We start from the raw sequence: 102,507 nt of genomic DNA, 5'->3' as shown, positions 1-102,507 counted from the left end.
TGTCTTCTCCCTCTTAATAGCTCCCTGGATCCAATCCGTGCTGCCCACGCGCCCAGAGATGTGGTCTCAAACACTGAGCCATCTGTGTCCCACTCGACGTGACCCTGGCTCAGTTTCTCTGGCGCAAGGCACGCCTGTGTTCATTCCCTTTCACTGCCACCTGCTGGAGGCTAGCTGGAGAGGGGCTCTGAGAGTCACAGCGTGAAGTCATGTGACCTGTCACACTTGGGCCCAGACAACTTTTCATCTCCATTGCCTTGCGGGTTCTCACCGCCAAACCCTTTTCTTTAGGATTTTATCTTTCTCATAGTATATGTGCCTCTCCCCAAGCCTTGAGAGCACAAAATATTGCTGTTTTCTTTGAATTTTTAAGATAATTTCAGACATACAGAAAGGTGACAGGCGAAGTGCAAAGAATGCTTGTAGATTTCCAAGTGCTGCTACCTCATACTTGCTGTCTGTTTTACTTAATTGTTTCCTCACGAATGCACAGTGTCGTAAAGGGGTGTCCCCTTTCAATTCAGTGTGTTGCTTGTTTATTTTTATTTTTGTTGTTGTTTGTTATAAGATACAATTTCACTCTGTAAATCAGGTTGGTGTGAAACTGACAACATAGCCCACACTGGCCTCGAACTCGTGGCAATCCTCTTGCTTTAGTCTCCTCAGTGTTGGGTTATAGGTGTGAAACGCTAATATAGGCTTTCTTTCTTTCTTTCTTTGTGTTTTTAAAAATTATAATTGTTATCAGGCAGCGACGGAGAATGTCTTTAATCCCAACACTTGGGAGTCAGAGGCAGACAGATCTCTGTGAATTCAAGGCAAGCCTGGTCTACAGAGTGAGTTTCAGGACAGCCAGGGCTACACAGTGAAACTCTGTCTTGAAAAAAAATGCAAATTTATAATAGTTTTAAAATTATGTGTGCACACACGTGTGTGTGTGTCTGTGTGTCTCTGTGTGTGTCTGTGTGTTTGTGTCCAGGATTCATTTCAGAGTCACAGGTTGTATTTTGTGATCATGACCTTTAATCTGGAACATCTCATTCTATCATGATCTTGGCACTTTTGAAGACTATAGTTGGCATACCTCATACAGGGACCTGTCTGATATTTCCTTGTAAATAGATTAAGATCATCTATTTTATTCCAAAGGTTCAGGAACATGTTTTTTTTTTTAAATTTTGCTGGACAGTGTTTACTTCCAAGCTCATAATCTTTCTTCTCTACATAGAAATGAGAAATATCTAGCAGTTCTTAGGTGGTTTATTGGTTTATTTTCTCTTTACTGCGACCCACTACCTGATAAGAAGGAATCTTAGGGAAGAAACATTCACAGTAGCATGGGCTTTGGGGATAAACAGCCCCTTCTTGTGGGGAAGGCAGAGCAGCTCCCAGCTGTGGTGGTGGGAGCCTGAGGCTGGGAAACAGCTGGGGAACATAGGCAGGCTTTCTCCTTTCCCCATTTTATTGCTCTCCACTCCCCAGTCCATGGGATGGGTGGACCTTTCCTCCTCAGTTAAACCTTTCACAGACACACCCAGACGTGTGTCTCCTGGGTCACTCTAAATTCATGGACGATTAACCATCCGTGGAGACTTACTGGTTTGGGACCATCTCTAAATTAAATTTTCAGATTTGTTTAAGTGATGTGTTTTTGTCGACGACTCATATAAGGGTCATAAAATGTTTGTTTGTCTCATGAATGGCAATGCTAATTTTGTTCATTTTTAAAAAAAAAAAAAAGAGTATGGGGCTGGAGAGATCGTTCAGCAATGAAGAGCACCTGCTGCTCCTCAGAGAACCAGAGTCCCATTTCCAGCATCTGCACCAGGACTTACAAAAGTCCGGCACGTTGGTTCCAGGGGATCCAACGCCCCCTTCCGGCCTCCATCGCCCCAGGCATTCTTCTAGCACAGACACCCATGCAGGTAAACACAGGCACACATATAAAACACTAGGATAATTTTTTAAAAAAGATTCCTTTGTATTCTTTACTACCCAAAACCTTTTCTCCCCCATTTTTACACTTTCTGTGTTTTGTCTACATGGATGTGTAAGTAGCCATTGAGGTGCAGGGGATGGAACTCTGGAACAGTCAGTACTTTCAGTCTCTGAGCCATCTTTTCAGCCCCTGGCAATCTTTTTTTTTTTTTTAAGATTTACTTATCCAGCCGGGCGGTGGTGGCGCACGCCTTTAATCCCAGCACTCGGGAGGCAGAGGCAGGCGGATCTCTGTGAGTTCGAGACCAGCCTGGTCTACAGAGCTAGTTCCAGGACAGGCTCCAAAGCCACAGCGAAACCCTGTCTCGAAAAACCAAAAAAAAAAAAAAAAGATTTACTTATCCATATATTTATGTATATGAGAACTCTTTCTTCATGCACACCAGAAGAAGGAATTTGATCCCACTATAGATGGTTGTGAGCCATCATAAGGTTGTTGGGAATTGAACTCAGTACCAGAGCAGTCAAGTGCTCTTAACCGCTGAGCCGTCTCTTCAAATTTCCTGGCAAACTTCTTAAAAAATTACTTTTATGTCTGTTACTTGTGTGCATGGGAAGCCCTCGGAGGTCAGAAAGTGTCTGATCCTCTGTGTGTGTGTGTGTGTGTGTGTGATATGTGTATGTGTGAGGGTGCCCTTGGAGGCCAGAAATGTCTGATCCTCTGGAGCTGGAGAAGGTTTTGAACTGGAGTTACAAGAGGTTTTAAGCCACTAGGAGACTTAGAATCGAACTTGGATCCTTTGCAAGGGCTACAAGCACTCTTAACTTCTGAGCCATCTCTCCAGCCCCTATGTGACAGGGTACATGTTAGTATCTTGCTCTTTATTCGGTATTCACCCAGTTGTTTTGACATTCCGGATCAATTTTCAGTATGATTTTGCCAAATGGTGATTTTTTTTTTATTTTTTTAAAAAAAATATTACTTTAGCCGGGCGGTGGTGGCGCACGCCTTTAATCCCAGCACTCGGGAGGCAGAGGCAGGCGGATCTCTGTGAGTTCGAGACCAGCCTGGTCTACATGAGCTAGTTCCAGGACAGGCTCCAAAACCACAGAGAAACCCTGTTTCGAAAAACCAAAAAAAAAAAAAAATATTACTTTAGTGCCTTTCAGATCCTCAGCACACAGTAGGTGGTTCACACTTCTGTTCGAGAGTGGATGAATGAATGAATGAACCCCAGATTCCATTGGCCTGACTGGGGGGCGGGGGAGAGGACCACTGCCGCCTCTGTTAGGGGCTTGACTCCTTCAGCCAATCAGAATGTGCTACCGGGCCGGCTTACGTAGAATGGAGACCTTCTATTGGCTCCGCCTCCGGCTCAGGCACCAATGGACGCGCTGGTAGGTGGGGCTTCCGCGGGCCGGAGGTATAGCTTCGTGGCCCGCGCGCGCGCTTCTCTCCGGCGCGGACACCGGCGTGGGTCATGGCTTCATCCTCTCTGTTATCCTCGTGGGCTGTGCGGTTGCTGCGCCTTGCGCACGGCTGCCACCTCCGCCTGCAACCCTTCCACCTGGCGGCAGTGCGGTGAGTGTGTCAGGGAGCGGGTCCACGGGAGTGCGGTGTGGACAGATGTCCTCCCTACCGGAGCATCTTTCCGGCGCGCAACCGGCCTCCGACGGGAGGGGTGTGGTGGGGCGACGTGGCACCCGGGCACACGTGGAGATGCGGACGCTGCCCAGGGGACACCGATCTGCCCCCTCAGGGAAGGATGCGAAGAGGTCCGCCTTTCCCGGACCCTAGCGGCAGCCGAGGTTGCTGCAGTCTGATGAAATCCGCCAGCCGGCTTGCTGCAGGGGTACCGACTTCCCTCCTCCCGAGTGGGTGTGGTTCGCAAGATGTCCGAACCCCGCGGTGGTCCCCGCAGTCCACTTTGTAGCCTGCCAGGTCTAGCCTAGGCGACCTGAGGTGATACACGCCCCAGAAGTTGCTGGGGCTGCTGGAAGTGGAGGTGTATTGTTTTAGGGGAAGCTACGGTGTTAGAGCTTCCGTTCAGCACGTGGACCGCCGTAGTGGTCACACCATTCTGAGAGTGTTTATTACCACGTAAACCGTGTGCTTGGAAATTGCCAGAGACGGGCGTGTTGAGATTGCTTCTGAGGTAGGAGAATTACTGCGAGTTCAAAGCCAGCTTGGACAAGGTAGTGAGTTGGAGACCAGCCTGGGCTGCGTCGTGAGACACCTCCCTCCCCAATCTCAAAATAACAATTAAAAAAAAGTCGCAGTGGTAAATTTCGTATGTGTATTTTATCGTAATTTTTAAAAATTGGAAAAAAAAATGAACCCCCCCCCCATCCCCGGAAAAGTAAGTAGTCGATTGAAGAAAAAAAAATCTGATGGGTATTCCTTCAGGGGATAATTGACTTGTCGATCATTCTGGACCTCAAACTCCCATTTCTGAGTCTAGGTAGGAGAGTCCATGGGGATTGCGAATTCTTTCCCATCTGTGCTTTGCAGTGCTTCTTGGGAGCATTTATACTGCCTGAATCCCGTGTCTTGTAACAGCTGGTTGTTTTTTCCCCAACATATCATAGAGTTTGATACTAGAAATTTAGAGTCAATAAAAACTTCGCCTTCCACAATGAGACTTTTGTTTCTGTTGAAGGGAAAACAGGTGAGATTTCCACCCCGGGGTAGATATTTCCGGGGCCCTGCATATTGGAGCATGCCATGCTGGGTTTTCGGAGACCTTGGAAGGGTTTTCCAAGATCTGATCCTGACCTGCCTCTTTGAACTCCATCTTTCATTTCTCTGTTCTTTCTTTCCTCTTCCAGAGTTCAGGTCGCGAGTGGCTGTGGGCCACATATTTAGAGAGCTGGCTAACGGAAAAGATTCTATAATTCATAACTAGACCAGTTTGCTCCCGCTCCAGGCTTACTCTTGCCTGCTCTTCTGAGAAGTGTGGGCTCCTTATCTCTGAAGGCAATCTGCTAACTGCCCTGCACATTAGATAATTGCCATCCTTGCTGTCCCAGGGTTTCAGGAACATAAACTCCATGGTTGAAGGGAGAGTACTGTAGCCTAGGAGACAGTGGGCGGAGGAGTAAATGAATGTTTACACTTGAATCTCGTTTCTCTCTATCATCCATTTTCTCTTCTGTATAAAACAGGCTTTTCGTAACAGCCACGGTAACGAACTAACTTACGTAAAGGTGTTGACAAAATACCTAGCGTTCAATCAGTATTAACCCCCCCCCCCCATTCTCATTACCAGCCCAACTAGTTAAGTAGCAGAACTTTTTCCAAAATAAGTTGATTGGGAGTTATAAGCTTCCCTAATACTAATTGACTGGAAAATTACTAACTCTTGGCTTAAGAGGAAAGTAAGCATTACTGACTGGGGTATTTGTTTTGACCTTTATTAGACCTCCTCTTTCTGGTCTGTTTTGTCATTTTAATAGGAAAATTTCTAAACATATCTGTGGAAGCATTTAATATCTAAATTAAGTGTACAGATTTAGAATTTAATCTTTTTTTTTTTTTTTTTTTATCTTGGGTCCAAGCTCAGTGTCAACTCCCTTTCAACAGTGACTTGATTTGGCCCATGGCAGAGATGGAGGGCCTTGTCAAATGGCTCATGTTTTACAGGGCTGCAGGAAGTAGTGGAGGCTTAGAATGAATGCAGTTGGATTATAAAACGTTGTTACATTGTGGCCTGGCTTAGAATGCAGTTAGATTATAAAACTTCGCTACATTGTGACCTGGCTTTGTGTTTTTTGTGTTGCTTTGTCTTTTTTTTTTTTTAATTAATTGGCATAACATCCAGAGCCTCTCTCTGCAGCAGAGATGAGGACCTGAAACACCAGCCTCTGCGTCAGCCGGTCATTTTTGGTTCGTTCAAGTGAGCCTCTACTGTTTCCTCTCTGTTTACTGCTTTCCAAAGAAACTTCTTATGAAGTTCAAGCTAAATCCTTCTCACAGTGTACGTGTGTGTGTGTGTGTAATTCCTTTTTAGCGTGTATGCATCCTCCTTCTCCTACCCCTTGCAGGGTCTCACGTACTCAGCTGGCCTTGGACTAGCTAAGTCAGCTGTGAATGGACAATGGGGTGGAGTAGAGCGCCAGCTGGGAGGACTCTACCCCAGTCTTGTTACATCCTGTTGCTGTGATATTACCTGACAAAAGCAACAGTTCAAGGTTATGGTCCAACGTGGTGGGAGGTCCAGGCAGCAGGAGCTTTAGGCAAGGATGACATCACACCCACAGTTAGGAAACAGAGGGATGATACTTGCTACTCAGCTCCTTTTCGACTTTTTCTTTTTTTTTTTCTTTGCTTTTGTTTTGTTGTTGTTGTTTATTTATTTATTTATTTGGAGATACAGTTTCTCTGGGTAGCTCTGGCTGTCCTTTGTAGATCAGGGTGGCCTCCAACTCAGATCCACCTGCCTCTGCCTCCCAAGGGCTGGGATTAAAGGCGTGTGCCATCACTGCCTGGCTTCTCTTTTTTTCTATCCTAGTCAGGGAATAGTGCCACCCAAAGTGGATGGGTTTTTCCATCTCAAGTAAAGCAGTCAAGATGACGGTGCCTTACTGTCGTATCCAAAGGCCTGTCTGCCAGGAAATTCTAGATTCTTCCAGGTTGACAACACTAGCCATCATGCCATCTTAGCAGAACAGTCCCCAAAAGGGACTGAGCAGTGGCAGGTATTCTGAGGTTTGACCTGCCCAGAGTTGTGTTTATTGATCTACTAACCAGATGATATAGCTTGTATACAACCAGGGCCTCTGAATCATGCTAAACATACATGGACCTTTATTTCCTGTTATTTCATCAGCAATATATAACAACTGTTCATTGCATTGTGTTAGGTTTATAAACAATCAATAGGTAATTTAAGGGGTGGGGTGTGTGTACAGAGATTATGCAAATAGCCCACTATTTTATATAAGGGACTTGGCCATCTGTAGGCGGAGAAGGCATCTTGGGACCAGTGCTTGAAGAGGGACAGTGTGCTGTCAAAACTAAAACCCAGTTGAGTGGAGCTGGAGAGTTGCTCAGGGGTTAAGAGCGCTTGTTCTTGTTCTTGCAGAGGACCCAGGTTCTATTCCCAAGGCCCACATGGCAGCTCACAACTGTCTGTTGTCCTCCAGTTCCCGAGGATCGGACCCCTCATCTGACCTCCTCAGGCACCGCACACACGTGGTACATATGCATACATGCAGGCAAATACCAATACATATAAGATAAAAACAAATGTTTTTGAAAAAGAAAATCAGTCCACTACCTGGGAAACATGAGCAGATAGTAATACCACCCACCGGCATCATGCAAATTTCAAATAGAATATTGATATTTAAGAAAACTGGCTTGCCTCAGAGCAGTAGAGGGTGGGGCAAGGAAATCCCACTGAAGTGATAAAACTTTGGGTAGTGATGAAGAGGTGGCTGAGAGACCCTGGTCTGGAAGCTTGCCCGGGCCAGGGCCACTTGTCAGCAATTTAGACTTTTAAGCTTCCAAGAATTGTTTCAGTTGCTGACCATCCTAAACTGGCCTCAGGTGGCCACCCGTAAATCCATCCTTCTGCTCCCACTTAAACCTAAGCCTTTCGGTTTGGAACGACAACTTTTTCCACTTAGAGCATTCTTCCACTTTTTTTTTTTTTGTTTTGCTTTTTGTTTTTGCAAAGACCCAAGCTACAATTTTGTTAACTTTGTCACCTTCTGCAGAAATGAAGCGGTCGTCATTTCTGGAAGGAAACTGGCTCAGCAGATCAAGCAAGAAGTGAGGCAGGAGGTGGAAGAGTGGGTGGCCTCGGGCAACAAGCGGCCACACCTCAGTGTCATTCTGGTTGGTGACAATCCCGCCAGTCACTCCTATGTCCTCAACAAGACCAGGGCGGCAGCTGAAGTGGGTAAGTGTCGTGTCAGAGGCCTAGTGCTGCTGCCTTGGAGTCTGTCTGAGGTTAGCCCACTTTCGTACATACTTCCTCTTTCCGAGCAGAGCCCTCAGTGATGACGGCCCACTCCATAATCCCAGCACTTTGGAAGTATGAGTCCGGAGGACCAGGAATTCAAGGCCAGCCCTTGGCCACGTAGCAAGTCTGAGGTCATCCTGGACTACATGAGACCTTGTCTAAAAGACAAGACAAAAAACTCAGACAACAACAATTTAAAAACTCAAACACATGAGACCAGGGTGATAAAGCTGAATCAAAAACTTCACTATGGAAAGACTCGGTACTTGCTGGCTTTCAGTGAAGGATGGGTTGCCCTGCTGTGGCTTCTGGGCTGTAATCTCCACTCTGACCTTAGCCTTAACGGTTTGCTGGTGGCCTTGAGCACTTTTTACATTTTCTTCCCCTGAGCAGTAACAGTCTCTCTTGGGTCAGTGAGGTGTCTCACGGGTTGGTCCTTCAGCCCCGCCACATCAGAAGGGAAGGCTCCAGGAGCTCAGACCACCGATTGTAACATGAGCAGACAGGAACATCTGAGCCGGCTGCCTCTAGCCTGCTGTCATCTGGTGATCTGCAGTGCCTGAAGGACAGAGCCGCAAATCTCCCATCCCCCAAGGCCTGAGCCGCTTTAACCCCATGCTTATGAAGAAAATCAGTGAAGAACTCAAAAACCACTTCCTTAGACGTCAGCCATTTCCTTCAGACCTCTAACTGTTTATACCTCAGAGGCCTCTTCATCTTACTGCTCAATCTCTCTGGTAATCCTAAACACCCAAGACAGAGATACTCCTAAAAATTGGTAACATGGGCTGGAGAGATGGCTCAGAGGTTAAGAGCACTGCCTGCTCTTCCAAAGGTCCTGAGTTCAATTCCCAGTAACCACATGGTGGCTCACAACCATCTGTAATGAGGTCTGGTGCCCTCTTCTGGCCTGCAGGCATACACGCAGAAAGAATATTGTATACATAATAAATAAATAAGTAAATAAATAAATAAATATTTTAAAAAAATAAAAAAAAATAAATGAAAATAAAAATTGGTAACATTTGTTACACTTGTTTACCTAGTGCCTGCATTTTTACTCTTCCCCTTACATTTTGAATCAGAAGACTCACTGAACCCAGAGACTGTCCTCTGGCCAACAGGCTCAGAGCATCCTCTGGTCTCATTGTCTAAGCACCGGGTTTAGAGATGTGTGCAGGCGTACCCGTCTTTTCCATGGGTACATGGGCTCAAACTCGGGTCCTCAGCAAGCGTGCTAAGCCATTTCTCCCGCTCTCTAGGCTGGCATTTTATCTGTGCCTCGGGCTCCTTCCTTGTCTCAGAATGAGGTTCTGGAATAAACACAGAACAATGGGGCAGTGAGCCCTGAGCTGGTGTTCAGGAGTGTGTGATTGGAAGCTGGGCGAGTCCTGGTGGGCACTTCCCACTCTAGCTCCCATGGTGGGCACACATGCGTGCTAAGTACTCTGGTGTTCTTTTTTTCTCCCCCAGAGAAGAACTTAGTCTTTATCCATCCCCTAGGGTTTGGAGCTGTGTACTTTGATGTTCTTTTAAGCCTTGACCTTTCTTACAATAGGAATCAACAGTGAGACAATTGTGAAGCCAGCCTCCATTTCAGAGGAAGAGCTGTTGAATTCAATCAGGAAATTGAACAATGACGAAAACGTAGACGGCCTTCTTGTCCAGCTGCCACTCCCAGGTGAGTTCTGGTCTTCGAAAGAGAAGAAGAGTCTGGGCTTGAGAGACAGCTTAGTGGTTAAGAGCGCTGGCTGTTCTTCTAGAGAACCTAGCTTCAATTCCCAGCACTCACTTGGTGGCTCACAACTGCCTATAGCTCCAGTTACAGGGGATCTGATGCTGTCTTCTGGCCTCCATGGGCACCAGGCACAGAACTGGTGTATATACACATGAGCAGGCAAAACACCCACATACATAAGAAATAAAATATTTAAAAAAAGGGTTAGTGAATTCTGGGCAGTAGAGGGCCTCTGCTGCTGTTTGAAGTGTTAAGAAAATGTTCATCATTGCACTGTGTAGCCCAGGCTAGCCTCAGCCTTGCAACAGTCCTGCCTCAGCTCTCCAAGTGCTGGGTATCTAGTGTGAGTCATTCCCCGCCTGATAGGGATCTTGATATAGAGGACGGTGGAAGGAAGCAGTGGGGAAAAGTCTATTGGCTGTGGTATTTGACTCATGGCTTAGCTTATTGTACACTTGTTCTGTGTGTCATGATGTCAGATCAGAAGGGAGTGGGTTCACATAAGGAGCCTGGTACACTGGAGCAGATCAGCCTTCACCCCACACCAGGGACTTGAGGCTACAGCCCTGACTTACCCCACACCAGGGACTTGAGGCTACAGCCCTGACTTACCCCACACCAGGGACTTGAGGCTACAGCCCTGACTTACCCCATACCAGGGACTTGAGGCTACAGCCCTGACTTACCCCACACCAGGGACTTGAAGCTACAGCCCTGATTTCTTTTTCAGAGCATATTGATGAGAGAAAGATCTGCAACGCCGTCTCTCCTGACAAGGATGTTGATGGCTTTCATGTCATTAACGTGGGGCGAATGTGTCTGGACCAGTATTCCATGCTACCAGCGACCCCGTGGGGCGTGTGGGAGATAATTAAGCGAACTGGTAGGTGTGTGTTTAAATTGCATTTCTGCTTCAATATTAGGGAAATGGCACTGTTCGTTTCAGATTGTTACTCGAGTACGAGCTATGCAGATATTCTCACATCTGCATAACTCCAACATTGAAACACTCCCAGCCCCACATACTTCAGGTAGAGCTGGCAGAAAGCCTCAGCAACACAGAGTGGGACCCCAACCCCCAGCCCAGGTTCCCATCTGCAGGGTTCGCCTCCTAGCTGTTGCCTATGATGGCTCTCTCCGTTCTACAGCCTTGTGGGAGGAAATGTAAGGTTTAGCAGTGGTTACAGCAAGAATCCCAAGACATCTTGCGGTTTACAGTGTGCCTTCGCGGGGGTTTCTCTGTACCTTCTCTACGAGGCAGCCGCAGCCCAACCTGGCTTACAGACAGATCTGTATGTGTGCATGAGGCACTTGTTATGGGACTGGCTCCAAAGACATTCAAGTTCTGGGTAAAGCTTAGATGTAGGCAATGAGACATTTTCATGTGTGGCTTTGGTTGTATTTATTCAAAGTTGATATCTGTGCTGTGTCATTTAATGTATATATACGCCCATACACACACACACACACACACACATGCATGCATATGTTGCATGTGTGTTTATATATTTATTTTTGCAGGCATTCCAACCTTAGGGAAGAACGTGGTTGTAGCTGGCAGGTCAAAAAACGTTGGAATGCCGATTGCAATGTTGCTGCACACTGATGGAGCCCATGAACGGCCTGGAGGTAAGGAGGTTACCTTTCCTGCTGTGTGAGAACCCTTCAAACCTAGCCTGTGACCACTGTCAACACTCAGAAAATAACCGTGGTGTGGAAGGCTGCAGTCAGTGCCACCAGGGGTTCTGGAAGTAGCCTCAGACTGATTCGAGTTCTGGATGAAGCATGGTTATAGGCAGTTAGGAGTTGTCAGCTCTGGCATAGACAGCACTAGAAGCTTCCTTACTCAGGCAGTTAGGAGTTGTCAGCTCTGATGTAGACAGCACTAGAAGCTTCCTTACTCAGGCAGTTAGGAGTTGTCAGCTCTGGCGTAGACGCACTAGAAGCTTCCTTACTCAGGTAGTTAGGAGTTGTCAGCTCTGGTGTAGACAGCACTAGAAGCTTCCTTACTCAGAACTAATGCCATGCTCTGTGTCCTCTGGGAGGAAAAAACTGTCAGCCCCTGCAGAAGAGCAAATCACAGACCGCAGTGTGTCACGTCACGGTCCGTTGGTTCATCTAAGAAGAAGCTAAGTGGAGAATTACTGTAACAATGAACTTTGTGATCAAAGCCAAACCTGTATTCCCAGGTTTTGAGAGCTTTTTTTCTTTTGGTTTTTGGTTTTTCAAGACAGATTTTCTCTGTGTAGCTGCTTTGTCTGTCCTGGAACTTGCATTGTAGACCAGGCTGGCCTCAAACTCATTGAGATCTACCTGCCTCTGCCTTCCAAGTGCTGGGAATAAAGGTGTGTGCCGCCATGCCCGCCCCCTTTTGTCATTGTTAAAGAGCAGACATACTTTGAGTAATTCTGGTGATGTTTTGCTTAGAAAACAGAAAACTCTTTAAAGTCTACAAAATGGGAAATGAAATAAATGGTTATCTATGTTTCCAAAGGTTAGAGCTGAGAGCAATGTTTCCAAAGGTTAGAGCTAAGGCAGTGCCAGTGCTAAACCAAGTCTTAGTTTTATTTAAATTTTTATTTCATGTGTGTATGTGTGTGTGTGTGTGTGCTTGAGTTCTGGGGGTTGGACTCAGCCTGTCAAGGAATGCTTGGCAACTATGTTTACTCACTGACCCTTCTCTCTGGCCAAAGTATCGGCTTTAAAAGATAAATGACAATTAGCCATCTAGAAATCGTGCCAAGTCCATGATTTTCCGGAGGTGTTGAGCTTCTGCAGTGCTGTGAAGAGCTGAACCCCCACCCCCCCAACCTGGATTTGGAACTCAGGCCTTCTGTTTTTGCTTCTCAGGTGATGCCACAGTTACAATATCTCACCGATACACTCCCAAAGAGCAACTGAAGAAGCACACGATCCTTGCGGACATTGTGATCTCTGCTGCCGGTGAGAGCTCTGAAGAAGTGTATACACGGGCTGACTTGTGTGGACATTCGCCTGCCGCCTGCTGTCCTGCCCAGCTCTCCTCAGCCATGATTCTTTGAGCGGCCTCCAAAGAGGGGGCTGGAGTTGCAGTTGGAATACTTGTACCTGCCACTCTGTTGCAGACTGCAGAAGGGTACCCCGCCCCCAGTACTTTCACATGAAGTTTAAGTGGTCCTTAGTTAATGGTATTAACAACACGTGTTAGTAAGTTCTTCCTGCCTATAATGCCCTCTGACTATAATGTCCTCCTCTGGCCTCCATGGGCAGGCACTGCAGGCACATGGTATATATACACACATTCAGGCAAAAAATTTTTTTTTCTTCAAGGCAGGGTTTCTCTGTGTAACAGCCCTAGCTGTCCTGGAACTAGTTCTTGTAGATCAGGCTGGCCTTCAACTCACAGAGCTCTGCCTGCCTCTGCCTTCCAAGTGCTGGAATTAAAGGCATGTGCAACCACCACCTGGCCTCAGGAAAAACATTTATATACATAAAATCTGTAAATATAAAATAAATGAAAATTTTTAGCTGAAGTCTGTCACCTGACTGATTGTCACTCTGTCACCAGGCATTCCAAATCTCATCACAGCCGACATGATCAAGGAAGGGGCAACTGTCATCGACGTGGGCATAAACAGAGTTCAAGATCCTGTCACTGCAAAGCCCAAGTTGGTTGGAGATGTAGATTTTGAAGGTACTTAGTGTAATTGTTTTGAAAACATAAATCTATAAATATTACCTTTCATGGATATTTAGGGCAGATCATTTTCTTTTTACATAGTTTTTGTTGTTGTTGTTGTTTGTTTTTGAGACAGATCTCTCTGTGTAGCCCTAGCTGTCCTAGAACTAGCTCTATAGAACAGGCTGGCCTCGAACTCACAGAGATCTGCCTGCCTCTGCCTCCCAAGTGCTGAGGTTAAAGGTGTGTGCTGCCACCTCTGGCTTTTTCTTATAACTTTTAAGCTTGTGTTATTTTGGTTAATATTTAAAATGCTTTTTAAAAAACAGTATGGTGAGCCGGGCAGTGGTGGCACGTGCTTTAATCCCAGCACTCGGGAGGCAGAGGCAGACGGATCTCTGTGAGTTCGAGACCAGCCTGGTCTACAAGAGCTAGTTCCAGGACAGGCTCCAAAACCACAGAGAAACCCTGTCTCGAAAACACCAAAAAAAAAAAAAACCCAGTATGGTGTGTGTGTGTGTTTGTGTTCATGTTTGCACATGTGTGGGTGCATGTCTGTGGAAGCCTGAGGTTGGTCCTGGAAGTCTTCCAAGGTCGCTGTCCACCTTCTTCCAAGAGGCACCACCATACCTGGCTATACACATAATTTTTTAAAAAATGATGTGCATGTATATTGTGTATATGTGTGTTCTATGGGTATGTCTGGTGTGTATGTGTTATGTGTGTATGTGGTGTGTGTTTGTCTGTGTTGTATGTGTGTTATATGTCTGTTTTATGTGTGTGTGGTGTGTGTTTGTGTTATATGTATGTTATATGTCTGTTTTATGTGCATGTATATGTGGTGCGTGTGTCTGTGTTGTATGTCTGTTTTATGTGTGTGTGTGTATGTGGTGTATGTGTCTATGTTGTATGTCTGTTTTATATGTGTGTGTATGTGGTCTGTGTATGTTTGTGTGTCATGGTATTTGTGACCTTGGGTGTCTTCAGTTGTTCATAACTTGGAGTGTTCCCCTGGAACTTGCTAGTGTGTGCAGTCTGGCTGACCAGCTGCCTCCCAGCACTGGGGTTACAGTCACATGCCACCCCATCTGGCTTTTTCTCGTGGGTTTCTGAGGCTTGAACTCAGGTCCTCATTTTTACAGCCAATGTTTTACAACTGAACTGTTACCCTACCTTGCAGATACTATTTTTCTTAAAATTAAGGGTTTATTTTGTATGCCTGAGTGTTTTGCCTGCATGTGTATGTATGTGCTCCATGTGTGTGCCTGGTGCCCTCAGAGATCAGAAGAGGGTGTCCAGATCCCCAGAACTGGAGTTATGGAGGGTTATGAGTCACCAAGATGTTGCTGGGAACCCAGCAAACCACTTCCTCCGCAAGAGCAGATGGTATTTGTAACGTCTGAACCATCTCTCCAACCCCATAGATGCTGTCTTTCTTACCCAGTTTGAAGCTAACAAAGGCCCTTACATTTCTTTTTCTTTAATACTTTTTTTCATAACAGGATAAAGTGCTTATGAACTTTGCACATCTATCTGAAGCTCCCTGCCTGTCTTGTTTCTCTGCAGGAGTCAAGAAGAAAGCCGGTTACATCACTCCTGTCCCTGGAGGTGTTGGTCCCATGACGGTGGCCATGCTAATGAAGAATACCATTATTGCTGCGAAGAAAGTGCTGAGGCCTGAAGAGCTGGAGCTGCTCAAGGCCAAGCAGCGTGGAGTTGCCACCAACTAGCAGGACTCCATGCCAGTCGGAGAGGCAGAGTGGGCCAAGAGGAATGCAGTATTTTTAATTTATTCTGTTGAAGTGATTTAAAATGATGTTTGTATTTATTGAAAGCTTAAACGGGTGGACGTGGGTGCACATGGCTCTGCAGAACCTCACTGGGGTGCCCATCCGCGTCCTGCCTTTGACCTGGTGATGCAGGGGAGACATCCTCACACTGAGAGTGAATGCTGAACTTCATCACAAACCCTGCCTTGTTAGGTTCTCATTTCCCAAGTGCTATTCCAATTCAAGTTGATGGCTCATCTGAGGTTCCAAGCCTTCTGAGTTCAACTTTCAAACCAAAGGAAAACGTACTAGAGCGAATCAGGGGGAAAGAAGAAACAGCAGCACCGACACCAAGTGGAGGATGGCCCCTTGCTTTCTGTGCATGCCAGACTGTGACCAGGTTTCTCTGAAGAGGGCTCAGTTGCCTGGGCTGGTAGAGGAAAGTCCAGCATTGCTAGCTGTCCTGTGTGGCTGAGTCACCGGGGAAGGTTTAGGATTTCCCCCACTTGCTGTTACCCTCCTGTGAGCTTGCCCTATTTCAGTTTTCTAGAATTGAGAAAGATCATTTCATAAATGACGTGTGTGATTGTCATGTTCGGCTTCTGCGGCACATTTAAACTTTAAATTTCAGACTGTTGGAGAGTAGGTGTCTATTTTTTTTGGCCTAAGCTTTGAGGCCAGTTTTTTGAAAAACAAAATTTGGGCATGATAATCATGAGGGCAGGTTGTGTAAAACCTACTACTTGCCACCAAAGAAATGACGGCAGCTGCCTGTGTCTTTCACGTAGCTTTCCTGAAGGTACCAAGGAGCTTGAGTTAATATAAGATTTGATCAGATTTTCTTATTAAAGGGTTCTGTTGCTGTTGTTGGGTTCTTTTGTCTTGTTTTTAAATAAAACACATCTGTCTGGTGTGGAATGAGTTTCTGAAATGCTATCTTCTTCTGTCTCAGTCAGACCTAACCTGTTAGTATTTCCTACCCAGTGTTTGGGTTGGCTGTGCCTAGATTATACCCAGTCTATAAGGAGTTGTGAGGAAACCAACCTAACCCTTATGTATCCCTTTAAGATACATGTAAGTGATTCTGGGTATCTTCTAAACCATTCCCTCCATTCATATACCACTCACTACAAAGGACTTGTTTGCATGCAAAATTCTCAACACATGTGTATCATGTGTGCAATAGATACATTTATCCCTGCTGTGCAGTTGTTTGACAAACTGGAAGGTGCAAGCTGAACTTCCATCCCTGTGTGTTCTCATGGGTGTTTGGATTTAAGCTGAAAGACTCAGTCCTGCTCTAGGCAGCCCATGCAGTGTTGACCTATTTTTCCCTTGTTCTTCTGCCAGTGACTTTATGGTTTATGGCTTACACTTGTGTGTTTGTTTGTTTTAATGTATATGTGTGTGTGTGTGGGTGGGTGTGTGTATCTGTGCCATGTGCATGTAGTACTTGTGGAGGCCAGAAGAGGGCCTTAGATCTAGAACTGGAGTTCAGATAGTTGTGAGCCACCCTGGGATGTAAACCCAGGTCCTCTGCAAAAGCCACAAGTGTCTTTAACCACTGCACCATCTCTCCAGCTCCCTTGCAGGGGATATTTTTGTAAGTCAGGTATGGTACATGCCTGTTGATGTCCTTGAGTTATTAAAACATGGCGTAAGATAAGCAGACACAATTATATTTTATTTAAGTACCATTTACGGAGAAGTCATATGCCGACACGTTAAAGGCTGCTGAGTTTAAATGCTCATGTATATACAAAATACAAGTGACATTTAAGGTGAAAATTACATGGATCAATTTACATCAACCTTTTAAAAGCTAACTGGCTTCTCAGCTCGTTTGATTAATGAAGCACACTTCCCTCTGAATCTGTAACAGTGCTACAGTTCGATCTGGATCGAGGGCTGCTACAGACCAGTGAAGCTTTAAAACTTGGCCGTTGGCTCTCTCAGGACTGGCACAGGAAGACAGTTTTATCGTGGAATGGGTTTAGATCACCGGAGAACTGGGCTGTCATACCCCATTTGGGATGGGGTTCTTCTGACCACTTGCATAAAGTAGCTATTACAAACATGAGCTGCCTAACAGGCAATGTTGCTGAGAAATTTGGGCCTTAGCTATTACAAAGTTGTTGTGGGAGAGGAAGGAGGGAACCTACTCAGATGCATCAAAAAGTGGACTCCAGGTTATGAGGCCACTGGCGAGCGTAAACGGTTATTTGGTTGACCTAATGCAGCTTAAGAGTTCAGTTAACAAGCACTATTTTGTCTAAAGCAAGCCAGTTGAGAAGCACATGCCTTTAATCAATCCCAGAGACAGGTGGAGCTCTGAGTTCTGGGGCCAGCCTGGTCTACATAGGGAGTTCCAGGACATCTGAGGGTCCTTAGTGAGCACCTATCTCAAAGATAAGCAATCCACCGATACACGAGTTCTTCCGTGAATAATTTTGGGACTGGCCATTCAGTGTGTGGAAGGCCCAGCCACACTTCTGGAGTCAGGCCTGCTGTACAGAGGACTCCAGGCAGAACGAAGCGAAAAGACAACTCTCAGCCACTTTCTAACGTGTAAGCCTGCAGAACGCACTCAGACCTTCAAGGTATTTAGATATCAATCTAACCTCTAAAAGATGCTAAATTGGTAAATAAGTAGAAGATACTAAGTCAATATATACTTTAAATACAAGCCCACCACTGCCCATGTATCGTACTTGTAACTTTGGAGAGCATTTTTTGTTTATTTCAGAAGAAAGGTTATATCTATGCTTGGTGGCATTTTAAGCCATATGGTTCTGTTTTGGGTATTTTAATAACTGCAAAGGGAAGAGGAGAACTTCATGATTATGTTGGATGTCACGGATAGGCCTCCCGTGGGTAAGGAAACAAGTGAAGGGCTTGACACACTCTAGATGGAGCCTGGGCCAGCCTTCACGCTGTCCCCAGCCGGGAAGAGCTGTGCTGGGCTAGAGCGTGGTCTCCCCACCCACCTTTCTCCCATAGTCCTCTTTGTCTGTGAAGTCAAGGTCAGGCTCCACCTCTATCTTCACCTGTGGCACCGTGAAGACTGGACTCCGTGAGTAACTGAAGGCAGGTGAAGCCGGACAAGCGATTTTGAAGTGCAAGGTGATGCTGAGTAAGACAAAGTGGGAAGAAAAATGAGTATCTAGTCTTGGGTTTGTCCAGCAGTAACCACAGAACAGGCTCTAATGGAAAAGTTCTGTCATTGCTTATCAATTTAAAAATATTTTTTTGGGGGGCTGGAGAGATGGCTCAGGAGCTAAGAGCACTGACTGTTCTTCCAGAGGATCTAAGTTCAATTCCCAGCAACCACATGGTGGTTCACAACCATCTGTAATAAGATCTGGTGCCCTCTTCTGGCCTGCAGGGACACATGCAAGCAGAATGCCACATACATAATTAATAAATAGATCTTTAAATAAAATAAAATGCTGCTAGTTAAAAAAATGTTTTTTTCTGCTTGTGTGTCTGTGCACCACACACATGCAAGCTTTTTTTTCCTTTCAGAAAAACATAGTCCAGGGAGCATTCAGGAGGCACAGACAGGTAGATCCGAGTTCAAGACCAATCAAGGCTACTTAGGTGAGACCCTGTCCCAGAAAAATCATTACATTTCCTTACTTATGGGTGTTTGCAGGGGCGGTGAGGGGGCACAAGAGTGGGTGTCGGGACAATGCAGGAGTTGATTTTCCCCTTCCACCACGTCGGTCTCAGGATCAAACTCAGGTCATTGTTTGCTTGGTTAGTTGGTTTTACAAGACAGGATTTCTCTGTGTAGCTCTGGCTGTCCTGGAACTCACTCTTTGAACTCACAGAGTTCCTCCTGCCTCTGCCTCCCAAGTGCTGGGATTAAAGATGTGTACCACCACCTGGCTCAGATCACGCTCTGTTTATTTATTTTTCCAGGAGGGTACTGTGTAGAACAGGCTGACCTTGAATTCAAAGGGACCCACCCTCCTGTCCGCCAATTGCTGGGATTAAAGGTGTGACCCACCATTTATTTCTTTGAACTCAGGTCACCAGGTTTGGTGGCTAGCGCCTTTACCTACTGGGCCATCTTGCTGGCCTTTTCTGTTTTTTGTGGTTTTTTTTTTTTTTTTTTTTTTTTTTTTTGGTTTTTCGAGACAGGGTTTCTCTGTAGCTTTGGTGCTTGTCCTGAAACTAGCTCTTGTAGACCAGGCTGGCCTTGAACTCCCAGAGATCCATCTGCCTCTGCCTCCCTAGTGCTGGGATTAAAGGCGTGCGCCACCACCGCCCGGCTGTTTTTTGTGTTTTTGATACAGAGTCTCACATAGTTGTGTAGTTGCAAACTTGTCTTGTAGCTAAGAATGACCTTGAATTCCTGATTCTCCTGCCTCTGCCTCTCACAGAGCATGAATTTACAGAATCCTTGGACCAAAGTGTCCTCTAGTTGCTGGGCTCGTAGCCATCATTACTCAACCGGTCCCAGCCTGTTTTAACCTATTCAAACGGCTGCCAAGCCAACTTTCTGAATCATAAATCTGACTGTTCTGTTCTCATTGCTCAAAGGACAGCATCCTTTGGTTTGAACTGGCCACGTTTCTGGTTTAATTGCCCATCAATTCCCGCATCTGTGCTTTCAAATATTGCCTTAGGCCTGTTCCCATGACCCAGACTGACGTTTCCTCCTCTGCCCTGGCTCAGTCTGTGCATCAGGCTGGTCTTTCTGTCCTGGATGTGGCCACTGAGATCACCAGCTTCTCTGTGTGCCCACGCATGTTCTCACATGCATGTTGTGCCTTTGTCTGCAAGTCCCTCTACAACTCCAAGAATGGCACCTCGTGTCTGGCAGGTTTGTAAAAATTTACTTTTTAATAGATATGCATGTTTGCCTACATGTGTGTCTCTGCACCACATCCTGGTGCCTAGGAGTCCAGAAGAAGGGCTCAGATCCCCCAGAACCAGAATGACAAATGGTTCCTAGCTGCAATGCGGATGGTAGGAACCAAACTTGAGTCCTCTGGAAAAGCTGCCAGTGAACTTAACCTGAGAGCCATCTCACCAGCCCTGCATCTCTTAGCCCCATCTCTCGGCCCATTCATCCCTCTGACCCCCATCCATCCAGCCCCTTCCCCATCTCTCAATCCCCATCTCTCCAGCCCACCCTTCCCCTTAGCCCTTCCCCCAGTCCTCAGTCCCCATGCCTTCAGCTTTGAGGCTTCATCTATGTCTAGCCAAGCCCTGAGCTCTTTGCTCTCTGGAGAGACCTCCTCCTTCCATCTGCTTTCACAGATTTGGGGAACACCAGTGCATACGGCAAGCACCATCTCTAGCTCACCGAATTCTCAGCCTTTCTGTGGCTCAGGGTAATTTAACAGGTTTTCAAAAAATTCTCTGTCTTTGTCTAGGCTCTTGCCTGCAGATGGGGTGGAGATCTGATTTAGGGTATGCCTTTTTAAATCTTAGCTTAAAGATGTATGTCCTCATCAGATGTAAAGATCTGATGTCCTCTCCGGTCTCTACAGGCACCCACACACTCTGACACTGTGACACCCAAGCAGCTCGAGTCTTATCCAGGACCTGCTCTATGCAAGGTTCTCTTCATGCATGGTATCTCGGCGAGAGCACCATTGATATGAGGGTCCTTGGCTTCTGAGCCTTGAATATGTCTCTGAAGAAAACTTTTTTTTCCTGAGACAGGATTTCATATAACCCAGGCTGGCCTTAACTTGCTCCATAACACATGATGGCCTTGAACTCTCCATCCTCCTGGCTCTGCTTCCTCAGTGCTGGGATTATAGGCATGTGCCACCATTCTTGGTTTCATAAAGCCCTGTGGTTTGAACCAGGGCTGTGTACATGGTAGGCAGGAACAACCACCGAGCTACTCCCTAGTCCTTTTCCTGAATGTTTCTATCTCTACTTAATCTCTCCTTTCTGGTTCCCTTTCCTCAATCCTTCTTCCCACCTGCGGTGACTGACCCCACTGTTGATCTCCTACTTAGAGTACCTTGTTCTTTGATCCTTTGTGTTTATCCATCCAAGCTTTCAGAAACAGAGAATCAAGCCACGCTTTCCCTGTTGTCTACGTTTTCTTTTTTCTGTGTTTTCACAGAATATTCAATCCAATATTTTTGCAGTAAGCTCCTTTTCTAAAGTTTAATTCCTTTGTGCAATGTAACCACGTTGACGTGAACGAGAACACACATTTATTACATGGTCTCCTCCTGAGGCAGATCGCTTCCCACCTGTCTCCCAGTGGTGGGCCAGCAAAGCTGCCCTAGCCCCTCAAGCCTTCAGCCATTGCTTAATCTCTTATCTGATACTCTGCCTCACAGGAGGCCCTGCCCATAGCCAGGAAGCTGCTGGCAGTTTATGGCTGCTGGGGCAGGGAGTCATTAACCAGTGTGCCCTCTGAGAAGTTGTCCACAGCCCAGTCAACGACACCACACCCATACACATGAAGAGGAAAAGCACCCAACAGCCTTTACCTTCGATCCAGTTCCGAGCCACTGAAGGAAGAGTCAGAATGAGTAACTCCAACTGGAAGATCTTTTTCCTGGAGGGAGATGGAAATGCCAGCTGTGAGAAGGTCCAGGAGGGTACAGGGGAACATTCTAGCTCTCCAGAACCTCCTCACCAGCTCTGGCTTCTGCTCCTCAACCCTATAGTCAATGCTGCATATGAGGGGCACGGGGGCCTCACAGAGATGGGTGGCGTCAGGCTCAGTCCCTCATACGGGGGCTCTTAGCCGGTTAGGAAGGACTGAGGCATGGGGAGGGCAAGGACTAGAGAGGATGACAGAAATGGGTCAGGAGAGGAAGGAACCTGAAGTGACCTTGTGCTGAACCCCGAGGGTGCGGCTGGATGTGCTGGTCACCAAGACCTGACCTGTCTTTGAGGGGAGTGACAAGTCCCACGGCAGAGGACTCCAAAGACAGGTTGGACTGTCTGTCACTAGGCTGTGAAAGACCTAGAAGGGTCTTCAAGAGCAAAAGCTGACCCTGCCTAAGCAACCTCCCCGTCAGCAGTGGCAGGCAGCTATGGCTTTCATGGGATCGCAGCCTAATCTCAGGGCTCGAGTCACCTAGATGGTTCTCTAGTGGGGAACACTCAGCCCTGGCAGGAGCTCAGTCATCACAATTCCAGGAAAATGTGGGGCTCAGGAGCCACGCATGGACTGACATGTTCTAAAACAATGAAGGGGAGACCAGCCAAGGCACGGGGTCCAAAGGAAAGTGAGGAATGGGGACCATGTCTAAAGTGAAGATTGCAGGGTGCTCTTTTATGGGGTGGGGTCTCCATATGTGTGGAGGTCCTGTGCTCAGGGCCAGTCACCTCTATTTCTCCCTAGGACAGGAGTCCTCAGCATCTAAAACAGTTTGACCACTGAGCTACAGGGGAAGTTCCCTTGGGGAGTAGATGAGTAGGAAGGGAGAGACAGCAGGTGTTTTACTTACTGGCAATGCAGTGGATACCGTTTTGGGGGTCGGATGGGACACTTTCCATGGGGATCTTTATAAGTGAGGGAGGAAGGAACTGGGGCTGGAGAAAAACAGTGGGAAAGCAGATAAACACCAACACAACCACCCGGGCTTCCTCACTGAGACAGAAAGTCCATATACGCATGGTGCAAACCTCCCACCCAGACCAAATAGTGAGGGCTGTGGCAAACACTCGGCCCACAGAGGCACCATGGCACAGTAACCCACTGTTCTAGAGACCCAGGAGTCAGGAAGGAATTCGGCCAGGAACGCCACTCTGAACAGTCTAATCTGCCGTGTATGCAGTCACTGTGAGTGACTCACACTACAGTGGTGCTGCCTTAAAGGCCCTTTTAAAATGCATGTCTGTGACTCAGATCTCACTCTTCCGCTGAGTATATGTATCATAAAATGCACGAGTGTTTTTCTCAGCCCTGGAGTAATTCCCGGCACATGGGAGTATCTCAGGTGTTTGCTGAAAAAGAAAAAAAACAAAAACAAAACAAAACAAAAAAACAAAGAAAAAGCATTTGTCTTTAAAAGACCATTGGTGAGGGCAGGGCTGGAGAGATGACTCAGCAGTTAAGATCTCCAGCCGCTTATGGGAGACTGGAGTTTGGTTTCTAGCACTCACATTGGGCAGCTCACAATCACCTGTAACTCAGGGACCTAAAGCTCTCTTCTGGCCTCCACAGGCACTCACACGCACATAGCCACACACCTACACACCCACACATACTTTTAAAATTATAAATATTAAAATAAAAAGGCGACTGGGCTCTACCCTCCCTTCCTTGCACTCTTTCTTCCTCCACAGGCTGGCCTCAAACGCATCATGTGCCTGGGGACACCCTGAATTTCTGACCCTCCTGTCTCCACCTCCCTAAGTGTTGGGATGACAGGCATGCATGCCCATGCCTGGTTTACAAGTCACTAGAAATTGAACCCAGGGCTTCATTCATGCACGCTAGGCTAGTGCCCTACCCACTGAGCTATAGCCCTCAACCCCTTTGTTTTAAGAAACCTCTTTGTTTTTAGAAATCTATCTTTGCAAGTTCTTTTTGTCAAAAGGGGCACATGAAATAAATTTGAGGGGTCCTTCCTCCTGAGGAGGATAGCAGTTAGGGATGAGAAAGTCACACCGTGGATGACTTACGCTTGCTCACGAGGATTTGCCTGTGAACAGTTTTCACTCACAAATGAAGATGAAGATTGTGGGTTTGAGTCAGATGGGGGAGACTGGGAACTAGGCAGGGTATCAGGAAAGGGTACGATCAAAGCAGGAATGGTTTTCTTAATTCTCTCAGACAGTCAGCTATGTTTCCATCTTGGGAGGTCTTGCTCTCTTTGGGGAAGAGCTGTCATCATTTACAATGAGTGCCCGAATCAGAAAATCTTTCTGTCTAATGTTTTGAGATTTACTGTACAGTGCGGACTAACTCCTTGGCTCGAATCCCTAATGGTTTCAGGGCTGAGATGCAAAAGCATGGATGAGAAAAGGGGCAAGTGAGGAAACCAGGTAATTATTCTACCTTCAGGGAAGACATGTACTTCTCCCTTTTCCATCCTTAATACTCCATGGGCAGGCCAAAGCCAAGCTTGCTACCAGGGCCACCTACCTGGAGTCTAGGTTGGTTGTGAGTTCCCACTGGCCACCCCTCCTGCAAGGCCTGTGCCTTTCTCTGGAGATCCTCCTTACAACTGCCTTCTACACTGGAGCCCATTCTGCCCCAGGCACTTGCCTTGCTGATGAAAACAGTCCCGAGAACCCACAGCAACAGGAGGGCAGGTGTGGCTATCACCTGTTCCTAGGCAAGGATGCTCACCAACTCGGACCACCCTGAGGATATTCCCAGGAACAAATGGGTTCTCAACACCCAAGACCAGCACAGATAACATCCCTCCTGTACCAAGTACTGCTGCAGGCCTCCCAAAGAGCCACCCCTCGCCCTGGCAGAAGGGGAGAGTCTCTGCCTTCTGCCGAGGCCACTCACTGTCCCCACCTCCTCATCACTGTTTTCAAGGACCCCTTTCCTTCTCTTCTTCTTCTTGTCTGTCTCCTGTTTCTCCTTCTCTGGGAGGATGTTGTCAATCCAGGCCAGGTCATGCTGGGAGAAAATCAAGTCCAGGAGCCTTCGAACAATGATAAGGCCCAGGATCTGGGACGGGAAGATGGGCAGAAAGGATGAGTTTTGTGGGAGCTCAGAGAAAACCGTGAGCTTGCGTTTTCTCCTCTGTTGGTTGAATTCAGGGACCATTTGTGGCCAGTGTCTTTGCAGCCCTTCCAATGTCCCCAAGACTAATTAGCCAGCCCCAGAGATCACAGCCTCCCTAGTGCTGGGATTATAGCCAGTGCCACCCTGCCCTGTATGCACTCTCAAGTTCTTGAATCTAGGAGTCTGGTCTCTGCCCATCATGACCCATCCATCTTTTCAAATGCAGTTGTTTTACATGGTGAAAAGTTTACTATTATTTTATTTATTTAGGTATTTGTTTGTTTACTACTATTATGCTTTTATTTCCAACCAGCTTGAAGTTCAACATGGGAGCTTGGCTTTCTGTTTTGTCTTACTTCTCCAGTTCCTCCCCTATTCCACTTGCCTACCCGGAGAGCCCTGGAGACAGCACATGGGTTGTCCCTGCAGAGTCCCGTTACTGTGGCACTTTTCTCTGTTACCTGGCCCTGAACCTCCTGGTGGCCCTGCCCCACCTAGTCCTCTGAGCAGCCCACACTCTCCTCACCATGACCGGGAAGATGATGGCAGCCATGGTTGATTTGAGGATCCAGAGCAGTGCCAGGCAGAGGATCTGCACCAGGGTGAACAGGTGGATCCGGCGAAGGGGCACATGGCGCAGGAAGGCGTGGTCCGGCTGGTGCTTGGCTGGCATGAGGAAAAGCTTGCAGCGTTCCCAGAACTGGTGAGAATATGGCATAGGACTCAACCGGGAGGTCAGACTCCTGGGCCAAAGGCTACATACAGGACTAGGGGAAGTGATGGTCTGGTAGGGCCTTAGAGAGGCCTGGTAGGGCCTCCCGATCATGAGAGGCTACTGGTATCTATGCATGTATAACATAGGGCAGGGGCCCTGAGCACTGGATGGAGGAAATAGTCTGGAGATCGTGACTACAGGAACATGAACATGGGCCATATTTAAGGAAAAAGCAATTAACTTAACTGTGGCACACACTGCCTGGGGACCCTGGCCCCATGTGAGTCAGAACCAGGCCAAAAAAAAAAAAAAATCCTTTATAGAGTAACTTTTGGGAAGTAGGAAGGAAAGGTTTATTAGAGTTAACTTGACCTGCCTCAGTTTCTCCACCTGTAAAATGGGGACCCAAAGGCCCAATCACATAGGTACATGTAAAGTACCTATGTAGTCATTTTGTCGGCACAGTCGATGGATTGATGGAATTGGCATTGTTACCACAATCCTCTCACACAACTGGGACTTCTGACTCTAGGTCACATTAGCCTGGGGAGGACCTTACCTGGATGCCGTTCAGCGAGGCTACACCCATGTAGAGGAAGACTCCATAGAGCACGGGCATAGGGATGTACTGCAATGAGAACAAAGGTTTGGGCTGGGGAGGGTCCTGGGCTAGCTGGTGATGGACAGCTGTGTTAGCCAACCACAGAGGGTGCTGGAGAGCTGCCCTCTGGAGGAGCAGACCTGAAGCCAGAGGATGGCGAGGGGAACCATGAGGGTGGAAGAGCTCTCCTCCAGCTTGGGTAGCCAAGCCAGCAGGCGGCTGCTTTCCAGGACTGGCTGCTCTCCCGGCCACTCAAAACCTATATGACATGGGTTACTCCTTCCAACAAGAGGGAAAGGTACACAATCTGGGCACTCCTCAATCCTACCAGATCCCTCCCATGTCTGCTTCAGCTGACAGCCACCAAAGGGGCTGGGAACCCTGGTGAGCTGAGCAGGAGCCTGCCTTGCTCTTGGGTAGTCCTGGGAGAACACTTTGGAAGGCACAAAGTTTGATATCAATGCTCACCAACTCTGACCACCCTGAGGTCGCCTAACTTATAGGTGCCGTTTGGTAATGTTGAGCTGGTGGCTGGAGGGATGGCACCAGCAGCCACATCAGGCGGCTCACAACCACCTATAACTCCAGCTCCAGGGGATCTCAGGCTCTCTTCTGACCTCCACGGGCATCTGCATTCACGCGTACATAGTCACACACAGACACACATCTGCATAATTTTTAAAAGTAAAATAAATCTTTAAAAGAAAAGAAAGTGCCAAGACATCCCAGCAAGCAAATGATCTCTTTTAAGTTAGACTGTTCAATATTTAACCACTAAGAAAGATTTGGATCCAGATGTTGTAAAGGCATTTGAGCTAAAAGTTAAAAGGGGATTCAGAGGGCCTTTGCATCTTCCTGCTAACCTTGTGAAAAGTGTCCTAATTATAAAACAACATAAAATGTCAATATGTTAGCACTATGTAAACTGCATTCAAAGTATGGGAGCAATTCAAAGAAAATCTTAAATAAAAATTAATAAGCCAGTATGATGGCTCATCTTTTTGTTTTTTTTTTTTTCATTTGTTTTGTTGGGTTTGTCTGTCTGTTTTGTTTTTCCAAGACAGGGATTCTCTCTGTGTAGCTCTGCCTGTGCTAGAACTTGCTTCATAGACCATGATGGCCTTGAACTCAGAGATCTGCTGGCCTCTGCCTCCCGAATACTGGGATTAAAGACGTGCGCCACCACCGCCTGGCATGGCTCATCTTTGTAATCCCAGCATTAAAGAGGCTGGGATGGCAGGACTGTGGAGAGTTTGAGACCAGCCTGGTCCACATCTTAAGTTCTAGGCCACTCAGGGTTACATAGAACAGAAGAACAAGGGCCGTGTGCTGAAGAGGTGGCTCAGTGACAGAGTGCTTAAAAGTGTGCTTTATTTTACTTGTATTCATTTAATCACATTTTAAAACATAATATGCTCGTTTTAAATTGATTTATTTTTATTTTATATGTATTTTTTTTAAATATTTATTTACTTATTATGTATACAATATTCTGTCTGTGTGTATGTCTACAGGCCAGAAGAGGGCACCAGACCTCATTACAGATGGTTGTGAGCCACCATGTGGTTGCTGGGAATTGAACTCAGGACCTTTGGAAGAGCAGGCAATGCTCTTAACCACTGAGCCATCTCTCCAGCCCCCTATTTTATATGTATTAATGTTTTTTTGCCTGCATGTATACACGGGCACAGCATGTATGCCTGGTGTTCACTGAGGCCAGAAGAGGGCATCAGGTCCTCTGGAGTTGGAGTTACAGATCTTTGTGAGTTGCCGTGTGGGTGCTGGGAACAAAACCCAGGTTCTCTGGTGTAGTAGGGTCTTTTTCTATGTGTTGCTTTCATTGGACAAATAAAGAAACTGCCTTGGCTTTTTGATAGGGCAAAATTTAGATAGGTGGAGTAGACCGAACAGAATGCTGGGAGAAAGTCAGCAGAGTCAGGCAGACGCCATGGCTCTCTTCTCCGAGATGGACACTGGTTAGACTCATGCTCGTAAGCCACAGTCAAGTGGCAATACACATAAATGGAGATGGGTTAAACTAATATGTGAGAGTTAGCCAATAAGAGGTTAGAACTAATGGGTCAGGCAATGTTTAAATGAATACAGTTTCTGTGTAATTATTTTGGGTAAAGCTAGTTGGGCAGCTGGGAGCCGGGTGGCGGGAAGCGGCCCGCCGCTCCTTTTACAACAGTTCTCTGCAAGAGCAACCAATGTTCTTAACCAATGAGTCATCTCTCTAGCTTCTGTTTGTTTTTTACATTGATTGATTGATTGTGTGTATATGTGTGTGTGTATTCCTGTGTGCAGGTCACTGAGCATGTATGAAGGTCAGTGGACAGCCTTCAAGGGTTGGTTCTCTCCATTGACCAGATAGTCCAGGGTATCAAACACAGATGGGTAGCCTTAGAAGCAGGTACAAAGGAACTCATGAACTATCTTATGGGCCTGCAGAGAACCTCTGTAAAATAAGCAAGCAGTAGCTGCCCATCTGTGTGTGGCCTATCATAGACAATGGAGACATTCCTCTGAAGGACCCAGTGGTGCACTGCCACATCCACGCTTGGCCCCCCCGGCGGCTCCCTGGCAGTCTGCTCGAGTTGAGGTGCCTGATTAGCCTCAAAGACCCCGTTCACTTTGTTCCTGGCGATGGTTTCTTGCGTTGGCTCTGCTATCTTTTTCTTCTGTTCTGTTTTTCTCTTGACAAAAACTTAATCTGTTCAAGGAACCAGGAAACGTTCCCAACGGCTCCTTGAATACGGAGGAACTGATGCGGCAGTCCCCTCCCTTGATTCAGGCCATTAATGTTATGATTAAGACTCTGGCTCGCTCTCTGGGGGAATTTACAGATACCCTAGAACAGAAAGGGCTCATGATAGGAGATTTGGTAGAGGATGGGTGAATTGTGAAGGAAAATGTATGGAATGGCATGAGTTACCATTTATGGAGAGGCTAGCCAGAATGAGAAACCCCTGGTGTATTTTAGATAGGAAGAAAGGCAAGATATTCTTGATAACATGAAGCCAGCCATTCGATATTGGAGCAAACCCTGGGGGTGGAATCCTGAAGAATGGTGTTTGGGTTACCTTGGTTACCTTGAGGGCAGATATGATTTAGGGCCATGAGAAAGCGCAGTTGGTTAATGGTGTGAGACGAATTTCAAAGAAAAGCTCTGCCCACCTGGCCCTGACCGCAAGACTTGCTGAGAATAATCAACTGCCTGTAATCATTTTTCTATGGAAGCTTTTATGTCTGCCAACTTCCTTCTGTAATCTCTTAAAAGTGATGCTTAAATTTTAGTAAAATTGCAACAGATTCAGATCTCATTAGAGTTGTGTCTGTCTGTCATTTGCCGAATCCCAGGTTCTCCTAAGCCTTCACCCCTGTCTTCGATCTCCAAGAGAGTCAGCCCATGGCAGCGCACCCACTGCTCGGATGTGCCCAGCATCTATTTTCAAGCCACAAACACTTGTCACAGTGAGTGAATTGGGTGCACCTGTCCATGCAAGACCACCTCAGAATCAGACTAAAAGGTGGAAGGAGGGAAGGGCAACGAAAGTGGACTAAGATTAATAGAAAGAAAAGTCTTGGGTGGTGGAGACGGCTTCTTAAGTAAAGCGCTTGCCATGTGATACACAGGGTCCTCAGCTTAAACCCCAGTACCAAGTGAAAAGACCAAGCGAGGAGGCAAACAGTTGTTACCCCAGCGCTGCAGAGGCAGAGGCGAGAGGAACCCTTGAGCTGGCTGGCCAGCCTAGCCAAATTGTGAGCTCTGGGTTCAGTGAGAGACCCCGGCTCCAACAAATAAAGTAGAGAAACCAAAGAGAGAGCTCAGGGGTTAAGAACACATACTGCTCCTGCAGAGAACCTGGGTTCAATTCTCAGCACCCATGTTGGGTGGCTCACAAACTCCAGGAGAACCTGACACCTCTGGCTTCCATGGATTGTCTCCATACTCAATCGCACACACGGGTGCACACATGCACATATGAAATGCATGTACACACACGAAGGAAAGTCTTGTGTAGGTAATGACAGATGGAAAGGACCATTGCTAGGCAATTGGATGTGGCAGAGAACAGGAGCAGTGAGCTCTGTCAGGACTACCTTCTTCCTGACTGGAACGCAGCTCTCTGGAGGGACACAGGCTTGAATACACCCCTGATACAGTGTCCTCTAGCGGTTGGGATGTGAGTAAGAAGGGTTTCAAAAATTTGAGGGAAAGTCACTTGTGTGCCCAAGGATACACAAGATGGAGAAGTAGAACTTGGGGGTTCCCCTTTGCAAAGTTCGCATTCAGAAAACGGGCAAAGCGAGAAGATCCGGAGTGAGCCCAAACCTTGGCAACGTAGACTGGCCAGCTCTGGAGATCCTTGACTAGGTAGCAACAGAACACTGCAGAACTCCCTGGGGGAAGAACACTCCCCAGAAAGGTGACAGTGGCTTCTGGAAGGGGTGGGGCAGAGCAGACATGACAGTAATAATGATAACAGACCACGTGGCATCACAGAAAACCCTGAACGATGAAACACCACTGTGGCCTGTTCACACCTTGCCTTTCTTACGGCTTGCAGGCCGGTGACCCTTGGGCTTGGGGGTGATGGGGCAGAGCCTCACCTTTAGAATTGGAGCCAGGAAGACGGAGATGCCTGTCAGGATGAAGACCATGATGCCAGTCACTCTCTGCTCCCTGGCGGAGATGAGCACACAGTCAGGGAGACCTGGAAGACACTCAGCGGCCATTCCCAGCTCCTTCAGCTCTTCTACTGGACTTGAAGCTTATTATGTCCAACACTGTGGACTTGAGGGGTTCTTTATTGGGCTCTGCCTTGCAGTCCAAGGCCTAGACTTTGTTAGGAAAGCCGGGCAGCACCTGACGTAGGCCAGGACATTTTGAGGAGTGTCAGGGAGGTCATTCAGTATAGGACCTAACAGTTGGGTGTTTGAGCTATATGGACTTAGGCTGACTCTTGGCTCTGCTATTTATGTGTGGGCATTAGGCAAGGCCAGGAACACTCAGAGCTGACCGCAGTGGAGATAATGGTGGAGGTGCTGCTATTGGGAGGTTGTAAAGGGCTTAGCACCCTGCTTAGGTGTTAATTTCCAACCCCTGGGAAACGTAGCTGCTGAAGATACGGGGAAGGAGCCTGGCTGCTCTCAGAGGAAGCAGCAGGAGCAGGTGCAAGTAGGCCCTGGCACAACCGGACTGGAGCTGTAGGCTCTGGGCAGCTTGCTTAGGCCCAGGAAGCGGACTGGGAAAGGGCTCTGCCATGGCTAATCTTGAGGACTTCAACCAAACAAAAGGGTCTCCCTCAAGGCATACCAGGTAGTTCATGTGTCCTAAGGACACGGGAAGTTCCCCGGGCAGCCATTTTGGAGAACACCAGGGTCTGACATGGGCCCCAGAGTGGCAGCAGACGGGCTTTGCTACATGAACCAGTTTGGGCTTGACGTGGGGCATGAACAGAGAGCAAGGAGAAGAACAGAAACGACAAGCCAGGGATTCGGGCTGGAATCCTGGCTGGATCCAGGTAGGCTCTCAAGAGGTATGGCGCTAAGCAGGATGTGAACCTCTAGAGGGTCTTGAGGAATGACAACAGGAGGGAGGGCAAGAAGAGGCCCCACGGTGGCCCCTGGGCAAGGCTCTAGAGCGGCAGTTCTCAACCTGTGGGCTGCAACCAGGCATTTGCCTCACCATTCCTAACAGCATCACAATTACAGTGATGGAGTAGCAATGAATGAATTTTATGTTGGGGGTCACCACAACGTGAGCAATTAAAGGGTCACAGCATTTGGAAGGTTTGAAAGCCATTGTTCTAGAGTGTTAGGGTGTGTGTGTGTGTGTGTGTGTGTGTGTGTGTATGTGTGTGTGTGTGTGTGTGTGTATGTGTGTGTGTGTGTTACTACTGGGGACTACAAAAAATATCACTTAGAATTGAATTTTCTTCTCTTTCCTTTAGAATATTCCTCAAGGGCTGTGGTTTCAGAGGCCATAGGGAAGGCCTTTCTTGCCCAAATACTTAGAGGAAAACCACGTTCTCTTCTCCTGAGCTATCCACTCCTTGTGTCTTGTTCTGTCCTACCTGACTCCCAGGAACTGAGGCTGCTCCCCCGGGGCACTGGTCTCAGTCTCCATCTTGAGGCTGTCGATGTGGGCAATGGAGATGACCGTGGCAGCCACATACCAGGGAAGCCCCGTGAAGGAGCACAGGGCCATGAGGATGCCCACCCAGAACAGGTCCAGATGGTAGCCCGCGGCCTTCTGCAGGACAGTGGGACAGGAGAAGAGTCTGGGAACCTGATCCTTCCCAAAGCAACCATTTCATGTTCAAGGGCTCCCCCTGCCTTCCAGACTGTATTCTGAGGGGGCTGCCCCACGGAGACATTCACCCTGGGGGCTTAAGAAGTGTTTGGGCTTCACTATCCCCAAGGCTGGCTTTAATTGCCACCTTGTCTAAAAAATTAGGCAAGGTACACAAGTTAAGAGAAGAGGGATGCCAGGCTTGGTAAAGCCCCAAATTTGGTCTCTGGGAAGAAGAGCTCATGCCCACTGGCCACAGTCTCTCTGCAGTTCTTAGATAAAGGACTCCAGCCTAGAGTGGCCCAGACAAGGTGGGGCAGTCAGTGGTGACTGAGCCTTCTCAGACCCAAAGGGGAGCTTCAGGACTTTCAGGAATCATGGAAATTCCTCTGTCTCCCGATTTTAGATCTATACGTGCATTGGCATGTGTGAGGTGCCCAAGTTTCACCGTCAGGAGGCACAAGCCAGAGAGACATTTTGAGGTGTATAGGGAGCTTGTGCCCAAGACCCAGCCTGGGCTTGCACCTGTTTCTCAGACCATGCCACCTTGATCCTGTTCAAGGACACATGTCTCTCACCAAAAGACACCAAACGTGGATTTAATCCATCTGCTCCAAGTTTGAAAAGAATGTTCTCCTCCATCCCCCCAGCTATGCTCCTGGCTCAGCCTTACCTTCAGCTTGTTCTCCTTCCGGTTGACAATGACAGCCGTGATCTGCTGGTCCATGAAGATCAGGATGGTCACCAGCAGGGCGGGCAGGATGCTCGCAGGGTACACCCACCAAGGGTTCTTCCCAAAAGGGGCAACAAACCAGCCTCGGTCAGGCCGTGTGGGCTGAGAGGAGGAAGTAGAGTGGCCTGATCCTCTCTCCCTTGTCCCAGACACTTGTCTGCCTCCCCACTCGTCCCATTCTTCTCCTTTTCTACCTGGAGGTACTTTTCAACTACGATATTTATTTCCCCTGTAAAGATGCTAAGAATCTCCACTTTAGAGAGAGTCACAGAGGCAGGCAGGCATGGGAAGGAGCTCAGACACACTGGGAATACAGAGCTACACAGAACACAGCAGCTGCAACACCCTGGGAAAACAGGTGAGGATCAGAGGGCCACCAGGAGGGCATGTGTCATCACTGGTCACACAAAGACAAATGGCAAGAATAAGGCCTGGCAGACCATAGCAACAAAGTATCTGATGGGCCAAGTGTCGTGGAGTATTATTTTAACTAAGCAAATACATACTATATTTGTTTATGCTGCGGAATACCACTTTACCTATGTGAAAGTCTGTTACACTTGTTTCTGCTGCCCTTGTTAACGAGGTAAAGGTGTGTTACGTTTGTTTATGCTGCATTTGTTTAATTAATAAAAAAAATGCCTTGCATTCAGTTCCTCTAGCCTGTTTAAAGTACCTGATTGATCTAATAAAAAGCTGAAGGGCCAATGGCTAGGCAGGAGAGGGATAAGTGGGGCTGGAGGCCAGAAAGGATGAGTAGGAGGAGAGAGAAGAAGAGGAGGAGGAGAATGAGGGAGAAAGAGAAGGAGAGAGACACTCTCAGGGCCCGAGACCAGGCAGCTGACAGTCAGACAGACACAAGAAGCAGTGAAAGTAGGCCATACAGAAAGACAGAAAGGTAAAAAGCCCCGAGGCAAAACATAGATGAAGAGAAACAGGATAATTTAAGTTGTGAGAGCCAGCAAGAAATAAGAGCTAAAATAGGTTGAGCATTCTTGACTAATAAGAAGATTCTGTGTCTTGATTTGGAAGCTGGTTGGTGGCCCAAGAGAAAAAGCCTGCGACAGCCTAGTGCTGCCTCTGCAAAGCCATCTGCCTAAGGAGCCCTGAGGGCTGTCTTAAAAAGTCAAACGTCAGAGCTGGACAGTGGTGGCACACGCCTTTAATCCCTCCACTTGGGAGGCAGAGGCAGGCGGATCTCTGTGAGTTCGAGTCCAGCCTGGTCTACAAGAGCTAATTCCAGGACAGACTCCAAAGCCACAGAGAATCCATCTCAAAAAAAAAAAAAAAAAAAAAAAAAAAAAAAAAAAAAAAAAAAAACAAAGCCGGGCGGTGGTGGCGCACGCCTTTAATCCCAGCACTAGGGAGGCAGAGGCAGGTGGATCTCTCTGGGAGTTCAAGGCCAGCCTGGTCTACAAGAGCTAGTTCTGGGAGAGGCACCAAATCTACAGAGAAACCCTGCCTCGAAAAACAAAACAAAACAAAAAAAAAAACAAAAAAAACAAAACAAAGTCAAACATCAGTTCAGACTTGTGTGTCAAGAATGTGTACAGAGGTGGTCATTTAAGAGAAAGAGGTGTGTGGTGTGCTTGAGCGTGTGTGCACGTGTGTGTGTGTGCGCATATATGTGTGTGGTGTGCATGTGAGCATGCAAACCCAGAGCAGTATTATCCGATGTCTTCTGTTGCTCAGCCTTCATCGCTCTGATTCACAGCCTCTCACGGACACAGCTCACCATTTGGGCCAGCTAGGCTGGCCAGCCAGTGAGCACCCAGACTCAGCCCGTCTCTGCCCTCTGATGGGTGGCTGGCAAACACAGCCATGCCTGGTTTTTGCTGTGGGTGCTGGAGGTTCAAACTCAGATGCTCCTGTCTTCAGAGCAAGGGGTCTTACTTGTGGAGCTGTCCCCCAACTTTCAGAAACCAGTGCTTTTATATTAAGGCTAACATGACTTCAAACAGGTTCTAGACATGGATTCCCTGCTTTGGTTGGATAGCTCGTGCATTTGGGAGGGTTTGTGTTTAGCTGTAAACAAACCATCAATTCTGAATGGGTAATTTTTTTCTCCTTTTTAATTATAATTTGAGGCCAGGCATAGTGGTGCACACCTTTAATCCCAGCACTAGGGAGACAGAGGTAGGTGGGACTCTGAATTGGAGACCAGCCTAGTCCACAGAGTGAGTACCAGGATAGTCAGTGTGGCACAGAAAAATCTGTCTCGGAAAAAAAAAAATCTCACACATAGACGCAAAATTACATTTTGGACGTGAGTCATGAAAGAAGATGCAAATGAACTGCCTTTCTACTTTTAACTCTACCGTGGATATTTTTGGTTTTGGTTATAGTTAGCTGCATAAAAATATATTTGATGGTAAAATGTAAAATCAAACAAGGAACTCCACAGCTTCAGAGTGACTAATTTGGCTATACAGAAGTCTGTTGAGATGGGTGGACTTTGGGGCTGGCTAATCTTACTGTGTAATTTTTTTCCAAGTTCTTTAAAGTTTTTATAAATTTTTTAATTGTATCTTATGTGTGTATGTGTGTACTTGTGCCACAGTGCATGTGTGGTGGTCAGAGAACAACCTGTGGGAGTTGATTCCCTCTTCTACTGGTGCACCCCAGGGATTGAACTCAGGCTGTCAGCCATGGCGGTGAGCGCCTCTACCCACTGAGGCGTCTCACCAGCCCCTAAGGAGCAACTTTTGAATCACAGACCTCAGCTTTAAGCATGCCCAGCATCGTGTAGAGAGCTCATTAAAGGGTCTACCTCAGCGTTTCAGATTGATTATACAGGTCTAGGATAGGACTAAGAATCTGTATTAGAGCTGGGTGGTGGTGGCGCATGCCTTTAGTCTCAGCTCAGGAGGCACAGGCAGGCTGATCTCTGTGAATTCAAGGCCAGCCTGGGCTACAGAGTGAGTTCTAGGACGGCCAGGACTACCAGGACTATTACACAGAGAAACCCTGTCTCCACAAACAAAGAAGGATTTTTAATTTCTTCTTCTTCTTTTCCTTTTTTAAATGAGACAAGGTGTCACTATATAATCTTTTGCATCCTGAAACTCACTATGTAAACCACGCTGGCCTCAGACTCCCACCTGCTTCTGACTCCCTTGGCCAAGTGATGGGACTAAAGGTGTGTGCCACTACATCCGGCAGAGAATCTGCAGTTTTCAGTTCCTTCCTACCTACCCTCAGGAACTAGGGCTGCTCCCCCGGGGACACTGGTATCTCTCTCCACCCCCAGGAACTAGGGCTGCTCCCCCTGGGCACTGGTCTCTGTCTCCATCTTGAGGCTGTTGATGTGGGCGATGGAGATGACCGTGGCAGCCACATACCAGGGGAGCCCCGTGAAGGAGCACAGGGCCACAAGGATGCCCACCTGTAAGTAACACTACACCACCAGTACAGGGTCCGCACTTGGGGGTCGACCATTCTAAGGGATCACTTTGGACAGGTCTCAGGTGGCCCAGTTTGTGATGGCCACAGTTGGGGGATCTGAAAGCTTCCCACACAGCGTGAGGCTTCCTCTGGCTTGGAGAGCAGAGTCCAGCCTTCCCCACTCTGAAGGTCCACAGGCCCACGTTACATGTCTGCACCTACCTCTTGAGTGACCACCCTGGGGGGAACACACAAAGGGCTAGAACACACATAAGGATCTCTGGGCTGAGAGGGGAAAGTTTGAAGAGCACAGCTGAGAAGCTTGAAAGCAGGAGGCGGGCAGAGTGACTGCCCAGGGCAGGGAGCAAACCTTGATGACGTTAGGCACATGCAGCTTGGGGGTTTGCAGGCCAAAACAGGCGTCGATGCCACAAAATAGCAAGATGGAGAAAACAATGGAGAAGTCAGCCACCAGGGTCCGGACCTGCAGAGCAGAAATGGGGGAGTGAGCGCGGTCGGCAGGCCTGGTCTTGGATCAGTGACCTTGGTGAGCACGTCAGCAAGCCTGGGCTTACAGCTTGGATCAGCGACCTTGGGGATAGCCGCCATCTACCTCTCTAGGCCTCAGTTTCTTCTCCTGCACAGTGGAGATGATATGGCACCACCTTGGAGGTAGCAGTCGAGAGAACTTGGGAGGATTTGGCCAGAGTGACAACCCTTGCTGAGGTCATACTCTGATATAAATAAATAAATGAATAAATAAATAAATAAAAATAAAAATGAATAAATAGATGGCTGACTTTGGCCTCCCAGCATGTGGGTGAGTTGAACTCACCAGGAAATCCTAGCTCCTCCAACCACGCTGACAGATCGTTGTACCCCACCTGGGCTGAGAGGGACCCCCTTCCATTCCATGGGGGACCCTTGACTACTCTCAGACCTATCTGCTAAGAGTCTCCAGTCTCTGGCTGTTTTCAGAAGGCCGTTCCTCACCATGGACCTGCTCTCGTCCTTTTGAAACCAGTGCCCCCCAGGGTCTACTTGTTGTCTTTTTCTGTCTTTTCAGAGAAAGTGGCACACGTGTTCTTTGTGTGGAAAGGAACCCGCGGGGACACGTCACAGCTCAGCATGCTCACACTGTTAAAGCACCTCCCACCTACCCGAGTGTCCCTGAAGGAGGACAAGGTTGACATCAGTCGAAACTGACGTTTCAAGCGTCTGTGGGAGAGAGCCAGGGATGCTAAAGAGACACACAGACATCCCAGGTCGCAGAACTGTGGCTGAGCACCAGAGCAGATGACTGACGGCCCCCTCTGCGCCTCTCTGTACCACCACTGGCTGGAGCTGAGCTCTGACATTCTGTTTATGGAAACCGCTTGAGGGTGGAGGTAGACGCAGCACACAGACTTTATCTCCCCCCCCCCAACCCTTTCTGGTTTGCTATTCAAACAGCAGGTAACTGGTTAAAATTCGCATAACTGGGGGGGGGGCATATCTCCACCCCACTCACTTGTTCTCACCTGGTAGGTCCTACCTTCCATATATACCCACACTTGGTTTTAGTTCTTGAAGTCTCTTCCGTGGCAATCAACACACAGCTTCATACTTTAAAACAATTGTTTGTATATTTTTACTACTGTCTGCGTGGGTGAACAATGGGGGGGGCGGGGCACACAGGCCACAGTGTTCACGTGGAGGTCAGAGAGCAAGATTGAGGATTCACTTCTCCCAGCTTTATATGGGTTCTGGGATCGGGCCCAGTGTGCTGAGCCATCTAACGGACTTTCGTGGTTTGAATTACTAATTAAAAGACCCTACTCCCCATATTGGGTCACCTTGCCCGGCCTTAATACATGGGGAGGTGTCTAGTCTTTTTTTTTTTTTAACTCATTCATGGGGTAGAATTGCAATCCCTGATCCCCATCACAAATGGGGTTCAATGGGTTAGCTGCGCCTGAAGGCGGAGGGTAAGTATATGCTGAGCCAGTCAGCCCCAGACATCTAAGGGCATCACAGACCTGTTGTGCTCAATCTCGGGTGGCTGAATGCCACTTGTCCCTTAAGAAGTGAGGTGTTTGGTCTTGCTGCAACTTGATAGGCCATGTTTTGTTGATATCCACAGGAGAGATCCTGAACAGAAAGGGAGGAGGAGTGGATTGGGGACTGGGAACAGAGGGAGGATATGGGGAGGGACTGGGAGCAGAGCAAGAAGGGTAAACTCCGGCCGAGATGTAAAATGAATTTTTTTTTTTTAAAAAGCACCACCTATAGGAGAGGGTTTAGATTGATTTATGCTGTCCTTCCTGCTCATTCCAAACCCTGGGGAGTTAGTTTAAAATTCCTTCCATGAACTGCCTCTGCTGTTTGTATTACATCACTGCCTCCAGTTTGTGCCAGGGCCTTTAATCCACTATCACAGCAGGTGGCATTGCTGCCCTGCCCTGCCCTGCCCTGGCCACCACCTCTCTCCTGCTCTGACCCCTTCTGCTTGTGACACCTGCACTCTGATCTCTGTAGTCAAGTGGATACTTTTTGTGAAAAGATTTTCTAATTTTAAATTGTGTGTGTGTGTGTGTGTGTGTGCATAAGTGCCGTGCTCACAGAGGCCAGGCAGTTGTGAACGCCTGATTTGTGTACTGGGAACTGGACTCAGGGCTTCTGTAAGAGTAATAAATGATCTGAACTGCTCAGCCATCTCTGATATATGTATTTTTTTGTTTTTACTTATTACATTAAAAAATACCAATCCAATTTCCCACTCCCTCCCCACCTCCCATTCCTTCTACACACCCTCTCACCCCACCCCCCTCTAATCTTAAGCGATGGTAAGGCATTTTGCTTTGTGAAAGGTCCAAGGCCCTCCCTACTCCATCTAGGCTGAGTATGTATTTTTAAGACAGGGTCTCTCTACATAACGCTGGCTGTCCTGGAACTCACTATGTAGACCAGGCTTGTCCTTAAACTCACAGGGGTCCGTCTGTCTCCTGAGTGCTGGGATGAAAGGTGAGATCCGCCTGTCTCCTGAATGCTGGGATGAAAGGTGTGTGCTGCCATGCCTTGCTCCATTTTGATTCTAATAGTTTAAATATATAAAATTGGTCACAGCACAGTCGAGATGCACAGCAGTAGCTGCTTCTTTCCTTATAATCGCAGCACCCAGATCAAAGAATTATTAAGCTAAACAATATGAACTTGGCCATTTTGTCAAATCCAGGTAATTTCACATGGTCTAACCTAATACAAAGATGGACATAATACCAAACAATGTACTTTCTTCGGCCTTAAGAAATAAAAAATTTTGGGTGGGGGTGGTGCACACCTTTAATTCCAGCACTTGAGAGGCAGAGGCAGTGGAATCTCCAAGTTAGTGACCAGCCTGGTCTACAGAGTGAGTTCCAGGACATCCAGGGCTAAATAAAGAAACCCTGTCTTAAAAAACCAAAAATAAAAAATAAAATAGAAATAAATTTTTTTCTGGGTGTGGTGGCCAGCCTGATCTACATGGTAAGTTCTAGAACAGTCGAGGCTATAGAGAGAGACCAGTCTCAGGAAAGAGAGAGAGAGAGAGAATTCTACATTTTGTTGGTATCTTTCGCCCTCAGTGGCATTTTGCACTCTACAGAAAACTACCGACAATTTTATCTCATTCAAGAAAATATAGTTTTGTTTGGTGCAGTTAAAAATTTCACATAAATGGTAACATATTATTGGTAATCTTCTGACACTTCCTCTCTTTTTTTAAGACTTACTTACTTTTATTATATATACCTGCACATCAGATAGATCTCACTAGAAGGCTGTGAGCCACCATGTGGTTGCTGGGAATCGAACCCAGAACCTCTGGAAGAGCAGCCAGTGTTCTAAACCTCTGAGCCATCTCTCCAGCCCCCTGACACTTCCTTTATTTGTTCAACATTATTCTTGTGACATTTTTCCTGGTAGAAAGAGCGATGTATGTTAATTGTAACAATGGTTCCATGATTGTTTCCTGTTTATTTATTTTAAAATTATTTTTATGTGTATAGGTGTTTTGTCTGTGTGTATGAGTGTACTGTATGCATGCCTGGTGCTCAAGGAGGCCAGAAGGGAGTGTTGAATTCCCTGGAACTGAAGTTACCAACAGCTGTGAGCCACCACGTGGGTGCTGAGAACCCATAACTATTGATCCATTTATCTATTGTACTGTAAGTTGATTCAGATTAGTCAATGTGTCCCTCCTGCTTTGGAAAGCTGATGCAGGAGAATTGTCATGAGTCTGAGACCAGTGGAACTATAGGCTAAGTGAGACCCTGTTTCAAATTAAAAAACAACAACACTGATTACTTTCATTTTTCCCTCCTAGAATCGATGTTCTTGTGACAACTGTTCATGTGTGAGACTCCCTGGAGTGTACACCAGGGTGTGGAGGTGACGGCCCGAGGACCGTGTCATTTTCAGCTCCGTCCATGGCTGGCACTCCTGAACAGCGCTTTCCATCTGCAGTCCCTGGTATTCAACTTTACTTTCACCAATCTTATGAGTACCAACCACATCAGTCTTGTTTTTCTCCAGGAGGCAACAAAACACCTTTTTTTTCTTTTTTAAAAAAATGTTTGTGCGTGTGTGTGCGTGCGTGTACAAACGACAGCTCGTGTGTGTGGAGGTCACAGGACAGTTTATGGGAGATGGTTCTCTCCTTCTACCATGTGGGCCCCAGGGATGCAACTTAGGTCACTAGTCTTGGATGCAAGCACCTTTACCTGCTAAGTCTTTCCGCTGGTTCCTAACTTTGGTGAAATTTAGAATGGCACTAAAGTTCAGCTAGAAATGCAAGGGCAATGATGATGTTACTGGAAAAAGACAGAGAAGAACTTGGTCTATAAGACGATACTTTTCATAAAGTGTAGAGTTGAGGACTGTGGTACTGGCATATAAACAAGCCAGTGAAATGGAAGAAAAACAAACCAGAAGGGACACTGTTGTGCAGGAACACATGAGACATGGCAAAGGATGATTTGCAAAACAGTACAGAAAACAATGCTCTTTAAAAGCAAAAACAGAAACTGGGACAATGAGCCATTTATACAAAACACAAAGCGTCACTATCTCCCATTAGACATCAGAATCGCTTACGATGGATCGCAGAGCAAACACGAAAGGCAAACCAGGCTTTAAGAGATGACATGGGGTTTCCGTCAGTGTTTTCTAAAAGGGAGATTTGGCTGTTTGATTACAGCAAAACTGAGACTTCTGTTCATCAGCAGCTACCATGAGCCAAGTCAAAGAGCGGGAGAGGCTGGGAGAAGGAGACTCGGCAGTTAAGAGCACTGGCCACTCTTGCTAAGGTTTGCTTCCCAGAACATACATGGTGGCTCACAACAATCTGTAACTCCAATTCTATCAGATCAGATGCCCCTTATCTAGTTTCTTTGGACACTGCATGCATGTGGTGAACATACATACACACAGGCAAAGCATTCATACACATAAATAAAACAAATGAGTCTTAAAAACAACCAAGAAATTTAAAAGGGGCCTAGCAAGAAGGCTCAGTAGGTAACCCTGAGGACCTGAGTTTTACTCCCAGGACCCACATGGTGGGAGGGAAGGAGTGACCCCCTACAGATTGTCCTCTGACCTTCAATACATGAGCACAATATATGTACGCACACAAACAAATTAAAATAAAAAATAAAAAATAAAAAAAAAGTAATAGCAAATTTTTAAAAGACTCAAAGAGCCAGTTAACAGAATGGAAACAGGTCTTTGCAACACATACATCACAAGAAAGAGAGTACACATCACATAGAAACCAAACTCGACAGAAAACATGACAGTTGAAACAGAATATTTCCAAGAACAAAGCCAACTTGGCTATATGGCCAATAAACACACGGTAAGGTGTTTTGTTGCTGCTGCTGTTTTACTTTATCAGTCACCAGGGGATAAAAGATTTAGAAACACAAGGAGTTTAGAAGCAAAAGGCCAAGAGGAAAACACCAGGTGCTGTCATGGGAATCTGGACCTTTCCGCCTCCAAAGTCTTGTTTGCTGTTGTTTGATTTTCAATACTGGAGATTAAATCTAGAGCCTCATCTAGGCATGGTGGTGCATGCCTTTAGTCCTAGCACTTAGGAGGCAAAGGCAGGTGGATCTCTGTGAGTTCAAGACCAGCCTGATCTACAAAGTTCCAGAACAGCCAGGGCTATTACACAGAGAAACCCTGTCTCATCTTGAAAAATACCAAAAGGAAGAAAGAAATCAATCAATCAATCTAGGGCCTCCTGCATGACAGATAAGCACTCTGATCTATATTCCTAACCCTCTTTTAAAAACTTGAATCTTATTCTTAAACATGTATTTTTGTTATTTCTTGTGTGTGTGTGTGTGTGTGTGTGTGTGTGTGTGTGTGTGTGTGTGTAACTGAATGGTATTATGGGCCTCTGGTGGCAAGTGAGGGCATCCTGTCCCCCTGAAGCTGAAGTTACAGACAGTTGTGAATCACACAATGTGTGTGCTGGGATCTAAACTCAGGTCCTCTGGGAGAGCAGCAGATGTTCTTAACTATGGAGCTATCTTTTTAGCCCCTTCATTTTCTTTTGAGATAGGATGTATGTTTCCCAGGCTGGCTTTGAATTTATGATCCTCCTGCCTTAGTCTCTGTGGAGCTGTGATTATACGCTTGGACCACAGGACTGGGCAAAGTTTGTGCTCTTAATTTGTATAAATTCCTCTGGTCAGAGCATCCTTGGCGGTCATCTTTTCAGATAGCGCCCCCTGGAAAGACTGCATGGGGGTGTTCCTTTAAACACACACACACACACACACACACATGCATAGGTGCCATTGGCCCCCACTGTGGAGGTCAGAGAAGGATGTGTGGGAGCAGATTCTCTTCTTTCACCGTGTGGGTCTTGGGGATACACAGGCTGTCAGTGGTAGTGAACTGTACCTACAGAGCCGTCTCACTGAGTTGAGCCTCCCTTACGAACACCCAGGATGGAAGTTCTGCCTACCTGCAGGGGATTCTTACCTTGGTAGGAAAGTAGCGGCTGAATTTGAATTTCTTCAGGGTCAAGGTCATGGAGTAAGTCCCAAAGAAAAGGATGAAGGACATGAGGGCCAGGTCTGGGATGAACCGGCAGGAGTTCCCGAGCAGGCGCCCACCGTAGCTCAGACACTCTTTCTTGCTCAGCAAGGACCAATCCAGCGCTGTGAGGTTAAGGGGGGTGTACTTGGAGACCAAGCACAGGAGAAAAGGGGTCAGGACCCTCCTTTAGACAGTGTGTCCTTCTCCCTGTGGCCCTGGGTAAGCTTAAAACCTACCAAACCTTTGAGGGTCCCTAGCCCTCCTCTCCTGTCCATGATGATGCCCTTAGTAGCAGAATGGTGTCCCTGGGGCAGGCTGTTTAAAGGACAAACAGGCAGTTCCCCAGGAAGGTTAGGGACTGTTTCTTCAGTGTGTTCTGAGCTATGTGGTTTTTTTTTTTAAACATTTTTATGGTTTATTTAACTTTATTTTATGTGCATTGGTGTGAAGTGTCAGATCCCCTGGAACTGATCTTCAGACAGTTGTGAGCTGCCATGTGGGTGCTGGGAATTGAACCCAGGTCCTCTGGAAGAGCAGTCTGTGCTCTTAACCACTGAGCCATCTCTCCAGCCCCCTGAGCTATGTGGTTTTGACAGCAGTAGGAAGATGCTTTCTCCTTCCTCCCACAGGTCTGTCTCCCGTTCCAGGCCAAGAGCCATGGTGCTACTGATGCTGCCTTCCTGGAGACAGTGTCTCTTCCTTTCTCTATGCATATCCTCATTATTTCCTTCTTGGGTCATTCCAACCACTTCCTTCCTTGGTGTCGCAGATGCTAAAATTTAGAGACTACTAAACAGTGAATATATATATACACACATATACATATATATATGTATGCTTTGTAACTGTTGGCTTCACATACGTGGATTTAAGCAGTTGCAAATAAAAATATTAATTGCATCTGTCTTAAGCGTGCATTCATTCTCCCTCCGTTCTTGACTCACTGCCTCAAGCCTCTGCAGCTTTGACTTCCTTGCAGTGATGGACTGTAGCCTGGAACTGGGAGCTGAATAAACCCCTTTCTGCCTTAAAGCTGCTTTCTTTTGCCAGATGTTTTATCACGCTGAGCGGAAGGGAAAGGGGTTGGGAGTTAGTCGAAGCCATTGTAAAAGGCCTCACATGCCTTTCCGCTTAGAAACTCTTAGAAACCTGAGCCTGCTCTGCTGAGTGGCCAAGGAGTGAAAAAGCCATGCAAAGACTCAGACCCAACCATCCCAGCTGGCCCTCTGAGGCCAGCTCCCAGCACTTAACACATAATAGGCACCAGAGAGTAAGCACTGCCTGCCTCTGCCCTCCTCAAGGTCTGAGATTTGAAGTTTTTGGCTATGTAGTCAACTGAGATGGACATAGACTGAGCCATTGGCTGCCTGCGCAGGGGAATGTAAGCATCCTTAGGGACACTCGAAGCATCCAAGGCTGCGCCAAGGCCTACATGCGACCCTTTACCTGGATTTTAACTTTGCATCCTTCAATCTACTTAGGCTGGGAGAGGCCTGAAAGCCACCACTTTCCGTTGTTTGGGAAGGCAGACCCATGGGGGACCGTGGAGACAAATGGGTGCCAAGGACAGGTCAAGTTCATGGGGGGGGGTGATAAACTTCTGGGTCTGAGAGTGCACAGTTGGATAGGAACTGGGGGTTCCTGGGAGAACAAGCTACAACCTGTGTATGTGTATAGCTCTGGTCACATTTATCGCCTCTGGGCACCCACACATTGTATTGTATTTCTGTATAGAGATGTTGCACACGGAGGATGCCTTAGAGCACAGTGCTTACAGTTAGGTATGGAGCCCAGGTGCTCCTGGGATTGACACCCCAACTCCTTCCTGACTCCCCACCATAAACAAAGCCCACGAGCAGTCTGTCCTGATAAGAAAGGGCTTACCAGAGACGTGTTGGTGTTTGGTGCCAGCAGGGCTGAGACATTGACCGTGGTTGTGTTCACTGGAGAAGACACAGAGGACAAGTTAGGGTCAGCGGGTCTTAGATGTAGCCTGCAGTCTCTGCCCAGCTCCCTCTGATCTCAGACTTCACGTCCCCTCTGCTCCCATAAGGGAGGGAGTTGGACAGGCAGCTGCGCCAGTGCAGAACAGCTCGTCCTGAGGACCAACAGCCAGTTCTAACACTCAGCTGAGCAATCTGGTGCTGAGACAGGCTGATGAAGAGTGTGTCTTGTGAATCCCTGCAGGTGCTAGACACAACTGTGTGCTGCCAAACTTTAGAAAAACATTTCAAAGAGCTAGTTCCATGTCATGCACTATGCCAAACCCTGGGAATGCACTCATTTCTTTCCCAAATCTCCGTGACGTATCCCCATTTTATAGATGAGGCAACTGAGGCTGTGACATTAACTTATCTATTATCTAAGGTTTCAGAGCCCATGCTTGGCGCTATGACCCCATCCCAGACCACTGGGAGAGAAACTATAAGGCTTCCTTTCCACCCAGTTTCTATCTACGGACACCTCTCTCCCACCCACTGTCCATGCACTTTAAAGCCCCCCTGGACTTGCCAGGGTGTGCCTGATGTCGCCTTCTCTAATCTGCCCCTCCAGTGCAAGGCAAGGAAAGTGAACCTGGATCTAGGTCCAGAAGGAGAACCAGAAGCCCCAAAGGGCTGCTGGCTGCCAGCTCTTCACTCTGAGTCCCTTGCTAAGCACCCCCTTCCCTGACCTGTGTCCCTAAGTGTAAGTGGAGTATCTAACACTCTCTTGAGGTCTGGGAGGGAAGCTGGGGGAGCCATTCCCAGCCTCACTTCTGGCCCTCCCTCTCCTGTGTCTGGCTTCCCTGATTCTTCATCACCCATAGGGCCAGGCTCCCCAGGTAATGTGGCCACTCATCACAAATGTTGGCTTGCCCACTCTCTGGACTGCATGGGTGGAGGGGAGCCTGGCTTCTCCCCTTTCTTCTCCAAGCAGTTCCTCAGTGGCAGGTTTAGGGGCCGGGGGCTGTTGCTGCTATTATCTGAAGTGTTATAGAATACTCATTTGTTTCAGTTGGCTGGCTACCACCCAGCGAAAAGACCCTGATCCTGAGACCTCACCCAGCCTCTAGCAAGCTGTCCACAGGGCTGGATATGATCACAGAAGCCGGTTGCTTCTGGGCCAGCTGGATCAGTGTTGACCCTGGACAGAACAGTACCAAAGGCATCATTTCCTAAAAACTATCCTGAGAAAGCCTCTTCATGGGAAATCAGGTAATCTATTGCCTCTCCTCACAAGGAAAGACGATGCCCAGTTAACGCTATGGACAGAGAAGCCAGGCAAGAAGCCCCTGTAGGGACTATTCATTCTGCTGCTCAAGAGCCCCAGCACCCAGAGTCTGCAGGCCAGACATCTCGATATCTTCTACTTGGGCTTGTCAATTCTTTTATAGCAAGAAGTGAAACCCTACAAGAGATGTAAGAACTATAGTGTGGAAAATTCCAGAAAGGTCCGAATATCAAATATTGTACAATTAATTCTAGTGTGCACAGAGTGGTACTCACTTAAAGTTGAGAGCGGCCAAGTCAGCATTTGCAGCATCCGTAAACAGAATACAAATCAGTTACCATGGAAAAAAATTAAATAGAAAAAGATAGTGTCCCAAGCAAGCTTGTGTGAGAAAGAACGTGAGAGAAGGGTGGTGTCCCATCTAACTGGGCTGTGTAGCTAAGCTAGGGAAATGGAGCAGTTAGTCGGTAGGTGGCACACAAACTGGGAAGAAAACCCCGTCATGTCCCCACTACCCTCGTCTGCTAATGTCCAGACCTTTGCCTTCTCATTTCTCCTAATGAAAGTGACCCGGCAATGGCACTGGCTCGTTTATTCTATGTAGAGAAATCTTGTGGGATCAGTGGTTAATCACAGCTCTGTAAAGCAAAGATTTTCAGACTTGGGGAGGGAGCAGCAGAAGCCCTTGGGAGGCTTGTCTGTACATAGCCAGCTGGGCTCTGCCCCAGAGTTTCTAGGCTCAGGTCTGGGGTTGGAGCCCACGGTTCTGTATTTCTGATAAGTTCCTAGTTGGTGCTGATGCTGCCAGGCTTGGGACCATGCACTCAGAACCATGAAGATGATTCAAGATAATCAGGTATGCAGGCAAGAATGATGGGAAGTAATTCAGAAACAGGCAAGCTTTATAATGCCCTCTGAAGCTCACTGACTATGCTCCTCCAGCCCCTGCACAGGGCACCCCTAGGTAAACAGATGGTTCACTGAGTAGCCAAAGCTCCTCGCAGGACCCCAGGATTTTGGCTATTTCTAAAAAGAGACAAGGACATGTGTTTCTAGAAGGCTGGGTTAGACCCAGTGTGTGGACTGGATCCAAAAAGCCCCCTATCCCACAGAATCAAAAGAGCCTGTGGTAGGACCTCTTTAGGAGTCTAGACAATGACCTGGTCAAAGGGTAAATCTCACCTCTCACTGTTTAATAGAACAACTCAAAGCTAAGGCTAGGGGCTGGAGAGATGGCTCAGAGGTTAAGAGCACTGGCTGTTCTTCCAGAGGTCCTGAGTTCAATTCCCAGCAACCACATGGTGGCTCACAACCATCTGTACTGAGATCTGGCGCCCTCCTCTGGCGTGCGGGCATACATTGAGGCAGAATGTTGTATACATAATAAATAAATAAATCTTTAAAAAAAAAAGTTAAGGCTAGAAAAAAGAAAAGAGAGAGAAAAAAGCTAAGCCTAGATAGACTTCTTTCCAAAATCAGAGCCATAAGGGGAGGTGTGATGCTACCCCTAGCAGGAAGAGCATCTTACGAGAGACACAGGCCAGAGTAGGATCTCATACTTGCAATGCAGAATATCAGCTGACAAAATCAATCTTTTTAAGGCAGGGTCTCAGTACATAGCCTGGACTGGTCTGGAAATTCCTATGTAGACCGGGCTGGTCTTGAACTCACAAAGATCCCCTTCCTTCTGATTCTCAAGTGCTGGGATTAGAAGTGTATGCTAATTCACCTGGCATGGTCAATTCTTTTGATTATTACTATTATTATTATTATTATTGTCATTAAGCTAAGGGATTGAACAACTCTAATATCTACTAATTTGAAAACCTTGCAGGCATCTCTAATAAACACTGATTACTCTTTGACAGTCAGGGAAACTGAGGTTCAGTGTGGCCTTGGGTGGCCTCTGGACCTCAGTTTGCTTTCTGCCAGGCCAGTATAGTGGTGCTTGGGTAGGTCTTGCACCCTATACTGCATTCCCTTGGGCCCTCTAGGTTCATCCCCCTAGCTCTTAGGGGCATGGTTGACTGTGACGGACATCCCATTCTGAGGCCTTCACTTTGCAGATGATGACTTCTTTGGTCAGAAAGCAACAAACATGAATGGCACTGAGACTTTATTATTAGGTTGGCCAGTTGTTTGCTCCAGTCCACTCGGTGCTGGGGTCCTTTAAATACTGTTGGCGCATGCATGCCAGACAGTAGGGGGTTGGTAGCTCTCACGAGCTCTCCCCACTGCAAATTCTTCCCTAAACCAGCAGCAGCTGGCTTCCTGGAATGTCTCCTCAATTCTCATTCCACATCCTGTGGTCCCAGAGGGTAGATAAGGTCCTTCATGACAATCCCCTCAACCCATTCATATGCCTAGGAGGCTGAATGAAGCCAGTTTCCCCAGCTCTTCTGACGGCATGACTGGCAAGGCCTCCACCCTGACTGTAGTAGGGATGTTTGTCCCCTGGGTTGGTCTCGCTTTATAAAGCTTGTAACCGCATTGGCAGTGGTATGTTGAGGCAAGTTACCATGTGTTAATGGCACTGGGAGGGATCATCAGATCTACCCCAACTTGGGCAGTATTACTGACAGGAATAACCTCCAACCCAGCCCCTATTCAGTAAATCATGCCTTGCTCTTTCATGAAGTACCCTGCAGCTTCCTGATTACAACCCTGGTTGCTTTGACCACAGCCGTGTGGTGGCTTTTACTGGAGTTATCATCCCCTCAAATTCTTTCCGAAAATTAGGTTCAAGACTCTGCAATTAGCATTGTGAATTTCAAAGCCAGTCTGGGTACCACAACCAAGGCCAGCCTCGATTACATAAGCAGACGCCGTTTCAATAAACAAAGGTCCAACATTTGCTCCTTTGGGATAGTGAGCACCTGGCCAACAGCCCCTCCAGACGAGCTCCCCTCCTGCACTGAGAGCTGCGGTAGGAGGGGTGGGGGGCAGTGCACGTCGGGGATTACCTGTGTCAGGAGCCACACACTCGCATCTGTAGGTGGTGATGGAGTCAGGCTTGAAGTCCGTGTTAATGGGATAGTAGCTGAAGGCACCAATCATCTTTTTGATGGCGTCGTAGATGAAGATGAAGCTGATGAGGGTTGAGAAGCCCTCTTCGGTGAAGCGGGTGATATACTTGATGATAAAGCTGGCATCTGTGGCCACCAGGATAAGGCACTGGATGGCTGAGTGCAGGCCAATCCAGAGGCGGAACTCCATGTAGTCCAGGCCATTGGCCCTGGATGGCAAAGGGAAGTGAGTGACCTCCTGGGGTTGGCTCCCCAGCCCCGCCCAGAGTAGCTCATACCTCTTTGTAGCATGGATGTCTGTCTAAGGACTGAGAAAGGATAGGACAGGGACTATCCCAGGTTGGGATGCCTGATCTGTGTGTGTGTGCTTATGTATGTTGCATGCACATGTATTTGTGGGTTTGTGTGTATACTGAATGCACGGGTAGAGAGTAAAAGGAAAAGTGTCTACTCAGCACCCCTGAAGCTGGGTTCTCATCACAAAGGAGATTTATTTGCCCCAGGGGGACAGAGGACAGGGAATAAGAGATAAAGACAGGAGATTGAGGACAGGGGAGAAGGGGAAGGGAACAAGGGAGAGGGGGCAGGGATATTTGTCTCAGGGAGGGTAGACAGACAGAGGACTGCGTCTGGCTAGAGAGGAGACAGATGTGGCCCACAGGCAAATGGTGGTCTATAAAGATAAAGGGGGAAACCCCACATTCGGATGAGGTGTTTAATTTTAATTGGGCGTGTTAACTAGGTGAGCCAGTGGGGGCTTCTGATTGCTGGGCTTCAATACTTTGATAGCTGGATCTTGGTAGTCAGCCTCAGGAGGACAACGTGGCTAAATAAGGGACTAGACCTTGGTGGCTAGCCTCAGGAACGCAATCTTCTGATTTTTACAAAGGTAGAGAGAATGGGAGAGAAGGGCAAGGCCTGCCAGAGTCGTGCTCACAATGCTTGAGCTGGCCAGAGTCTGTCCCTTCAGGGAGTCCCAGGGAGCCACCCATCTCCACCCCCAAGCTCCAGGATTGTAAGCATGTGACACCAGATTTTACATGTGGGTGACTTTTGGGGACTGAACTCAGGTCCTTGTGCATACAGGACAAGCACTTTACTGACTGAGCCACCTCCCCAGTTTTAGGGGTGCCTGGTCTTTGAGAATTCTAGGACAGGACTTCTCTGAGTGTCAGGAAGCTGCTAAGACCTTGGTGCTTGGAGGAGATTTTAAGCTGAATGGTCTGGAGCCACCTTAGGAAATGGTCCAGTCCAAATCCACAAGGCACCTGTCCAAGGCTCTGTTTCTACTACACCGACTTTCCAGTGACCAGTGACGTGGCCTGGCTTGCTTCCTAAGTGCTAATCTGCACTAAGATGACTTCAGGGCAATTTATAGGAATCAGAAGAACCACCCACCAACTACAGCTGAAGATGCCCCTCCTCACATGCCCCCTCCATCCTCCTACTCCTCAAACCCCACCCTCGCCTTAGCTGACTGCCTCAATTTCAAGAGTAGGCATAGAGCCTACCATGTGGTACCTACTTGCTGAAGTCAAAGAGGAGCTTCTCGAAGATGAGAATGGGCCCCGTGCTGCTGAGGATGATGAGGGGCTGCCCCGAGAAGAGGCAGAACAAGGCACCAGCCATGGCGGTGCCAAGGAAGCTCTCCATTACTCCCTGTCATGTGAGAAAGCAGGAGGCTCAGAGAGGCAGAAGAAGCTGTTGTGTGGCAGTTTCCTGTGAAACTGACACCTTCTATCTTGGAGGGAAACTCATCAGGACGTAGGAGTTTTACAGAGGGGTAAAACAACCCATTGGAAAGGGAGGTGAAGCTTCCCACCCTGCAGGGAAGCTCCTCAAGTTTAGAAAGCAAACAACTCAACGGCTTCAGGAAGTCCCTGAATCTGAACAGATACACTAGTCAGTCCCACACCATGCAGACATCAAGTATAAGGCCTGCTGAGTGATAATCTCAGACAAACTGAGCTGCCCGCAGGAGGCTCAGGACAGTTGAGCCACCCAGAAAGGACACTCTTCACCCTGATGAGCTGCCCGCAGGCTATGCAGTGTTTCCAGCTTTTGTGTGCCGTCACCCTTGCTGGGGTTGGCTTTGGTGATACAGCTGTATCTGAGTCATTTCTGTCCCTGCTACATAAGGTGATGGCCAGACTCAGGGTGGCACCCGCAACCTTGGTGCTGGGAATACAAACTGAAACTCTTTATGGCTACCAGGTGGCAATAAATTTGACTGATGTTTACTGGTCTGTCCCTAGCTCGTGCTCACCTGATAATTGTCCGTGGCATCCCCCAGAAGTCCACCAAAGGTGATGGCATTGGTGATACAGCCCAGGTAGATGAACAGAACTGCGGAGATGGACTGGATGTGGAAGCCGTCATAGAAGTCACTTGGGAACCAGGGCAGCTTCCGCTTGACGTCCAGGCGTAGTCCCCCAAAGAACCTGCTTGAGACAGGCAGGAGACGGCTTTCCTCTACAGACACTAGGAGGGGCCGGAGTGACTCAAGGGCCCCAAGGAGTCTGGGGTGAGGAGCAGGGGTGGGTGGAATTACAGTCTTTCTACCAGAGCACTGAGAATCAGACATGACTCTTGTCAGTTTGTAAGTTTGCAGTCAGCACCATCCATGCTGGGGAGGTTGGAGCTGGACTCAAACTGTTCAAGAGAAGGACGTTCTGATGGGAATATCCCACCGTGATGGTCTTCCTCGTGTCCCTAACCAGCCCGACCTGTATAACACATAATGGTGAGTGTTAGCTGCCAACTCCACAGACTCTAGACTCATTTGGGAGATGGGTCTCTAGGTGTGCCTGCTGGGGGTTGTCCTGACTGAGGGAGAGGCTGCTCCCCGGGCAGGAGATCTGGGACTGAATGAGAAAACCAGATGAGAAAGAACACGTATTTACTGTTTCACTGCCTGGGTGTGGCTGCAATGTGGCAGGTTCCCTCAAGCTCCTGCGGCTTTGACTTCCCCCAGCGTGATGAGAGGTAGCCTGAACTTCAAGCCAGAACAAACCCTTCCTCCTTTACGTTGCTCTCGTCAGAGGGCTTTTCACAGTGAGAAACTAAGGCATAGCCCACAGCTCTATCCCCAAAGTCATTGTTCGCGCAGAGCCTTGTCCTAAATCTCAGTCAACCAGAGCGACTCCAGGAGCAGCCAAAGGACTCAGACCAGGACAGTTTTCTCTTGTTCTCCTCAAAGAAGAGAAAAAACGAAGCCTTTAAATAATGCTAAGATTTTAAAACACACTGTTATATATTGGATCGTCCTTCTTTTAAAGAGATACATTAAACCTTCAGCCCCTGGCGCTGTGACTATAATTCTATTTGGAAAGCCTCCGGGTTGGGAATGCAGCTCGGTTGGTAGAGGGCTTGCCTACTGTGCATGAAGCCCTAGATTATAACCCAAGCATGGCGGTGCCTGTGAGTTCAGCATTGTCGGTTCAAGGTCATCCTCAGCTATAGCAGGCTTGAGGTCAGCTTGGGTTACATGAGACTACAAAAAAGTTTTTGGCTGATATAATTAAGTTACAATGAAGTCATGAAGAGTGGGCTTTGAGTCAGCTGTTAGAGAAACAGGGCAATACTACCCGAACACCCACCCGGGGTCTCGGAAAGCCATGTAACAACACAGACAAAAACTGGGGGAAGCAACTGCCAAGCTAAGGACAGCCATAAGACTCTCAGCTGCCATTAGAATTCCGAGGAGGCTCTGCCTGTAATCCCAAAGTCAGTGGTGCCCTGCTGGCAACTTATTTTAGAGGCCAGGGTTGAGACAGGGTCCCACATTATAACCCAGGCCTGGAATTTGCAACAATCCTCCTGCCTCAGTCTCTCCAGTTCTGGAATTACAGGTAGGGTCCACCATGGCACTGCTCCCTGATGACTTCTCCATTTCTACCTGTGTGAAAATGGATTTCAGTAATTTTACACTATCTTGCTTGTGGTACACTGTTTCCGACACGGGTACCAAAGGAGGTCTAGAGAAGAGTTTGGGCTCCTTTCTCTTGGGCGGGGTCCGTCTGTTCCTCTCACCCCACGCAACTCTTCTCAAGACCAAAGAGGGACTTCGCTAGAGTTCGGAAGACTGCAGTGGTCAGACCCCGTCCCTAGAAGGCGCTGCACGCAGCAGCGGAAGGATCGCTAACAAGACCGGAGGAAGAGAGGGTTCAAGACTGTAGGCTCTCTGCCGGGCATGGAGCAGGCACCTTCCGGTCCAGATCAGCTCCTCTCCGATTTCATGCACAGCTGGCATCTCAGCCTCGTCTCCACTGCCCACTCCGCCGGCCCCGCTGCCTCCTGCCCCTCCGCCACCGCCACCTCCGCCAGCCGAGGCACCGCCTCCGCCCGCAGAGCCGTTCATCTGGCCCAGCTCTGCCAAAGAGAACACAGATTTCCTGAAAGAGAAAGTTGGGGATGGGGAAGAGCAGGGCTCTCAGTGCTTGGAAGGACCCAGCCCCTCAAGACTGTCCCCTTCCCCTCCAAGAACAACAACAAAACTTTAATAACTTAAATAGCAGGGGAAGTGATGACGGAGGTGGGGAGATGGCTCAGTTATTAAAGCATTTGCCACACAAACAGGAAGACAAGAACTGGGATTCCCTGAAGCCATGTGCAGGTCAGGTGGACAAGCCAGCCACTTGTAATTCCAGCACAGGGAAAACCCAGAACGAATAAGACTAGGCAAATCTGCCAGCGCTGGGTTCACTGGGAGACTGTCTCAATACAGAAGGTGGAGAGCAATGAAGAAAAATTCCCGGGCAGCAACCTCAGGCTTCCACATATGCGCCCACACATATTCCAGCATGAATTCAATAACACCCCTCCCCCTACACGGACTCCCGCCCGGCTTTACGGTTGTTCACAGGCCGCCCTGCTGGCTTCCGATTTCTTGGGAAGAGAATAAACCGCCGATGTGGAGCGCCCTCTGTTGTTCTCATCCTCAGCACACACCTCTTGTCAGCCGAGGGAACTTTCTTGGGTGGCTCAATTCTGATGTTTGGATCCCATTCTCCAGGGGGAAGGACAATGACCTCATCTAGAAATTCATCAATTCCTGCAATGAGGTCTTCTCGGTTCCGGGCTTTATACGCCACGTCGCTGAAGAGCTGGTGAGGGATGAGGAAAGAGAAAGAGGGCTCAGCTCTCCTTTCCTTGGAGTGAGATCATCACCACTATGTTTAAAGGAGTCATTGCTCCAGATGCCAGCTTGTTTTCAGTGGGTAGATAAGGACAAATGGCAGGAGAGGAAATAGGGGACAATAGGAAAGAACCAGTTTTTGGAACAGGCAGTCATTTCAGATCTGAAACCCAGGTTGCTGTAATATTTTAGAGGCGGGTAAGCATAGGGAATATGCTTATCTATCTATCTATCTATCTATCTATCTATCTATCTATCTATCTTCCTTCCTTCCTCCCTTCCTCCTTCCCTTCCTCCTTCCCTCCCTCCTTCCCTTCCTTCCTTTCTTATTTATTTATTTATTTATTTATTTATTTATTTTTCAAGACAGGGTTTCTCCGTGTAGCCCTGGCTGTCCTGGAACTCTCACTGTAGATTGTAGCTCACCTCGAACTCACAGAGATTCGCCTGACTCCGCCTCCTGAGTGCTGGGATTAAAAACATGAGCCACCACCGCCCAGCACACTCACTATTAGTAGTACACTCGGCAGCCAAGGACCTTTATTGCATATACTACACACACACACACCCTTTTGCACGTGCACCTAGCAGCTTATTAGCCACGTAGGGCCCCCACGTGCCCTGAGTCGTATGCACACTCCACTCCGAACGATGGAATTGTCTCCTCCCCTTAACAGCCACCAAACACAGATGGAGTCTGTTCAGTGGGTCTCTCCTTGTGTGGGGGTAGGAAAGTAGGGAGATCCATCCAGTCTGAACTGGTTTTGTGGAATTAGTCAAACCGTGTCCTCCAAGTGAACTTTTAGGGAGACTCCTCTACTTATACCTATGCAAAGATGGGTGTGCATATAATCAAAATCAGACATGTTCTGGGAAGGGACATTCACGACGGGAAAATGATTGTGCAATTTAATCTGTCACTTAAAATATCCACCCAGGGGCTGGAGAAATGGCTCAGTGGTTAAGAACACTGCCTGCTCTTCCAAAGGTCCTGAGTTCAATTCCCAGCAACCACATGGTGGCTCACAACCATCTGTAATGAGGTCTGGTGCCCTCTTCTGGCCTGCAGGCACACACACAGACAGAATATTGTATACATAATAAATATTTAAAAAAATATCCACCCAGATACATCCCACTTCTCTTGAATACCGTACAAAGGCCCCAACAATAACGGCCGTCCCCAGTACCCTCATTCATGTGCTGCTGTTACTCTTGACGGTGTGCCCGACCTGTCCTATTGCTTTGCTTTGAATCGAGTCTCCCTGCTGCGTCTGCAAATCTTTGTGCAGCTTTATCTCAAGTCTTTAAGAACCAACGAGCCTGGGTGCACCGACTCGGCCTAGACACCGACCCTGGTAACACCTCTGCAGGACTTTTGTTGCGTTCTTTGACCTTGCGTTTCTGTTTCCACAGAGCAAGCATATGAGGAAATCTCTTCAGAGCCCAGACTTTCCCCCTAGGAGGGCCAGGTAACAGAAAGACAGATTTTCTGGGTTTGTTTGTGTTTAAAGACCTCTAGCCTTCTGTTAGTCTAGAGACGGAGCAGGATCTTCAGGCTCATCTCACTGAGGTTGCCCTCGGGGAGATCACACACTGAGCTTATGCTGCTGTGCCTCCATTCAGCTTCTCTGAGCCTTCATCACTTGCCTTGTCCAGAAGGCTAGCATCCCAAGATCTTGCTAGTCTACCTGCTCCCCGCTCACCCTTGGCTTTTTGTCTGCAGTGTGTGTCTCAGTTCCCCCAGGCATCTAATACATGATTGATTTTATTTTCATCATTTATAATAATATATAATCATCATCATCATCATCATCATCATCTCTGTCCCTCTCAGATAGTGCTCCTGCATGAGAGGGTCTGGGTCTCTTCCCTGAATCTCATGATCCTTAGGTCCCTGGTGCACAGCAGGGCCTCAGCTGTGCTTGTTAGATAGCTGGTGATCCTGGGCAGTAGGGGAGGCCGTGCCAGTTCCACAGCTATGAGCACTCAGTGCCTGCTTCATAGTCTCACTTACATCATCCACCATGAGGGTTGCAATGGCTCGGCCAATCTCATTATAGGACTTTGCTCTCCCAGAAGGTCCTAGAAGAATGAACAGAAACCTGCAAAGAAGATGGAGAAGGAAGAACAAAGAGGGAAAAATAGAAATAAATGAAGAGAAGAATTCTTTGGCCTTCAATGTCTCCATTATTAACTTTTTACCTTCCCTCCTTTGAATATTTTAAAACTAATCATTATCATTATTATATTTAATTATGTGTATATCTGTAGGGAGGTATGTGCACCCAAGTGCAGTGCCTGCTGAGTCCAGAAGAGGGCACTGAATCCCCTGAACTGGAGTTACAGGTGATTTTGAGCCACTCAACATGGGTGCTGGGAACTGAACTCAGGTCCTCTGCAAGAGCAGCAGGTACCATTAGCAACTGAGTCATTGCTTCACCTCCTTTTACTGGTTTATTTTTGCGTTTTTGAGACAGGGTCTCCCATAACCCAGGCTCAAACTCTTTATGTAGTCAAGCATGACTTTGAATCTTCCTACCTCTACTTCCCAAGTACTGGGATTGCAGGCAAGTGCCGCAATACCTGGCTCTTCCTTTCTATGTTTATTTATTTAGCTAGTTAGTGTGTGTGTACGTGCCCCCCCACACATACATGCATGTGCCATGGCACACACGCCACAGCAAATGTGGAGGTTTAGAAGACAATATACAGGACTCAGTTCTCTCCTTTCATCATGTGATCTCCAAGAATTAAACTCAGATTGTCTGGCTTAGTGACAAGCGCCTTTACCCATCAGATCAGCTCACAGTTCACCAGATCAACTCACAGCTCACCAGATCAACTCACAGCTCACCAGATCAGCTCACCAAAACAGTTCACCAGCTCACCAGCTCACCAGCTCAGCTCAGCAGCTCATCAGATCAGCTCACCGGCTCAGCTCACCAGATCATCTCACTGGCTCACCAGATTATCCCACTGGCTCACCAGATCAACTCACCAGCTCACCAGATCAGCTCACCAGCTCAAAATCTTCCTTTTGCTACTTTATTTGCTGAAGAAACATTTGTGCTTCTGCCTCTCGTAGGCATCCTTACATTTGCACTGCTGCCCAGACCACTCAGCAACTTCCTTCCTGGCTCCTGGCGCCCCCAACCTCTTTCTCTTTTGTGAGGGTCTTGCTGTTGCCCTGGCTGTCCTGGAGCTCTCTGTGTAAAGCGGGTTGACCCCAGACCCACAGAGCTGTCTGTTGAGTGCTGGGAATAAAGACACGCACTACCTGGCCCCATTCTATACTAATTTAAAGGACATCCCCGCTTGCTGCCAGCATGGGGAATGGCTCCCTGAAGAGAGTGGGGGCCCTCTTCAGTAACTCACCTGGTGGGCACAGGTGTGGGGGCACTCCTCAGTGACTCACCTGGTGGGGACAGGCACTTCTGTCACCCCTCCCAGCATGGCAGACTGGACAAGACGAACAAACGCAATGAATGGTTGGTCCAGGAAGTCCACCTCGCCCACGAGCACATTGGAGGCTTCTGAGTCCTTGGGGATCTTCTTCATGAATTTGTTTCTCCGCTGCTCCAGGAGGAAAATACAACCCAAGAAGACTTGGCATGCTCCTACTCTCACCTCAGAGAACATAATTTCCACAGAAATTATCAAGAAACTGAAATAAGTAACCGAATATTCTCTCCAGCTCTGTAGATGACGAGACTCAACGTTTGTTGACCCAAGACCAATTATGCCTTCGTAGATGGTAGGATTCAGTCACTGGCTAGACCCTAAGATACTCCACTGCTGTGTGAGCTAAGGGTCAGTGAAGAGCCCGGGGACAGCTCCCACCCCAGCCTCCTTTGCTGGAACTTAGTGGTAAGCTGCCAAGACCTCCCTCTAGGCCTTCACCTTCGGTGGTGGAGAGAAGTCAGTTCTGATGGTCTGTTTGCCCTTTGCCCTGCTTCCTCACTCACAGCGATCTCTGGACCAGTCTCTAAAAGTGCTTCCAGGTTCCCCACAAGGGGTCCTCCCTGGAAACTCACAGTTCTTAGACCTTAAACCTAGACCACTTAGGGGGTCTCACTCCAGTCCTACTGGCTACCAGCTGTTCAGGGCAAAGTCAAACAGATGGAAAGTCCTCTGCTCAAACTGTCCCACCCTCTGTCTTTATGACTTCTCTTCTCCAGAGCTATCTGATGGTGAAATGTCCCTGGGTTACTTATACATTCTTCTTAGTCCTGGGGGAAGTCTGGTCCCTTGCAGAGAAAGGCTCTCCACTCTTGACACCAAAGGCCTCCTTCCCTGCCTACCTCTGAGTGCAGGGCAGCGCTGTCCTACCTGGTCTGTGTTTGGGGTGTGAAAGATGTCGTTCATGCTTCTACTCTGGGCGTGACCTAGGAGAGACAGGAAAGCAGGCCTATCAGGGGAAGCCAGGCTCACACCAGTCCTTTGCCCTTGGCCCTGAGCTACAGCAAGGCACCCTCCCCTCAGCTCTGCAGCTCCGTCAGCTGTCATCCCCACTCTCTTTCTCTTCAAGGGCAGCTTGCTTGAATAAGCAGTTAGACTCCCGGCTCTACACCCACTCATTCCTTAAAAAATGAGTGCTCATTTTTTTAAAGCGGTATTCTCTTTTTAAAAAAAGATTTTATTTATTATGTATACAGTGTTCTGCCTGCATGCCAGAAGAGGGCACCTGATCCCATTATAGATGGTTGTGAGCCACCATGTGGTTGCTGAGAATTGAACTCAGGACCTCTGGAAGAGCAGTCAGTGCTCTTAACTTCTGAGCCATTGCTCTAGCCCCGAGCCCACCTTCTTAGCCCTCACTGCGATGTCTACTCCAGGTACAGCATTGTGCCGGGCTCAGATGGGAAGACACATAGAGATGTATTTTCAGATTAGGTACCAGGTACCACTAGCCTGAAATTTGATGAAGAGACCAGCTTCGTCTATAGCCTCCTGGAGATTTTAAAAACAGGTTGGCAGAGTCCATGGGGAGACAGAGACAACACAGGAACTGCCAAGAGCCCCTTCCTCGGGAAGCCATTCCCATTTCCCGTGAGTAGTGTAGTCCAGTGGGCATGCACAGTCCTGATTGCTTGGCTTTGGGCCTGTGGCTGGCCTTGCTTCTCGAACACTGCTCTCCTCCGCTCACTTCCCAGAATCTCCTTCTGCTTGTTTCTCCTTGGGGTTGTTTTTGTCATTATTCCCTGATAAGCATCTCACACTTCATCACCATCAGTCACAGCCACTCCTATTGCTTCTTCTGTGTGTGTGCACGCGCGTGTCTGCATGTGTGAGTGTGTGTGTGAGATGACACTCATAATGCATCTCAAGTTCCATCTCTCTTGAGCTTCAGAACCTTGGAGCAGCCCCATCTGGTACCCCAGCTCGTTGTCTTCCACCAAATCCCCCCCAGACCTTGTTCTGCTCAGCACTCCCTCCAGCCCACCACTGGCCCCTTGACGCCCTGGGAGGGAGTCTGGGCTCTTCCCTTACCCTTCCCTCCCTCTTTCCACCAGCTGTTGTGGCCTACTTCCATCTTTCCCTCTATTCCTCAAGGTAGGCCTGGCCTCTTCATTCTTTCTCAGACAGAAACCTGACGCTAGCGCACACCTGTTTCCAGATCTCCAGGGTGCCCCTTACCTTCTGAGGAATGGCTTTGGATTTCCGACTAAATGCACCAGGCCTCCTCTTGTCTGACCTTTGAACCTTATGCTCTTGGCTAACTGAGTGATATTTTTTCCTCAACATCAATTCCCATCAACCGCTGTTTGTGCCCTGGGTCTAGAAGTTTCCCCGTATTTCTAGAAGCCCCTCGATCCAACCCTGGCTTTATTTCACACTGACCTTTGGGCTCACTCCATAACAAGATGTTCTAACGAGAGGGTGGTTGTCTCTTCTGTTCTCTTGGGCTCAGTTGCATGTCTCCTCTCTGAGGGTCCCCACTGTCATCTGGGCTCTGGGCTCCCTATGTACTTGGGCTACATATGATCCAGTTCATACAAAGCAATGATCACTTCCTCACACCTCCTGTCTGAGAGTGCCACTAAACATCGCTGAACAAGAGGGTCTCAGTACACAGGACTCTTTCCAAAGCGACTTTCTGCCTACTGACCACTGCCCCCTGTCGGCCACATAAGAATAACAAGGCCAGGAGTAGGTGATGGGTACTGAGAGGAATCAAACGTTAGGACAGCAGGGAAAAGACTAAACCAGGCAAGCATCTGCTGCAAAGAGACAATGGTGGGTTCTCTCTCTCTCTGTCTCTCTCTGTGTGTCTCTCTCTCTCTCTGTGTATGTGTGTGTGTGGGTAAGAGAGAGACAGAGAAATTCAAACTCTCAATCCTCCTGCTTTCAACCCCAGAGCTATGAGCACTGTGCCCATAGCTCACCTGACTGTTCCCCACAAATGAGCTTAAAATAGCCCGTCTGTGACCTTTGACCTGCTACTGCCCATGCTCATGTTTCATCTCTGTCATGATGAAGGGTGTCTTGGGTGCCCTTTGGCAAAGGAGTTGGGTGGATGTTTGTTTTGTTTTGAGACAGTGTCTCACTCTGTGGCCTGGGTTGACCTGGAATTCACTGTGAAAACCAGGCTGCCCTTGATCTTGTGGCAATCCTTCTGCCTCAGCCGCTGCACCCAGCCAGGTTCCTATCTCATTTTGCTTGCGGTTTTGTGTTGCTGAGGCTCAAACACGCTAGGCAAGCTCTCTACTCCCGAGCTGCGCCTCCAGCCTCAGGGGCCTGCCTTTAAAACCACTGCTAGGAAGGCTCCTCACCAGAGACCCGAATGGTTGCGGTAGTGCGAAGAAGAGTTTTGACTGAGATCAATGTGCCCAGGACATGAGATCAGTGCTGAGATGCCAGGGCTGGGCTGAGCTCCTTGTCCACCAAGGAATACTATAGCTGTAAATCGGGGCAGGCCTAGATTTCAGGGGAAATCTGGTTTCTCCTGGTGGTGTCTTAAGCAGGCTAGATCCTGGGCTCTACCTTCTCCACCCATGGATATGTGGACACTGGGCTCTACCTTCTCCACCTGTGAATATGTGGACATTCTATAGCTGTCACAGCCAGTGCTCAACAGAGAACACTCACACAGATGTCCGTAGCTGGTGTTGTGCCGAATCCTCAGGTCCTCAGTGGAACGGTGCAGAGCTGGGCCTGCCGAGGGGCTCCTGGCAGAGCTGCGATCTGGAAGGGGGAGGAGAAGGCACATGGTTCCAGTGTCCTCGCTGCTACAGCCTCTCTGGTTAGCTCAGTGGCTATGTAGCTACTTCAGACTAAACAAAGCTGCTACAAGACATAGCTTCCCTTCCAAGAACAATGCTTAGAGGATAGGGTGGATAGATTACCTGGGAATGGGGCTGGAGAGATAGCACAGTGGTTCAGAGCCCTGGCTGAATTTCTAGAAGATCCAGGTAAATATTTATACAGTGGAAAGGGAGATAGAATCCACAGTTAATTAAATCAACACTGGGTGCAACAGGCTATCTGCCTTTCTCTCCGATTCTGTCACTCGCTGGCTTCTATGGTTGTCTTCTGGGCCGACCAGGGGTAGGGCCCTCAGACTTCTCAAATACTGAGCCAATGTAAACAGTCTTCTAGAGTGCACAGTCTGCTTTCCCCAGATGGCCCCAGGCTTTGCTGGTCATAATGACACTAGAAACCAGGTATACAAGCCCTGGAACACTCGAGGTGACCTCAATGCTCCCACACCTTCATGTGTTCTGTTTTCTTTTAAAGATTTGTTTACTTTTATCATGTATACAACATTCTGCCTCCATGTATGCCCCCGTGCCAGAAGAGGGTGCCAGATCTCATTACAGATGGTTGTGAGCCACCATATGGTTGCTGGGAATTGAACTCAGGACCTCTGGAAGAGCAGCCTGCGCTCTTAACCACTGAGCCATCTCTCCAGCCCATGTGTTCTGTTTTCTATGGGGGAGTCCTGGCTTCTCTTGCGGGTGGGGCTTAGTGGAAAACCCAGCCATCCCTATAGGCATTCCCTGGTGCTGTGTGGGTCTCTGGGAAGGTTCTAACCTGTCTCTCTTTCCCAGGATGCTCTCCAGACCACCAGAATCCAGAGCTCCTGGGTGGGGTCTAGGCATTAGGACATCTTTCAAGGACTGAAGTCATTGCCATGTGCAGGACCTGCTGTGCTCTGGTGTCAGGGACAATACAGAATGTGGTTGCTCCCGCCCCAGGCCTTCCAGAGAAAGAAGCTGGGGGAGCCCCAGAACCCCAGAATTTCTTCAGGATCATGAAGTCAGAGACTTCCGGTCACTGAGGTGGGCTGTCCTGGCCACATGCCCTGTGCCCACCTGCGAATAGCCTACTCACTTGTAGTGGACACCGACTTCCCAATGTCTGCAAGGGAGCGGTGGATGGGCTTCTTGGTTTGGTGACGATGCTTCCTCAGGAGCACGTAGCTGACCCTTTCCCGGAGCTCTGGTCGCAAAAGCCCGTCCTCTATCTGCTTCTTAATGACATCATCTGGAAGAGAAATAAACAGGTCAGGCCCATGTGCGCAGAAAAAGCCCAGGGCTTTGGGGTTTGGATTCTTCCCTGGGGACTGAATACGAGCAAAGGGATCTGGGACATGAAGGTAGTTCTGTGGTTTTGCCACTGACTGTTAGGACTGCCACCCCTATGTATAAAGTTGTGTATATATCTCTAGCTGTGTGCACGTGTGGACAGAAGTCTATGCTCTTTCCATCCCTGTTGTGAAGCATGCATGAAATAGAACCTATAAGTGTGCCAGGATGCTGTGTCAAAGGCACATGAATTCTCTTTTAGAGAAGAAATAGTTATAGCCAAACCGAATGCACTATATAGAATAAAAATCACAGAGATGTTTAGGGACAAGAGGCAAGCCACCTTCTCTTTTGACACTCAATTTAGCGGGGGTTAGTTTGCTAAAGAAGAAAGATGGCCCATTTCCTCTGAAAAGAAACAAGTTGCCATGTCAACAGTAACCTCTGCCCATTCAAGGAGCCCCTCTCCTGTCTGCTGCCTTGCTGAGCCACACTTCAAGGATGCTTTTTACCTAGTGGCTGGTGGTCTGTGCAGTGTGGAAATCAGGGCATCTAGGACACTGTCTAGAGAGCTTCAGAATCAAACTCATCTCTGCAGAATCAGGCAAGGGTTGAATTGGCCAGTCATATGGACATGCAGGTGGGCACGAGACAGGGGGAATTGCCTCATTTGTGGGGACCACAGCCAGGACCATGCCCTGGCCTCACCTATGATCTGTGGCAGGGAGCCGCTGTCCAGGTCCAGCAGCACTGTCCCCGTCTGCAGGCAGGTGCGGAGCTCGAAGAGGCTGTGCAGGGACAGTGTGGACACGTGGGGCTTGCTCCAGCGTTCTCCTCCTTCCTCCACCTTTTCTTCGAATTTTATCCACCTGGAAGAGGTAAGAATGGGGCTCAGCACGGCTGGGACTCTCGGGAGGAGGCCTGTCTCAGGTCTCCCCAGTGAGCGCTGCACAGCACTTCTAGAGTGTCATCCTGCAGGAAGCTCCTTAAAAAGGAAGGCAAACTACTCACAATAGCTATGGTCCCTAAAGCTGACCAGACTCACTAGACCCCTCCCTGCTAGAGTAAGCAGTAAAGGCTGAGAGTCCCTCTCTCTCAGAGGAGCAGGGTTGAGCCGCAAAGAAGACTCTCAGATGAACCAAGCTACCTGAAAGAGACAGAAACCAGCTGAGCTGCCCGGAAGAGGTTTAGATGGATTGAGTCACTTGCAAAGGACACTCTCCATCCTGTTGAGCTGCTGCAGGCTGTGCAGTGTGCTCCAGATCCCCAGCTTTGTGAGCTGTCACCCATGCTGGGTGGGCTTTGGTGATACAGCTGTCTTTGAGTCATGTCCACTCCAGGAAGTAACCCTATAAGTATTCCTATAAGTAACCCCAATAAAACCTACAGTTCACCAATATTTGTACTTTAGTCTGTCATGAGCGTCCCATCTGGGGTAAGACGATGTGTCTGTGTGTCTCCTCCGGAAAAATGTTGTCACCTAAGTAGACACAAGCCCGTGCACACATACTGTTGGAGACATTGGCCCTGAATTCACAAGCAGGTGATCTCTTAGGGATGCTGCCTGCCTGTCCTCACACTGATGAGGTTGTCATGCTAAGGACAAAATGATAACAGACAGGCATGAAGAATCATTCTGGGGTGACAGAGGTATTTTAACAATAGGATATGATGGTTTAACAGCTCTATACATTGAAAATAATTTAGGACTTAAATAAGACAATATTAGGATATTTTTATAGTAATAAAATTGGCGATGAAAAGAGACAGAGACAGAGACCCACATTGGAGCACCGGACCGAAATCCCAAGGTCTATATCAGGAGCAGAAGGAGAGAGAGCACAAGCAAGGAACTCAGGACCGTGAGGGGTGCACCCACATACTGAGACAATGGGGATGATCTATCGGGAGCTCACCAAGGCCAGATGGACTGGGCCTGAATAAGCATGGGATAAAACCGGACTCGTTGAACATAGCGGACAATGAGGACTGCTGAGAAGTCAAGAACAATGGCACTGGGTTTTGATCCTACCGCATGTACTGGCCTTGTGGGAGCCTAGGCAGTTTGGATGCTCACCTTAGGAGACCTGAAAGGAGGTGGGAGGTCCTTGGACTTCCCACAGGGCAGGAAACCCTGATTGCTCTTAGGGCTGACAAGAGAGGGGGAGTTGGTTGGGGGAGGAGGAGGGAAATGGGAGGCGGTGGCAGGGAGGAGGCAGAAATCTTTAATAAATAAATTAATTAATTAAAATAAATAAAAAATAAATAAAATTGGGTTGTTTTATTTTTTTAAGTTTCAATTGGAACCTCATTACTGAGGGTTGGTTCCTCATAAGTGTTTCACGAGTTTTCTAGGAACAAGGTAAATGTCCCCAGACAGAAAGTATTTCTTTTGGTGGGGGAGACAGTTTTGCGGATAAAGTACTTGCTGCATAAGCATAGACCTGAATTCAGTCCTCAGTAGCCACAGAAATAGCCACAGGTGTGGAGGTGTAAGCTTGTAATCCCAGCACTGGGGAGTGAGACCAAACGATTTCTCTGTGTAGCCCTGGCTGTCCTGGAACTCGCTCTGTAGACCAGGCTGGCCTCGAACTCATAGAGATCCGCCTGCCTCTGCCTCCCAGGTGCTGGGATTAATGGCGTGCGTCACCACCATCCAGCCCTTGTTGTTTTTAAAGATTTATTTTTAGATTATGTGTATGCAGGTTTGCCTGTGCATTGCATGCATGAAGTGTCCCCAAAGACCTGAGGAGGGCATTGGAGCCCCTGGATCTCGGATTCCAGATGATTTGAGCCCCATGTAAGCTCTGGGACCCAAACTCAAGTCCTCAGAAGAGCAGCCCACGCTTTAGTCATTTCTCCAGCCCTCATCTTGTGTTTTATTTTTGTTTGGGGATAGATATTGACCAAGCTCAAAGGAAAGTGATGTACCAGGAGATATATTTGCCACGGAGCACCAAAAGACTACTATTTCTAACAAAACTCCTTGCACTTTATAAGAAATTTCAGGAAATGAGCCATTCCTGGGAGACATGAAGAGGAATGAAAATGTGGCATTTGCTAGTGACCTGGGCTCTTTAGTTACTACAATGCAGTGACACCTTAGTTTCTAAGACTGCCCAAAACTAGTCTGGGACTAGAAAGATGGCTCAGCTGAAGGGTTCTTGCTCCTCTTGCAGAGGACCTAGGCTCTGGGGAGAGAGGAGGATGGGAAAATTGTGGCTGGGGTGTAAAATAATAAATAAATAAATTTATTTAAAAAAAAGAAAAAGAAGGTGACCTCAGGTTGGAGAGATGGCTCAGCAGTTAAGAGCACTTGCTGCTCTTGCCACAGGACCTGTGTTTGATTCCCAGCACCTACATGACGGCTCACAACTGTCCACAGCTCCAGTTCCAGGGGATCTGATGCCCTCAGCTCAACAGGCACCAAGTATATATGTGCATATAGCAATACACATACAATAATAACAAATCAATCTAAAAAATTCTTATAGAAGGTGACCTCATTCTTTAGAGACAAATACTCAAGCATCTGCAGGTGGAATGATGTGGTGGTTGGGACCTGCGTTAGAGGACCTGGAGCATATGACCTGGTTAATATGACCTGGGAATATGTCTGGAGCAGGGTGTGGGGGACCTCGAGATTGGCCATGAGCTAATTGGTAATAGTTGAAAACTGGGTGATGGGTACATGGAGGTGCATTCTAATACACACTATTTTTGTGTAAATTTGAACTTTCTCTAACCCCATTGCTTAAATATTTTCTAAGTTGAATAAAGACACAGGCTATTTCTAAAGTCTCTGGTCGAAGCCAGGCTTACAAACTTGTGGTTGCCTAATGGAATGGTTCATGTAATCCCAAACAATTTACTGCAAAGCAACCTTTATGCCACAGTTGGCTTAGAGTTAGAGAAACAGGTCAAGTGGAAAGAAAACCTCTGAGTTGGAAAAAAGACTTTTAGGTATTTCATCCAGTCCTGGTCAGTGCCACGGCCTCCTTTTCTGCGCATGCCGGAGGCAGGAGCCAGGTGCTCCCCGTCTCTGAACAGAACCTTAAAGAGTCATGTGTTCCAGAAAGCAGCTCTCTGTACCAAAGAGGGAGGTCCAGACCTGAGGTCTCTTCTGCAGCTGGTAACTTGACAGGTCATGTTAACAAGAGCAAGAGAAAGAGCATCCCAGGACTGGCCACCAGGTACAGTCCAGGCTCCCAACACAAACCCCCAGGCCTAGGAAGAAGCTATCCCACAAGGAAGGTCTAGGAAGGGCTGAAAACCAAGATGGATCTGGGGCTGGAGTTCAGTCAGGAGAGTACCTGCCCACAATGCGGGAAGCCTGTGTGTGATCCCCAAGCACCACATGAAAAACAACTTGGCAAAGCCAGTCGTAGAGGTGCACACCTTTAGTCCCAGCACTCAGGAGGCAGAGGCAGGTGGATCTCCGTGAGCTGGAGGCCAGCCTGGTCTACATAGTGAGTTCTGGGCAGCTAGGGATATATAGTGAGACCCTGTATCAAACAAAAACAAAACAATTAGCAAACAACCAAACCCAACATGATGGTGCGGGCACTTGGGAAGTAGAAGCAGGAAGATCAGAAATTCAAGGTTGGCTGGCCAGATGGTTCAGTGGGTAAGGGTGTATTCCAGGAGTCTAGTGATCTCAGTGTGATGCCTGGGACCCACATAAAGGTGGAACAAGAAAACCAACTCCACAAAGTCACCCCCTGTCCCACATCACACCAGTGTGCAGGCACACACATAATGCATTTGAAATCATCTAAACAGAGAAGTTCAAAACCATTTGCAGCTGCATAGCTGAGTTTGTGGCCAGCCTGAGCTGCAAAATCCAAGGTGAATCCCAGACTGATTACATCCAGATTTCAGAACCCTGGGAACCAGACATTGGTGTTAAAGGGAAGGCGCAGAAGGGCTGCTGAGACAGCTAGACAGTAAGAGCACTGTCTGCTCTTGCAGAAGATTAGGGTTCGATTCCTAGCATCCACACGACGCTCACAACCATCTGTAACTCCAGTTTCACGGATCTGGTTTATGTGTGCTTCTTGCACACTGAGCAAGTCTTCTACCAACTGAGTTCTGTCCCCAATGGAATTTGTCTTTGTTAGTCTGTTTTTATTTTGTTTTGTTTCTAATATAAGGTCCCTGTGCTGGTTAGTTTTATGTTAACTTGAAACAAATTATAGCAATCTGAGAGGAGGAAACCTCAGTTGAGAAAAATGTCTCCATAAGGTCTGGATGTAGGAAAGCCTGTAGGATATTTTCTTAATCCCTAAATATCGGGATGTTTATGTGTGTGTAATTCTGTGGTCATGAGCATGTCACAGTGTCCTTGTGGAAGTGAGAGGGCAATTTTCAGGAGCTGACTCTCCCACTGCCACAGAGGTCCTAGTCAACGAAAGGTCATCAGATCTGAAGCAGGCAGCTTTATCCGCTGGCTCATCGGCATAGCCCTGTAATTCATTTTTATATGTGTAATAATATTTTAACAAAATATTATTTATTTCCCTTTATGTGTGTGAGTGTTTTGCCTGCATGAATGAAATAAATGTGGCTCATGCTTGCAGAGGACAGAAGAGGGTGTCGGATGTGCTGGGACTGGAGTTAAAAAAAACAGTTGTGAGCCTCCATTGCGGTACTGGGAACTGAGCCCCAGTCTTTGGAAGAGCAGTAAATGCTCTTAACTGCTGAGTCCGTAGATTCATTTCTTAGAAGAAATATGAATGTGAGCTGGTCCCCGTCATCCATCAAAGCCAATTAACCTCCCAGCTGAGTCATGTCAGGACCCTGCATGTCCCAGCATAAACTGAGAGTGAGTGCTAATTCAGTTACGAGCCAATTGTCATTTTCCTAGAGCGGTGTGAGGACTCAGCAGGTTCTGTCTGGACTCTGTTCTTCACAAGAATGCTGTGCAGAAATGGGAGGAAAGTTTCTGAAGAGTGGACTGGAGCGATCACTGAGCAGTTAGGAGCACCAATGCTTTCTCCAAGGGTCTGGGTTTGGTTCCTAGCACCCATGAAGTGACTCACAACCATCTGTAACCCCAGCTCCAGGAGATCCAATGCCCTGTTCTGATCCCTGGGGGCACCTAGTGTACATGTGATACAAATACATACATTCAGGAAAAACACTCACACAGAAAATAAAATAAACAAATCCATTAAATATGTTCATGGCCGGGTGTGGTGGCGCATGCCTTTAATCCCAGCACTCAGCAGGCAGAGGCAGGCGGATCTCTGTGAATCTGAGACCAGCGTGGTCCACAAAGTAAATTCCAAGACAGCCAGGGCTACACTGAGAAACCCTGTCTTGAAAAACTATACACACACACACACACACAAACACGATTTAGAGAATGGAACAGGTAAACAAATCTGTCCTGCTTTCACAATTTACACGACAAAGTCACACTATATAGAACCATATGGTGTGGGCTGGAGAGATGGCTCAGCAGTTAAGAGCTGGCTGCTCTTCCAGAGGACCTGAGTTCAATTCTCTGCACCCCCATGGCAGCTCACAACTGTTTGTAACTCTAGTTCCAGCGGATCTGACACCCTCACACACATTATACACGCAGGCAAAACACCAAAACACCAATGAACATAAAACAAATTATATAAAAATAAAATGAAAATCACACAGGCTTGATGGGATGGCTCAGTAGATGAAGGTACTTGCTGCCAGGCCGGAGAACTTGAGTTCAGTCCTGAGAACCCCAATGATGGAAAGAGAGGGAGAGAGAGAACTGATTCCTAACAGGTGTCCTTTGACCTCTATATGCACTCTGTGACACGCATGTGTACACACACACCACACACACACAGGCTTGCAAATAAGTAAACAAAAGGTAACATTTTTAAAGCACATGTATGGAGGTAGATATGTGAATAGAATAGAGTATGTGGTTTCTACAACCAACTTAAACACATGTCCATGGCTCATCAGACTTGGCAGTGAATTTGAAGGACTATCGCATAGAAAAGCATGGCTGAAGTGCTCACGCACAAGCCAAGAGTTTAGAAGGCGGCAGAGCGGCTGGTGAGCACCAGAAGGCCTCACGGACCTGTTGGGGTAACCACTTTCACCCCAGAGCTGACCAGATAAGAGCCGTGACTAATAACAATCAGCCCACAAGAGTGGGTGTAGAAACCTAGCACACAACTTGCTTCTTTTACAGTAAGGTTTTTAACAGTGGAAAGGGCTAGTCTCTCTCGCCCTCCAGCCCTTGCATTCTATCCTTGGTAGACATATGGGAAAAGTCAAATTATCATCAAGATGTTGCTGAGTACAGCATCAAAATGAAACACGTTGGCTAAATGACTCTGTTGTTTAATAGACTTAGGATAAGGAGCTGGAAGCTGAGATATGCCTGAGACCAGGATCAGACAGATGGAGCCCTCTTTCTTAGTGAATGATCCCACTTTCTTCCTGCCATAGTTACCTGGCTCTCTGTGATTCGAAGTCCCCCTTTAAGCTGTCCTAAGAACCTTTGGAAGGGTTTAGGGATGTCTGGCATTTGGGAATTACTGGCCAGCCAGCCCCTCCTAAGAAGTGACTGCCTGCCCTGGATGAGGAGGAACCTGTAGGGAGGGAGCTGTGCCAGCCCCGCTCTCAGGTATCAGGGGAGGGACCCATCCACCTTGTAATACAACCTACAATGGAGCAAACACAGAAAAAGCAACTAGCCAATTCTGAACTTGGCATTTGGGGGAAAGGCTCTGGGGACTGGGCCTCTCTGAGTCCCCTTGTCTGTACATCCAAGAGGTTTCTATCGTTCTCCAGAGGACTTTCAAACACCAACTCCCTCAGCCCCGATTTGTACTGTCTCCTTCCTGATCTTGACCCTCACACTCTCTCACCCACTTTTGCTCTTCAGGGTCAGGCCAAGTTCACTTTTCTCTGATGAGGCCTCCCAGGGGTCCAAGGCGAAAACTCCAGGCGCCCTGCTTCGCGTGTAACATATGTTTCTTTACTGTTTCCTCTACTTTATCCTCTACAGATGGGGAGACTGAGGCCCTTAGAGGACAGCCACCCTTCCCAAGGTCGTGCAGCTTAGACAGGGTCTGAGGACAAGTGCTTTGACAATAGAGCCTGTGTTTTCAAAGTTTGGACGTGCTATCCTGGATCTCAATTAGCACCTATCTGAGCACACGCCTGCCTTTTACAGTAGGCCAGGAGCCAGGAAATCAGGCCCCTTGAGCTAGGACTGACTGCAGCCTGTTTTGTACAGCTCCGATGGTATAGTTTCTAAGGGCTGGAGAGATGGGGCAGTGGTTAAGAGCACTGGCTGCTTTTCTAGGAGATCCAGGTTCTATTCCCAGGTTTACAAATGGATTTTTGAAACCAATATAACTCCAGTTCCAGGGGTTCTGATGCCTCTTCTGGCCTCTGTGAGTATCAAACATACACACGATACCCAGATATGTGTATACAGATACACATGTACCCACACACACAAAACAAAAATTTTAAAGGAATGTTTTTATGCACACGCATACACTCACACGTGCAACGGCACACATGTAGAGGTCAGAGAATAACTTGCCGGGGCTGGTTGCCTTCTGCCTTGCGGGGACAGGGGCTGGCTTGGTTCTGCTGCTGGGCTTTCTGATGCAGGCCAAAAGCTTCTGGCTTTCCTATCTTCCTCTCCCATCCCAGAGGGATGCTGGGATTACAGATGCACGCCACCACATCCAGCTTTTTTTTTTAAATATTTATTTATTTATTATGTATACAATATTCTGTCTGTGTGTGTGCCTACAGGCCAGAAAAGGGCACCAGACCCCATTACAGATGGTTGTGAGCCACCATGTGGTCGCTGGGAATTGAACTCAGGACCTTTGGAAGAGCAGGCAATGCTCTTAACCGCTGAGCCATTTCTCCAGCCCCCACATCCAGCTTTTTATGTTACCTCTTCAGGTGTCCTGGTCAGCACTGAGCCGAGCCATCGCAGGCTCAGTTTTTGTTGCATATTTAAAGCGTCGTCGTTAAGAAGGAGGAGGAAAAGATGAGGTGGGAAGAGAAGATGGTACTCATGAGCCCAAAGCCCAAAGTATTTTCATCCTAGCCTTCAACAGAAAAAGTTCCCCAGTATCTACCTGTGCTAGTAGTCAGAGGATAAGTCCAGACTTACTTGTCTTAATTCTCCTAAGGGACCTAACACAGCATCCCGAGAGCTCTGATTGACGTGGGAGTGCAACCCCAAGGTGGAGACAGAGATGAATGGATGTCTGGGGAATGTTGGCTAGCCTATCTAGCTGCCTTAGCAGGCTCCAAGTCAACAAGATGGCCTATCTCAAAAAAGCAAGAAAGGAACAGGCAAGACGGCTGGGTGGGGAAGGTGCTTGCTGCCAAGTCATCGAGCCTCTGCACATGCGCCACAGCGCACGTGTGCTCTTCCCCCAGACATCTGCACATACAGATAGATGAATGTAAAAGGAAAAGAACCCAAACATGCAAGGTGGATAGCAACTGGGAAACAGCACCAGTAGTTTCTCTGTGGCCTACACATCCACTCTCTCTCGCGTGCACACTCACAGATGCACACACTTGCTATTTTCCGGCTTGCTCACCAGAATCATCAGGCTTGTGTGTGTGTGTGTGTTTGTTAGTGAAGGAAGAGAAGTGAGAAGTAGGTTAGATACTAGATGGGAAAACCGCTTGATGATAGCAATCTGCAGTGCTCAGACCAGTCGGTCAGCAGAGTGACAATCTGGGAACCTGCACAGGCCTCAAATCTCCGTACCTGACTCCACTGTTAAGACACACAACAGCCACAGGCCTGGACCCCTGCCCTGGGTACCAGCAACCCACAGCTCCTCTGTGCTACTCTTCCACCTCCCCGCTTCTCAAACCTTCTGGGAGCCCCACCTGCACTTAGGGCCTGGCTCTGTTCTGCAAGCCCTTCTCAGCTCTCTGCTCCCTTAAGCCATTCTCTTTCTTCTGTCCCATTTCTATTAGCAACCAATAGGCTCACATCTCTCATCCTAAACACAAAAGCCAAAGCAGAGGCCCCAGCTCAGTGGTGGTCCTGGGTTCCGTACTCAATGGCGCATGAATGGTAGTAGTATTGGGGTCGAAGAAGAGGCTTAGCTGGCAGTGAGCTTGCTTAGCATGTGAGACAGGTGGCGTTTGTTCCTCGGTGCTTCATAAAAACATGGGTGTGGTGGGTCGGAGAGATGCTTTGCAAGTTGGATCCTATGGGAAAAACCTGTAGTGGTGTGCACCTGGAACCCTGCTGCTGGGGGAAAGGGTGGCAGGGAAAAGATAGGCAGACCTTTGGAGCTCGGTGCTAGTCAACTTGGCCAGTTGGTGAACCCCAGGCTCAATGAGAGGGCCCTCAAACATAAGGTGGAAAGCAATTGAGGATGACACCCAACATTGACCATGGTCTCTACACACACGTGTACACATGTACATGTTCAAACACATACACACTTGTATAATCACACTGTCTTCAAGTGTTCCGGTGGCCCACACATTACTCTCAGCACTCAGGCGGTGGAGGTAGAAGGGTTAGAAGTTCAAGATCATCCTCTGCTACATAGTAAGCTCGAGATCAGCCTAGACTCTCTCTCTATATATGTGTGTGTGGATGTGTGTGTGTGTGCGCGTGCGCATGAGTGTGTGTATGTAAAGCTGGAGATTTCCCTTGAGCCCACACTCTGCTTCAGAGATGTCTACTCTTGAACAAGGCCCTCAGCAGAGCTGTCCAAATGATTAGTCGACTTCCAAACTTGGATCCAACCTTGTACAGCCCGTGCTTCATTGCTGAGCCATTTCCCCAGGCCTAGCGTTTTCCTTTTATCTCGTCTCAGTACTAAAACCAAAGATCTGTCTCACATACAGAACTCTGTTTTTCCCCATATCTCTTCAGGGTCCCCCAAACTCTCAGCATCAAGCTTTAACCTCCATAACTCAGCCAGCATGAGATCTGCAGACAGTCTTGGCCATGGACCATGGCAGGTGCTTATGGTCTTGGCCGTGGATCATGGCAGGTGCTAATGGTCTTGGCCGTGGACCATGGCAGGTGCTTATGGTCTTGGCCGTGGATCATGGCAGGTGCTAATGGTCTTGGCCGTGGACCATGGCAGGTGCTTATGGTCTTGGCCGTGGACCATGGCAGGTGCTAATGGTCTTGGCCGTGGACAATGATAGCTGTCTAGTGTTGATAGTCTTGCCCTGTTCTCCATCCACAAGGAACACATGCCCAGCCTCTACTGTCCATCTTGGTCTTCAGCCATACCACCCTGTCCACTCTCCATCTCATCTGTTGGGTACATGCACATCAGGCTGTCTCCCCAGCCCTTGCTCCAGGGGCCTCTTCCCCATTGCGTATCCTTGCTCTGCTCACACTGATCCACCCTCCTATCTTGGTATGAACAACCTTGCTCCTGGAAGCCTTTCTTGACCCGCCATGCCTCTATGTTGTACACTCACATCAGCCCTCATTACCAATACGCCCTTATGTGACTCTGTACATCATTACAAAGAAACAATTGAGCAGTGCCTCGCACTTGGCTCAAGGCTTCAGTCAGTAAGACCTTAGCAAATATTTGAATGAATGAATAAAGTTTGTTTATTCCACATTGAGAGGAATTTATAAATCCTCCTCTGATTTATAAAGAAAGGCAGTTCTGTCCCTCCAAGACTGACTCCAGAGAAATGGAGAAGCTCCTGCCCTACACTAAGAAGGGAGATTCTTTTTTTTTATAGATTTATTTATTTATTATGTATACAACATTCCTTCCATGTATGCTTGCATGCCAGAAGAGGGCACCAGATCTCATTACAGATGGCTGTGAGCCACCATGTGGTTGCTGGGAATTGAACTCAGGACCTCTGGAAGAGCAGTCAGTGCTCTTAACCACTGAGCCATCTCTCCAGCCCCAAAGGGAGATTCTTCTAAGGAGCATGATGCAAGGTCATACATGAAAGCAAGTTCAAGGCTGAAGTGGGAAGTTCCAGTTCCCTCCATCCTGTCCACGTGGAGAGAACCACTCAGGACTTTGGAAAGTGTCCTCCCGTGGGACTAGAGACGCAGATCAGTTGATAGAGTGCTTGCCTAGCAACCATCAAGCCCTGGGCTCCATTCCCAGCACCACATAAACCAGGCAGCAAGAGGAACGAGAATTCGAAACCTTCCTTAGCTACATAGCAAGTTGGAGGACAGCCTGGGCTACATGGGACACAGAAAGGAAAAAAAAGAATGTTCCAACTCAACTAAGCTGACCCATTTCTCACGCACCCTTTGGCCCTTTCCTAGTCATGACAAGAATGTTCTCAGAGCGTATGTATCTCTTAAGAACCTTCTGGCAAGTTCTTGCTCTCGGGATGCTGAGTTGAAGCCAGAGCAGCTTGGATTTAGAGCTGCCTCTCAAGGCTCCTGAGTACTAAGCTCCAGTTATTTCTGAGTAACCCTGAGGGCCTTCCACTCTTGGATCCCTTCCAGCCTGGACGATTGTCCTGCCGGTCCCTTCCCTTTGCAGTCAGGCAAGTGCTGGTTTGAGAAAGGGGTTCTGGTTAAGTTATTTGCTCATAATATAGGGGGTCACCCCTACCTCACCCGATTCAGTCCTCCCTCAGGCAAAGTCCTTTGTTATCAGGGAACAGTTAGCCAGACGTCTCATGTGGGAACACCAGGGACAGAGTTAATAACGGTCTCTCTTATTAGCAGCCTGGCCTTCCATCCGTCACATCAGAAGTGACGCCGCACATACAGCGCCGATTGTGTGCACGGGGCAAGGCTCAGGAGAGCTCAAAGCCACTTAAATCTATCCAGCAGTGACTCCCTCAAGAACCCGAAATGTCCCCCAAACTAATAAACCCGACAAAGCACCGCCAGGGAAAATTCCTTGCGGATTTGAGATTTTCGCTCTCTTAATCTCCTAACTCAATAAAGCAAGCACTCCCTGCAACAAATTAAATACTTTTATGAAAGGAAGCCCTCCCCCACTTTCTTTGATGTTCGGTATGATTAGCCCCTTAACACCAGGGTCTGGGGATCTGTAGGAGATGCTATTCTTCACCCCCTTTTGTTGTCTTCTTATTCTACAGAGGCCCAGAATCCACTGCTACTTGCTGGCTCCTGGATTCTGGAAACTTTTGGGACTTCTGGCTTCCCTGAGGTGGGTCCCATTGTCTGTTAGCTGAGAGAAACACTGCCATTCTAGGGTGACAATGACCAAGGAGATCTGACTGGACACCTCTACTTTTGGGTTTTGTTATTGTTATTGCTATTTTGGGTTTCATTTGTTTTGTTTTGTTTCATTTTGTTGTTTGATGATTGTTAGTTGTTCTTTTTGTTTTGTTTTTTAACTGTTTTTTACAACAACATACCATGGTGTAGCCATAGCTGGCCTGGAACTCGCTATGGTGTTGACCAGGCTGTCCTTGAACTCACAGAGATCTGCCTGGCTTGCCTCTGGAGTGCTGGAATTGAAGGCATGGAACTGCTTGAAGCAGAGATTTTGGGTGCACACACTGCCCAAAGAGGGGAGAAGCAGTCCCTTTTTCCTCGGTCTTTGTAAGCTTTTTTCTTCTCTATTCACCCACCCTGACTAGAAGAGACTATGCCCAGGGCAGACTGGCTTCAACCCCCCTCCCCAAGAGGTGTCAAATGACAATACCCAAGGCAGGCTGTGGCCATTGAACTGTCCTTTCCCATCTTGTGGGCCCAGGACAGAGATATAGAGGTCCAGGCTCTGCAGATCCAACTCCAAAAGAATTGCTTCAGTCCTAGGTCTTTCCCTGGAGATCAAAACAAGTCCCTAGAAGTTGGAGTGTGGGAGAGGGGACGGGAATGGACAAGAGCCTTGGGAGCACAGGGCAAAGCACAGGGGACCTCAGACTGGAGGTCAGACAGGCCTGGGTGGCAGTGCAGCCTGGGCTTTCTAACCCTGGGCAAGCTGCTAGCACTTCTGACCTTCAGAATCCCATCTGCAAAGCCAGATTCCAGTTCTGCCCTCCTCAGGGTCACCATGGAGCTTGAATGCCGGTAAGCCTGCAGGCTCCTAGCATATTGGGGTTCAGTGGACTATGCGATGAGAAGAGGCTCCTGGGCTTGCAAGGGGGGACTGGGCCCCCAGCTGTGGGCTGCAGGTCAGTTCTCCCAAGACCAGCAGCACCGTCTTCCAGACACCCTTGCAGCAGAGGAGCCTAAAGATGTGGGAATAAAGCTCCTCCCTCTGCCCACCAACTGCCCAGGTCACAGAGGGAAATTCCGGGCTGTGGGTGTCACTGTCTCATGCCGACCTTGTCCTGGGCATAGCTGGGAGTTAATGCATGCATTTCCAACTGGAACATTGCCATCTCCAAGGGGCAAATGTGGGACTCAGGAGAGAGAGGCCACGTGAGCTGACACTAACAATTCAGGCTTTGCCGTAGTCCAAACTCCAGCTCCTGACAGACCTTACTCCTCAGCATCTAATTTCTCTCCAAGGAAATGAGTTGATGTCATCTTAATTTAATTATGCTTTGTTTTGTGTTTGAGACAGAGTCTTAGGTATTCCAGGCTGGCCTTGAACAAGCTATGCAACTGAGGATGACCCTGAACTTGTAATCCTCCTACCTCCATCTCCTCAGCGCTGGGGGTTCAGTTGGGGCTTCTACCCTCGGTTTGTGTGGTGCTGGGGATCAAGCCCAGGACCTCCTGAATGCCAGGCAAACTTTTTACCCACTGAGCCACAGCCACAGCTTGGATTTTAATTTAATAAAATCAAAGTGGTTTTTCCTATGTGGAGAAGTGGCTCAGCAGGTAAAGTGCTTGCCATTCAGGAGTGGTGACTAGATTTGGATCTCCAAGACCACGTAAAAGCCAGGGGAGTATGACATTTCACTTGTAGTTTCAGGACAGAGGAAGTAGAGCAAACTGGCTAACCACCCTAGCCAGACTAGTTGACCGGGGAAGTTCTGGATACAAGGGAGAGACCTTCTCTTAGACTATCAAGTGGAGAGCAATTGAAAAAAGAAAGATGCCTGATTATCAAGCTTGATACCCCTCCCCCCACACACACACAGATATGTGTGCCCCAAGACAGGAAAACATACTACATCATACACACACTCTACCCGGCAGAGGTTAAAAAAATTATTACTCGATAGGTAATAATTAAAGGCGCACAACTTTAGTCCCAGCATTTAGGAGGCAGAGACAGGTGGATCTCTGAGTTCCAGGTCAGACTGCTCTACAGAGCTAGTTCCAGGACAGCCAGGACTACCGAGAGAAACCCTCTCTTAAAAACAAAACAAAAACATTACCTATCTAGGAAAGAGGGGTATAACTGGAGCCACTGGAAGGCTGAGGAACAACACTCAGTCTGTCTCCTGTCTCTTAGGATCCCTCCCAGGCCCTCCTGCTGTTCCTGTCCCCCCCCACACACACACACCTTCTTGGGTTTTGGGAACACATGGGACTACTAATCTTTTCTGCTTGGTTCAGAGGTACCTCTATCCCTGTCACTGGGGCTATGACAGCACCAGTGTTGCTCAGACCTAACAGCTCCTGACTTCACCACGCAGCTTCCTACTAACATACATGGATTTCCTCCTCCTCCTCCTCCTCTGTGCATGGGGTTCTCTCTCTCTCTCTCTCTCTCTGACTGCCTGTATGGTGTATACGCATGTATGTGTGTTCATGTGGGTGTGTGATCAAGTACACACACACACACACACACACACACGTGCTTGCGTGCATGTGGTTGCCTGTGTGCACACACACACCGGAAGTTGACATCTGAAGTCTTCCTCCATCGCTCTCCATTCTATTTTTTTTTTCTTAAGCTCTTTCCAGAGCTCAGCTCACAGATTCCGGCTTTCTGGCTAGTCTAGCAGTCACTTGTCCTGTGAATCTCCTGTCTCTGCCTCCTGCGTGCTGGGATTACAGGTGACCACCACTCCTGCCCAGATTTCCTTGGTTTCTAGGAGTCCAAGCTTGGGTTCTCACATTTGCCGGGCGAGCATTGTACCCACTGCTAGCCCCTGGATTCCTTATACTTTCTTCTATGGCTCTACCTCTGCTTATCCAAACTGCTGTGAACGACAAGCCTAGACCCTTTCCCCGCCATTCCGATTTATGCCCCTTCTTCCTCCAGAAAGCCCCCCATCCCACTCCCCCTTATGCACCCCCCTGCACTACAGCCGACTGGTATTTTTCCCTTCCTTGGTTTTTAGTTTGAACCATTTGACATTAAAGAATATATATGGTGTCATGGGTCACTGTTCCATCTTTCTGCTTAGGTGCCCCCCTCTGTGTGTTAATATGTGTGCTTGTAAATATGTATGTGTATACGTGTGCGTAGGTGTGTATCTCAAGAGAAGAGGACAAAGCTCGTTCCTCAGGCTCTGCCCACTGTTTTTTAGAGAGACTCTCATGCTCTAGAACTTAGGCTAGGCTGACTGGCCATGGGCCCCTGAGATCAGCCTATCTCCACCCCCTGACTGGCACTGAGGTCACAGGAGCAGCATAGCATCGCTCCTGGCTTGTGCTGGGGACAGAGCTCAGGTCCTCGTGCCTCCATTGAGCACTTCCAGCTGAGCTAGCCCCTTGGTTCTTGATCTTCATTTATTTGGCAATACTTTTACTCCTTACTGTTTACAGTTCTAGACACCATAAATGGCAGAGAGGAAGGTGCTCGCTCGTAAATGGGGAGGATCCCTGACAGCACTCAAGCTGTGAGGTGCCATCTCCCACCAGCCTATACCCCAGACACGCCCCTCCATCCTGACCCCTTCTCACCTGGCTGACTCCTTCCATTCCATCTGGTCCCCATCATGCTGTAGAGTGTCCATCTCTGTGAAGAGGGTGGGGTTGGGAGCCTCATCTTCCTCCCCCAGGATGTCCTGCAGCTGCTCAGCAGCCGGAGACCCTGAAAAGTGAAGGAGTTGGGTGTGCTGAGTGTCCTGCAGAGGTCAGGAGATCACAAGGCCAACAAGAAGGGAGCAGGCATAGGGCAAGGAGGGAGGGTCACTCACTAAGACTCAGTCCACATTCTGGGCCAGACTGAACTCTTGTCCCTTTGCCCTGGATGCGGATGTAAGTCTTGGAGATAAGAAAGGATTTGGTCTGTGTTTACTTTGGGGTCTCATCAGTGCCAGTGAAGGCTGGGAAATAATGGAAGCCAGGGCAGCAGCAGGATCCAGGAACAGAAAAATGAAATGAGGACCAGCCTGATCCAGCTGCATTTGGCACAAAAGCCTCCAACCGTCTCTTGCTCCACTGGGTCCCAAGCCAGTCAGTGATGGTGAGAAGGCAGGGAAAGGCTGGGCTAGCATCCTCTGGGATTTTTCCTCACTGGCATTGTGGGCCTGATTCCTGGGCGTCCTGCCTCCTCACCAGCGGCCCTCTAGAAGTCACCTCCTGAATGTTCTCAGGTCCGTCTTTCCTCCTTCCCTCCCTCCCACTCCTTCCCTCTTCCTCTCGTGTAGTGACCCCCTACTCTGTGCCAGGCATCGTCCTTGGTACCAGAAAGTAAAGCCAAGAAGAAGACCCGTGTTTTTGCTTGCCAAGGTCGGGCTATGGCAGAGCCGGGTAATAAGCAAGTAAACAAACCCCTGGGCGACCACTGGAGAGAGTGCTGAGTGTCCTGGAAGAAGACAAACTTCCCAAGGGCGGCTGTAGGAAGCATGCTGGTCACAGAAGCCCGTCTGAGAAAGGCATTTGAATTGTGAGTGGAACACATCAGGATGAGCTGGGCTTGAGTGTGGTGGATGCCCTGTGTGGCTACAGCACAGGGAGCCAACGAGAGGGACGACGAGCTCAGAGGATGAGCAATGCCTTGGCTGAAGGCATCCCCGGGCTCCCGCCACCTCCTACCCCCTGTGTTGTCAAGGATACTTCTTCCTCACCAGCCCTTGATTCGGCCTCCCATCAACCGTCCCACAGACCTCCTGACATTTCCCTCTTCCTCCCAGTCTCTCATTGCCTCAGTTTCTCCCGCCTCTGACTTCTTCTACTCATCAGTAGATCTTCCGTTGTCACTATTTTCAAGGACTCTATTGACACCTAACCTCGTCCCTGTAACTTCCAGGCAGGCATTGACCTCATCTTCATCGCATGTGTCCTGAGTCCCAGAAGGTAGGGCCCACAGTGTGCCTCTGGTCCACGTGGACATGACTCTCACAGTCGCCACGTACCCAGGAAACCCCTGATCCAAGGCTTATCCTATAGATGGCCCTTATCGCCCGCACCAACCCCGGCATCCAGGCTCAGAGCCCACGGCCGAAAGGCGCTTGACTGTGGCAGCCTCCTGCTTGGCCTGTCAGTACCCCTCCTGTGCCCCTCAGTGTCACCCCAGACCTTCGTGCCTCTCCATAAGTTGCTTCAACTCCTACACACTTCTGTGGGAAGACAGCGTGCAGGTATGAAGTACGTTCGATTTCTTTCTGCTGGTCCATACGCTGCCACCAACTGCCCTTGGTCCAAAAGAGTCAGTCCTTCCTCCACTCACCCTCCCCAGTGTCTCCTTCCCCAGGCCCGCTGCCTCTGCTGCCTCAGGGCACCCCATCCATGCAGGCCTCCTAACATGCTCGTGCAATGGACTTCAGGAATCACAGAACTCTCTGCGCAGCACAGTCTATACAAGTTAGACAATTTGCCTAGCACAAGATGCCAGTGGCTTATGTGTGTGCGGGTCTGCAATGGACTTTGTTGATTCAAATTCATCTGATTTTGAAATTTTTTTGTTGTTTTAAACTTATTTCACTGGCTTTGAGTTAGAAGAAGAAGAAGAAGAAGAAGAAGAAGAAGAAGAAGAAGAAGAAGAAGAAGAAGAATCATTTCTGTAGGCATAGTGGCATATGGTGCAGGAGGATCTTTGTGAGTTTGAGGTCAGTCTTGTCTACACAGTGAATTCCAGGATAGCCAGGATTACAAAGAGAGATCTTATCTCAAAAAACTAACCAACCCCACCTCCCCCCCACCCCGCCGCCGCCAAAAAACCCAATAAACGAAAAACCTGATCATTAAGAAAACACATTTCCCACCTTCGAATTAGAAGGCAACCATGACTGCTTGATTCTGAGGAGATAAAACAGCTCCCCACAGGTTCAGAGGAGGATAACCACTGCTCTGTTTTGGTTTTGCCTTGCTGGGAACTGGACCCAGGGCCCATGTGTGCTGAGCAAGTTCTCCACCGCTGGGCTGCATGGCCGCAGCCTGATAAAAACCCTTCATGTATAGATTTGCTCTTGTACATCTCCAGCTGGAAAGCTTTGACTGCCTCTCCATTTCCTAAAGCTCGGGCCTGGTGATAGGGCTCAAACCACCCACAGCCTTCTGGACCTAGCCTGCCTCTGAGCCCAGTCACAGCAATTCCACCCCTTGGGCCTCTGTCCTCACAGTTCTTAAATCTGAAATCTTTCACACCCTTCAAGGCCGGGAAGAAGGTAAACAGAGAGATCCTGAGGAGATCTTAGATTAGAAAGCCTAGACAGGGTAGAGGTCTGTGCTGGAACCAGCCTGTCCGGGCAGTACCTGCTCCCTGGAACCGCTGAGGGCTGGAGTCTCCGGTGCTTGGTGCTGCCTCTGGCCCCAGCCTGTTTCCCTGCTGCTGGCTCCTTTGCGTATCCTCTTCCCCACACAAAAGCAAACTCACTTTTGCTCCAGTTTAAGCAGCAAGGGAGGCGGGGAGGAGGAGGGAAGGAAAGGGCTAGAGGGATGGAGGGAGACTGCCGCTAGAGAGAGAGGAATGAATGCAAAGAAACCAGAGACAAGGTGTGAGAATGCTGGGAAATCCTGGGACAAAAGAGCAAAAGAGGGAGAAAAGGCTGGGGAGGGGTGGGGGTGAGGAACCGGAGGTATAACGAGAGAGGAGCCTTAGCAATGGCGATGAAGCAGAAACCCTGTGCCCTACAGCAGCAGGGTGGTGGCGCCAAGGACTGTGAAAACACCAGAACTGCCCCTCCTTCCCCTCTCCCCACCCACCTGCCCGCCCGAGAGCCTTTCCGGACAGACCTGGAGGCTCCAGTAGAGCAGGGCGCCTCTTCTCAGGCCCCCTTATAAAGGCCGAGGCAGGGAGGTAGGATTTGTGCGCAAACCCCCAGGACCTCTTAAGATCTTAAGATTTTGGTGGCAAGAGCCAAGCAGGCCCTATTCTTTCTGCCGCAGCTGGGAGTTGGGTGGAGGTTGGGGTTGTTATGGGGGGTGTTTGCTGTGAGGTCCAGTGTTAAATGAAGATGGATTAGCTTCCTTCCCAACTTTAAGCCCAATTATGGGGCTTGCTGTTTGTGCCCACTACTGAGACAAAGTGCCAAATTGTCACTCACTGGACAGCAGGGACTGGCCATTTCGGGGTGTGTGTGAACCCCACCGGAGAATTACTTTGTTCTCTGAGGAACTCCTAATCTGGGTTTGGCTCAGCGAGTGCTTGCAATATACAAGGTCGAGCAGAGGTCACCAAGGCTCCCAGGCCTGCTACAAACTCATGTTCCTTAAGCCCCTGGCGTGGGTGAGGTGACCTGGGAATGCCTACTATCCCCCACCACACACTGGCCCATGCATGGGTCCTGACCACATGTTCATATTTTGGGCTAGAAGAGCCAGCAAGGCCTGTTTGAGGTGTGTGCAGTGCAGCCCAGGCCATCCTCGAGTTCACAAAGGATGGGCTTGAGGTCTGGAGCATCTGAGGTTACAATCCAGGGTGCTGCTGCCGCAGCCTCAAGGGAATGCTGGGGCTTGAACCCGGGGCCTCTGGTATGCTTCAATCCCCTGCTGTTTTTTGAGATTAGGTCTTGCTATGGAGCTTAGACTGGTCTCCAATTTTGCCGTTCTCCTCCATTGCACTCCCAAGTGCAGGGGTTGCAGGCATGCACCACTGCCTGGCTCTCATCATTCCCACTTAAAGAATCGGTCAGGTTCATGCAGAGCTTCAAGCAAACTCACCATCACCAAGACCCCAGCAGTTCTTTTTCTGGGGACTGTCCCCCCACCGAGCATCCTGGCTTCACAGATTACACTATACTGTGAGAGTGGTTGGCCCACCCTTCCTGAGTCCTCCTGGGTAGCAAATGGAGACTCTCTAAGCCAGGGACCGAGCGACCCATCACCTGAAGGAGGATTTCCAAAGATACTGGAGAGACGCCAGGCCTAGATTCATCTCCTGATGCTGCAAATTATTATCAGTAGCATAATGACAAAACCTTAACCTCCCTGAGCCTCAGTTTCCCTACTAAGTATGTAGAAATGATCACATCTACTTCTTTGAATTCTGGTGAGAATTACTGGGATAATACCAGTCATGTGGCCAGGTCCTCAAATGGTATCGCTACCATTGTGGCTAGTAGCTGTGATTCCTCCTTCCTATCACCAGTCACTAGCCCGCCCCACCCTGAACATCTCAGGAACCCAGACCTTTCCAGTGTCTAGCCCCACCTTCTCTCCAGGTCTTCCCTCCAGCCCACCCAAGACCTGGGTCTTCTATAAGGTACTGTGGGCCCACAAACACATAGTATGTCACAAACTAGCCTTGGCCCTCATCATGTGAAATGCCACAAGCAACGACATCTCTGGTCTATGACTACAAGAGGCACAGACTGGGGGCCCAAATATCGAAACGGACTCGGGCAAGCTAAGTATGGTAGCACACACCTGTAAATGCCATCTCTTGAGAACTCAAGGCCAGCCTCAACTATGCGATGAGTTTCAGGCTAGCCTGGTCTATAGGAGATCCTATCTCAAAAAAGGAAAGAGAGAGAGGAGAAGAGGAGGGGAGAAATAATATGAAGTAAGGAGGAACAGGAAAAGAAAGAGAGGAGAGGAAAAGGAGGAGGAAAAGTAGGGAGGAAGAGGAAGGGAGGGGTGAGGAGGGAGGAGAAGAAGGAAAAAGAGAGGGGAAAGGAGGAGGAAGGGGAGAGGAGGAAAAGAACAGAGGAGGAAGGGGAAGAAGAGGAAGGAAGGAGGGGTGAGGAGGAGGAAAGAGGAGAAGGAAAAGGGGGAAGAAGGAGGAAATAGAGAGGAGGAAGAGGAGACAGGAAGGACTGGACTTGGAAGGGAACTATGTGTGGCTGGGCTGAGGTTCTGAAGCTCACAGAGCACCTCTTTCTCTGGATGAGGACTGCCCACCCATTGCTTGGGCAGAGCACAGGGTGATCTGGTGACCCCCAACCCTGGCAAGAAGCATGGGCTTCACCCTAGGAAAGCCTTGGAGAGAAGTTAGGGTCATCAAAAGGTCAGCGACTTCAGGAGCTGATCTGTGAGTCTCTCCCCGCTTAGCTTTCCATGGTCAGAGTCTGCCCCACTTCCAGCACATTGCTTTACACTGACCGGGGTTGCACAGCATGGACACACAGTGAATCCTGTCTAGGTGAGTGAATTTCCGACACTCACGAGCACATCGGTGGGAGCTAAGTACCTAGGAGCCAGGAAAGAGGAGCTGGGGATGAAGTTGTAGGGGATGCACGCGGCTGTGAGTGGCACGGAGAGACAGAATACAGGGGACTGGGAGACATAACCCCAGGGTGCCAAGGTCATTCTTGTCAAGCAAAGTGAGTCTTTGGGAGAGGACTAGGAAGCCCTGTGCCCCAGTTTCATGACTGACAAAATTCCTTTTCCTGATTTTTACAAAAACTTCAAATGTGTCCTCTAAGGCAGGAGAAGAGAGCCTGCCCCTTTATGCCCACAGGAATCCCCCGTGTGGGAGGCAGTTTGGGGATGTCGGCCCAGCCTGTGTTTCCCACCCCTGAAAGCCATCTTTGGGTGACACATGACTTGTGTCACTAGCTGATCCATGTCTGGAAAGGTTGGACTGGGTCTCTCAGTTAGGTGGCCTTTGTTGATGGTTTCTGGGGTTGTGAACACGAAGATGGGGAGCTGGGGTGTGGACAGAAAAGAGGAATGAGTAGACCTGCCTGCCCTGGAGCTGCTGTAAGAGACGTGAAGCCCCAGAGAGGGGACTCCGGCTCGCTGCATCCCCTGGCTCAAGCCTTGAGTCAGCCGCTCTTGCATTGAGAGCCCACACACGCTCCCCTGGCAGAGACCGATTCTTAGAAGTCTCTCCTTCCTCTCTGGCTCTCTCTCTCTTGAGACTTAGCTGCCCACTGAAGCTGATCTCTTGTAGATGAACTGTACCCTAAAGTAAACAAGGTCTGAGCAGGCCCTCTCTTCCAGAGCACACTCCAGATTCAGGGTACAGGAGGTCACCCTGGGAGGGTGCTTGCCAGAAATGCTGCCCACAGCAAAAATCTGCCACAGATGGCCTTAACCTTTGACATAGAAACTATGACCATCTCTGTCCCCTCTGGACTTGGTGGCCTACGTGAGTATAAGAAACCTTGTTCCTGAAGAGGTTGTTTCTTAAAATGCCAAGACAGCAGAGGCATTCACCCATCTGGGCACAGGGGACTGAACAGATAGCTCAGTGGTTAGGAGTGTTTGTTACTCTTGCAGAAGGCTCAGGTTCAGTTTCTCCCAATATCCATATTAGGTAGCTCCCAACTGCCTGTGGCTCCAGTTCTGGGGAGCTTGAGCACACTCTTCTTGCTCTGGTGCTGCAGGCAGAAGGTACACATATGCACATTCAGGAACATACGTAAAAATAATACATCTTTTTAAAAAGGAAACAAAAGCCACACAGGTCTAGTATAGCGGTTCATGTCTATAACCTCATTACCTGGGAAGCTGAGGTAGGAGGATTGCTATGGGTCAAGGCCAGCTTGGCCCATGGAGGAGTTGGCTCAGTGGTTAAGAGCACTTGCTGTTCTTCCAAAAGACCTGAGTTTGGGACCTAAGTTCAGTTGCCCACACCAGACAGCTCACAACTGTCTACACACCAGACAGCTCACAACTGTCTACACACCAGACAGCTCACAACTGTCTAAATTCCAGCTCTGGAGACTCTTAATGCTCACATGCACATCCACATAGTTAAAAAAAAATAAATCTTTTTAAAAGAGAAACCTGTGCTGGATAATTTTACGACAACTTGACACAAGATGAAGTTGTCTGAGTGAAGGGAACCTCAATTAAGAAAATGCCTTCATAATTCAGGTTGTAGGTGGGCCTATAGGGTATTTTCTTAATTAGTTATCAATGGGAGAGGGCCCAGTCCATTGTGGGTGGTTCCATCCCTGGGCTGGTGGTCCTAGGTTCTATAAGAACACAGGCTGAGCACGCCATGGGGAGCAATCCAGTAGGCGGCTTCCCTCCATGGCCTCTGTGTCAGTTCCTGCCTCCAGGTTCCTGCCCTGATTGAGTTCCTGTCCTGACTGCTTTTGATAATGAACTGTTTACATGAAACTGCAAGTGAAGTCAACCCTTTCCTCTCCAACTTGCCTTTTGTCACGGCGTTTCATCTCTGAGTGTGTATTTGAATCAGCCTACCTCGGAGACCCTTGGGTAGAGGAGATATTGTGGAGAGAAATTAGTCCTCTGCCTTTGCCCATCCTCTTCAGAAATGGGGAAAGGGGCGGGGACGTGGCTCAGTTGGTAGAGCACTTGCCTAATGGGCACAAAGCCCTGGTTTGATCCCTGGCCCCACTGGTGGTACACGTCTGTAGATCCAGCGTTGGGAGGTGGAGGCAACAAGATCAGGAGTTCAAGGCTGACCTGCGCTACATGGCAAGTTAGGGCTCATCCAGGGCTACATGATTCCCTGCCAGAGAGGGGGCGGGGAGAGAGAGAGAGGGAGAGAGAGAAGGTGAGAGAGAGAGGGAGAGAGGGAGAGAGGTGGGAGAGAGGGAGAGAGGAAGAGAGAGAGAGAGAGAGAGAGAGCTCATAGGAAAGGAAGGAACGAACGAAAGGCAACGTGAAAGACTTCTTGATTCTGAAGTCTTGGGACTCTAAGACTCCAGTGTCTATGTAGGAAATAGCCTTTCTTCTCCTTTGCTTGGACTGGGTTTGATTTTTTCTTTCTTTTTAATCATTTTTTATTGTATGTGTATGGTTGTTTTGTCTACATGTATGTCTGTGTACCGGGTGCATGCCTGGTGCCTGTAGATGCAGAAGATGGCATTGGATCCACTGGGCCTGGAATTACAGACCGGTGTGAGCCACCACATGGGTGTGGGAATCAAGCCCAGGTCCTCTCACCAGCCCCACTTCTGGTGTTTGAATGGCCTTATGACAGCAAACAGAAGACAGCTTCAGCACTTTTCTCTTGCCCCTCCCACCGGAAAGGGCGATAAGCTTCTCTGCAGCAGTAAGGCTGGCAAAGCCAGAAAAGTGTCTGCTCGTGGAGGAAAAGCCTTGGGCTCTGTGTTCTCAACGTGGGTTAACGTATGCAAGTGTGCCAACAGCGGTTAAGAGCCAACCAGGCACAGTGGACTGTGCCAAGTACTCTATCTGTTTGTATCTCATTTGGCAACCCTGGCAGTCTGGTGTGGCCAGCCATCCAGTTAACCTGGAGCATGATTTTATTGCCGGAAGTCCTGCCTCCTCATGACTGGAAATACCTCCACCTTGCGAAGACCAGGGTAGTTGGTATCCACCACAGCCTTCCACCTACAGATGAGGGGACTGAATGCTGGGACGTCCCAGGTTGGGTCTGCCCCCACTTGATGGGGTCTTGGGCCAAGTTCTTATTAGCAGCTGAGCAGACAGGAGACGACTGTGTGCATCTAAGGCTCTTGCTTCCATGGTGTCTCAAGAGATTCTCAGACAAGAAAACCGTTTCTTTTCCAGGGTAGAAAGTATGTCTCTTGCCCATGCTCATTATGGCTTGAGGGTTCTACTCATTGCACATTCTAGGCCTGAATGCAGCTTGAACAACCTGTACAAATTGAGCTCCTAAATTTATATGCACACTGAGAACAGAGAAAGGTAAGGAAGGAGAGGGAGAGGAAGAGAGGAAGAGAATATGCTATTATTCCCCTTTCTTCCCAACCAGCCTGTCTCCGTTGCTGACCACTGATGAAGAGTAGCATTCACACAGGCTTGGGAGTCAACGGTTCGTTTCCCAGCTTCCCTGATTACAGGCTGCATTATGCTACGTGTCTTTGAACTTTGGTTTTCTAAAATGAATACGGGATAATGACGTACCTCTCCCTCAGGGAGCTGCGAGGATTAGCTAAGATGACTATTGAGTGCTTCAAATTGTACTACAGAGCTACAGTGAATCAAAACAGCACAGTACTGGTAAACAACAACAATATAAAATAAAAGCACACAGAGAGCAATGGAACAGAGGAAGCAAAGGTGTCTAGACGTGAATCCATGTACGTGGAGTCAATCGGTGTGTAACCAGGGTAGCAAGAATATAGGATGGGGAAGGACAGTTACTTTATTAATAGTATTATTAATAGTATTGGCAAGCAATGGATATTCATTGAGAAAGAACAAAACCAGACACCCTTATGCTGTGCACAAGATCTCAAAAGAGATTAAAGACTCCAGAGTAAAACCTCCAAGCCAGGGACTGGAGGGATGGCTCAGTGGTCAACAACTCGAACTGAGCCCTGGCTCCCTGCTCCCATGAGATGGAAGAGGAGATCTGGCTCCCACAAGTTGTCCTCTGAGCTCCACACTTTCACCACAACACAACCCTTCACCCACAAAATAAATGTAAACAAGCAAAATAAAACAAAAAAACCTTTTTAAATTTCCAAGCCATAAAAAACTCCCCTCAAACATAGAGGGAAATCTCCTAGACAGTAGTCCCACTGGTGACTTTTGGGAACTGACACCAAAAGCACAGATGACTAAAGCAAGTGGGTGGGGCAGCACCGAATGAAAATTCCTCTGCAAACAGCCAGACAAAAGCACCTCCCAGTGCTGGAACCATGCCTGGTTCAAGTGCTGGGAATGGAACCAGAGCTTCCTGTGTGCTGGGCAAGTGCTGTGAGCCATCCCTCCACCCAGAGCATAGTTCCCAGTCACAGAGCGAGCATGGAGAGCTTCAGGTTAGCTGTGTCAGTGAGAAGAGAGGAGTAGTGGAGCCCTGAGGGTCAACGCTGAGCCCATGGAAGTCACCTGTATTCCACAGAGAAACTCCCACCAGCAGGTTGGCCCTTGAAGGAACTTACGAGTCCTTTTGGTAAGATCCACGCCGCCTCCCTGGCCACTGGCCCTGACCCCTGGGCCAGCCAGTTCCTGCTGTGGTTTGTCCGGCTGCAAAGCCCACTGGACTTTTTGTAAGCCTGGAAGATGTCCCTTTGAGTCACTTTTCCTTTGTGTGTAACTGGGGACTGGAAATCCAATATGTATTGAAGGAAAATCTGTGGAAACAGCACAGAGAGTTACAGTTCCAGAGACAGCTTCCAAAGCAGTATGGAAACACGGGCTGCCTGGTAGAACCAAAGTCCTGACACTGGGGAAGACAGAATTCTACCTGTGAACCAACTCAGCAGGTGCTGGGAATCGTGTTCTGTTAAAATGTGCGTGCGGGGGGGGGGGGGGGGGGGGGGGGAGCCCCAGGGGCGGGGCATCTCTCATTTTTGCCTCTCCACAGCATTGACAACCAACAAGCCCAGGAAAATAAATCCAAATTCAAAACCTGAAGCATGCTTTCTCCTGGATGCTTCTGTTTTCCCATGACTGTAAAATCAAAGCACCATGACTCCGAAGTTCCGATCATAGGCTATTCTTGTAGAAGACCTGGAGTTTGGTCCCCAACACCCATACCAACAGCTCACGATAACCTACCTGTAACTTCAGCTCCAGGGGCCCCAAGCCGGCAATTCTGCACCAAGAGAAACAGCCCCACAGTTGCCTGTGCTGGTTCTAACTGAGCTGCTCTTTTCAGAATCTGTTAAATGTTGGTCTCTCTCATTGATCATAGCTGGCAGCATTCGTGAATTCAATGGCCTTCTGTTGGGGGGAACTCTGCCCTGGTCCACTCAGACAAAATGCCCAGTCATGTGGTCCCTCGAGACAAGTTCAGTTCAGTAGTTTGTCACTGTGGTGTGACCGTGTCAGCTACCAAGTTCACACCTCAAAAACTGCACAACAAACTGTGGGGGAGGGGGCGGTTACACTTGTTCACTGGTATGGGCTCATGAGCATGCGCACACTGTGTTTGTGGAGGCCCAAGAGTGATGTCAGATGTCTTCCTTGGTTGCTCTCCCCATTATTTATTTAGGCACCCAGAGCTGGATGCCTGGGCTTGTCTACCCAGGCAACTTGCTCTGAGGAATCCCTATCTATCTCTGCATTCCAAGAGCTGAAATTCTGCTCCTGAAACGCCCCATGCACCCAACATTTACATGTGTTCTGGGGAGCTAAACCTGGTTTTCACACTTGCACAACAAATGGCAAATGCTTAACGCACTGAGTCATCTCCCAGTCACACACACACACACACACACACACACACACACACACACGGGGTGGGGGGGGTCTTCTAGCTCTGTAGACCAGGCTGGCCTCGAACTCACAGAGATCCACCTGCCTCTGCCTCCTGAGTGCTGGGATTAAAGGCGCCACCACCATCCAGCCCCATCATAATAGTTTAAAAGTAAGCTTATGGTTTGGTGTTAGGCCACAGTCAGAGTTACTTAGTAGCCTGTGAGCCTGGATTAGATTGGACATGTCTGCTAGGACCCGGTAGCTGGCTCTGCCAGCTTCCGGGACACACTGCCAAGAGTCAAGGCAGAAGAGCTCTCTCAGTCTCCAATTAAGAGTGCTGACACAGTGACACTCAGGAATGCTCAGACCCTTGTGGGAGTGACATCAGGCTTTCAAGTGTCATCACCTTGACCTGGCTGTCTCCTCCTGTAGACTGTAGGATCCAGCTTTCCGACCCCAGCCTTCTCCTCTTCCACCTTCATCACTATGGAGGAAAAGATGAACACAGCTTCAGAACATTAAAGATGCAGGAGGCCAGGGAGATGGCCCAGTCAGTAAAGTCCTGCCTTGCCAGCAGAGTTTGATCCCCAGAACCCACTTTAACAGATGTGGTGCCAGATGTGGAGATGCCACTTGTAATCTGTCAGGAGCCATTTCAGGCTTCTCCTTTCTCATGTCTCACAGGGCCTTGAGGTGGAAATCTTGAGACAGAAAACTTAAAGTTAACTGAGACATTGTATATTGACCTTGGAGATTTAAGCTTCAGACAGCACCTCAGAGTGTCTTCTTTGTTGGCTGCTTATCACTAACAGCAGGTGCTCTAGCCATTGACCTTGCAACTGCCCAGCTTTGCTGCCTAGCTACCGAGCCCCTCCTTTCCTTCCCCCCTTTCCCCCTTCCTCAGTTCCCCCCTGCCCGAGCTCCTCACTGAGGAGTATATAAGATGTAAAACTTGCTTCAATAAACGGGATGCCTTGACAAAAAGAATACTGCTTGGCGTCCGTCTCTCTCTCTCTTCCATATCTTTCAGATAGTGACTCTTCAGACCCTGGAATAACTTAGGACCTGCTGGGAGGGTCAGTAATCCAGTGACGGGGAGTCAGAGACAGGCCGGTCCCTGGGACTCATTGGCCAGCCAGCCTAGCTGAATTTGAGAATTCCAGGCGAAAATGAGAAAGCTTGTCTCAAACACAAGACGGGTTCCATGCCTCAGCCTTTGGCCTCCACATGTACAACAAATTCATGTGCATGTCCACCAGAACACACATATGCACACAAAACAAAATAAAATTATAAATTAAAAATAAAATGTAGATGATAATGGCTGCCATTAATGGGCAGTATTTTGAATGCTTCTCATGTATGACTTAATAGAATCGTCTCATCAGTGCTATAGTCTTAGTAGTAATAGTAATTTACTCTGCCGAGGATGCAGTCCACAGCCTTACCTATCTTTTCTTTGTTTTCGAGACAGGGTTTCTCTGTGTATCCCTAGCTATCCTAGAACTTGTTCTGTAAGCCAGGCTAGCCTTGAACTCATGGAGATCCTCCTGCCTCTGCCTCTAGAGTGCTGGGATCAAAGGCGTGTGCCACCACCACCAGGCCACTTAAAATGTATTTGTTTATTTTGAGACAAAGTTTGTGTCTGACCCTGGGTGACCCGGAAGTCACTAGGAAGTCACTACGTAGTCAAGGTTGGTCTGGAACTCAGGCGTCTGCCCGCCTTCCTTGCACGTGGTGGGATGAAGGGCATTCGTCACTAAGGCCTTGCCTATCCTAAACAAGTGTCCAACCCCTGAGTCCCACATCCAACCATATTAGAACCATTATCCAGATCTAGAACTGAGGCACTAAGAATCTAAATTACTGTCAAAACGGAGAAAGAGAAATCCAAATCCAGATTGTCTGTTATGAGAACTATACAGAATTCCTAGCCTTACAGTTTCTAAAAATATATTCTTACCATAAAAATAATGGAAGCGTCAAATTTGACTGTGAAAGATTTTGAACACCCGAGCTGATCAGTAACCTTGAGTTCCTGGTTCAAAAGGCTCATCACTATTTTTTCCAGTTTTATTTTGCTGTTGTTGTTTTGAGACAGGGTCACATTATGTAGCACTAGCTGGCCTGAAACTCACTGTGTAGACCAGGCTAGTCTCTGACTCCCAAAGACATTCCTGCCCCTACCTCTTGAGTGCTGGGGTTACAGGTATTCACCACGACACCTGGTGTGTTCGCCACCACATCCTGCACGTTCAAGAACTTTTGAGCAATAGAAAATAAATAACAAAGGCCAAGAATGATGGCAAACCCCTTTCATTCCAGGCTTCAGGAGCAGAAGCGGGCAGATCTCTCTGTGTGAGGTCAGCCTGGTCTACACAGTGAATTCCAGGCCAACTAAGGCTATCTAGTGAGCCCCTATCTCAAAAACAAACAATCACAAACATGATCAATTGATTGTGCCCACAAGTGTGATAACTATTAGGCTGTTGTCTGTAGGTTTGATGGCTGGTTGGTGTGCAGCCTCCCTGACCGCTCGCTGACCATTATGACTGGCCAGTGTCGAGGCATATTGGTTGCTAAGTCCTCTGAACACCACTGGTGGTAATAACTGTCTTGGGCTGGAGAGAAGGAGGGCCAGAAGAAAAAGCAAGCAGCAAGGTGTCTAGGGCTGGTGCAATGGCGAGCTGGGTGACAGACCTTCAGGATGACTGCTAACTCTCCTTTACTGTAGAGACAGCTCCATCTCAGTAGCTTTGCAAACTTGCCCTCAGCTGTGCTGTCTTGACACCAAAATACACTGGAAAGCCCCATATAAGAGCACAGATGGAGAGTGAGTCCTGTTCCGAGGAAATCCCAACCCACTCCTGGAACTTCCTGGAACTCCCCACATTTCCCCTAACATAGCTCATGAACAGTTTACCTTTAAAATGAGCCAGCTAAAATTCCAGTGGGGCCAGTGGGGTATCTCTGGGTAGAAGTATTCCCCCAGAACCTGGGGACTGAGTTCAGTTCCCCAAATCCACATAGAGGTGGAGGGGAGAGCTGACTCCACAGAGTTGTCCTCTGACCTCTACAGACTTGTGTGACAAATGAACACACACATACATGATAAAGATAACAAACTAATTATATTCATATTTTAAACTGCAGCAGTGCAGCTCTCTCCCTTTTATCTAAATGTCTACCTTTCATTTTTCCCTAAGACAGCATCTCCTGTATGGCTTTGAGCTTGAGATGTGTGTGTGTGTGTGTGTGTGTGTGAACCAGGATTCAAACTGAATTATTTCTGATTCCGAAGCCCAAGGGAGTAAGAGAGGGTGCGAGAAGGGGAGAATGGAAGAGAAAGGAGGGAGGGGAGAGCAAAAGAAGAAAAGTGAAGGGGAGGAGAGGAAGGGTCCGGCATGGGCTTCTGCCAATCTCCCACTTTTGGGCTTCAGGCCCTCCCTGAGCGCTGGCTGAAGTCCTGCACTCACCACAGCCCAGGGGCCTATACAAGCTGACTCTCTCAGCACCTTCAGTAGATTAGAGCGAGTTATGTCTGAAGAGTATGAACGCCTACAGCCACTTACAATGATAGGTTAGCAAAGACCTACAACCACCTACTATGATAGGTTAGCAAAGACCTACAACCACCTACTATGATAGGTTAGCAAAGACCTATAACCATCTACTATGATAGGTTAGCAAAGACCTATAACCACCTACTATGATAGGTTAGCAAAGACCTACAACCATCTACTATGATAGGTTAGCAAAAGACTTATGGCAACGGCCCCTGGGTGCAGCAAGGAAAGAGCTTGCAGGGTCAGCTTTTTCCTATCTCCAGGCCCTCCCTTGCTAGAGTACTGTCATTTCCCAGTCCATTTTGGATCTCAAATCACCTTGGCCTTGAGTATGGTTCACAGTTCAGACCAAATTTTCTTTTGTTCTGAGAGATTGGTCAACACATTTCCATGTCCCTGCTGCCAGCCCAGAATCTGGGATCCTCCTTTAATCCCAGCACTCGGGAGGCAGAGGCAGGCAGATCTCTGTGAGTTCGAGACCAGCCTGGTCTACAGAGCTAGTTCCAGGGTAGGCTCCAAAGCCACAGAGAAACCCTGTCTCGAAAAAGCAAAAAAAAAAAAAAAAAAAAAAAAAGAACAATCTAGAACCTTCCTGGCAAACCAGATACTCTGAAGTTGAAGGGCTGAGTCCGTGGTACCCTAGCACATAGACACCCAGAGTCCCCCACCCAAGCCACCTTTGTGTCTGGTGTAGCAGGACATAGTGATATAGCCAGCCTTAAAGGTACATAGCACCAGGGGCTGGAGATATGGTGCAGTGGTTAAGAGCACGAGCTGCACTTCCAGAGGACCCAGGTTCAATTCCCAGCACCCACATGGCAGCTCACAGTTGTCTGTAACTCTAGTTCCAGGGTACCAGACACCCTCAAACAGGCAAAACACCAATGCACATAAATAAAACACAAAAAAATGAAAAACAGAAAGATATATAGCACCTCATGACCATCAATACCCTAGTGGCAGAATCACCTGCCAGTTAAACACCTGCCGCCCTGCTCCATCCTCAGGGCACATTGATTCAGATATGTGCACCAGAGGCCTGGACATAGTTGAATGAAACAACAGGCTGACTATTAGGGGAAAAAGGCAGAGGATGCTGATGTCCTCGGTGCTAGGCAGCCGTAGCTCTAGACATGAACTACCTGGAGAACGCTTGCTACACTCTGCCATCTGGGAGTTTTCTTCGCCCACCTGTTTTTAAGCCATTTGACCTTTATGGTTAAGAATGTTAGCCAGAGCCGGGCGATGGTGGCGCACGCCTTTAATCCCAGCACTCGGGAGGCAGAGGTAGGCGGATCTCTGTGAGTTCGAGACCAGCCTGGTCTACAGAGCTAGTTCCAGGACAGGCTCCAAAGCCACAGAGAAACCCTGTCTCGAAAAACCAAAAAAAAAAGAATGTTAGCCAGGGCTGGAGAGATGGCTCAGAGGTTAAGAGCATTGCCTACTCTTCCAAAGGTCCTGAGTTCAATTCCCAGCAACCACATGGTGGCTCACAACCATCTGTAATGGGGTCTGGTGCCCTCTGCTGGCCTGCAGGCATATACACAGACAGAATATTGTATACATAATAAATAAATAAATATTTAAAAAAAAAAAAGAATGTTAACCAGACAGCATCATGTCTGGTGAACCCAGAGTATCTCAGGAACGAAATTTCCCTCTGGTTCACCCTAGATGATTTTATCAAATGAATTGACAAAAATGACCTTAGGAAGCTGAGCTGGAAGCCAGACAAAGGAAGGTGGGCATGGTTGCCCATGCCAGTTGTTCCAGCACTTGAGAGATGGAGGCAGGAGGATCAGAAGTTCAGGAGCTGCCTGAGCTGCATAGCCAGTTCCGGGACAGCCTAGGACACAGGCTACCCTGACTCACACAAACCAAACAAAATAAAGAAATCAGAGAAAGGTTTCATTTGTTGTTCAGGCCTGCCAAGCAAACTCCTATACTCCAGAAGAGAAGAACAAGAAAATGAAATGCCCCTGAGCAATTGACAGTAATCATGGCAGGTGCCATGTCCACAACCTAGAAACAAAAACGCATAATTGAAGACTTAGCAATTGGTCTTTCCTCATCCCGGTGTTTCCAACAGTCACAATCTGTCTTTCTACAACTCTCGGGCAGAGAAGAGGCAATCCTCCTGGTTCTGGGTGCTTCTTAAGTACGGCCAGTCTCACGAATGTTGTGAAGACAGACAGAAATACACAGACCGAGAAACAAAGGAGACTTGCTTCTGTCAGACGGAAGCAAGCGGAAGGGATTCACTAGGTTCTGGGAGCGCAAGAGTCTCCGCTCACCTCCGTTCCTTTGGAGAATTCACACCCCGAATCAGTGGACCCAAGGCACTAGAACGACTAATACAGTGCACTTTTTCAAAGGAAAGGCAGACACCAGGGCTCGCCTGGAGAGTCTGTCTAGCATTCTGGGTCAGTGTGTGACAACCACACTTCACCACTCAGAGTCCACACACACACATACACACACACAAAAAAAAAAAACACTTTGTCTATCACACTTTAAGCTGCAGACTTACCCGTGTGTTCCCAGCAGCAGACACCAGGCTCCAAATGGCTGGAAGGCCAGAGTCCTTGGCTTGGCTCCTGTTGGGTGGGCAGGAAGGCTTTCTGTGGCTTCCAGGCTGAGCAGTATTTGGGCCATTGGAGATTGACTTCTGGGGTTCAGTAGCCGTCAGCCGGTCAGCCATGTGACCAGGGTGGGGGAAGGGACACTCCCGAAGGGTCAGGCAGGGGATTGGCTGACAGACAAGGGTATAGCAGGGACTGACTAGAGCCCACAACAGCGTAGGTAGGGGACTTTGCTCCAAATATCTTCTTCAATTTCACTGGTGATTTTAACCTGGTGAGCATTTCATGGCTGTGGTATATTCCAGTCTTGAGTATGAAATACCGATTTATCTCCCTGCTTGATTGTACCCAAGATTTTTTTCTCTTTGAAATTCTGTATTGTGTGCGTGCGTGTGTGCGTGTGTGCGTGTGTGCGTGCGTGTGTGTATGTGTGTGTGTGTGTTCCTGCCATAGCAATGTGCAGCGGTCAGAGGGCAGCTTTTGGGTTCCAGGTTTGAACTGAAGGCATCAGGCTTGTCAGCAGGTGCCTTTGCCCACTGAGCCATCTGGTTAGCCTCAGATCTTTCTTGTAAAATTCTGACTTGGAGGGATGTTACAGTTAGAAAAAAACTTGGAGATGATCTCACCCTACCCCAAAGTACCCAAGTTGAGTTAAGGGAAACTGAGGCTCAGAGAGATGTGGCATCATTTCCAGGAGCCTGCGCAGGCCTGGGTTGGCTGTCACACACTACGGTGACCCCAGCTGACTCAAAGTTACAGCTCCTTTGAGAGTCTCCCGCTTTCAGGTGTTAGATCTCTGAGGACCGGTAAGATGGTGGCGTGGGATCCGACCCTGCAGGTACCTAAAGGGGCAGCTGATAGACGGAGGAACGGCTGGGGAACGGTGCAGCCAGGGCTACAGTCGGAACGTTTGGACATTGCGAGTTTCCTCGCTTATTTGCATATTGTTTTGCCCTCTAATGTGGGAAAGACTTTGTTTTGTTTGCTGATGTGTCTCTGATACCCAAACAAAGTGTGGCTTCTAAATGGTGGGGGTCAAGCATCTGCCAAATTGAGTTTGTTTTGTTTTTTAAATGGGTTCAGAGCTCACCTCACATCTCTGTGGAGCCTTGGCAAAGCGGTTTCCAGGTGGTGGTGGTTGTCGGAGTTTCTTTCTTCTTCCTCCCTCCCTCCCTCCCTCCCCCCTCCCTCCCTTCTTTTTCTCTTTTAACCTCAATTTCTTCAACTGGAAAAAATGGGGGCAATCACCTCTACACCCAAGGCTGGTTGAGTCCATGCAGGTGACATATTAGGCATGACTATTAACGTTTCATAATTGTGACACTTGCAGGAAGTTGGCAACGTGTCCGGATTAGTGGGGACGAGAAGGGTTGTGCTGTAGTGGAGAGGAGGCAGCTGACTCCTAGCCTTCCTAGCATACAGGAACCAACATGCCCCGCAGGCCTGGGCACAGCAAGGACTAGGCCTTTCCACTGGCTTGATCTCTGCTGCCATCTGGTGGTCATCCTCGGCAGTGGGCTGAGATTTACAGATTACATTTTCCACAGAGAAAAATGAGCTTTGCTAGACGACGGCCTCTTTCCTTAAACAAAGCCAGACCGTCAAGGTCTCTGATCTTCCAAGTTTGGTCCTTGACAAAGCTTGCCCTGTAGTCGTTTTGTAATGCCACGGAAACCAGTAAGACCAGAAAGGAACTGAGGGTCCCTGGGTAGCCATTTCTGAGACATGGCCCCAAGAGGACCAACACAGGCAGGCAGTTAGGACTGGCCACTTCCCTCCAGTCCCCCATCGAGGCTGTATTTGCTGAGTTGAGAATAGTGCTTTGGTCACTTTTGTCCAGCTGAGCGACACGATTAGCATCCTGGTGGTGTGTGGGGGAGGAGAATCATCACTGGGATTCAAAGGCACTGATATGCCCTGATTAGGCTATCGCCGGGAGGGGGAGGTTTCATTTCCAAGACGGCCTGGTGTGGTAACACACACCTTTAACCCCAACATCCCAGAAGCAGCGGTAGCAGGATCTCTGTGAGTTCAAGGCCAACCTGGTCTCATAGCCAGCTCCAGGACATAGTGAGACCCTGTCTCAACAAATAAATAAATAATATTAAAAATTTTAATGCAAAACATCTAGAAATGAACTTGCCTAGATATAAGTCTTATATGAGACTGTGTAATAAACTTTGCTTAAGGAATATATGATAAAAAATCATATTTCTGGATGACGAAAATATATTAAATATTCAGAAATGTATATAAAATTCAAATACAATTCTAGCTACATTTTAGATGATAATAACAAAAAAGAAAAACCATTCCTAAAGTATTAAAGGTCTCTCCGACTTTCAGTACTAAGTCCCGCCATGCTATATTTCATTAAAAGGAATTTTTGTTCTCCTTGTTTATGGATGAGAGAACTGAGGCTTAGCGAGGATGAAATGACTTATCCAAGGTCACACCCCTAGTGAACAACCAAACAGGCTGGGGACAATGGCTCACACCTGCAATCCAAGCACAAGGGAAAGTGAAGTAGTGTTGTGGGATGTTTGTACACTGTGTGAGGTGTATTGCTGTGATTGGTGTAACAAAAAGCTGAGTGGCTAATAGTGAGGCCCATAGGCGGGATTTCTGAGAGAGAAAGTAAGAGGATGAGGACTCTAGGCCTGTGGGAGACAACAGAGAGGAAACAGAAAGTGCAAGATGAGGCAATACCACGCGGCAGAATGTAGATTAATATAAATGGCTTACTTTACATTTTAAGAGCTAGTTAGGAATAAGCCTAAGCTATAGGCAAGCTTTCGTAATTAATAAAAAGTCTCCATGTCATTATTTGTAAGCTGACTGATGGGACAGAAAAAGACTTATTACATTTGGCGCTTTCATATGGGCATGACACAGCCACATGAAGGAAGAAGTCATGCCAGACAGTGGGACAGTCGGCTCGTTCACAGGGACCCAGGAAAACGGGCTCAGTAACTTCCCAAAGCTGGGGTGGTAAACATGGCTCCTGCCCATACCCACATGAGGCCAGGTCTCAGGGAAGCAAGAGGGGTGGAGTCAGCCACCAGAGCTGCACGGGGTCAGACGAGCTGTTTGAGGCTTGGCTTACCTGCTCAGAGAACACTGCAGACATGCAAAAGGCCAGGTTCAGACGCACACACACACACACACACACACACACACACACCTCTTAGAAAGTACAGTATGCTTTCAAATGTGCTTAGATGCTGAAGAGAGAAAATGAGTATAGACACACATGGGGAAAGTGATTTAGAAATAACAGTCTTTAAAGAGAGTAATGCAAGATAGCAAGAATAAGCCACATAAGGATGGGAAATACACAGGCATCTGGACCCTGTATGGTGCTTTGGTGACCTCGAATTTTTTAAATGCTAATGTACAAAAAGCAGTCACTTCTGAGAGACAATAGATCATGGAAACTGCTAAATTAAACCAACCTATATATTTTTTTTTTAAGCATCTTCATCTCAGAGTTTTTTTTTTTAGGCATCTTCCAACCTATATATTTTAAGAATGTCTTAACCTCAAAATGGAAGTCAGAAAGTATGTTATGTTGAGGGAAAGGTTATGTCTTTGTTTCCAAAGGAAACAAAGATCTATGGTTCTCTTCAAAGTTTGTAATAAAGATCAAATTTGATTGGGGGAGACCATCTGAAAACCTAGGCTACAAGCATAAAGAAAAACCAAGAAAGAAAGATTACAGGACAGGTGACATACATGCTGATCCCTCTACTATGGGAATGGCTCTGAGACTGGAGGAGACATGATAGAGTTTGTTGGCTACAGAGTCCTCATGACTTATTATTACATACATCCTTCCATATGGCGAGGATAGAGGTTTGGTCATACGGGCCAAACGGACTTATAAAGTTGACAGATACCTTTTATCTTTAGCTGATTTGTGCACACTTCAGATTCCATACCTGTGTGTGTATGTATGTATGATGTATGTGTGTGTGTGTGTGTGTGTATATATATATGTATGTATATATCCTTTAAAAATTTATGTGTTTTCAGAAAAAAAGAACCAAACACCAATAAAGACAAGTAGCCCAGGTGATTCGGCATCTCAGAATGCCTCTGTTGCAGTTTCCTCAAAATTCTGCATCCAGAATAACTTCAAAACCGCTGAGATGGTCCAAACTCATGCAACAAATAAATAAAATAAAGGACAGACTTAGGGGCTGGGAAAATGGCTCAGTTGGTGTGAAGACCTGAGAGACAGGTGTGAGGGCGTGAGCTTGCCATCCATCCCTGGAGCTCTCCGGGCAGCCAGAGTCCCTTCATCAACAAGCCCAAAGTCCTAGTGAAAGATCCCATCTCAAAAAAACAAGGTGGACAGCTCCTGAGGTTATTCTCTAGCCGGTACACAGACACACAGACAGAGACACACAGACACACACAGAGACATACACACAGACACATACACACAGCCACCCTAGTCACTAGTTTTGTGGTAACCAAGCCCGACCTCCAAGGCCTCCCTGGTCTTAGCCCCTAAAATGGCATTAGCCATGCACTATCCTTGAGAGTACTAAGTTACCTAAAGAACTTTCCCGAAACTCCAGCAGGAAAGGATAAAGACAGGGTTTTTAAATCCCACAATCCATTGACCTTCCTAGAGGGTGTTTTGATTGCAGCTGAAGCCCCTGGGCTCCCTCC

The 102,507-nt window shown here is 48.2% G+C and overlaps 2 protein-coding genes across 2 annotated transcripts; one reads left to right on the top strand and one right to left on the bottom strand.

Moving 5' to 3' along the window:
- Positions 1-3,374: 3,374 nt before the first annotated feature.
- Positions 3,375-15,983, top strand: Mthfd2 (methylenetetrahydrofolate dehydrogenase (NADP+ dependent) 2, methenyltetrahydrofolate cyclohydrolase). The gene is made up of 8 exons (XM_041637354.1): positions 3,375-3,520; positions 7,660-7,844; positions 9,466-9,588; positions 10,376-10,528; positions 11,167-11,274; positions 12,496-12,588; positions 13,193-13,318; positions 14,870-15,983. Exons 1-8 carry the CDS (start codon positions 3,420-3,422, stop codon positions 15,031-15,033), a joined length of 1,053 nt encoding a protein of 350 aa, XP_041493288.1. The 5' UTR covers positions 3,375-3,419; the 3' UTR covers positions 15,034-15,983.
- Positions 15,984-18,110: 2,127 nt separating this feature from the next.
- Positions 18,111-92,161, bottom strand: Slc4a5 (solute carrier family 4 member 5). The gene is made up of 26 exons (XM_041680133.1): positions 92,086-92,161; positions 90,419-90,610; positions 80,202-80,331; positions 64,163-64,323; positions 63,261-63,413; positions 62,016-62,111; positions 59,256-59,311; positions 58,342-58,499; positions 56,941-57,028; positions 54,737-54,891; positions 53,992-54,180; positions 52,053-52,227; positions 51,312-51,445; positions 49,724-49,995; positions 45,435-45,493; positions 43,494-43,694; positions 36,853-36,966; positions 33,039-33,200; positions 32,148-32,326; positions 30,682-30,754; positions 26,026-26,094; positions 25,278-25,451; positions 24,539-24,694; positions 22,512-22,596; positions 21,543-21,610; positions 18,111-18,201 (listed from the first exon to the last, which is right to left on the bottom strand). Exons 1-25 carry the CDS (start codon positions 92,159-92,161, stop codon positions 21,576-21,578), a joined length of 3,342 nt encoding a protein of 1,113 aa, XP_041536067.1. The 3' UTR covers positions 18,111-18,201; positions 21,543-21,575.
- Between the last annotated feature and the right edge of the window lie 10,346 nt (positions 92,162-102,507).

The sequence above is a fragment of the Microtus oregoni genome, unplaced genomic scaffold, assembly GCF_018167655.1.
Source record: "Microtus oregoni isolate MIOR12 unplaced genomic scaffold, Mior012 000002F_ref0000024, whole genome shotgun sequence".
NCBI lineage: Eukaryota > Metazoa > Chordata > Mammalia > Rodentia > Cricetidae > Microtus > Microtus oregoni.
This window is presented reverse-complemented; position numbering and strand designations above follow the sequence as displayed.

Excerpts from the sequence above, each read along its gene's own strand:
- Mthfd2 (XM_041637354.1), top strand. The coding sequence starts at position 3,420 with ATGGCTTCATCCTCTCTGTTATCCTCGTGGGCTGTGCGGTTGCTGCGC. Across the intron at positions 9,589-10,375 it reads TGTCCAGCTGCCACTCCCAG|AGCATATTGATGAGAGAAAG; the intron begins GTGAGTTCTGGT and ends TTTCTTTTTCAG. Across the intron at positions 10,529-11,166 it reads GGAGATAATTAAGCGAACTG|GCATTCCAACCTTAGGGAAG; the intron begins GTAGGTGTGTGT and ends TTATTTTTGCAG.
- Slc4a5 (XM_041680133.1), bottom strand. The coding sequence starts at position 92,161 with ATGAAGGTGGAAGAGGAGAAGGCTGGGGTCGGAAAGCTGGATCCTACA. Across the intron at positions 58,500-59,255 it reads ACACCCCAAACACAGACCAG|CGGAGAAACAAATTCATGAA; the intron begins GTAGGACAGCGC and ends CTCCTGGAGCAG. Across the intron at positions 54,181-54,736 it reads GTTCCCTCGGCTGACAAGAG|GAAATCTGTGTTCTCTTTGG; the intron begins GTGTGTGCTGAG and ends TTTCTCTTTCAG.